Source organism: Coturnix japonica, chromosome 2 (genome assembly GCF_054131305.1).
Source record: "Coturnix japonica strain WE chromosome 2, WE-NBRP24, whole genome shotgun sequence".
Classification (NCBI taxonomy): domain Eukaryota; kingdom Metazoa; phylum Chordata; class Aves; order Galliformes; family Phasianidae; genus Coturnix; species Coturnix japonica.
This window is the reverse complement of record NC_140664.1, coordinates 21,164,268-21,268,093: the sequence shown is the minus strand read 5'-3', so window position 1 is coordinate 21,268,093 and position 103,826 is coordinate 21,164,268. Positions and strand designations below refer to the sequence as shown.

At 40.9% G+C, this 103,826-nt stretch overlaps 4 protein-coding genes and 1 long non-coding RNA gene across 10 annotated transcripts; 3 read left to right on the top strand and 2 right to left on the bottom strand.

Moving 5' to 3' along the window:
- Positions 1 to 15,050: 15,050 nt before the first annotated feature.
- On the bottom strand, positions 15,051 to 17,030 carry LOC107310348 (uncharacterized). The gene is made up of 2 exons (XR_014942483.1): positions 16,107 to 17,030; positions 15,051 to 15,517 (listed from the first exon to the last, which is right to left on the bottom strand). It is a non-coding gene; the product is annotated as an uncharacterized LOC107310348 (long non-coding RNA).
- A 15,567-nt stretch (positions 17,031 to 32,597) lies between these two features.
- Positions 32,598 to 49,738, top strand: CIBAR1 (CBY1 interacting BAR domain containing 1). 4 transcript variants are annotated; one of them, XM_085537217.1, is made up of 8 exons: positions 32,598 to 32,638; positions 33,844 to 34,078; positions 34,977 to 35,045; positions 39,391 to 39,492; positions 42,353 to 42,457; positions 43,626 to 43,739; positions 44,668 to 44,787; positions 48,535 to 49,738. In XM_085537217.1, the coding sequence occupies exons 1-8, from the start codon at positions 32,607 to 32,609 to the stop codon at positions 48,607 to 48,609; spliced, it is 852 nt and encodes a 283-aa protein (XP_085393343.1). In that variant the 5' UTR covers positions 32,598 to 32,606; the 3' UTR covers positions 48,610 to 49,738. The 4 variants fall into 4 exon arrangements, with proteins under 4 accessions (XP_085393343.1, XP_085393340.1, XP_085393341.1 ...); XM_085537216.1 differs by lacking the exon at positions 32,598 to 32,638 and adding an exon at positions 33,559 to 33,628; XM_085537214.1 differs by lacking the exons at positions 42,353 to 42,457; positions 43,626 to 43,739; positions 44,668 to 44,787; positions 48,535 to 49,738 and adding an exon at positions 41,760 to 42,104.
- Positions 49,739 to 50,520: 782 nt separating this feature from the next.
- On the bottom strand, positions 50,521 to 58,106 carry RBM12B (RNA binding motif protein 12B). The gene is made up of 3 exons (XM_015855916.3): positions 58,007 to 58,106; positions 55,165 to 55,210; positions 50,521 to 54,440 (listed from the first exon to the last, which is right to left on the bottom strand). The coding sequence occupies exon 3, from the start codon at positions 54,410 to 54,412 to the stop codon at positions 52,316 to 52,318; it is 2,097 nt and encodes a 698-aa protein (XP_015711402.1). The 5' UTR covers positions 54,413 to 54,440; positions 55,165 to 55,210; positions 58,007 to 58,106; the 3' UTR covers positions 50,521 to 52,315.
- A 518-nt stretch (positions 58,107 to 58,624) lies between these two features.
- TMEM67 (transmembrane protein 67) lies at positions 58,625 to 80,703 on the top strand. The gene is made up of 28 exons (XM_015855973.3): positions 58,625 to 58,920; positions 60,206 to 60,294; positions 61,215 to 61,308; positions 62,649 to 62,748; positions 63,572 to 63,641; positions 63,738 to 63,812; positions 64,443 to 64,505; positions 65,732 to 65,886; positions 66,003 to 66,111; positions 67,525 to 67,611; positions 68,273 to 68,338; positions 68,878 to 69,034; positions 69,248 to 69,371; positions 69,951 to 70,056; positions 70,631 to 70,687; positions 70,782 to 70,880; positions 71,367 to 71,465; positions 71,843 to 71,929; positions 72,260 to 72,359; positions 72,461 to 72,600; positions 73,335 to 73,475; positions 74,326 to 74,406; positions 75,575 to 75,691; positions 76,280 to 76,396; positions 76,479 to 76,583; positions 76,937 to 77,039; positions 78,017 to 78,159; positions 78,513 to 80,703. The coding sequence occupies exons 1-28, from the start codon at positions 58,749 to 58,751 to the stop codon at positions 78,591 to 78,593; spliced, it is 2,937 nt and encodes a 978-aa protein (XP_015711459.2). The 5' UTR covers positions 58,625 to 58,748; the 3' UTR covers positions 78,594 to 80,703.
- Positions 80,704 to 95,626: 14,923 nt separating this feature from the next.
- PDP1 (pyruvate dehydrogenase phosphatase catalytic subunit 1) lies at positions 95,627 to 103,559 on the top strand. Of its 3 annotated transcripts, XM_015855939.3 has the most exons (3): positions 95,627 to 95,730; positions 96,110 to 96,144; positions 99,641 to 103,559. In XM_015855939.3, exons 2-3 carry the CDS (start codon positions 96,114 to 96,116, stop codon positions 101,290 to 101,292), a joined length of 1,683 nt encoding a protein of 560 aa, XP_015711425.2. In that variant the 5' UTR covers positions 95,627 to 95,730; positions 96,110 to 96,113; the 3' UTR covers positions 101,293 to 103,559. The 3 variants fall into 3 exon arrangements, with proteins under 3 accessions (XP_015711425.2, XP_015711427.2, XP_085393338.1); XM_015855941.3 differs by lacking the exon at positions 96,110 to 96,144; XM_085537212.1 differs by lacking the exon at positions 95,627 to 95,730 and having other exon boundaries at positions 96,069 to 96,144.
- Positions 103,560 to 103,826: the final 267 nt, after the last annotated feature.

The window sequence follows — 103,826 nt, the reverse complement described above, 5'->3', positions numbered from 1 at the left end:
AGAACAGGCAATATTACCAGCACTAACATCTTTATGCCTTTTTATCTTCTCAGCTGTGCCAAGGATGTGCTGGGTACACCTCAGGAAAAGCTGCTGCAAAGAAGTCAGGTTTGACGACTGATTCAGTATCTGTTCTTACCACACACTAGGGCCACTCAGATTTTACATTTGCTGAGCCTAAGACCTGATGGAACATCTGCTAACCAAGGGAAACCCAGGTATAGTAGATCTCCCCTTCACATAATTTTATTTGTGGAATAGGGAGAAGGTAGAACTGAAATCAGATAGATCACAGAATCACAGAATCACAGAACTATCAAGGTTGGAAAAGACCTAGAAGATCATCTAGTCCAACCATTACCAATACTTCCAGGCTAAGATAGGCACTTCTAACATGAACTCTGTTACAGGTGAGGTCCAGACCTTCCATGCTGTTGACATCCCAGCAGGTGCCATAATTAAACAACTTTGTTTGGCAGAAACCTCTGCAGGAAACAGCACAAGAGGATCTTGTATTTCGTGGCTATGTGACAATAAAAACTTTCAGTCATATAGAGTCAGGATTTGAGCAGATATGTAAAATTCTCCTGCTCCCTAATTCTGTTGGGCAGCTACTCTCAAGGCAGATTTCAATATAGTGTCACCACCTGAATTCATTTTAACTCCTGTTGTGTTTAGTGGAAGCAAATAGATTCTCCAGGAGGGTGATTTACGGCAGAAATGGTGCCATATGAAAAACCTCAGGAGAATTTGCAGAGGAAGGCTGAAATTGTGGCTGCAAGGCCAGAATATTCTGCTCTAGTGGCAGCACAGACTAGGTCTGGATAAACACAGAGGAATGCCAGCATCCAGAATCCCTTGAGATCATTCTGTAGTGCAGCTGGAAGCCAGGCTGGGTCTGTCTTCCCACCTGTGATTTCTGAAAAATAACATTTGATCTGTTTGTTTATAGAAGGAAGCATTAAAGCTTTGAAAGCTATATTCCACTCTTAAGTCATAACTATTTCATAAAAGCTTTAACAAAAGGTAGACAACTGTACCCTTGTGTCTTGGTGCCCTACATGGTTACACAGTGATGTCAGTAGAGAAATTTTGCATCCATTAAAATCAATAAATTACCCCTGTAGCACAGACAGCCTCACACTTGCTGAGCTTAGAAACAATCTTTCTGAGATTAACTAGCCCCCAAATCCAAAGTCTAGGGCTCAGGACGGACACAGAAGTCACATACTCATTACTGTTGCACACGATTCAATAAAATTACAGTAGAATACATCTCTGGAAATATCCTTCCAGAGAATAATAGAAAATTCATACAGGCACTTCCAAATCTTTTCGTGCTCAAGTGGTATAAATTTGAGGTAATTCCATTGGAACTCACAGAGCTCTAGGGCTATAAAATCTGTATCAGTGATCAGAGGACTCCAATTTATTAATTTTTTTGGCATATCTACTGTGTTTTTTTATGTATCTGACTAGAATTCTAGGTGTAATTTAATCAAGAGAAGAAGCATTATTTGAATTTGTAGAATAAATGATAGCATGTCCTGGGAAATACTCCTGGCAGGTGCACTTCTATCTAAAACAGATTTAGCTGGGGCATTGTTACTACGATTGTTGGCACCTGGCTCTTTATTACATAACAGTCTAGTAAGAGTTATGGCAAAAGAGAAAATCGCTTTTGGATCAGATACATGCATGAGACTCTGGGTGTGTGTAAACCCAACCTATCCAGCTGCATCCAAGGCATTAAAGAGTTATATATACCCACTGGAAATGTACCACACTTCTGGCAGAAGTTCAAGAATCTCTGAACTTAAATAATCCTCAGAAGACTTGTTAATAACCAAAGAGCAAAAAAATAAAATAATAAAAAAAAAAAAGGTTAGCAAATCAGTAATTTCTTTTTCTTATGTAACAATGCCTTTTTAAGGTAATAAACCTGAACTTTCAGTATGAAAGCCCTGATTTACCTTTCAAAGAAGAAACTTGCAGAAAACCCATGCTCAAAAATATGTGGAAGAAATTGCTCTAAAAGAATGGAAAATTAATGAGCTAAAGGAAAGAGAAAAATGCACAGTAATGGGTGTAATATCCACGTATTCAAGATCAAACAAAATGCCAACAGTACATCAGAGACTGTAAAACCAATAGCAAAGACAAAAAACAATTGCATATAAAGAATTGCAGTAATGACTTTTTGTACATAGTAAGTTAATACTTCATTACTATAAACTGACCATTCCCAACACATCAGGTGAAATGAATGTATTCTCTGCTGAAAGCTCATGCCACTTTCAATCTGTTCTTTATTTTCACAAACGTTTGCAGAGATAAGACATTATAGGTTTTGAGATGATTTATGCTGTTTTGCCTGTATTATTCCACAGACCCAAATGTTTATGAGGGCAGGATCAGCACTTGTTGCCATATCTGAATAGCGGGCAATTCACTCCCAAGACAAAGACATACATTTCACAAGATAGATTCACAACTGTACAAAGCCAAACATTGCTTTGTAACACAATCTTACCCATCTCTTACTCAAACACCCTGGGAGTCTTTGTGGGCCACCAATGGCCACCTGCATGGACTCAGGTGGATTCCTTTCCTTTAAGTTGAAAGCATTTGCTGCTTTTCTTCTGGTTTCCTTTTAACTGTAATTCCATTTCTTTCTTGGAGGCTTATTTCAGCAATTGCTTTTCCTCTCTCAGATGTTACATTACTTTATATATTCAAGGACATTTTCCCTAAATCCCCCTTGCCAGTATCTACTCTTGATTCTGCAAGAGAAAAATGTTCAAGAAAAAAGTTTTTGTGATAACTGTAGCCTACATAAGGTACCATCTGCTTGGCCCACAGACCCTCTTGTAATAAATGAGACCATTATCCAAAGCAAGGACAACTGCAGCAGGTATCTGTGCTATTTAAGGCTTAATAAATGATGGTTAGTGAAGTAAATGCTTTACTGTGGCCAAGACAAAGGCCTCATTTTTGACTAAGGCAGAAAGCACCTACCCACTCATGGGCCATGCAACTGGCTGTCCTTTTGGCACACTGCTTGCCTCAGCCATTAACAAACCATTTTTACACCAGTAGGCATAAATAATTAGTATATTATTAGCATTATTAACACTGTTAGTAAAACTGCAGTGAGATGCTACAATGATATATTTGAGATTCCAGCAGCTGTGTTTGACCACCTGAAGAAAAGTGTACTTGTAGCATTCTTCCTTCTTTTGATTTGTGGTAATATCTGCCACTGTGATATACAGTTATCAAGATTACAAAGCAGCATCTGTCTGTTTTCATGGCATTTCTAATAGTCGTTGAAAATTTGAACTTTCTAAAATCTGTTCTACATGAGGCAACTTCATATCAGCTGCATTTGGGGTTATATTTTGATACAAGGTACAGTTTTTAATGAGTAAACTAGAAAAGACAGGTGTTTTACACAAAAAAAGTTGCCCACTAACAACTACATTGGAGTCAGTAAACACAGTCTAATTAGAAATGTCATTAATTAGATCATATTTACACATTGTTCTGAAACACATGTATCATTTCCATGCATTAGATAAAGCTGTTTTCTTATTCCTCTGCAGACTGATCCAAAATAATACAACAGGCAGTCACTTAGCTCAGAATGGTCCCGGATGAGGGTGAATATTTTCCATCAAGTCTATATTAGCTTTTCTTTACCCATAGCTGAATCCAACACAGTCCTTCAGATCTCAATATATGGAGGGCTCGATTGTCTCCTTATTGCTTCTGCTGCAAGTGCTATATGCAACCAGAAAGAAGGGAACATATTTTTTCTTTAAATTTCTAATATTTTCAGTAACACTCAATCTTTCCATTTGTCTACTTCCAGGCAGCCAATACAACTCCTATCAACCTCAGTTCCAGTATTAGAGAGCTTGGCTATTGCTCAGGATCCAGGGATTTTGTCCAACACTGTATCCTCCAGTTAATTAGCAGTGGCTTCAGCATCCATGCTACTGACTTGCATGAATTTCCCAGTTTCTGTTTGTCTCAATGCCTTTTACAGGAAGTCAGGATCAGCCAGACTTCATAGATGAACCAGCTGTGAAGCTAAGTCAAATATTCTGTATCTAGGGTAGACAAAAAATATAGAGCATTGACCATTGGATAAGTCTGCTTTGGATTTTTATTTCATATTTCCTTCATTTTTTAATATAGACTTCACATCTTGGACAATACATACTGCTCTTTTATTATATGTCCTCACTGGAATATTCTCTGATCACTGACTACTTTGTCAGAGTGTATTTTTAACAGGGATCTATTACCTTTCCCACTAAACTTCTCACAAGTGTGTAGTTTTAGTCAGGTGCATCCTATACTCAGTGCTATACACCTACCATCAACCACAGGAAACCCTGTAACCACACATTCCAAAGTGTTTCCTTGTACTGAAACAATGGCAGAGATGCTGTGAGGTTTATCTTTTTCTGTTGCAGTCAGGCTCTGCTTTGTTTTCTCTGTGAAACAAAAGCTTCTTTAATAATCTTTCCATGAATTACAATTTGAAAAATAGAACTTCTTTTTCCAGGTCTTTCTTCTCCCTTTTCACTTCTGCATAGTAGGTTTGGCCTCCTTGATATTTCTAAGAGGGCCCAGCCTGTGAGGTCTCAGAATGTTTCTTTTGTTTTCCTTAGTTTCCTTCGTTTCTCTTTTACTCATCTTTCAATATTTCATTCTACCAGGTGCAACAAGCATGCTACTTTATCCATCTTTTGAACATTTGCTTCTAATGCATGCCTGGCTACCTGGTGGTGTGTAGCTGACACTGTCTTTAACATACCTTGAATCCATCTGTCTGTTGGACCATATGGTTTGAATTTATTTGGCAGCCGCCCTCCTAATCACAAATGGAGCATCCTCAAGTCTCTCCTATCTATATGCAGCAGTTCATCACTGCAGCAACAGGAATACTGGGGAATTTTTGTCTCTGGCTTTCCCTTGCTGCGTTACCTCACAGAGCCATCTTTAGCTTTCAGTAGCCCTCCCAGGGGATGTCCAGGAATGTGAAGCCTGTGGGTAAACCCTGATGCCAGATGTGATCATTTATAATTTCTCCTATGACACACAAGCCTGAGTCATAGCCAGTTTCCTTCAGAGAAACATCTGTTCTATCAATGCCCTAGCAGCTGTGCTGGCTTTCTCGCTTGAAGTTGGAAGTAATTCTGGCAATTGGTGATACTATCATAAGATGATCCTTGTTTCCTTACACAATTCAGTATAAGAAGGATCCATTTCACATCCTTTTTGATAGTCTAGAAATCATCTCTCAGTTTATTACTTTTGTGTCTGGACTGTTGGTAAATAAATCATACACTTCCGAACATGTATCTCTACATCTTATTATCCTAAACCATCACACTCCACTCTGTTATGTTGTCCACTTTTTTTTTTTTTTAATTCCTAAATTTCCCTGCGTGTGAGTTCACACTGTCAGCCTGATTTGTATGTGTCCAGGCACCATCCACATTTTACACAGTTCTATAGACATATGACACCGTACTATTTCCCATCTCAGACTTTCTTCTTCTTCCTCTAAATCAGAGAGAGTTAGGTCTTGTGTTTGAAGTGCTATCTTGCCTAAGCTCTCTGTTCTCCTTCTTTGAGATGATGCATCTGGTCATTTCCCAAGGGTTTCTTGGCCTTGCACACCAAAGTTGAAGGAGGTGTACTGTCTACCAACTTCATGGCATTTTCCTTCCAACCAAGTACTGGTCCTGCACCACACAATCTGAAACTGGTCCCTTACAGTGACTGATCCTGTTGTATGTCCTGAAATGCTGACATCTGTTATTCTGAGCACACCATGGCAGCAATTTTCCCAAGATCATTTTGCTACTAATTGCACTCACCATCATGTATCTCATGTGAGTTGCTCCTTCTTGACCCACCTACAAACCAACCAATGCACTCTCTGCTTTTTGCCCCACCACTTTAATATTGCCATCCAAAAAGGACTTCTGTGGTTTAGGTTTGGGGAGGAAGTACTCATAGTCTGCCACTGTTTTTCTTCATCCGTTATCAAATGGATACAACTCTACAACTACTTGAAATGAGGTTGTGGTGAGTTGGGGGTCAGCCTATTCTCCCATGTAACTAGCGATACGACTAGAGAGAATGGCCTCAGGTTGCACCAGGGGAGATTCACATTGAATATTAGGAAATAATTCTTCTCTGAGAGAGCAGTCAGATACTGATATGGGCTGCCCAGGGAGGCGGTGGATTCACCATCCCTGGTGGAGTTCAAGAGGTTTGGTGTTACTGAGGGGCACGGTTTCATGGGAAATATTGGTGATGGGTGGATGGTTGGACTGGAGGATCTTGGAGGTTTATTCCAACCTTGGTGATTCCATGATTCCACAATTCTATGAAATCAAAGACTACTGAGACAGATCCTGACCTCCTCTTGCATCCCTTTGTTCAGCAGAAACACTGAACACTTGGTTAGCCTAGGGTTTGATGCATGATCTTATTAGTCTTTCCTGATAACAGATACATTATCAGGTATGCCTCAGGCTCCTGGCATGCCATAGGTGACAGGAGTGATATACCTTTGAAGCATGGATTACTAACTTTCAGTTATTTTCAACCGCCCTTATAATAATGTAAGAGGAGATAACTGTTTTTATTTCAAAACAAAGTTGTCTTAGCACTTGCACCTTTCTTAAATTTAGAGAAGGAAATGGTGATCCTCCAAACCTCTAGTTCTGAAAGGTTATCTCTCTCAGTTCACTCAACCTTCATGCTCACCTAGAAATGCCAAACATGTTGCTGAAGTGACAGATGTGAGAAGCGGGCATTCAACAGCTAAGATAAAAGATCTAACAGACTCTAACAGACAAGCACTACTGGAACCTCCACCAAGCAGTGATATGTAGTGTCTGTCAGTTAAATCTCAGCAGTCTGCCGGCCAGATGTCCTGTGAGTCTTGAGGATTTGGAGATGGTCTGCAGAAGAGATAATGTAGATTCAGCTCCTTTAAGTTCAAAGCATTCACAAGTTCAAAGCAATTACAGGTTCTCAGTTCTGGTCACCTTCCATAATTTTTTCCAGTTCTTTGTTTATAGCTGGTAATGCCTCCTCTTACCTGAGCAGTCACTTTTCCTCTCTCAGCTGTTGCATTCCTTTCTTTATCTTTCCAAGGAGGCTTTCTTGGCTTTCCTTATCTCCTCTTTTGTTTATGGAGTCTTAGATAACACAATGTCAGCAGCTACTCTTCATTAGGAGAGAGGGAGGAAGGTTCAACCATAAATTGCTTATGCTAGCTGTTTCTTATGCTGGATACTGACTACTTGGCTTAAAGCCTACTGACTTAAAGTAAAGCATAAAATAATTTAAATTTAGCTTTTAATTGTTTGTCTAGCCACACTAACTCATCACTAATAATTCTTCACAAGTACTTAAATAGATATCAGCAGCTTTTAAAATCCAAGCAGAATATAGCCTGGAGTTGTATCTCTCTGTTGTTTGTTTTGGTTTGGGTTTTTTGTGAGTGTTGTTTGTTAGGTCTTTTTCTCTTTTGATTTAAAGGATTCCTACTCTACAGGTGAAGGATTTTATCTATATAATCATTGTTCATTTTCAATCATATCATGTCATCTGGCTGTTTTATAACTACTTGTAGTCAGCCCTCCATTCAAATCATCTAAGTTTAGCTGACTTTCTCAGGATCATCACCGTGTTTGCCACCATTCCCTTACTTTGAGTGTTGGGTTTAATCAGTGGTAGTTTCAATCAGAGACAGACATCAGGATTGGATGATCTACTCAACAGCCTCATACTGTGCTCAGGATTCATGGGTGTTGTCTCATACAGTCTTGGAATTCTGTTACTTCTTTTGAGAAATTCTTTCCAGACACTGTGCTATCTTTATTTGACATGAGTAAGATCTATGTTGCTTCTGGATCCAAATCCTTTATTACATGTTCTCACATTGCTTATATCCCTTCACAAGTTTTCTTTTCCTAGCTTTCCCATTTGCCCCTACATGGCAACAGAAAAGTCCACAAACACTCTTCAACCATTCAGGTGCTTATCCAGTCAGAGCCATGAGCTCTTTCTTCTTCTAGAGGTGTCCTTGGTTCTCGTGCTGTTTATCTTGCACCACAGCTGCTGCTCCATACAGTCCTTCTTGTATTCCCACACTGTGTAGTGAACTTCCTGACATCTTCTGAAAAGAGGAGCTAAAGGAAAAAATTATTTCAGTTTTTGGCAGACTGTTTATCTGCCTCAACTGTTTGCTCAAGTTTTTGATAGCTGGTAAAGCAGCCACCACTTCTTTAATTCATTTACTGATCCTAATCATAGAACCAACAAGGTTAGAAAAGATCTCCAAAATCATTAGATCCAGCTATCCACTTACCCATATATCCTCGCTACACCATGTGCCTTAGTACAACATCTAATATACTTAGAGGTTTCTTGTTGTGTGTGCTAATATCTCTAAATAGTGATTCACTATATTCCATTTAATTAGGAAAAAATGTGAGGCTGTAATTAGCATGTACTCTGAACAACACAAAGATGCAATTCAAATATGTAAACACATGTTCAAAACCATGAAGAACAAGAACATGACTGGGAACAGCCGGTGTGAATTTACCACAGGCAATTTCTGCTTGACTGACGTGATAGCTTTGCATGATGAAAAGGTGGGTACGGTGGACAAGGAAAAAGCAGCAGGATGTTCTTTTACACTGACTTTAGCAAGGCCTTTTTCATTGTCTTCTATGGTATCCATATGGCCAAACTGGTGAAATATGGATTAGATGAGTGGATGATAAGGAGAATAAAAAATTGTCTGGACTGACAGCCTCAAGGAGCTGTGTTCACAAAGTCCAGACAGAAGATGTTACAAGTGGCATCCCGTGGGGATTGATGCTATGGCCAGTGCTGTTTGATGCATTTATTAAAGGCCTAGAAGAATATCTCAGTAAATTCACACAGGATATCAGAGTAGCTGATAGGTTGAAGGCATACCTACTACACAGACAGACTTCAACAGATTTAAATAAAGGGCTGGCAGGAATCTCATGAAATTCAAAGAAGCCAGATACCCAACAGAGATGTAATAATCCCATGCAGCACTATAAGCTGAGAACCATCTGCTAGGAAAAAAAAAACAGTTTTCCCAAAAAGGACCTAGGTGTCCTGGTAAGTAGATGGTTGAAGACCATCATCAGTAGCCTCTTGCAGCAAAGAAGGCCAACACATACTTAGTCCATTCTAGCAGGAATAGACGGAATGTTGAGGAAAGTGGTTCTTCTTCTGCTTGGCACTAGTGAGATCAGAGTTGGAGGACTGTGTCTAGTAGGAGATCCCCAGTACAAGTAATAGAGACATACTGCAGCAAGGCCTAAGATGAGCCAACAAGACAGTTGGAGCAGGATACATAATGAGGACAAGCTGAGGAGCCTGGCTTTGTTTTACTTGGAGAAAAGGCTCAGGAGAACCTTGCTGATGTCTTCAGCTTCCTGATGGCAGGGTACAGAGGAAGAAGAACTTTAAGCTCTATCTGTATTCACTCCCATTACCAGTGATTGGTTGGAGGACACTAGTGGCAAAGTGACAGAATTCTCCTTCACACTTGAGTTCTTTCTTCTCAGGCACTCCAGCATGATCCTTGAGTTACCCTGAATTTCCACTTTGGTAAGTAGGACCTACACTGACTCCTGTGTTGCACTCATTCTATCGCTTTTTTATTATCACTTTTGAGAGAAGACAGTGTAAACAGCCCCTGCTATTTACACAAATTGGGGTTTTTGTTTGTTTATTTTTGCTTGTCTCCGGGATGAATTTTATGAATACAAATCCTCTTAAATCAACTGTGTTTTTGAAGGGAGAACAGCAGATCTCTCATTTATACTCACACTCATACACTGTCCATCAACAATATAAGAAACAGTCATAACAAAGCTCTCCTCTTCCTCAACGGTCTCTTTAAAGCTGGCATAAAAATTAACAGATCAATTGCCTCCTTGAGATAAAGAAGAGACAAACATTGTCCAAGTAAAGTAAATGAGTACTTTTCTCAGCAGTCTACCTAAAGGTCCCCTACAGATTTATATGATAATGGAAAAACCTTCTGTGAGAATTCTTTGATGTCTTTTAAGGACAGAGCTTTTCCTTTGGTGAGGTCCTGTAGAGTTTCATTCCTCTGTAAGGATTTCTAATTTTTGCCTAAAATATAAGAACACAGTGACTGTAAGATTTCTATCTACTTATTAAATATGATAGAAAGTGATCATTAGATTCAAAAATTAGTTAGACATAGGCAATAGGGCACATATATTTATATGCCTTCACAAACACAATGCGCACATGTATGCCTGTTACCACGTCTCATTTCTTTAAGCAAGCAAGATAAAAATACCTTTGCATAAATACACAAATGAAATCCAATGGGTAATACTCAGTCTTAGCACTTTCATTGGAGAAGATGATTTTTAACAAAACAATAATTTAAAATCAACTATTAATATTTCATATGAGAAGACTACTCACCACTTACAGCGCACAACTATACTATAAAACTCCAGGAAACAAGAAGGAGAAAAGCAAGGTAAATCACCACCTTTTATATATGTTATTCATACTCTTCCAATTATGAAAATCCATTAAAGGATTGGCAGTCCCAGCAGGATTACAAAGGGCCTGTGTCAGCATTTCCATCTGTTCCAGTCCTGCCCAACATACATGCAGCTGTTGCTCTCAATTACTCAGCATTCATTACAATCAGCCCTTTTTTCCAGTTTCCCACCTAGCTCTAGAGGACTCCAAGTTAGACTCCAGTGTAACCCCATGACAATATGGGATACACCTACACCTGCTATCAAATGCATAGTTCAAGCTGTGCCGAAGAAGTAACCATTACAAAAAATTGTTGGAAACACTGAAACTCTAAGTCAGAAATTCATGGGAGGATGTTTAGGCTGTTCAGCTGTGTTTTCACTCTGTAATTTCACAGAATCACAGAATCACAGAATTACCCGGGTTGGAAGGGACCTCAAGGATCATGTAGTTCCAACCCCCCTGCCTAGCAGGGCCACCAAACATACACCTTTACTAGATCAGGTTGCCCAGGGCCCCGTCCAACCTGGCCTTGAACACCTCCAAGGACGGGGCATCCACAACCTCACTGGGCAGCCTGTTCCAGGACCTAACCACTCTTCTAGTAAAGAACTTTCCCCTAACATCCAACCTAAATCTTCCCTCCTTCAACTTAAAACCATTTCCCCGTGTCCTGCTATTATCAGCCCTTTCGAAGAGTTTACTCCCTTCCTGGGAGTAAGTTCCCTTCAGGTATTGAAAGGCTGCAATGAAGTCACCCCGCAACCTTCTCTTCTCCAAGCTGAACAAACCCAACTCCCTCAGCCTGTCCTCATAGGGGAGGTGCTCCAGCCCCCTGATCATCTTTGTGGCCCTCCTCTGGACCCTTTCCAAAATCTCCATAATTTTTTTTCCATAATTTCCAGTTCTTTTTACACAAACAAGGAGCACATCACTCCTAACCACCACTAGATCTTCCCCACCATGACCTTTTCATCACAGCTACCGTGGGAACTTCTGCCTCAGAAAGCAGAGACCATGGGTGGTGACATCCGTATGAACCAGACCCACTCCTGGCACCAGGCTGAAAAGTTACTTTCTGTGTGAAAAACAAAACAAAAAAGCTGAAGGTCCTGAAGCACATTTTAACAGTGAAACTTAAATGGATTTTAAATAAAAAACAATAGCAAATCTGCTTCAAAATCACAGCAAATCTGAATTGTGATGACTGTCACTACCACTTAAATTTAGCTTGCGTCTTCTTTGTACTGGTATCCATTAATCCAACACAAATTTTAGTCAGTATTGACAGGTACATTGTCACAGATTTATGTATCTAACAGTGTGACTTAAAACTGGCTTAGTTAAATTCATGTCAGTTTGGGGGCTAGAAAAGGCATAAATTGCTAGAATGATCTTCCCAACTGATAGAGTAGAAAGATTATATATTCTAAAAGGATACTAATCAACTAAAAGAATTCTAAAATTATTCTAAGTGAAAATTATCATCTCTTTGGGAGATGAAAGTTATAGAAGAAAGCTTCATTAAAATGTGTAATTAGGTGCAGGAAATACAAAAGACTGATCATAAAGCAGCACAAACTAAAGCCCTGAACTACCAAAGGTGTTCCTGAAGGATTACCCCAGATTCTTAAATAGGTGATTTGGATTTGCTTAAGAGATTTTAATTCAGCAAAGAAAATGAGTAATATTCAGGCTACACTTATGCCAATGGGAGACTGGTAACTTAAGTGTTGTAAGGAATTCATTCTATGTTTATTATATACAGTGAAACTGTCACATTTACATTCAGAATGATAGCAGTTCATGTGCAACTTTAACTTTCCCTTATCTGCTTTTCTATAACATCATAATATTAGGGGTGCTCTTCTTCCAGGCTTCGCCTTCAATTCAACACTAAAAATTCAGTACTATATATTTTTCTTTTGAAAAGTTGAGGACAACAGAAGTAATGAAAAGAAGCTGCACTGCTGGGTTTGTACCTTGGTGAGTGCCCACACTGTCATCCTGCTATCAGACTATTTCTTATATATAGCTTTCTAGCATCTGCTGGACATTTATGTCATCATGAAAGCAGTTCTTAGGATGACAACATTATTGTTTTGTAAGGTGCCTGCTATGTTCTGAGTGCTCAAAAAGATATAAGTGGAAATATTGCACAGCAGTGTCTGGTCACTTTATCTTAAATCTTTAACACCAGTGGCATGACTAATAGTTTAAGTCTCAGAAGCGAGCATGGATCTTAGCGAGTAGAAGAATGGATAATTAAAATAACATTTTCCATAAGTTTATCACAGATATGAATTAGACCTATTGTTGACTGATAAAAATAAGCATAGTTGTTAGTTAAGCTGTTTACAAAGCTGTATCTTTGAACTGTGCTCAGCTAAAAACATCTTTGCCCATCAACCAAAGACAAAGCCTGTTCAAGTGACAACACCATATCCAGAAGAGAGATGATAATTAAGGGGGAAGATATCATTTCCTAGGGTAAACAAAATAGTAGGCAGATAGTGGGGACAGGATAGGATATAGCTGTATATTACTCACAATGTATTACATAGTGTTTATTCTCATACGTGGGTTGATCCCAGCAGAATAACAGCGGTGCCAATGAACAGACTGTGGTCTATGGTTACTTTAGTCAAACTTACAGAATTTTTCACTGGTAATATTACTGCTTATTATATTTTATTATATTCTGTGGGTTTTAGAATCATTTTTATACAAATTCTATTTGACTAGTTTGGCTTCATCCATATCATCTCTCAGATTCACTTCTGCAGGAAAGCCTTTCTTTCATACAGCTAGAAGAAAAGCTGTTGCTGTTGTCTCTATAAGAAAAGTCCCCAGTACTCTGAGGATAGCAATGTGGGTCCAATCCTATCCTAGGTTATCAGCAAAATACTCCCTCCATGCAGCTGTGCAGTGGATATTGGGTGCCTGGGGGTCTGCACATCTGCAAAAGCAAGCTTGCTTAAATGCAAAGTTTAGAACTGGGTTACTGAGCCTTTTTTTAACTACTTGTACAGGGCTGGCCTGCAAGATCTCCACACTCACAGAATCACAGAACCACCAAGGTTGGAAAAGACCTACAAGATCATCCAGTCCAAACATCCACATATCACCACATGGTTCCCACTAAACCATATCAACATCCAAATATTCCTTGAACACCTTCAGGGTCGGTGACTCCAGCACCTCCCTGGGCGGCCCATTCCACTGCCTGACCATGCTTTCAGAGAAGGAGAATTTCCTAACGTCCCACCTGAACCCCGCCCTCCCCCCCCCCCCCCCCCCCCCCCGGCACACCTTGAAGCCATTCCATCTAGTCCTACCTATCACCAGTTACATGAGAGAAGAGGCCAACCCCCAGCTCACTACAACCTCCCTTCAGGTAGTCATAGAGAAAAATAAGGTCTCCCCTGAGCCTCCTCTTCTCCAGACTGAACAATCCCAGCTCCCTCAGCCGCTCCTCATAAGGCCTGTGGTCCAGACCCCTCACCAGCTTTGTTGCCCTTCTTTGAACACTCATACATCCCCATCAACTGGAAATGAAAAGATCAGAGCTTATCTATTTTTCTTTTTAATACAGATCTCAATGAGATGTTCAGAATTCAGTGTGGGATGTCACCTCTGTAATACAGCAGCTTTTTACTCTCCATGAGAATTTGTGGTACTCTCATAAAGTGTTCATTGTCTTTGCCATGGCATGCAAACCCTTGCAAAGTACACAGGCAGTCACATCAGGCTCTGAAATACACATCTGGATATTGCAGGTCTGCATCTTCTCATTGTGTTACTCTACACAGAGAGATGCTGTATTTGATTAAAATATATTTCCTCACCCATGGATGGCTTAGGATGGTTACACTCTCTCTTTTGTTTAATATTCTCTCTTAATGAGACTATTTCTATTTTTCACTAAAAGTGAGCAATTTCATCCTGCCACAGTTGTTCTTTTCTTTGACATACATATATTAAGTCTAATTTGCATGTATATATAAAAACTCCTTAGGGACAAAAATCAGTTCCGTCTTAATCTATACAGTACACTTGACATATAATATTTTTCTAAGCACCAGTGTGTACTTCCCCACCCATCATTTATTAATAGGCTTACCATCTGCATTCAACTTTAAATTCTACCAATTAATAGATGCAATCCTGGCAACATTTTGGGTACAGCTTTCATAATGTGTAAAATCTGATAAGCAATTCATTTTACGCTAAGGAATTTAACCCAATACCAACGAGACTGTAAGAATACATTTGTTCCAAAAACTTAAAATAAATTGATGTCTTTGGATGAGACAACTTTCATAGGCATTCATTTAAACGCTAAACCTCAGTAGCTGCACAGAGTTAACAAAAGTGCTCTTCGACTCCCACACAAGCTGACTCACACAAGATAACAAAACTATTAGCTCCTGAAAGAATTCTGAATTTTCCTTTATTATTCCAATGACTTCTCCAGTTTTGAGGGGCACAATTTCAGAAGTGTATAGTATAGAGGAAGTAATGTTTGGAAGTGGATGGGTGACCAGGTTATAAATCAAGGAAAAGACTGCTGTTGACAAGTGGCCTATGTCATCATCCCAACTGCAAAGTCCATCTGAAACTGAGAAATGTATCAGCTGTTACCATTAGTTTTGCCATTAGCCAGCAGCCCATTCCAAAGCAAGCATAATCGTTGTTCAGTTCCCACTTTTCACTGCATCCCTCTCATCTTTCTTTTTTTGTTGTTGCTGTCATTTCAAAACTCATTTCACATGTCCGCAGTTAATATGCCCACACTACTCATTTGTGTGTCCAAATGTCATTTTCTATGACTCACATGTTTTCTTCCTTCTGTCTCACTTTCTCGACAGTGAAATACTTTTTCCACTGGATCAATACAGACCTGTCAAACACAAATCTGAAGTTCATGAGCTGTAAATGTCAAAATGAGATCCGATATTTCTTTTTCATTTTGATTTGATTTGATTTTTGTTGTTTTGTTTTTTTCCAAACTAATGAGATGCCATACAGTTATTTCTAGGAACGTTATTTCTTAGCTTTGTGTAATACACCTGAATGTGTCAGTATTGAAGCAGTGATTTCCAAAACAGGTAACACAAATACAGCCATGTGTTTTTCTTCTCTATTTTGCCTGACTAGGGCCAAAATACATATAAATAATGAATAGAAAACAACATAATCCTTGGTGTTCTTGTCTTTTAGGCTACATCCAAGCTGGGGCTCATCAGAGCACTTCCAGACTCCTTGGGCTGAAATATTCACTCTGAAACTTTGGACTTGGGCAAAACCAAGCAAGCAACAGCAGCTGCTTCACTCTTGAATCTGCCTGGTTTCCCCACAGTGAAAGCCAGAATACATGATTCAGGTCTGCCAATGATCTGAACCTTCCAGGGTCTATGACTGCAGCAGTGCTGCTGTAATGCATGCACCAGTTTCTCTATACACAGCATTAAAAAAATAAACTCAGTTACCAAACAGTATGAGATGGATTAAGTCATGTGCAGGTAGTTCAGTATGATAGCCAAGGATGTCAAATAGCTGTCCAGAAGATAACTGTTCCTCTTACAACAAGAAAGCCTATGGAAAGGAAGGACAAGGAATTGTAAATCTCAAGTAGAGGTTTGTAGGAAATCATCAGAGAGAGGACTGTAAAAGGGACTTCACAGAACAGAAGGGCAGAGAAACCAAGGTGGCACTTCAGAGAAAATCAAGTGCAGAAATTCTTTAATGAGTCAGTCAGGTCAGAAGGAATGTTTTCCTGAAATGTAAAGAAAAAAAATGGACTGGGGAACGGAAAGTTGACTTTGGATTAAGATTAAATTTGAATTGAGAATATAATTTAAATTGAACATGTCTGAATGTGGTTATGGGAAAACTGCAGGAGGGAAATAGGGTGTACAGTAGGCTTGGTACCATTTGGCATCCATACTGACATCAAGAATGGGAATTCTTGGATCACACTTGAAGAAGATAAACAAACAAAACTCTCTGCTGATCTGTACACTGAGATGTAGAAATAAGACTAACTGCAACTACCACTTGATCTATTGATTAGACGCCACCAGATGATGAACTACAAGCTAATGGCAAGCTATTACCCAATTCAGTATAAAAGCAGTGGAGTAAATCAATACACAGAAGATATGTGACATTTTTCTATGCTTTCGGTGGGGGGAATACTAGCAACTTGCTGCATTCTTTTTAGTGTGGACAAGACAGATATACCTGTTAGGAACTACATTTTGCTCATTAAGATTCCATGGGACAATTATTGGGTTGGAAAAGACATTAAGGATCACCAAATTCCAGTTCCTCAGCCATAGGCAGATTTGCCAACTGCTAGATCAAGAATTATATCAGGCTGCCCATGGCCCCATCCAACCTGGCCTTCAACATTTCCAGGGATGAGACATCCACCACTTCTTTGGGCAGCCTGTGCCAGCACCATGCCAATCGCTCAGTGAAAAACCTGCTCCTGACATCTAATGTAAATCTCTCCTCCTTTAATTTAACACCATTACCCCTTCTCCTATCATTCTCTACCCGAGTAAAAGGTCGATTTTCCTCCTGTTTATAAACTCCCTCTAAATATTGGAAGGCCACAATGAGGATCTGATATGGACCTGCTATCCACAGATTGGTGGAACCTTTTTCAAACATATTTTTGAAGCAAGAAATTCCTGGCTTCTTACTGACTTCTCTGTATCCCCTCTATTTCTAGTATTAAGCTGTTTTCCAAAAAGCAATTCTGTATTCAGCTAATCCAAAACCCAACAATTTCCTAAACCTTCATCAAACCTCCACATCTTTCTTGTCTCCTATTCAAAGGGTCTCAGATTTTATAGGTTCTCTCCATAAGGGAACTACTCCATCTTCTTATTCATCTTATCTGTCTGTATCTTCTGTAATTCTGCTGTCCTTGTAAGCAGAGATCAGAATTGCGTTCAGAACCCAAGATGAGGTCCACAAGGATGATCAGAGGGCTGGAGCACCTCTCCTATGAAAAAAAAAAGTTGAGGGATTTGGGCTTTGTTAGCTTGAAGAAGAGAAGGCTCTGGGTAGACCTCATTGCAGGCTTCCAAGTACTTGAAGGGAGCTTACAAGCAGGAGAGGGACTGACTTTTTACACCATCCATCTAATAGTGATTGGACAAGGGGGAATGACTTTAAACTAAAAGAGGGGAGATTTAGGTTAGATGTTAGGAAGAAATCTTTTACTCAGAGGATGGTGAGATATTGGAACAGGTCACTCAGGTAGGTTGTGGATACCTCACCTCTAGAGGCATTCAAGGCCAGATTGATTGGGATCATGAGCAGCCTGATCTGGTTGGTGGCAACCCTATCCATGGCAGGAGGCTGGAATTAGATGATCCTTAAGAAGCCTTAATGGCTCCAACCTAAACCATTCTATGACTGTGTGTGTGTATGCTACAGGTCTTTATATAGTGATAATATCCCCTCCTTATTCTCTATATCCATTCTGATTATTTCCAACATTTTGTAAGCTATATTTGAAGCAGCACATCGATCCAAGAAATAAATAAAATGTCTTGAGTTTAGTCACTAAAAGAAGAAGTATTAATCTCATCATGCTCTATTTTTGCCTTTCTCAGTTATACCATATTCTTATTGATTTACCTCAGCTTCAGTTTTGATACTATCAAGTAGTGTCAAGTTTTGAATAAACTTACAAGTTCCTTATGGCAATGAACATGCCTTCTTTTTTATTGTGATGTGCCTGTGATTTTCTTGAGTATGCTTCAAGACTGATGCAGCAGGAATGAGAATGAACATACAGAATAATGTATGAACTATTGTACTAAGGGACTAATGACAAGAACTTCTGTTACAATTTAGCTTAGCGATACTGGAAGGAGAGGGAAAAAATGTTTTTTTAACTGATTATATGGTTGATTGTAACCAAAGATGTCAACACTGGAGGTGATTTTGGTACAAAAAAACTGTGTAACTTAAAATTGATTAAATTAGTTAGAAAGAGATTTGGTACTGCTAACATGGATTCTGTTGCCAGTAGAAATCCTGATTTGGAATGCTGTGCTTTAGGCTGCTTCCCCTTGTCCATAAACACAGGAAAAGATATTGAGAAGAGCTAAAAGAACAACTGGGGAAAAAAATAAGAACAGCCAACTAACTCGGATTATTAACACAGTCAAACAAATTCGCAGATGAGATATGATTACTCTCTAGGCATGTAAAAGGGGTAATGTCAAGATTGAAAAGAGATTAACAAACCAAAAGAAAACACTAATGTAAATGGCCAAGACTAAATTTATATCAGAAACTGAAGGAAGCAGAAGGAAAAGAGTAATAGATTGCTATAGGAAAATTAAATGTGTAGTGACTTACAAAAACTCTCTCATCAGCATTGTGTGGAGATGGTTGGACAGCTCCTGAGACAACACTTCATGAGCCACCTTGCTCAGCTGCAGATAACCCAGCACACTGGCTTGCTTCTCTGTCAAGGCAAGTTTAACAGATAACTATACTGAGGTTTTCACTGGGACTACTGGTCTCTGAGAGGCCTCAGCAAACATTAGATCTCAAAAGTTCCAGAAAGTAGATAGAAAAAACTCTCCCATGAAAGATTACAAGAAGGTACAAAACATTCAGAACGAGATGGGTATTTTTAGCTTAAGGACTATGGATTTTGTCAGTTTGCCAGGTTGCTGCTGTCTGTATCTGCCCTGAACTTGATCCTCTCTAAAAGCAATGCTGTGCTAGAAGAATTCTGTTCAACAACAAACCTGATAGGTCTCAGCTGGAGAACTTTGTTTAACTGCTTTCTAATGACTATTGAGAGAGTTCAGAGAGAAGGCACACATACACACAAAAACACAAAATCAGTTTTGGAAAGTATCCTCTCCTGACAAGATAGGAGTGGTCTTCCTGTCCACCCTGGGGAAAAAGTCTGCTCACAGACACTGACAATCAGAGCTTCATAAATACGAAATCTTTCAGGCAGCAAAATGGCTTAAGTTCCTGCTTCGAAGTGGAAAAAAAGACGGCAGCTTTCAAAATATGATTTTAGAGGAAGATGAGAGGTCATTAACATAGGAAGAACCAAAGATCTGGTTCAAACAGTTACAAAGTTAGAGACTCAATACACATGCCAAAAATAAAGGTGAAGACCTGCTTTTGCTTTAATTATTTTCATATTGCCTGCAAAGTCTGTTTTTCATTCAGTGTTTTCACAGGTTAAGTATGTAAAGGAGCACAAAGTTTGCTTCATCCCACTCCTCTCACTGTAGTGCTTATCCCAGAATACAAGGAGAGTTTTAAATGTAAATTTTGCTCCATACTGCTCCTGGTAATGTTACAAGAAGCCTCTAAACACTTTGGAGCTTCTGAAAGAAACGAGCAGTTTCTTCTGCGTCATCCTACTCCCCTATTTCAGTGCCTCTCCACATTAGAAATCACCACAGCAAAACTATTTACACCACAAAATTGCTTCATGATTTTTTCAGCCCTGTGCATGTGTTTTTTTGAACACACTGCAGCCCTAAGAAAAACACAGAGAGGCAAACATTAGGCTAGCATATCAATGTATGAAGTTGCAGTGTAACTAGATGAATTTTTTAAAGCCCCAAACTTTTCTTTACCCAGTATTGTTCTGTTCATTCCCTCCAAAAGAAAGTACAACAAATAATGATTATTCATCAGCAATCATAAATTATGCATGCATAAATAATAATTATACATAATTATTGTACATTACGATGACTCCTCTCCCATGGCCATAGATTGAAATAATAATCACTGTACTTAGACATTTATCAAACATTCTTCTTATTGAGAAATATAGCATTTTCATTGAGAATGTACAGAAGTTCCCGGCAATCAGACAATTCTGCCTCTTGACAACTCTTCAAAAGTTACCAACGTTGGGCAGAAATTGAAAGTGTTATGAACTGAATCAGAACAAGCCCTTCCAGGAAAAGAAAAGGCAAGCTTGAGAACACATGTACATACCTTACAGGAATGTGAATGTTGGGTTGTTTCCTGACTGCCCTTAGAAACTAGATGGCTGATTGGATTTGGAGAAAATGGGAAAAAAGTGACTCCTTGAAAGAAGAGCAGCTGATGGGATGCCACTAAAAGTTTCTGCCTGGCACAGAACATGGCTCACTGAGGAGCTCTCCAGTGCCTCTAGACCTTTACATTCCATCATTCTTAAGCTCATTTTCTATCCAGGCCTCTTGCTTCTTTACTCTTTTGTTGAACTCACAGTCTCACTCCCACTAGGGCTGTGGAAGTTGCTTCCTACCTACAAAGACAAATATCAGTACACAGTTAGATAGCTGCAACTTGAAAATAAAATATAAAACCCCCACAAACTAAGCATATTGATGAAACAGGCAGTGTAATTCAAAACCTGAATGATAATACCAGTGGGACTTCAAGCTCCTAATGAATGGGGGAGCATAGGGTTGACAGAAAGAAAGAGCACACCAAGTGCACCATCATTTTCTATCATTTAATTATGTGTTGAAATATCCTCTCCATTTTTATTTGGTTCTATTCTTCAGTGTTTTAGAGAAAGGAAAATCATCAACTTACAAGCTGAGGTGGTCAAAAAAAAAAAAGAAACAGTAGTGCCATTAATCTGTTCCGGATACAACAGGTCGTGAAGTCTGAGGAAAAGGATCTTCCTCAGATGAAGGTTTTCTTGTATGCAAGCAAAAAACAATCATTTAAAAAATAAGGAGGACTGCTTCATTTTAAAGAATATTTTAGAAAAAAACATGATTTATTTTAGCATATCAGGCACTTTTTCTGTTAAGTATGCACTCCTGTTACTGTCAAATAGAAGATTAAATTCCTACAAGCATCAATTTATTATTTAAATGATACTTTACAGTTGTAATATATTTCATTCTCTTTTGGCTTTCTAATCAATTCTTAGAACTCCTTATGTATACAACGAAAATTAACTTAAACGAAGCTCAGCTTTAATAGAATCAGTCTTCAGCAGATTTCTGTGAAGTGTCCAAGTATGTTTGCACTGGGAACATATCCTCCTGCTGCTGCACAAGAGATAAGAAGGGTTTTACTGGTTCCCAAAAACAAGTATACTCACTCAAATGAATCTCCCAGGACCCAGTATCTTTCTACCCTCCATCTTCTGTGAATTAGCATTGCTCCAACCATTTTTATGATTTAATAGCTGCTTTTTTTCTTGCTACGACTTTCCGTTTTTTCTCTTTCCCAAAGAAGTCTGCTTTATGTAAGAATGCCTATGGACAAAGTGTTTGTCACAAGCTTTTTGTTGTAATTCACTATTTAACTAATGCATTATGTCTTAGACTTCTGCACAAAGAACAAACCGCTTTAATATTGTGTCCATGGGAATCTTTTAGCACATTTTGAAAGAAAGGTAAGCAGTTACATTAAGAACATTTCAGCCTTTTTCATATATTCATTTTTTTCTGGAATATTATAAAATTGCAGTTATGCAGTCCATATCTGACAGTAATTTATATAACCTACAAAACACTGAGATTCGTTCAACTGAAGAATATAGAATTAATCACCTTGTGGGGACACGCTTCATTATGTCCTCATCTTCGAGGCTGACAAAATTAAATCTCCCTTGTAACCCTTAAACTCTCTGACAGATGCAGTGTATGAAAACCTAAATTACACAACCTTAAGAATAAATAACAATGCAGCTATCAGAGAATTTGCTGCGTTATGTAGTACATGAACTAAACAATTAGTTGAAAACAAATAATCTTTCTGATTTTCCATTAATCTGTATACATTTTACCTCCGCATTATCTGCAATAAATGTACACTATCATGATGATACATCACCAAAGTTAAAAGCTGGAGTCTCGCACAAAGCATTGGAGACACTGCTAATGGAGTATTATTAATGTCTTGAAGATAATCATGCAGATGCTGGATGATTCTGCTTTAAACTGTAGTTAAAAGCAATTATGGAAAGCATTTTGGTATTTCCATGATTTTAGTTAAAAGCAAAAAGCATGCATATTTTTAAAAGTCTTTGTTTTCTCAACTGAAAGAATATATATATATATATATATATATATATATATATATATATATATTTACCATAATAAGCATCATTTTAGCTATAATCTGTTGTCATTACCAGTTGAGCTCTGTGAGTGATGGCAAGAACTGGTAAGCAAGTTTTGGATGACCTTTGAGCAGTTCCCTGGCAGCTTTTTGAAGCACTCCCACACTGCTGCCCTCCCAGCAGCTTGAGCTGGGCTCTAACTGGCAGCAGGGCAGACAGGGTGAAAACCTCTCCAGGAAGAGCTTCATCTCCAAAGTCTGACTAAAACCACACTTAGCACCACATTTCAGAGCCTTACCTTTGCAGTAAGCATATCTTGAGTCTATTGCAACAGCCAGTAGCATCACTCTTCCAGAAGTATTTTTCTTGAACGTCCACTATGTGAAAAAAAGCACAGAGGTCAGGCATAGTACAGTATTTTAAAGGGCAAGAACGTGTGTTATTTTCTACTTTTGGTGTGAACATTATTGTAATCTCAGCTAAAAATTGTATGGCACTTTCTTCTTAGCTGTGAGGTTGGCTTTTGTTAAATGGTGTGGTTTCTTTGGGCTGACATGGTCACTGAAAACAAGGTTTAGCCAACAGTTTCAGTGATTAGCATTGCTCTCTTAAGGTTAGCTTGACTGAGGGATCTTATACATTATTCATGTGATAAATCAAATAAGAGCCCAATAATTTAAGGAATCTGCAGGAAAAGTGCAGTATGACTTATTTGTCTGATGACAATGTCTCATGGAGAATTTGAAGTGAGTGCTCATAGCATGCATAGAACAAAATTATTTCCAATGTAATAGAGCAAAAATCTCAATTTCAAGTTAGTTTTTAATGTCTGCTTGAACTGGAAATGATTTGTAATGCATGCCTGCCCGTGTGCGTGTGCATGAAACTCCAACATATGAAAGTGGAGAGTTTGTGACCATTAACAAATGCGGATGACTTTATTGCAGCTCATGTTACACTACAGCAAGATTGCCTCCATATGTGCACTTGGTGAGAAATGGGATGGATATTTTAGCAAATTCAAAGCAGCAACAATGGCTAATTCCACATATTTTATTTCTGTCAATCTTAAGAGGTATTTGTTGGTGGTGGTGGTTTACAAAGATGGCCAATTTTATTAGTTTAGAAGCACTAGCTTCCCACTTGTTTTCTGTTTTGTGCAATAAACTGAGAACTGATCATAATAAATTCCCTGTATGAATATGAAGTGATCTCCTTGCCCAAAGAATGGGCTTCTCAGTGAGCTGACCTGCACATGACCAGCTCAGATCTGCCAGCCACCCTAGCTGTTATGCAACACGTCTGGGGCAGCTCTCAGCGCCAGCGCCATGCCTTGCTCCTCTCACTGAGCTCCATCTCCAAAAGCAGCACAGAAAAAGCTGTCTCCTCAGCTTTTGTGCCCACAGAACAGTTATGCCCAATAGAGCTATAAACTGGAAAGGTACTGACACCTCTGAACTCAGCCTCAAATTTTGCTCAGTTATCTCAGCCTTTAGCTTTCTGATTGCTTCGCACTGGAGCTGTCAAGCTGGCTTATTTACTTGTCTGCTCAGAGAACAAAGTGAAAGCGTGGCTATTTTAAAAGGGCTGGAAACAAAACCCTGTAAACTGCATGAAACAAAACAAAAATCCCTACCTCCATATAATCATAGAGAAAATGTATTCTACATCACGAGAAAGAAAAACACAGAAGTGATTCCCAGATTTTTAAATTATCCAATTTGGATTTCATTCCTGAAATGGGAATAAAAGATTAAGTTTGTCTACTGAGATCTATTTAAAACTTGACTGAAAAATTTAACAAACAGTAACTGTATAAAAACCACAGATGAAGCAGATATCCTTAGTGGTAGCGTATTAACAGGGGAAGAGTTCACAGAGCTGTCACGCAGAAGCACATATAGCCCTGGATACAGCACGCGGACAAGCGGGCACTAGCAGCGGCCCCTGCCTGGCTAACAGTGGGACAGAGAGCGAAATCTGGTTTTGCCAGCAGTCAGTTATGATGCAGCTAGCACAAGGAACTTATTTGCTGAATTAGTTGTTATCGTCTTAAAATCATCACATTTCAGAGCAGAACCGCGGTTTAAATACGGGAAATGCTATTTGGTGTATATGCAACAGTTATTAAACATAATGAAAGTTGAAAGCCACAGAACCACACTCAATGCTACTGCAAGACTATGGAACATTTCTGTGGCCAACACAATAAAGTACCATATGCTGAAGACATAAGCAGCCAAGAAGTAATACACTAAGTAGCCTAAACTGCAACATGCTGTGGGCCAGTATCTGTGCAAATATTTCAGAAACGAGAAACGAGTAATTATTCTGAGAAACAACTATGCCACTGCAATCATCATTTTTAGATACACGCACTGCCAAAAATTAAATATAATCCTTGGAGAAGAACAAAAATCCTCTTTATACGGGTGAAAATTCTACAGTATTTCCCTGCTAAAGACATCTCAAAGATATATCCAGCTAAAGTGTTTCACCTCTTGACTCTTCTAGAAGCCTTGCTGTGATTTTTTCAGGCACTAAGTCACACGGAATATTCTATGTTCCCTTTGTACACTTCAGAAGAAACAACAAAAGCTTTTCTTTTCCCCCCTTACATTATGTTTTATTCATAACCACTGAAAAGAAAAAATTGAAACTATGGTGAGAGTCACTCTTTCGACTTGTCTCTATTAGAAAATTGAATCAGAAGTGTGAATGGTTTCTGATACAGATAGCCAGGGCTTGCGCTGAAAACAAGGGTAAGAACTAATGCAGAACTGGAAAAGGTATTTCCAGTGCCATTTTTTTAATGTGATTGAAATGAGATCCAGTTTACACCAGATATACCACTGGAATCGTTCACTGGTGGAACAAGTAAACAATGCATCTAGACAAAGAAAATAGCTGTAGGCTTTGTCAGACTCCAAAACAGCCATGGCACACAGCACACACCTTCCTTCCTCCCAATGGTCCTGGACTCACAGCACTGGAAAGGAGTGAGTTCACTCAGCAACTGCCAGAACTAGCAAGAGTGCTGCACGTATGATCCATAATTGCTTTCCCATAACCAAGAGATGCTTCTCAGCTACAAAGAGAGTTCCTCAGTGTGTATGTGAACAATCCCATTTGCTAACCTGTGTAGTGCTGCATTTATGACCATGAGGGCCTGGTTCTGTTACATCGGCTGTCATTTCTGAAGTTCTGATATTTGGTAAAATTGCCCTCTAGGCCAGAGGACACACAATCTACATTCTTAGGCGGTGATGCAGACTTTGCATTATCAGCATGAACTGAGCTATGACTGTTTTCATCTTTCCACGTTCATAGGTAGCAATGAGGAATAAAGCATACGTTAGAAAAGCTCTGCAATGTCATCAGCTTATATCTGCAGCCTCTAAAGAAGCTGCAATGTGATCAGTTTCCATTCCTCTGGCATGAATTCAACTAATAATAATTTTGAGAAGAAATTATATATATACTTTTTTTCCTAAGAGAAGAGGAAGAGGAAAGGGCTGTGAAGTTAGAATAACTTCTACTGAGATAGAACAAGAGAAATTAAATGATTATGAGATCTTGAGGCAATTTATCACCATTTTTATTGACTACTGATATATGCTTACATGTACTACTGTAAAGGGAACTACAGAAAGATGTATGCATAAATCAAAGTGGATTGTATTTAAAATAAAACTTTTACATATCATCTCTTTTTTGAAATTGCATTAAGCAACACTTGTGAATCCATCATTGGCTTCTTTGTTTGTTTTTTTCCAGGAAAAGGGGAAACACTGCGCAATCCTCATCTACCATGTATGGGTATGAGCATTAAAAAATCTTTCACATTCCTCCACAAGATAAAGCAGGTTAAAGAAAGAAAAAACATTACATTTAGTTAGATACTACTACAGTTATGCCTCATACTTTTTTTAATGTCAAGTGAATTGTAGCCACAGAAAGTTAATAGAAATGTAAGGCTTGTACCCATTGTTCATTTCACTCTGTTTAAAGGATAGAAGAAATAAATAATGACTGCTTAACGGGAGTCTAATGTATTCTATGTGAAGTATTTATCCACTTAAAAAGTGGGGAGCAAAGACAGCAAGGAAGGCAACTGGGGCTTTATCCTGTTACCATCAAAGAAAATGGGAAGTCTGACATTAACTACAAGATGTTGGACTGTGCCTTTGGTTTTGCCAGTGAAATTGTATGTGAGTTTTGGATTTTTTCTTGCAGCTAAAAGGCAGTCATTTGCTGCCCTCTAGAAGCAGACTATTGCATACACTTTGGCATTCTCCAAATAGCCACATTTTTTAGGATACATGCAAAAACAATGCAAAGAAATGCTGAAGCATTTTACTGACTCTGCATAAACACTAAATTATGTGATTATGTATAATACGACTGATAATGATCATAGATTTCTACTCTGTAGTTTGTTCAGTTGGTGCTCTGATAACAGCTCTCAAATAGAAGGAACAGAGAGGTGAGATGTCCTGTAAGGTACTGGGAATTTTGAAGTGTTCTCTCAACTCAGAGTAGTTTGATAATGTCTGATTATTCCGGTGGAAATCTGATATGTTTCCAGGTATTGCTCCTAAGACTGTCAGAGTTAACTTCACAGTGGAAATTAACTCAGATAAGTTCCTTACCCCGTTTAATAAAACTGAAAATTAGCAAAAGATAATCATTACTGTATTTTGCTAAGTGCAACTCACATTGCGCTGACTCAGAGCACAGAGAGGAGGAAGGGGAAAAACATCAGATTATGCTGAAATCATCGTAAAATATGCCAGCAAGTTTTAATTATGTGTAATTTATTAATAGCTTTTTTCCTTCTCCCCTAAAGTTGCAGGGATCTTTATTAGTTCATCAGAGCATTATCAATAATGACTCTTTGATTATCAGGTTGCCAAGTTAGGTAAGTTGAATTTGCAGACACTTAGATTTTATATCCTCATAAACCTCAATTTATTAGCAATTTAAATGTTGTACCTCTCCCTTTGAAAAGTACAAATCAGAGATTCAAGAACCCATTTCAAATACATCCTATGTGTTATTTTTATTTTGTAATCAACTTATCTAACATGAAAGCTTATTTTTAACTGAGGTTCACCACAAGGTCAAGACTAAGGGGCCAGGAGTTTATGCAGACTGTGAATAAACAGCTGCCTTCCAAAAAACAGCATAAAGACAGACTTTAATTACTTGATTTAACTGCAATACCAGTAAATGTGTATACTCACACACTAAAGGTGTATCACTCATATTTCAAGTTCTGAGCATATCAGTCAATATTAGTGCAAGGCTAGCTATTTTAAATACTCACAAAGAACAATAAATCAGGAACTTAGAAAGTTTTCTGAGCTCACTGGCTGCAGTTGGCAGCTAAATAAAGCATGGAGGGGATGCCACCAAGTGGTGGCTGTTACCACATACCAGTGTCTTCAGCACTACCTCACCTCAGCGGCAAAGAATATTCCTGTTACAGATGTTGGAAACAGAATAGTGAAAAATAAAAAATTGCTGAGGTTAAAATGATTTGCTAATGGTAAAACTGTCAGAGACTTAAATGAAACCAATATCAACTTCCATTTCAAGCCTTGAGGGATATTTACCCAGAAAAGCAGAACTGCAGGTCCTGTAGTCAGCAAACCACCAAGAGCAGCCTTAGGTGTATCTGGAAGAGGCCCTCTGAGTGAAAAAGATTATCTGGACTGCTAAATGATGTAGGTACATGTGATACAACCAAGTGCTGAAGAATTATCTCATCTTTCCCTCACTCTAGGCAGCTTCAAATGGGTCTCTCGCAGACAAAGTCTGTGCACAGTTCTGGGAACAATATTCTCCAAGGAAGGATAGAAAAGTCATTGTGGTTGAAACTACATCAGGTCTGCTTCTTCCGCTCTCCAGTTGACTCCCTTTGTTCTTTATAATCCTTCAACTTTATTACAGCAAATTTTGCCCCTCGAATATCTCATAAACCACATCCCAGGACATATATAGCCTCAGTTCCATGCTATAAAAACACTCAGGAGGGCTATTTTGTGCCTTTGCATTATTTCAGCCACTGCGGCGCCGAAGAGGCCCAGAGGAGACATCTAGGCCCACAGCATGGATGCAGCCAGTCTGCCCTGATACCAGAGCTGAGCCAGTAATTGCATTGAGGGCATGAGCTACCCCTGCCACTTGCTGTGGGATCTCTGGAAAGCATTTGCTTAATACAAGAAGCAATTTAGCAACCTGCCCTGAGTAGAAGCACATTCCTAAAGAGCAGCACAGACTTCTTTCAGGAACCCTGCCACAGCTCCAGTATGAGTCTTGCATAGAAAACATGAAGAAACTTCCATCAGAGTTATCGCACCCAGGATGTGATGCAGATGCCTGGCCCAATTGGAAGAGCTTTGGACCAGGTTGCACAGATAGGCATCCAGGTGGGTCTTGAATACCTCCAGTGAAAGAGGCTCTACAACCTCCTTGGGCAGCCTGTTCCAGTGCTCCGTCACCCTCACTGTGAAGAAGTTCTTATGCACATTTGTATTGAACTTCCTCTGCTTCAGTTTGTGGACTTTTCCCATTGTCCTGTTGCCACACACTGCTGAAAAGAGTCTGGCCAGGTCCCTTTGCCTCCTGCACCTTAGATATTTATAGACATTGATCAGATCCCCTGTCAGTTTTCTTTTCTCAAGGCTGAACAGCCAGGTCGCTCAGGCTTTCCTTATAAGAGAGGTGTTTCAGGATGTTCATCATCTTTGTGACCCTCCACTGGACTCTCTCCAGGAGATCCCCATCTTCTTTGTACCGAGGAGCCCAGAACTGGACACAGTACTCCATGTCAAGCCTCACCAGGGTAGAGAAGAGTGGGAGGATCACCTCCCATCACCTGCTTGACCATGGTCTTTTTAATGTACACCAGGATACCATTGGCCTTCTTGGCCATCAGGGCACACTGCTGGCCTCATGGTCAAACTGTTGTCCACAAGACCCCCCAGGTCCTTCTCTGCAGAGCTCCTCTCCATCAGGTCATCCCCCAATCTGTACTGGTGCATGAGGTTATTCTTCCCTAGATGCAAGACTCTACACTTGCTCTTGTTAAACCTCATCTTGTTCCTCTCTGCCCAACTCTCCAGCCTGTCTAGGTCTCACTGAATGGCAGCAGAGCCTTCTGGTGTGCCAACCATTCCTTCCAGCTTTGTATCATTAGCAAACTTGCTGGGGGTGGTCACTATCCTCTCATCAAGGTCACTGATGAAGATGTAGCACAAGACCAGACCCAGCACTGACCCCTGAGGAACACTGCTAAATACAGGCCTGTATTTAGCAGAATCCTGTACTGGATTCTGCACTGACAATCACAACCCTCTGAGCTCTGTCAGTCAGCAACCTTGCCACCCAGTCATCTATCTCACACTTCTTCAGCTTTGTTATAAGGATGTTTGAGACATCAAATGTTTGCTCTCCCCCCATCTACCCAGCCAGTGATGACATCACAGAAGGCTACCATGTTGTTCAAGCATTACATCCACCTGGTGAACCCAGACTACTCCTGATAACCTTCTTCTCTTCCAATTGCCTGGAGATGTCATCCAGCACAAGCTGTTCCATCACCTTTCCAGCAATGGAGACTGACTGGGCTGTAGTTTCCTGGATCAAGAAAAATAACTTACTACCCTCCAGTGTTTATCAAGCAGCAAAGTGGATCACCACCAGTTTTGTATAAATATGAAATTGAGAAAGAATTATCAGTTGCTTGTTCTTGTTGACTCACACTTCATAAGAAAATGGCAGTCAGATTGAGACAAAGCCATACTTTCTTACAAATTGCTTGAAAACAAGACATCAAAAAGCTTCATATAGCAGCATATTTTGCTTTTCACCTTCAAACTCAGTTTGCACAGAGAGAAGCATAGAAGCAAAAATGTTTACCCCAAGGTAAGCAAGAAAGCAAGTATAAGAACTCAGCTTATAAAATACATAACTTCATAAAAGTATGAGTGTATGTAATGAACGAGATCAGAGAAACCAGCTAGTCTTACCTCTGACAGCAGCCAAAGCTCTTTGAAAGAATTAAGGATACAACAGACATTCATAAATGATCAGAGGCTTATATATTCTAACCAATACTGGATGGTGTAGTACCTGCCTTAAGTAAGAGAACTGCAAACCCAAAGTTGTGAAATTACGGGAAAAGAGGAAATGTTACAGTAGAAGAAAGGTCTTGAAGTTATTAAATCTCAAAGCCCCAGTCCACTGTGAGCTAAACGCATATGTTAAAATTAATGTTATTTGACATTCAAGGTCTACAGTGATTGCCTTTCTATGCAAATAATAGGATTGGGCAGCATAGGTGGAGGAGAAAATGGAAAACTATTGAAAATAATAATTAAATATTGTAAAAAACATTATTAAGATACAAACCATCATAGCAGAAAAGAAGCAGTCACACAAACACACACAGATCTTATCAATTACAGAGATTCCATCACAGAAATATGCACAGATGAACCTCCAGACTGATGTGGATCTGTTTGGTATTGCTATGCCATATATGCAACATTAGTGAATGACTTGAGTATTCTTCTGCTATTTGACATATATGTCTAGGATAAACTCATTGATGCAAAATTCAGTCTAGTAGAAGGGTTCTACCTTATCAACGACTGCAGTGTTCTCTGAATACTACAGAACAAATTCTATCCCAACTTGTGTGCTTGAAGTTACCCCAGAATCGTGTACATCATGTTTTTTTCTACCCAGCTATGACAGACAATTCTTTTGTCTCAGTGCAATTCTCTGCAGACAGCTGGAGCTTTATGCTATTTCTCAGTACAAAAGTGCAGGGAATTTACTTGAGTTCCTTTTGAGGGGAGAAGCTGCAGGGAGATTTCTCACTGAGAGCATGTTTAAACCGATACCGCAATATAAACAGACATCATCATAAACCTTGTTAGTTGCTTGTGCTCTGGAGGAATATTGGAAAACACTGTCAATTGGATATTTCAAAGCTTTCTTATCTTTAGAATTTGCCATTTGTAAGATATCATCATCTGCAGTATGTTACTCTAGAAACTTACTTAGAGGTAATAAGCAGGAAATTTGGCATTATTTTCAACATCATAATTACTTCTAAATCGTGGTACAAAAATATTTTTCCCCTCCGTGATTGATGCAGCTTGTGCTCTTGTGTGCGCTCTGATGACTCAAAATTTCAACAGGCCCTTATGACATTAAAGTAATTCTTTCCAACCTTTCATGTGCAGCTGGAGCTGCTAGGCCATACATTCTAGGCCTATCTGTAGCATCACGTTAAGTCAAATTATGTGCAAAATCTGCATATACAAATTATGTTTTTAAATGCCTATGCAAGTCACAGAATCACAGAATGACCCGTGTTGGAAGGGACCTCAAGGATCATGTAGTTCCAACCCCCCTGCCTGGCAGGGCCACCAAACATACACATTTACTAGATCAGGTTGCCCAGGGCCCGTCCAACCTGGCCTTGAACACCTCCAAGGACGGGGCATCCACAACCTCCCTGGGCAGCCTGTTCCAGGGCCTAACCACTCTCCTAGTGAAGAACTTCCCCCTAACATCCAACCTAAATCTTCCCTCTTTTAACTTAAAACCATTTCCACGTGTCCTGTACTTTAGAACTGAAGCAGATTTAGTTTGCAGTAAAATAAGCTACTTTAGTCATTACCCTTTTGTGTCTTGTTGCACTGACAAGCGCAAGGCCACCAGTCCCCATTAACCATATCAGTAATACCATGTTAAAACTCCCCTCCCCGACCCCCTCCATCCCGTTGTGGGGCGGGGCGGGGGGCGGGCGGTTGTGGGTGTCCAAGGAGACGGAGCGCACGCCGAGCCCGCCTCCTCCCCGCCGGGCCGCCGCCGGGCCGCCGCCGCCATGATGATGCTGGGCCGCGGGCTGGACGCCAGGTAACGGCGGGCGGGGCGGGGCTCGGGGCTGCGAGAAGGGAAAGGAGGGGTCCCGGGCATCGTGGGTGTGTGGCTGAGGTTTGATTGTGGGGGTAACCGCGCTCTGTTAGGGGTCTCTGCCCGTCTTTCCCCGCTTGGCCGGGTTGGGTGAAGGCCCCGGTTCGGTCGCGGTGCCGGGGAGCGGGTCCCGGAGCCCGCCTTGCTGCTGCTCTCGGCCGCCTTGTGGTGTGCGAGGAGCTCTGGGCTGAGTTAGAGACTTAACTCATAGTCGGGCGCTAAGTTTGCGATCGCCTCCAGGCGGTATTGAAGAACGAAGAGTTAAGAAGGGTACAAAATAAATACAAACACAAAACTTGTCGCACCCTCGTTTAAGGAAATGGTGCGTTTCGTGCCCCAAAAGCGTTATCTGTAGGAGTACAACGACATTTAAATTGCCAGAGGGCTGAGGAGCCGCGCCGGGTGCTCCCTGCTTCTAACACGAGGCCCTACCAGTGAGGTGGGAGAGGAGAGGCACACAGGGTGAAATCTTTGCTGTTCTGGTGGTTCTGTGCTCAAACATGTCCTGAAGGGCTGAATAACTTGGATTTATTTTCTCTTTTTATATATGAAAGCATGAGGTCTGCTTGGAAGCATCATTGAGGTAGCTTGCAGTGAAGCAGCTTGTTTTCTCCCCAAAGCAGTACTTTTTATTTCCTGAAGGCGTACTTTGTCTGAAGTGACTGCGTTGTTGCTCAGTCTTAAAGTACTAATTTTTTTTTCCCCACTCATATTTCTGACTTGCCCTCTGTTGCCCGATTCCTCAACCCATCATTTGTCCATATAGATTGCAGAGTGCTGCAGGAAGCCGTGTAACCTGTCTCGTTTGAGACCTGCGGATGTTAGCGCTGTTATATCAGTAACAGTAATCCCGAACTTTGTTGTTAAACCGCAGTAGGAAGGCTTCTGAGAGATGACTTTTGTGATTTGGGTTTTCCCCTATCAGATCAGTAAGTACAAATCCTGCTTTATTTTGTTAATCATAAGAACGTGTTCCGCTAGAACATTACGTTAGCATGTTACATTGTTAAGAGTAGGTCTGTGTTTAGCAGTGAAATGAGATATCCAAATCGCATATAAATGATTCACTGTGTAATTATATGGTTTCTATGCTGTATGCGTTGTAAACATTTTTCTCCTCCTTCTTTTTCGTCTTCCTTGGTATCTAGGGACAATCAAACGAGACAAATACAAGATGCTGTTTCAAATGTGGAAAAACATTTTGGAGAATTGTGCCAAATATTTGCTGGATATGTACGTAAAACTGCCAGACTACGAGACAAAGCAGATCTTCTAGTAAATGAAATATATGCATATGCAGCCACAGAGACACCAAACTTAAAAGTTGGACTGAAAAACTTTGCAGATGAATTTTCCAGACTTCAGGATTATCGCCAGGCAGAGGTACAAAATGAAAGCTGTACGTGTTGCGTTTGCCATCTGAACTTTGCAGTTACTTATCTGTGATTAAAGGGAAAAATATGCTCTGTAATCAGAAGAGAAACATGGAAGAAACCACTCTTAAATAAGCACAGAGCTTATTAGTGCCAGAGCAAGAGAAGCTGCCAAATCGCTCATAGTTTACTGTGCTAATAACTTTAGTGAAAACTGCGTGTAATTAATCCTGGTGAAGTCAATGAAACTGTGCATGTAAATGCTCACAAAATTCGAGATAGAGCAATTCTGTTACTGGTCTCAGATTCTGGATTATGATTTGAGATTAACGAAGCGGTGATTTTGTTTGATTGATTGATTAGTTTTGTGACTTGAGTTGTGTAGCAACGTTTTCCTCTAGCTGAATCTGTGACCAGAAGCAGTACAGAAGAGAATCTTTGACTGCCAGCCTGAGGATGCTGTCAGGGACCACTTTAGATATATGTAAGGCTGCAGTTCAGTGCTTAACATGTGTCAGTATTGCGGCACTTCTGCTGGGTGCATAAAGTGTGGTTTGTGCCACCTTTAAACCTGTGAGCAGGACTGTCACTGTTACAAAGGAATGGTAATTTATGATCCAGAAATGCCAAGATATGAGGAAAAAGAATTCATTTACTTTTACTTGATCGAGACAAATTTTGGTGTATGTATTTATTCTTTCAGGAGGGCACAGAAAATTCCTACTTCTAGTGCTGTATCTTTTATGGTGTATGTAGAACTTGGTGTTTAAGAAGTAGTACAAAACGCAAAGATGTGGATAGTGTAATGGGGTTGATCAGTTGGTTCGTTTGTTTTCTAAGCTTTGTTTAATTGTTTCTGCACACTGTGCATGCAGATGATTTTAGTGGCCTCATGTTTTCTTTTGTAGGTTGACAGGCTTGAAGCCAAAGTTGTTGAACCTCTGAAAAGTTACGGCACTATAGTGAAACTGAAAAGGGTAAGTCAAACGTGCTGGCTCTCACCAAGTGCTCTGTGGGGTTCTGGCCACTTCATTGAAAAATTCTACTTTGTGATGGGGGAATGGTTGTGATTCTTTGTGTGTGTGTGTGTGTGTGCGTTGCACTAACCAGTGTAACTGAAAGGTTATATAAGAATGCATCTGGATTGAAGCTATCTACGTGATGGAGGAAAAATGTACTGACTTAAAGGATGGAAGCAAATATTACTTGTATGTCTGTGTATTACATAAAGCTTACCTTCAGCCTGTAAACAAGTCTGTAATTGACGTGTATATCTTTATCAGAGCCCATGTGAATAGAAAAGTCAAATGGTGAATACTATTGTTTTACATACAAAAATACCAGAAGTGTTTTTGTTGTGGTTAATCTGAGCACACTGTGGCACTGCATCTCAGACTGCAGTATTTTTCATATGTTTTTGTTCTCGCATTACTTCCATATGGTGATGAATCAAGCACAGTGTTTGCTATATTGTTCAGCTATCTCTTGGCATTATGAAGATATACCCTGCGCTCTATTGGTCCTTGGAAAGCCAGTAGACTATGGGGTCTGGATTCTAGAGTTTAATATCTAAACAGTCACAGTGAAGCACAGTTGGTGAGACCTAGAACTTGTCTGAGTATTCTGTGCGTTGTAAATACTGAAGGTGAGAGACCAGTTTCTTTGCAATGCTGTTAGCACAGACATGAGAAGACATGCAGAACACTGCACCAGTGCTTGGCACTTGGGAAGCCTTGAAGTACTGCCTTAGGGAATCCTGCACTGCCACTGACAGCCAGTACGTGTTGGGTATGAACCAGCTGAAGCCAGGTCATGCCTTGGCACAACCAATGGCATTTCCTGTCATCTTTGCCGCTCAATGCTATAAAGCATTATATAATGTTTATCACAGAATCACAGAATTATCAAGGTTGGAAAAGACCTAGAAGATCATCTAGTCCAACCATTACCAATACTTCCCGGCTAAATCATATTCATCAACACAACATCCAAACGTTTCTTGAACACTCCCATGGTCGGTGACTCCACCACCTCCCTGGGCAGTGCATTCCAATGCCTGACTACACTTTCCGAGAAGTAATACTTCCTATGTCCAGCCTGAATCTCCCCTGGCGCAGCTTAAAACCATTCCCTCTAGTTCTGTCATCAATTACACGAGAGAAGAGGCCAACCCCCAGCTCACTACAACCTCCCTTCAGGAAGTTATAGAGAGCAATGAGGTCTCCCCTGAGCCTCCTCTTCTCCAGGCTGAACAATCCCAGCTCCCTTAGCCGCCCCTCATAAGGCCTGTGCTCCAGACCCCAAGATGTTTGCTACAGTGAGGAGTCCAGGAGCATTCCTCAACTGTAAATGGGATACAGCAAAATACCTTTGAACTAGGAGAGATGTTAGTAAAGATGTAGGCTACCACTTTATTTTTTTTTTTCCTGCTAATTTTTAAAGACTTTGGTTGGAACTTCACCTGGCTGGTCTTTTGTCATCTTCAAACAGCGGGACGTTTTTTAATGATAAAATTAAGTTTGTCACCCTATACAGGGTACTAGCATAGGACCACTTCCACTGGTTAAGTAAACCTGGTATAATGTATCGTTATATCACCCTTTTTTAAAAAAGGCACTTTTTATGGGATCTCTTCAAGGGTATAACAAACTACTTCTGTGCTGCATGTAAAAATACCTTGCTGTTTCCTGTGATAATAAATTCATTAAAGAGATCGAGGTCAATCAGAGTACATTCATCTTTTAACTGCTAACATAGTAAAATAGTTTGAATGAGAGGTGTTTACGCTTTTACTATCTTGAGTAGCAATATGGGGCAGAGTTTGGCTGCCACAGTGGAAGCTGGTTTAGTAGCCTTGGCATGGAGTGCAGCTTCAGTTTAGGATTTGTTTCTGTTTCATTGTCCTACACATCAAACTTCCTTTTCTGCTTTCTGGCAACTCTATTCCTGGTTCCTTTTCTTTGCATAAAACAGGACATCATAAAATCAAGGTGATCCACCTGCAGAAGAAAGGACTGGTTTGCTTAAATAACTTCACAGTGACTAAAGCAGTTAACAGTACGGTGAGGAGGATCTGCTGGCTCTCTGTTGGCTGTAGCTGTACTTATGTATGGTTTGAAATGCGATGGCTGAACAGAGAGAGTTATAATGTCGCTTAAATTCATGAATGAACAGTTTAATATTCTGTATCTCTCCTTTTATCTCACTGGTGATTCCATTCCATTCCATCCCATTTCCACTTGGATGTAATTAAAGCATGTTTTCCAAAAACACATCCAGTCTGGGTCTGCAGACACTGGAGGAGAATGTATGGCTGTCTGTGATATTTAGTGAGTGGTTTGTTGAGGTTTGTGGTGTTATGCTTTAAATGAAAGATTTTTTCCAAATCTTTGGTTTCTGTTTTATGTTCCACTGATATTAAAGAGCTCTGTGATGCTCTATTTTTTTTTCTAGATGAAGGTATTTGGACACTAATAATAAACAGCTTTTCATTATTTTCAATAAGCTAATATTTAGAATCCTAATTATTTCACCACACTAACATTGTCCCAAGCTTTTGAATATTTATATGGCTCCTCTCCCTTTTCAGTTTTTCAACATCTCAGGTAAAATACGTATGTAACTACATACATGTACATTCAAAACATCAATGTATCACCACCACAGCATCACCAAATCTTTGTCAGTCTCTGGCTAGCACCAAAAAAACACGTATGTTTGATGGCTGTTCTTGCCACTGGGAACAGGAGTGGAGAAGGAAACAGTACTGTCAGCTCCCTTAGACACTTCCTAAACCATTGTGTGCTAGAAAAAAAAAAATACTGATTTTTATAATGGCAAGTAATGTTTTTGCTCCCATTCTGAAGTGTACTTAGGATGTACTTTGAGCCAAGTGTTAATTCCAACTGAGTGGTTCAAATGAACCTTGACAGTCACTGCTGGAAAAAGGGCCCAGTCCTGTTACATAATAACACCAGACATTGAGCTGTAATTGTTAAATAACAAATGGCTGTGCTCTATGGCAAAAATAAGTGTCTTTTTGCCTCTCTCCATACTTTTAAATTAAAATACAAAGCATCAAAAAAGCTCTTTTTTATTATTGCTCTTCTTGAAGCTGGATGACTTCCATACAGGAGAAAGCCCTTTCTAGTGGTCTTTCAGCATTAAAGGTGCTGTGACTTCCTTCTGCAAGAACAGAAGCAAAGTTAGTTTTGATAGTCTAAAGGAGTGGTTGTTTTTATTATGACAGACCAGCTCTGTCTGTGACTCTAAAGACAACGCAAAATGAAGTCATATACACAAAGACATATAAGTGTGCAGTAAGGACAGAAAGCAGGAAGAAAATGCATATTGTGATGCTGACTCAATTAAAGGCTTATTATTGAAGAAACATGCAGTATGTCATCAGCCTTTTCTGTCTCATGGACGAGGGATTATACTGGGGGAGACTTCTTGGAAGGGCAACAGGACAATGGGAAATGGTTATAAACTGGAAGAGGGTAGATTTAGACTGGATATTAGGAAGAAATTCTGTACTGTGAGGGTGGTGAGACATTGGCACAGGTTGTTCAGTGAGGCTGTGGATGCCCCCTGCCTGGGAGCATTCAGGGCCAAGTTGGATGGGGCTGTGAGCAGCCTGGTCTAGAGGGAGGTGTCCCTGCCTACAGCAGGGGGTTGGAACTCAATGACCTTAAAGGTCCTTTCCGACGCAAACCATTCTATGATTCTGTGATCAACAAGTTTCATCTTTTCCAGCTACATCATTACTAGGATGTACTTAATTCCAAATGTAATTAAGCACTTTACTGTGTATACAAATATGCAGTTAGTTTACCATTTTAGCCAGAAATTTTCTATGTCAGATTAAGCTCTTTGTAGCAGTTTTCTTCATAACTTGTATTTTGTACCTACTGCTGCCTGGTGTTTTTTGTTGTTTGGTTGCTTTTGTTTGTTGTATTTCTTACTGATTTCTTAGATGTTTTTTAGTTCTAAGTGACAACTTGATTCCATTGCTGAAGTAGAATGGACTTGACTTCCTTCTGCTTTGAGATCTCAGTTTTTGACTGTCCACCGTACTTTCTCTGAAAAGACATCAATTTCCTTACTTTTAAAATCGTAATGTGCATTACAGAGTTGTGCAAGGTACTAAACTCTCTTGATCCCCGTTGCCTTGTTTTTCAGGGCACCATTGAACAGGATAAGATCAGTAAAATATGGTTTAGTTTAAATGTTAATGTTTTCCGGTAATCCTCGTATGACAAAAGATGTATTTCACATTTTCCTAAATCTGTTTTAACGTGTCTAAAACATCTTTATTTCCAGGATGATCTTAAAGCAACTTTAACAGCAAAGAATCGAGAAGCCAAGCAGTTATCTCAGCTGGAAAAGACACGTCAGCGGAATCCATCAGATCGACACATTATTGTATCCTGTATATCTAGTGACTATAAGATTTTATTTTTTAATTTTCCAGGGATGAAAGTATTTAGAAAGTAAAAGAAGAATGCTTCTTAAAGGGACTATTTGGGTTATTGATTTTAGGGGGCTTGTGTTGACTTTGAATCTAAGTTAATTCACTTAAACTCGGTAATGATAAGTTATGGCATATAATCATTGCTTTGTTATCAGATCTCTTTTTGACTAAAAAAAAACACTGAAGCAGATGATGCATTTATGCAGGAGGGGTAAGCATAGATTACATCTGAAATACTGATGGGCTTTGACAATAAGTAGACACCTTTTCTATGTCTGCAGTTTTTGCTTTCTTTTCTTTCCTGTAATTTTGGTAATTCTGCTTCCTTGTATCTAGGCAGGATCTGAATGTCCTCTAGCTGTGAGATTATGTGTGATCAGAAAAGTTGCAATTCTGCAAATTGTGGTCAAGTCAGACCACCCTTCCTCTCAAGAGACCAGTGACCCTTCTCAGTATATTCCAGGGAAAAATTGAGCCTCTACTGAATTTCTATTAAAATTTTATTGTAGTTTCAAATTATGAAATTATGAGAATCTAGAAAATGATCCTAGTTTCGTTTCTTTACAGAATTTAAGTTCATTTCTATGTCCTGTTTTTCTTGCACACTGGAGTTGGATACAGGGCTGCACAATAAAACAGTGGCATTCTTTGTAGGATTTCAGAAATTAGGATCTTTCTAGCAAGTGGGGCATGGTACTGCAGAAAAGAGAAATGACCGGGATGGTCAAATGCCACCCAGGGCAACCACATACTGTTTTTCTCTATGCCAAAGAATGTCTGGTTATTTCTAATGAAATCAACTAAACTAAGTGATGACTAATCAGAGTTCCTCTTGTGACATGTGGGTGTCCTCTGTGGGACTGGAACTTGAGCTGTGATGTAGAGTTCTCCTCCAGTAAGATTAAGATGGTAAATATGAACAGTAAGACATTATATCCTTGCAGGAAAGCTGTTGCCTTTTTCTTGTCTCTTGTTCTAATTCCTATTTCATGTATGTATCGCTGGCAACTTGTTTCTTTTGTCTTTTTGCACTTCCAAATGCCCTTTCGTGGCCTGGCTTCTTGTGACACCTGTATTTTTGTACTTAAGATTTTGCTTGAAAACTTAAGTCTATTTTTGCATATGCCAAAGGCATACACGTACCAAATCCCATGCGTTTGCATTTAAAGCGATCGGCACAAAATGCCCAAGAAGTACTGGGAGCAGGAAAACACTGTGCAACTTTGTGAGGCTTCCGCACCAGAAAGAAACTCGGCACTATAAACACTCTTTGCCTTGAGAGAAAAGAACGCTGCAGTTCAATAAGTTATATGGCAGTCCTGTGATAAATTCTGGTAGGAGGTGGGTACAGTGCATTTGAATAAGTGCAGACTGAGAAGAGCTTGTTTCCTTTTGCATGTAGTGTCTTGTCCCAGTCTTTTCTACCAATGCCCCACACAGTCTGTCTACTCTTTCTTTTACGGTGCTTCAGTCAGCTTCTCTACCACACTGCCCAGGTCCCAGTTAGCGATATTCAGAGCACTTGTTAGGAGAGCTTAGTTCCAACCCCTCGCGCTCTTGCCAAAGAAAGAACATCTGTTACACTTCAGTTGGGCTGGAATATGTTCAGTTACTTTTGAGGATGCGTGCAGGCCAGCTTTCAGATCTGTGAGGTTTCACCACGTTCCCTGATGATAGCATGGCTGTTAGGCTCCAGCAGTGTTTCTATTCTTCTTCAACAACTGTCATATTTCTGCAGCTAACAACTTTGGCCACAGAGAGCAAAGGAATTGTACTTGTTCCAGATTTCAAGCCCATTTCAGAAACCATGCAAGTACTTAAGCTTTGCAAAGAGTACCTTGTCAAATATTTTTTTTTCTATATAAACATACATCTTTAAAATCAAACCTTTTTTTCCTGAAATGACCTACGTAGGTTGTCTGAATTAATTTAAAAATCAAAAAGTAAATAACCCTCAGTCCAAGACAAACAGCTGTCCCGAAATACTTCAGTCTTGATGCCTGAATTCTGTAACAAACTGTAAGAAAGCTTTAACAAACTGTAAGTAATGCCTTGTAACAGGAAGCTTCAGACGATCTTAATAACTCTTGCCAAGTAGAGAGAAGTTGTCAAATATCTGAGGTAAATGTTCTACTACATACAACATGTGGAAGTGGAAACGGCTACTTTTATGACTATTGATTACTTTGCCATTCGTTTCCTTTACTGTTACTTCCAGTCACAGGTGAGTGTTTCAGAAGAGAAAATATCCAACTGCTGTTACGGAAACTATGCGGGTGTCTCAAGTTTGAACATCTCACTCTACAACAAAGGAAATCCCTTTCCCAAAGCTTCTGCACATATCTGGCCAGTCTATTTAAGATGGCTCAAGAAAATACATTTGATCATCATAGAAATAACATAACTGTATTTGCATGTGTAATGGCTGCTTAGGCATAACAGCTAACTTTGACAAAGGGTGACACAGTAGTATCTGGGAAAGCACAAAATGATATTGTCTGCTCATCCACCACTCTGGCTTGCGCATTTCTACCTTCTCATTTATTAGCAGCTCTACTAGCAGGTGAGTATTAAGAAAGAGGGCCAGAATAGTGAGGCTTCCCTGACTGCCTTGAGTTACTTTTATTTTTCATGTTTTGGATCAGAATCCCAACAGTATAAGAGACATCTTTATTGAAGCTACAAACCCAGTAATCCAGAAGTGTACTATTTTAAAAACCAGTACTTAAAGGTTTCATAGCAATTATAACAAAGAAATTTGTATCAAATATAGGAATAATTTCATTAATAACATTCGTGTTACTTTACCAGGCCGAAAGTGAACTGCAGAGAGCTTCACTGGATGCAACACGAACAACCCGGCAGCTAGAGGAAACCATTGATAATTTTGAGAAGCAGAAAATAAAGGACATAAAAGTACGTGTGCTCCCATACCTGTATGTAACACCACGCTTTGCCATGAATAACATTTACTATATTTACTCTTCAGGAAGATTTACACCTGCATAAATATAAAACTTATGATATTGTGTATTTCATAATCTAAGTATGGTGAGCTTTGTAATTTGAAAATTGGTTCATTATTCTTAGTTTCTTGGATTGAGTTTTCCTGAGTTAGATTTAGTGCCTGCGGTATCTAACAGTTGCTTTAGTCAACTTCACTGGTAGCTGCATTTCCTTGTACCAACAATGGCTGAATTAATAGCAGCAAAACAAACAGAAATAGTGAAAAGTAAATTATTTATTTATCCCTGCTAAAGTTTGTGTAGGTTACTGGAAAGCACCAAACATACAGTGACTGCAAATAATCAGAGCTTTCATCTCCCTCTTAATATCAGACATGATGTAGCTTAAGTCCTAAAGACTACAGTAATTGAAAAGTGTTTAAACTGTGAGATATAATAGTAAAATGAGATAGTTTTTATTAAGACTAAATAGGAAAGAATGATTAATAGGAATAGGAGTGGGGAGGGGAAAAAAGAAAACAACAGCATTTGATGTTACATAAAAATATTGTGTTGAGTTCTGTACATATCAACCATTATGGGATGTTTGATATATTTGTTATATATATATATAAATTTTATATATATATATATTTTATAATATTATATAAAACAAATATATCAAACATCCCATAATGGTTGATATGTACAGAATATATAACAAAAACACATAATTGTCTGTAAATTATAGATGTGTGTAAAGTTTACCATAGATTTGTTGAGTTAAAAAAGATTCCTATCGATAAATAAATATGTCAGTGAACAGTTGCGATTGTGTTGAGAAGAAAATCATCTGAGTTTTTAGTATGTTTTATTTACTCCTTGTAACTCTTACCTTCAGTGTTGGAGTGCTTCCTCCAAATTTAGTATGAAATGACGACAGGTAAGATGACTGACCAGCCAGTATTAACATGTAATTTCTGAAAATCGGGTCTGACCACATTTGTTACAAGAACAAATTGAGGTATTGTGCAGTTATTTGTCTCATACAGATACCAAGCATAGAATTCAGTAGTTTATGGCATTTCAAATAGAAATACTTATTGCATTACGACAACCTTGTTTTCATTTCCTTTTAGAACATATTTTCTGAATTTATAACTATTGAAATGTTATTCCATGGGAAAGCTTTAGAGATTTATACTGCTGCCTACCAAAATATCCAAAATATTGATGAAAACGAAGATTTAGAGGTAAGAGTGATTAAGGTTTGGTTTTCAATTTACTCACTACAGAAAGACAGTCTCCCACTTCAGCAGTATTTATTTCTCATACACAAAATGCAGCGTTATTCTTCTGGTTCCCAGAACTTCTTATTTACACTAAGCCCTTATCTGCATTTCTTCAATGAGCATACAGGTTTATAAGCTCAGATTGTTTAGAAGCAGAAAAGAACCACGCAGATCATCTAATGCTTCCCACAAAATAAAGACACTTTTCCAAAACTAATTGTAGTCAGTTTTTAAAGAACACCTCTGCACTGAAGTTTACTGCATAGATACAGAGTAAGAGAACGCTACGTTGCGTTGATCATTTAAAAACTATTTACTCCATTAAAAATTTCCACTTTCTGTTACGAGTTGTGTTATTTTCTGTCTTTCAGTTGTTTTACATGAGGCTGTATGCCGTGCTGTTCCAGTTTCAGAATTAAAATGGCATATAGCACCATTTACGTATCCTTCACGTCAGTATTTTACCTTTCATAACCAAATTTTGGAGTTCTTGTTAATTTGACAGCATATACTTTCCATGAAAATACTGACTTACCATAATCTTGTCTTCTTTCATGTTCCGAATGAAGCCTTGCACAAATTATTCTAATATTTTTGGTATGAGGCTTAGTCCTGGCTATATGGTGATGGGAAACCATTGCACTTTTTCCTTTGCAGATTCCTTCAGATATCTCAGAACGGCTACTTTGACTACATAAATGCACTTAAGTTTCAAGTTAAGCGGTGTTGTTACCTCAGCTAAAAGCAATCACTCCAAACTGCAGTCAATATATCTATCTAGAGCAGAGTTAATTGTGCAGTGCTGCACTTTTATTAGTGCTGGGTTTGTGACAGTTAACTTGCAAGCTGTATCCTGGCACCAGTGTAACAGCTTTCTTCATCTGAACAGGTTTTTCGGAGTTCACTTTATCCACCAGACTATCAGTCTCGCTTAGACATCGTTCGTGCAAATTCAAAGTCCCCCCTGCAAAGAACTGGCTCCTTAAAATCTTCACTGAAGACAGTACAGGTAAGAAAAATCAAATGGTACATCACTGTATATATTTCCATCTTAAGGAAAACCTTAGCTAATGTAAATGTACATTAATCCACTACCTTTAGTCAGTTCAGGAAAGGCAAAAAGTTTGGGCATTAAGATCATATTAACTTCTAAATAATGCAGCTTCAATTTTTATTTTTTTTTTTTAAGGAAAAAATACAAAGTCAACTTTTTAAGCAAAGTTGTTTATTTTTGAAACTGCCATTTCCAATGATACCATTTCTTTTATTAACAAACTGGGGCATCTTGCAGTGCAAAGGCCTAGGACCTACTTGGAAACAGAAGTGATGCTCTTTAAGTAACATTTGCATATTCCTAGTCAGAGTTTCCAGATCCCACTGTGGATTCCCTACTGCATCCTGATTCAGATTAGTGATACCTCCTAGCAGCAAAGCAAAACTAAGACCAACACTCCGAAGCTTCAGAGCAGATGAGGTAAAGGAAGATGATAGAAATTAGTGAAAAGCTGGACCAAGTGTCACTGCTTCTGCACTGCTACCTTGCAAAAAATCTTTTACTGTTGTTTGCAGCACTGAACTTGCAGATACTGTCACTAAATAACTTTTTTTTTTTTATTGCTAAATTGGTTCTTAGTAGTGTTTCAGTTATGGACACGGCCAAATTTAAAATGTCCGCATCCCAGTCTTTGGATAGCCATGCACTGGTAGTGTAACACTGGAAAGCTTTCATAATTGCATACTCTGCATTACTCCTTCCCTGCTCTCAAAACTTAGTTACAGTTGAGTTGCTCTTGTTGATGAAAGTGGGAGTTGTGCCATCTGAAAAGATGAAAGAAAGCTGTATTCCAGGGCATGGTGACCAACTTTAAATAGGCTGCCCTTTTTCAAACAAGCAAATTTCAGGTTCAAGTTATTTCAGAAATTACGGTTAAATGGTTAAATTCCTTTTTGAAGACCAGAGAAAGCCATCAAAAATCCACTGCCACAATCCTCGAGAATTCCCTGCAATGCCATAAAACTTCATCAATGTTACAGAAGTATTTGTAACTTCAGGTGAAACAGCTGTATGTTTGAACTGTATTGAGAAAAACCAGAAATCAGAACATTTAGATGGTCAGAGATGGCACAGACTCTGTTTTGACCAACTTGCAAGTTTACCTTTTCTCCCCAACCTCTCCTTTGGCTATGTGTTTTAGCTTTTAATGTTCTCTTATTATTCTTATATCTGAGTGGAATAGAAAATCACTTCGACACAGAAGGTAAAATAAAGCTATCATACTCTTACGCAATGTATTCAGAGAGGAGGATCACAGCCAAAAAAACAATTGGAATGGAATATGTTACTTAGCGCAGTCACTAGAGAGCAGTAAAGAGACGCAGACACCCTGTTCAGTACCCTCCAACTACACTGCTCTTTTCGATTCTGCAAATACTGTTTGCATCAGCTCCTTGAATTGCACTAGGGGCTACAGTCTCTTAAAACCACCAGACACCTCACTAGCCAAACGTGCTCCTTTCAGGAACACCTTCAGGTGACTGGCGTGGTCTTTCTGAAGATTTTTCTCTCCTAAAGTTTTCACAACTGTTTGATTTCACGCATCACAGTCACCTTTGACTGACCATAAGTCTGGAATTTACGATTCAAAGCAATATAAATAGCACTAGTTTGCAGAACAACACAGACTAATGCTGTGCTGAAGGGAAAAGAAGGCACTGCGTGGGATGAACAGTGCCTATAGTAATACAGAATTTGTTTTGCAAAGAGGTTAGCTCATAGCATCCTAGAATTAATTTCTGGTTCTGCAACTGGTTTTCTGTGGTTATTTCAACACTGAAAATCAGAAGTGATCCTTAAACATATAGCTGGATGTGATAGCCACTCTGTGGGCAGCAGAATATTTTAACCACTGTTACAAGTGTACACAGCAAGGTGATTAACACTGTGTGTGACTAGCAAGGAGAAAAAGCCATCATTAGCAGGAAGAGGAAAGCAGAAGCTTTTACTCAGAAATGAAATTTGAGCTCTCTTCCTTCTAGAGCATCTACATTTCTTAAGACTTAATTTTCCAAGGTTTTGTTTGGTTTTTTTTTAACCTATTGAAATGAAGCTACCTTAAGAGGCTCGATTTGCAGCACTCCTTTATCTCCAATTTCCTCTTTCACAGAATCAAAGAAAGCTATTTTAGGCATTTAGAACAAAGTCTGATCTAACGATTAACTCAAATTTCCTGTTACATTCAGAAATTTGGAACCGAGTATTTGTGTAAACCTAGATGGTGTATTTTGTGAGCATCAACACAACCGAGGAATTTTCTGCTTTCATTAGTTTGATAGTTTATGCACACACAAAAAGATTCTGGTAGATAAACAGCTGTATGAAATTTCAGAAGTCAGAATTTAACAACCAGCTTTTAAAATGGAGTGTTGGGGGGAAAAAAAGGAAGTTTTGTCTTCAGTACTGAAGTTTGTAAGTTTATATATACAACTGTGTGTGAGAAAACTAAGAAAGCATTAGAGCAGCAGCTGCCCTCAGAAGTGCTGAATCTAGAATCATTGTTCAGAAACATTCCAGATGACAGAAACAGGTAGACAGCCATCTTCATTGAGTTCAGTGTTTCTTTTCTTGGAGGACGGGGGGAACAAACATCTGCATTCTACCTTAAATTTCATGTACTCCATATTTTGAGCAGAATCTTTAAGGAATGAGATTGAACTCATTAGAAAAAAATGTGTAGCGGCAGAATCTTAAATAATTCTGATGGTCAAGCACTGGGAAAAACATTCATGTGTGAATCAAGACTTCTAGTTAAGTGTCTAACTTGTCAGAAACATCATAGAGCAGCACAGTTCTGAGTTTCTCAGCTGAATGAAAAGGTTTGATGTCTTCAAGATAAGATTACTCCCTAACACTCACCTTCAGCCTGCTATCTAGGCCGCCAGCCTAGCAAAGAATTGACTTAAAAATCAGCAGCATTTAATATTAACTCAATCAAACAATCATTTTCCTTATCATATCAGCAGTCCTCCAGACAATGGGAATGTTAAGCTTTTAAGACCAATATGCTATATTTCTATTTTGTACCTGTTCTCTTTATGTTGGCATTGTGCATTTTCATAGAATCATAGAATCACAAGGTTGGAAAGGACCTATAAGATCATCTAGTCCAACTGTCCTCCCTTTACAGAAATCCCCTAAACCATATCTCCTAGCTCCCTATCCAGACACCTCTTGAACACTGCCAGTGAACCTCCACCCCTTCCCTGGGCAGGCTGTTCCAGTGCCTGACCACTCTCTGAGAAAAAAAGTTCCTTCTTATGTCCAGTCTAAACCTCATCTGATACAACTTGTGGCCACTTCCTCAGGTCCTGTTTGTTGCCTGGCAGAACAGGCCAAGCCCCTCCTCATCACAACCTCCCTTCAGGAAGTTGTAAAGTGCAATGAGGTCTCCCCTGAGCCTCCTCTTCACCAGGCTAAACAAACCCAGCTCCCTGAGCTGCTCCTCATAAGACTTGTACTCCAGCCCCCTCACCAGCTTTGTTGCCCTTCTCTGGATGCATTTTAGGGCCTCAATGTCTTTCTTGTAGTGAGGATCCCGAAACTGAACACAGTATTCAAGAAGGGGCCTCACCAGTGCTGTAATTTGCAGGACTAAAGGATAAACGCCATCAATAAAACCACCATACAAGTACTTTAAGTACCAACAGAGAAGTTTTTGTTCCATGATTTAGTCATACTTACGTTGCATTTTCATTTTAGATTTCTAGCAGTACAACAAGAAAAAATGAAGAGGAAGAAGAGGAGGAGGAAGATGAAGAGGAGGAAGAAATATAGATGAAAAGACATAACTAAACTGTTATGTCTGAGTGTCTTAATTGACTGGCAAACAGAAAATACATCTTTTTACATAAAGGCATTTATGTTTTAATCAAGAACTTCACTGTAGTTGTATTTTTAAAAATTCCAGCAGGAGCGCGAGTTGGCACCAATGGTGTGTTCTACAGACAACAAACCATCTGTTTCAAAGAAAGGAATGTTAATTTGGTGAAAATTGGCACAGTAGCTAGAAAATGAAAAAATGAAATAGAATCCAGTATTACATTGTCCTAAATGTTCTAATAGCGTGGTCATTCATTTAAGCTTAGACAGAATCATAGAATTGTTTGGGTTCAAAAGGACCTTTAAGATCGTGTAGTTCCAGCTCCCTGCTATGGGCAGGGACACCTCCCCCTAGACCAGGCTGCTCACAGCCCCATCCAGCCTGGCCTTGAATGCTTCCAGGGAGGGGGCATTCACAGCTTCTCTGAACAACCCGTGCCAGCGTCTCACCACCCTCACAGTACAGAATTTCTTCCCGATATCTAGTCCAAATCTACCCTCTTCCAGTTTAAAGCCATTTCCCCTTGTCCTGTTGCTGCATGCCCTAAGAGTCACCCTAGCTTTGTAGCCCCCCTGCAGGTACTAGAACACAGTGTTCAAAAAGTGCACTGAGCTGACAAGCTTATTTTCTCATTCCTGAGACTTGACTAAGACAACTTTTGATTCCTTTCCACATACAGAACAAAGCATTAACGATTACGGATCTAGCCCAGTATCTTCTTTCAATACTGTATTTCTTTTATTTAAAAGTGCCTTTGTACTGAACCTAGTTGATATTTTATATAGTTGACAATTATTATGTTAGTTGAGATTCTCTATGTATAGTTCAAATTTCATGCGCTTAAATGGTTAAGTTGCCATTTCCAGCAAAGATATAAGAAATTACATTGTGAGTGTAATTTTCAGCTTTACTATTTGCTAAATGTATAAACAGATCTTCATAAATTCTATGAAAAACGAAGATTTTTTTAAAGTTTTTAAGATATTTAGCATGTGTATAAATATAGAATTTAAAACTGTAACTGGGAGAACAATTTCAAGTTAATAAACAAATAGTCCCTCAATTAAAGAAATAAACCCTTCATACTGATGTTGTCCTTTTTCACTGACATAAATTATGCAACTCACACTTAACAGAACAAGAAAGGAAGTTTTGCCAAAAACTAATGTGATAAAAATCTGAGTGAAATCTGGTTAAAAACCCAGCCAATAGTTTCACAGCACAATGATACAGTATCATAATTTTACTACTACTGACAAGGAGTGCTAATACTGACAAGGAGTGCTAATGCCCAAAAACAAAGAAGTAGCTGGGTAATTGATGTCCACCTGTTACAACCAATTGATACTTGGCTATATATTTGTATCACAACATCAGAACCATTGCTGTCACCACTTCACTGTTTCATATCCAGTCAAGTAATGTTCTCCGTTTCCTAAACAAATGTTTACTTGACAGCTGTACCAGTGTGGTAGTTATATGCACAAATGCATTTAACTATGCTTTGAAAACTGAATTATTAATAAAGAAGGAAAGTGTTTACATCAATTCCCAACTAAATGGTTAGGACAAGAAAAGGTTACCACCCCAAAAGCAAGTAGTCACTTATCAGTGGTTACTCAAACTCTTCTGTAAGCAGATAATGACACCTGAAGTAGGCGTTTTCTGACACAAATCTCACACTTAAACCAGCAATAAATTTTCTTACCCTCTTGGCCTCCAACTCCCTTTTGTTACAGAAGTGCATGTGCACCAACGTTACTTTAGAATCACGGTAAAAATGTTATCCATTTATATTCAGTACTTGACAATCGCTGTTGTGTAGTATTGTGTGGCTGGAAGAACTTTAGACAGAACAAATCACGTAAAGCTGAAGGTGAAAATGGTTTCTTTCACACTATACAAAACAACATTTGACAAAAGAGGCAAGAATTTATAGTACAAATGATGTTAGCTTACAAAAATAATCACAATTAAGTTTTCAACAGCACAACTAGACCAAACAACTTTATTTTGAGGATCCTTGTATTCATGGATCTCTGCAAAGTCTGCTAGTTTTGGTAGGCCTGTTTGTGAGCAACTATGAAGTAAAAGCATCACTTCTTTAAATACTGCATTTAAATTCCGAGCAGTGTACAGAACAGGAACACTTCTGAAGTTAATTAATTCCTAACAATCAGCAAAAGAAGGTAAGTGTATATTCAGACTTTGAAAGTTTAGCCCCATCTAAGTTCCTGCTCTGAGGAACCCTCACCTACAAACCTGGCATTAGCATTCCGATTGAAAATGCAGTTCTCCTAGCACCTAGAAGAGAAATAATATGCCTCAAGAAATGAAACTGTATTATCTTTTTAAAGGTTACCAAAGAACAAGGGGTTTGTCTTGTTCACTTCTACTTAAAGATATTACACGAGAATTAAGGTCATAAAGAAGTATTATCCACAGAACCGAAGTTTCCTAATAAGCCTTAATTTTGAATGCAGTACCTTTTCCTCAAAAGGGAGTAGCTTTTATTTCTTACTGAAATTTACTTACGTTGCTACCAAACCCATCGAAGCATTCTGAACGCTAACTGAGGTTATCTTCCTACATAAGAGAATAACACAGCTGGTTGCCAGCACAGTCACCAGTGACGGATGTTACTTCAAACTGATCATATACTGACCCAGAATGCATCCACACCATCATCAGCAAGTTGATGCTCATACTGGGAGCACGTGAAGGTGAAACAAGACTACTGAAGCCAAAATTCTGACCCAACTCCAATATCCATTTTCTGCCTCAAAGGAATAACTACACTGAGTGAAGAGAAAGCCTATCAATGTGGTTTATATAGAATTTTAGAGTCTTTATAAGCTATTTATTCATTGCTACGTTGGCAAACTGTAACACATCAGTCTTTCCACAGAAAGCAGCCAGCATCATTCTCACTAAGGTCCACATATGCTGAGAAATAGCTGAGATCAGTAACCGTACAACTTTCAAATAGGACAGACACTTCATAGCAATTTCTTTTTTATTTAAAAAAAGTTGAAAAGCCAGCAAAGCCAGCTAAAGTGAACAGGAAGATCTTTTTTTCTTCTAAAAGTGATGCCTGCAACCACATAAAACCGAACAGCTTACACCAAAAAAAAAAAACCAAAAAAAAAGTTAAATTTAAAAAAACCCAGTCACTTTTTAGTTTTATTAAGCTAACCTCAATAAGAACTGTTATTACTAATGCTGGTAGCACTGAAGTTTTTCTGTTTGAACTGTGCATGGTCAATCAACCAACACTTACAATTCTATTTGATGCAAAGTCAGGGAGCAAGGAATTGAAGCAAACTAAAAAAAAAAAAATAAAACAACCCAACTTCTTTTTTTTTTCCTTAAAAAAAAAAAGCATTAAAACTCCATGCTTTTATAACTTGACTTAAGATACTGAATGTCCTCCAGAACTCTGAAACTCTTCTCTGTTGTAAGAAGTAGGCACTATATATTTCTCAATATCTTAACAATACAGATATTTCAACAAGGAACATAACCGAACTGGGTACTATTTACAACCGTTGTTGGAAACCGTTTCTTCTGCATCTTCTAGTAAATAGAAATGTAAATTCTAATGTAACCGTCAATACTGTCAAATCTATAATGTTTTATCCCAGAGAATCCTTACTTCCTTTAGAGCAAACTCAACTTAATTTTCCGTGGACCAATCGGCCTATCGTTCAATTCATTAATAGCAGTCATAGCTTCCTCATAGTTTGTCATAGCGACGATGGCATCACCTGAAGGTAATCCTTGTTCATTGTACTGTACAGAAACTGACTCTGGTATAACTCTGTAGCCATAGAAAAAATCCAGAATCTCATTAGGAGTCGCTTTAAAAGGTAAGTTTTTCAAGCGGATAGGAACAATACGGTCAGAACCACCACTGAAATTTGGGTCTGGCATAAATCTTCCTTCAGGAAAATTTCCCATTTTATTATTCCCAAACTCCATTCTGCCAAAAGGTTTGCCGTCACCACCAAAATCCATGAGGGGTGGTGGACCTCTAAAATCCTTAGGAGGGCCCATGAAATTCTCAGGGGGGTGCCTGAATTCAGAAGGATGCCTGAAGTTCCCAGGGGGACCAAATGAATGCATGGGTGGCCCCTGTGGCGGACCAGGTGAGCCGACCGGACGGGACATCTCACCTCTGTTATACGCATGTGAATGACCCTGCATTTCATTGGGTGTAGAGAAAGGAGTAGTTACACCAAACTTCTGCATCTGCTCTTCGGATATAAGTCTTAATAATACCTCTGTTCCCAAATACCTTTGATGATTTAAATTTTCTGCTTTCATGGCTTGTTCTTCAGATTTAAACTTCACTAACGCTTCTCCCAGCCCAACTCCTTTTTCATCATAGAGCAAGTAAATATCATCTTCGTCAATATCAAACCTCTCAAAAAACCTTTGCACTTCTACTTTGGTCACATCAAATGGAAAATTCCTTACATAAGCACATGTCTTCAGGCCGGAATGACCTTCCCGATAACTTTTTTCCGTTATGGCCTGCCCAGGATGACCTCTTTCCTGTGATCTTTTCCTCTCATAAGAATCAAGCATTTTCAGCATTGACTTTCTTGAAATTGGAAAAATGTAAACAGAACGATTGAGAAGAACCTTTCTATGACATTCCAAAGCAGCCTGATAATCTCGCTCGTTCTTTAACATCACAAAGGCATCTCTAGTCCTCCTCTGATGTTTTTCCGTTAAAATCTTTATTTGTTTGTGGCTTATATCCAGATCAGGGAAAAATTCTCTCAGATCTCTCTTCTCCACGTTAGTTGACAGATTCCTTAAGTGTATGTAATATTCCTGGCCAGAAGGTGACCTAGAACGCGTTCTTTGTCTCCTTGGTGATCTTGAATGAGAATGTTTCCTTGCATGCATGTAGCCTGAACTTCTCGGAGAATGTTCTTTGCATAAAAAGTGATCCATTTCATTTGGCATGTCCACCCTCCCACCATATGCAATCCACCGTTCCTCCGTAGTTGGACTTACTTCTATAAACCTCTGACCCATATACTGTCTGTGCCGTTTAAGTCCTTCTAAGGCATCTCCGGGAGTAGCACATTTTACCAAGCAATTACCATTGTTTAAACCATTACGATGCTTTATCAGGAGCACTCCATCCACACGTATCCCAGAAAGGAAATCGCGTACTGCATCTTCTGTTGAAGAGTAAGGTATACCACGTAGAAATAAGTAAAGATCATCTGGGTTAAATGCGTGAGGATCCTTTCTTGACTGATAGCCTGATTTAGGCATACCCACATCACCTTGTCTTGTGCCATTGGTGTGGAAGCCAGCCTCGGGATGATTTGGTGGACCATAACCAGGTTTATTTATTCCTTTTATAAACGTTGCACCTAAATGTGGAACATCTCCAACACCTGATCCACCAGAACCGTTAGGACCTGTTCGTCTAGACCCAGGCATAGCTTCTCGTCCCCCACGGTCAAATCGCTTCCGGCTCATTTCTATGGTATTCTGCATTTCTGCCTTGCTGCTGAGAAAGAGCTCTATCCTTGAGTCCTTGATAAACCCTCCTGAACAGCTCATGGCACGCCGTGCATCTTCATCTGTTGCAAATATAATAAAAGCCTCCCCAATTTCTCCTCCAATAATATGCACACCTCCATCGGGAATATTCAATCCCAAGAAGAAACGACGGATATCTGCAGGACCCGCAACAACAGGAAGCCCCTGCAAACGGATGACTACAGCCATGCTGAGCTCAACCCACAGCAAAAATCACCTGCAGACAAAAAGGTACACATGATAGCACGTCTTTAGTACTCAGCTATTACAGTATCTTAACACTTAAACTAGAACCTTTTTAAATGACTGTCCTCGTCTCGATCAAGAGAAAAGATAGCAAAATAAATTAAAAAACACCCTCGCAAGTTCACAAGAATAGGATTAAAGCAAGATTCACTGAAAGTTGATTAGTCAAAAACAATTAGCTACTCCTCCTGCACGAGTCTATCAGCATTCCCTATCCTAAGGGCAACCAAATCCACCTCAGTTATCCTCTCCATCCATGATACCTGAAGAACGCCTACAGTCTTTCATGGCACAGCTGCTGTATGCCAAAGATCTCAGACCAGCCCTAAGGAACAAAAACTCCTGTTTACTTCTGAACAGGACATTTGTGAACATAAACACTAAAAATACTAGATGAAAAAAGAAGAAAAGAAAAAGGGTAACTGCGACACTGGGAAATGAAGTAATTCAACAGCAGTGAGGACTTTACTGCTTTGAAAAGTTGCTCTAACCAGTGATCAGTTCTGTTCAATCACGTGTTTTTCTCAGCGTTCAGAAATGTTGTCTCTTTCATGTAGTCAGAGTATTAACTGCAGCAGCCACATGCACTCAGGAGAGCATATCCTAGTTCCCAGTCACATGTCTGTGTGAATACACTGCCGTGTACGATCTTGCCACAATACTCAGTGAGAAGTGTTAAGCTTTTGGCAGCTTACCTGTTTCTGCTTGGAAGACCTGATAAATTCTGTAAAATCAACTTAACTGTGGAAAGAAAATGAAACATAATTAATGGCTGATATCTGTACTTCGGTATACAAACTTTGCTACATTGCTGCAGCTTCCATAGCAGGGGCTAATATTAAAGCCAGGCATGTAATGAAACCACAATCTGTGATAAAATGAAGGCCTCCTTCCATGTTCCAAGGAACATTACATCTTTGTGTTTCCAAAGCAAAGGAAATTCAAAAGTTAAGTCGACTTCTGCAAATGATGAAAACACGATGAGGTACTGGGCATCAACTGTGTCACACCCAACCGCTGAAATCAAACAGACCGACTGTATGTCAGGGACAACCCTCAATTCTTTGAGATCTTGAACGATGCGTAAGTCCATCTCACGATTATAGTATGTGTCCATTCTTCTGCAATCCACCTTGCCTTCAGAGTTCACAAGAGTATGCTACTCACCAGGCCAGCACCTCACATACTATGAAGACAATCAAAAAGGCAAACATATGTAGCGAGAAGAAACTTCAACAAGCTCCTCAATTCACAAAGCAGAATTTGGTGTCCTCCCTAAATACTAACTGCCCTTCAGAATCACTTAATACACTGACTTGATCACATCCAAATTGTCAACGTTATCATCTAATGACACACAACACACAGTGCAATACTCTGACAACAAGTATAAGCTTCCAGAGCACAAAACTACATCCTTTTAAAAAGAACAAGAACCCAAGGCCCTGTTAACAAGCATTTGCAAGTATCCCCTGCCAAAAAACCCAGTTCAGTAACAAGTATAAAGCATTAGATCCTGATGTCAACTTAGCTACCAATGACAGTAACTCACATTTCACCAAAACCCAGAAAAGCAACAACAAAGACCAAATTCTGTAACTAACACACTCTGGTCACTTCCACATCAGCACTTTATAAACACAACTAACCCAAACAAACGTCTGTTTAATACATGCACTGAAGATCATCAGCTCTCTGCATTTTTGAGGTGAAATGACTCCAGCCAGCAGCCACACAGTAGATTGTTCTCTCCACGTCCCCATCAGCATGACAGGGAAGGAAATAGGAATGGATGAAAGAAATCCCTTGGTCAAGATAAAGACAGCTTAAAAAGAAAAGATTAAAAGGAAAAAAAAAGAAAAAGCAATTCATTTACCAGCTCCTACACGCAGATCTGCCTCAGAACAACAGCCACCTTAGAAGCCAAAAAGATATCCTGCCTCCTTTTCCCCGCCAAAAAAATCCACATAACAAAAATCTTTCTCAACCTCAGTTTGTGCTGCTGAGCAGAGCACTATATGGTATGTAACATTTCCTTAGTTAACCTGGGTCAGCTGCCTTGGCTGTGTGCCCTCAAAACCTCTTGGCTGCTCCCTGTCTACAAGCTGGAGTAGCTGAATGGGAAAAATAAAGCCTTGACCTTGTGCAAGGGCTGCATAGGGAAAGCCAAAACACTGGTGTCGTCAACACTGTTCAGCCAAAAATCCGGAACACTGCACCGTATCAGCTGCTATGAAGAGAGTTAACTCCATCCCAGCTGGACCCACTTTAATCTATCTTCTTAACAGATGTGAAAGCAATGCCAGAAGCAAGGAGAAATTCAAGGGCAGGATTTTCTTTGTAGGGCCTTCATGTCTTGAAAAGTCAAATCCGCTGCCCTGCCGATGTATTTAATCTGTAGCATTTCTGAATTTTATCCCAATCCTTAAACAGCATTCAGAACAGATCTCCTCAGAACTTCTTCGATGATAAACGGAAAGATCTCTATGATGTACCATGGATACAACATACAACCTTCACTGGTTAAAACCAGACACTTCAAGAAGTCCTTAAACAGAAAAGCAAGATCTGATAACACATTTACTGTCTGCACATTAAACAATCAAGAAGCAGCAGGACCTGTGGAGAAACCATCCAACTGTTTAAATGAATGAATACAATGACTTTTAAGATGCAAGTGCCAATTCATAACCCGAGCAAGGACTTCAGAGAACAAGGATTTACATCATGAACAGACTGACAACCTCATGCCACCACACAGTGCTTTAAGAAATTCTGTACTTGAATGGGTTAGCTAGAAAGCAGTGCTACATCTACACTTCCACACTATTAGCAAATCTGAAATGCCACTGAAGCCTCACTGAAGTAACACGTCAATCAAAAGGAAAAAAAAAAGTGAACACTTTATGAAACTAAGCCTGAATTTGACTAGCGTTCTTGTTGCAATGTAGTGAGATTGTAATGGCTTGCAGGCAGTGAATGTGCAAACCAGAAGGCACGTTCACAGAGATGTCACAACTGCAAAACATGGTATGTATGAGAGTTGTCAAACAGCTGGCGGGGTGATGATGATTTGGTATTCCAGTCGTCTTACAAACGGGCTCTAGCACTGGCAACGGGCTGTCGGACACTGGTTTCCCGTCGCTACAGAGCCGCAGCCCCGGCCGCAGCCATCGCAGCGCCTGCCCGGAAGGGAAACGGGTCCCGGCCGCCAGCAGGCCGCAATTCAAGGCCGTGGGATGGCGGCCGAGGAGAACGGCCGAGCGGGAAGCCACGCGGCCGCGTGGAGGAGCCGGCCCCGTAGGGAGCGAGACCGGCCTCCCCCAGAGCAGGGTAACGGGAGGGGCCGTGGAGAGAAGGGCGTGAGGCAGCCCGGCGGCGCGAGGAGGCCTACGGGCGACGGCCGCGCTGCTGCTCCGAGAGGTCCGGGCTGCCGAGGAGCGGCGACACGCGGCCGACTCGCAGCAGGAACCCCGCGCCCTCGGTGATCGGAGCGCCCCGGGACCCCAGGCGCCGTCCCTCACGGCATCCACCCACCGGACAGGCCGCCGGAACAGCCTCCGCGCCGACCGCCGCTCCACACAGCTCGCGGCGCAGCACCGCCAAGATGGCGCCCTCCGTCGCTCACTCCCACAACGCTCCGCGTGGGAACACAGCTGCGCCTGCGCGACCCCCTGCCCTGCCCTTGGAGCGCTGCGAGTCCTTCCGTGCCGCTGCGTAGGGCGAGGGGGAATGGCTTCAAACTGAGATAGGGGGGTTGGGTTGTCTCCGGTGGCGCAGTGGTTAAGGACGTCACTTTGCAACACTGGAGGCCCGGGTTCGAATCCCCCCTGTGGCGCAAGTGGTAAAAGTGCCGTTGTGCTACACAGAGGCTCGAATCCCGGGGGTTGGACTCGATGATCTCTAAGGTCCCTTCCAACCCGCACAACACTGTGGTACTGTGTGAGATTGGGAGAAGTTTGTCACACAGAGGGTGGTGGTGCACTGGAACAGGTTGCATTCAAGGCCAGGCTGGATGTGGCTCTGGGCAGCCTGCTCTGGTGGCTGGTGACCCTGCACATAGTAGGGGTTGGAACTGGATGATCATTGTGGTCCTTTTCAACCCAGGCCATTCTATGACTCTCTGATTACTATATATATAACAGCCTTAGAAGCGAGCTACCGCGGTAACCCAGCAGCGCTTCCCCATTGCAGCCCCTCACAGCCCCGCCCCGCGCCGCCCCTCGCGGCCGCCGTACGAGGCAGCGTTGGGCGGGTAGCGCTGTGTCCGCCCGTAGCCATGGGGACCGCCGCCGCCGCGCTGCTGCTGTCGCTGCTCTGGGTACCGCCGTCGGTCCGCGGCTTCTCGCTCCCCCTGCAGCGTCCCGCTGACTGCGGCGATGAGCGCTACTTCGACATCTCGCAGCTGTCCTGCGGGCCCTGCGGGGCGCACCAGATGCGGAGCGCCGGCGGTGAGCGGGGCGGGCGTGAGTGGCGGTTGTGGGGCAACGAACGGAACCAAAGCACAAAGCGCCTTGGGTTGGAATGGACCCTATAGCTCACCCAGCTCCAGCCCCATGTCGTGGGAAGGGACACAGCCCAGCAGCTCAGGGCACCCCCAGCCTGGCCCTCAGCTCTGTGGGCAACTGTGCCAGCGCCTCACCGCCCTCAGAGTGAGAAATGGCCTCTTATGAAGTCTGAATGTCTGGCAGGACAGCCGACCATTCGACTAATGCTGGTTCTGTAAAACTGGGCTGGTGAGATGCTGGTGGTGCTTGAACGTTATGGAGCATTTCACATCGTTGTATGTGATCTTTATGTGCCCAAATTTAGGAGTTTATGTAATAATAAATATGGTTCGTTAGCAATTAGAATCAGTCTTATTTTGTAGCATGTGCTGAAACATATGGAGATAAGTCCATGATAGAGAGGGGGGTTGGAACTACATGATCCTTGAGGTCCCTTCCAACCCGGGTCATTCTGTGATTCTGTGATTCTGTGTGATAGAGAGGCTGAAAAGTTTATGAAACAAGAGGTATCAGGTGGTAGCAGGCACCGTGAAAGTAGTGTTTACATGAAATTTCAATGTTACTCATTGAAATTTCAAGATAAACTTTAGTTCTCGTGGAAAATTTTAAGTGTTTAATACTACTTTACTATTTTGATGAACTTTTGCAGATAAACGTAGAATCATAGAATTGCTCAGGTTGGAAAAGACCTTAAGGATCATTGAGTCCAACTGCAACATAACCATACCACCCTAACTAACAACTCTCTGCTGAATCATGTCCCTGAGCACCACATCCAAAGGGTTTTTAAACACATCCAGGGATGGTGGCTCAACCACCTCCCTGGGGAGCCTATTCCAGTGCTTAACAACCCATTCTGTAAAGAAGTTTTTCCTGATATCCAACCTAAACCTCCCCTGGTGCAACTTGAGGCCATTTCCCCTTGTCCTGTTACCTGTGAACAGTGAGAAGAGACCACCCTGCTCCTGCTGTAAGCACCTTTCAGGTATTGGAAGAGAGCAATCAGGTCTCTCTTCAGCCTCCTTTTCATCATATTCAAAGGATACAAACTGAATTCAGATACATAATGCTGATGACAATGTAGACAGTGGGCTAAGGATGGCACTGTGGCATTATTAAACCAATTGATAGAGCTGGAGAAAAAACACTAGAACACAAGTTGTATGTATTCTGTGACCAAAAAAAAAACCAAAAAAACAAAAAAAAACAAGCTTGTTTTTGCTTTCAGGTAGTTCATGTGTGTGTCTGCCAGGATATAGGATGGTTTCGAATAGCGGTGGGTCCTCTGTTATTTGTGAAAAATGCCCAGATGATATGGTGAGTGCTGAACTTTTCATACTTTGCCATAATACTGATATTAAATTTCCAGTAAGACTGTGGATGTCCCCTCCCTGGAGGTGTTCATGGCCAGGTTGGATGGGGCTGTGAGCAGTCTGCTGTAGAGGGAGGTGTCCTTGCCTATAGCAGGGGGTTGGAAAAGACCTGTAAGATCATCAAGTTCCAAACTGGTCCATGATTCTAGAAAAGTTTCCTTCCAACAGCTGTAGAAAAACTCAAGAAACAAGCTTATTTGCATAAGTTTAGGAGCTAAATTGGTAGTACAAGCAATTTTCTTTTGCATTTCATCTTGTTTCACTAGACAAAGTCCTTGGCAAATATCTATTGTTATTTTGGTTTTTCCACTTGTACCTGTGGTAATATTCTCTGATCCCATGGCAGTGGAGAAGGGTGATACATCTGTATCACCCAAGGATGATCATTTATCTTCACTTCCCCCATTGCTTTTGATCAGTGGTGCCCGTACTCCATAATATAACAGAAACGTGCATGTGAACTGTTCAGATACATGCATGCAGTTACTAGAGCTGATCAGCTCTAAGACTTCTCCATTTCTGTTATTTCTGTATATGTAAATATGACTTCTGCATTAGTATTTTTATTGCTTTTATATATATGTATACATATACATATATGTATATATACATATATATAAAATAAAGATACTCCGTATCCTTTTTAAACCTAGCATTTTCAGTGAACTTTTTTCTTCACTACAGGTGTTAACAAATGTTTCGAAACAACTTAAAACCCCTTTTCTTTTTTGGTCTATCTTTGCATAGGAATGATGTTGTTGTGTCTGAACACATTTTCTAGTAAATAACGTCTGGATCAGTCATTCTTCACAGATATCTGATGACTGTTTTTGAAAATTTTAATAGCTTTATGTTTCATTTTAGAGTGGGGTTACTCAAGATGGATGGAATTGTATTACTTGCCCTAAGGGCCTGACTTCTGAAGGAAAATGTAAATGCCTCAGTAATGAAATATTAGGTAAGAAACATATACAAGTCATGAGATATTATTGCTTGTTTTAGATGTTTGAGTTCTATTAAATAAAAAAGGAAATTCAACATATGTTTGCATCTGTACAGTAGCAGTTTAGCATTGCTGCTGATCTCAAACATTGTTCCTCAAAGAGAGCAAGTAAATCTTTATCACTGTTCCTTGAAATGATTTTTTAAATGGTTTATTGAAATGAAAGCTGATGTGAAAGAGTTAGAATTAGCCAGGTTGGAAGAGACCTTGAGGATCATGAAGTCCGACCACAGTCTAACCATAGTACCCTAATTGCAGTACCTAGTTGCAGAAAAGAATACTGCAACGCTACGTCACTTTCTTGAAGCTGGTTGGCACGTGGAAGTAGGTGGTGAAACGGGGAGTCAAACCGATTTCAGTATAGACTTAAGACAAAGCACATAAATATTTTGGAGAATATAATGCGTAGGTACTTTGCAGTACAGGAATTACAGATACATGAGCAGGTGGAACCAAGTAGCATGAGTGCACTAAGCAAGCCATTGTGTGTTAAGGTCTGTGGATTTTGTGCTTCCTAAAATGCACATCTTACCTGATGCCCTGCAGTTGTTACAGATGCATTTCAGTAAACACGGGAAATGAATTCTGCTGTTAATTTTGGTTTCTGTATTAAATATATTTTTGCTAGTCTTGTGTAGTAAAAAAAAAAAAAACCAAACAAAAAAAAAAAAAAGGAACAAAGAATGACTTTATTAAAGGATGTTAAAAAAGTTCCTGAGAGCTCTAGTTTTCCACATTTGCAAGGACACAGGATAGAAAAGGCTTTTCCCATGTCTTTAATTCTTTGATTAAGTATTAATGTCCAGTTTGGTTTAATTTCTTACATAGTGCTCTAGAGAGTCACTCTTTACAGGATGACTAATTTTAATTTTTTTAGGAATCTCTAGAAATATTAATATCACAAGAAAAAATATATCTATTCTGAGCCTCTTTGGTTTGAAATAGCGAAGCAACAGTACATGAAATACTTCATTTCTCATGACTACAGCAGTGTGTGCGCGCCATATAAACAACACATTCATACACATACATATAGAGAGTCATGGAATCATTAAGGTTGGAAAAGACCTCTAAGATCATCAAGTCCAACCATCAGCCCAACGTAAATAAATGTGAAAATGCGTTTACAGTGGAAGAATCCTGCAGGTTATGCTTTTAATTTGGAGGACATAAAATCTTTGCATCTATTTCAGGTCTCTGCATTAATGGTTTCATTATTAGCACTTTTTTTTTAAGCTGCATGACATACTGTGCATCCTGCTGTTGTATCACAGCTGCTTTTCTTTTCAACTCAGTGGAAAGAAGTGGTGATGGCAGTTTGCTAAATGCAGCATTGTGCGTAGTTTGCAATGGGAGTCCGTCATCGTTCTCCGCATCAGATGCGTTAGGGAGTAGGTAAGTATTCTTCCTTTCATACTGATAAATTTGGAAGTGTCCTATTCTGTTTAAATGGGATATTTTTGAGATAAAATCTTTATCCATGGGATGTAGACATTTCTGGATAATAGAAATGCTCTCTTTTGCTTCTACTGTGTATGTCCGTAGAGCTTACTGACAGTTTTAAAAGCAGTGAGTTGGAATTTCTCAAGCCAATATCAAACTTAATATGCATTGTGTTCAATAAAATCCTTACCTGACCAGCATTGTTCTTTTGCTTTTTTGTGTGTTTTACTTTTGTGGGCTTTTTTTTGTTGATTATTTGTATTTTACTTCAGTGTGACTACAAAGTTTGAATTGGAAGCACAGGCAGAATTTTGATAACTAACTGTATCATTTCTTTGCTTCTTCACTGACGGTAGAAACAAACTGATAATAACAACTTAACTTCAGCATAGGAAGTTCCACACGAATTTGCGCAAGAACTTCTTTACGGTGAGGGTGACGGAGCACTGGAACAGGCTGCCCAGGGAGGTGGTGGAGTCTCCTTCTCTGGAGATATTCAAGACCCGCCTGGACGCCTACCTGTGTGACGTGGTGTAGGGAGCCTGCTTTGGCAGGGGGGTTGGACTCGATGATCTCTAGAGGTCCCTTCCAACCCCTACAATTCTGTGATTCTGTGATAATGAGTTCTGGATTTCAGTTGGAATTGTTGAAGATGCTCATGGTGTCATTAGGCCTTACCTCTCTAAAAGACATCCCACGTAATCAGCTTTTATTAAGCACTCAGTATCATACTTAACTGCATTTTATGTCTTTTCTTCATGTTTGCAATCCGTAGGTGTGTAAGATGTGAACAGACATTCATCAATGTAAGCAAGTCGTGTGACTGTATCAGCCCAAATATTTTAGTAAGTAGAGGAATGCTTATTGCATTGAAGTTCAGAAAAATGAAGCGTTGTTTTGAAGAATACAAACATTTCCATTTGTAATTTTTTCTTTTTCAGAGTGGAGGTTTATGCTTCAGTGCTCGTGAAAGCTTACCTCCAAAGGGAATTGCAACTGTTCGATTTGGACAGGTAGTAAGTATCTTTATACTCAAGCATTTTCAAGCTGTATCCGGCAAGTCTTTTAAATTCTCTTCCTGGAAAATAAAGGTGGTGGTTTGCTGTCCAGTCGCAGCGAGGTAATCTGTGAGGTAATCTGCATCAGCAAAGAGTTGAATAGTTATGTTAATCTGGCAGGCATTGCTCTGTTAGGATAGGTTTAGGAACATCTTAAAAAGCTGAAAAATGGAGGTAATGTACGTGAGTTTGGTATCAAAATAAGTTGTTATATATGGTCTGTTGTATTTATAGTATGTGGACTTGTATTATATTATTGTATACTGGCCTTTTCTTATTGCATTTGGCCTATTCTTATTGTATTTGGCCTCTTCTCCCAGGCAACAAACAGGAGCCGAGGAAATGGCCACAAGTTGTACCAGAAGTGGTATTTCCACTCCTATTATGTCTATTTTGTCTTAGTGGAGTGAAACAAATTATTTTGTTTTGGTGGTTGAGCTCAGAAAAGAGCTGGTTCGATTTAGAGATTTACAAAGGTCAGAAAGCTCTTATTAAAAAAATAAGAAGCATCTTCTGTTTGACTGTTTCCCAGGCTGTTGTGTGTTAATTGTTCTGAACAAAGACAGTGAAGCTGTTCCTTACTTGCAGGGTGTAACGCTGACATCGGCTTGGTTTCTGAAAAACCTGCAAGCCTCAGCCTCTGCCTGCTGGGTGAGTTTCATTAATGTTTGCAGTTTGCTTTTTACACAGAGCAAGTACTCTGCACAAAAGCACCTCTAAAACAGGGCTTTAATTTGTGGAAGTTGGCTTGTTTGTTTTAAATAACTTTATTTTGAGAATACAGTAGATAAGAGAAATATATATACAGAATGCTTAGAAAGTCTATTAAGCTCTAATCAATGGTAATGCAAGTCTCTGCGGCTGAAATCTTCACAGGGTGAATAGAGTCCTGCAATAGTCAGTTATATATCCATTATATTGGGGAAGAGACCCCTCAAAAATTGTCAGCTGGTCTTTATGTCTTCAGTGGCTTTCAGTTGATAATTGTGTTTTGTGATGGAGAAGGATAACCACTGAACCTTCCGTTTTATTTCTGTTGTGATTTATGTGTTAATTTATTTACCTGTATGTTGCTCTCGGTGGTAGTAACTGGAAAGAGTGGCTGCAGCAACAGAATTATGCAGTTATGAAGGGGATAAGCCTGTCTCATTTACTAGCTCTCTTACCACACACCTGCTTTGCCATATTCCTTTCCTCTCAACCAAGCTGTAACATTTCACGTCCCACTTTTCCCCCTCATTTCACACACACCACTCTGAGATGTATCCTCCTCATTCCCTTCAGCCTCACTAACTGACTCTGTTCTCACCCCTTAAGTAAGTTTATCCTCCTTCAGCCTGTTGAGCTCTTCAAAGGTTCTGCCTGAATGTTTGTGCAGCTGCTGATCTGACCCCATGCAAAGACAGTGGGCAATGGCGACTGTACAGCTGCCAGGAATCACTTCTGCCCATCATGTGGCAGCAGTTTGTTGGCCAAAACTGAACAATTGTGTAAATACAAGGTTTAAAAACAGCAGACTACAATAAGTACTAAGCTGAAAAGAGGATATTTATTTAGCTTGCAGCCATAATAAAACCATGTTTTTCAAATGCAGATTTTTTTTTTTTATTTATTTTTTTTTTTTTCATCATGCCATCTAGATAATGCAACCAAAAAACCTCCCTAAAAAAGTGAGAGCATTGATTTCATGCTGCCATTTGGAGACCTGTGAGAGTGTAGAACCAGAATAACTTAAAGACAATATAAGGCATTGGCAAAACAAAATTGCTTTCAAGTGAAGATGAGATTTAGGAATGACTAAAGATAACAAATTTTGTATCCCATGAAAAGGAGTTCATAGATTCTTTTTTCTGTGTTCCTGTGTTTCTCCACTGCAGTTGTACTCTAATCTGACAGCTTGCCAAGCTCTTGGAAATATGTGTGTGATGAATATGAACTCACTGAGTTCTTCAAGTACAGACGCCTGCAGTTTGTTTCAATATATTTATGCCAATACAGCAAGGCTAGGCATTGTCCATTCAATAGTGTACTGGTAAGTTACCTTTTCCATTATGTTCCATCTTGAATTGTGTTTACGGAGGTTATTATTCTAAGTGTTCTTTGATTTAAAATGTGTTTCTTTAGAGAAAACACTGTAATTTTTTTCAGGAGGCATAATCTGCCATGGCTGTATTATGGTGATCAACCAGGATTGGCATCCCAAGTGCTTGAGACAAACCATCTGCCTACAATCTTCAGTTTTAAAGGAAGAAGTGAGGTAAGTGATAGGGAACAGGCACAGAGAAGTGGATGTTAGAAAGAGGACATCATCACATGAAAAGTTTTCAATTTGTTATAGGTTCAAGTCCACTAAAGATGAATTTTAGGCAGCTGGTGTAATAAAATGCAGTGGGAGATTTGTATGGAAGAAGAAAGTGATATTCCTGTTAAAAAAAAATCTCCAGTTAAATATTATTTTACTGACTCTCACTTGCACACATTTCTGTTGCTCATACTCGTACACTCACATTAATAATGCAAAGATAAGCTTGCCTAAGTGATCTGACCAGGACCAACTGTGTGTCACACAGGAAAAAAGCCAGCTATTAAGTCCTTAATAAGTTTCCAGGATTCTTCTGGATCGGCAGTGATAAACCAGAATTTAGACAGATCTTTTATACCTCTCCAAAGTTAATAGGAGGTTATGCATTGTCTTTCACTCCCAATATTCCTTACTTCAATTTCTGTAAGTCTTAAGAAAGTTGTTATGTGTCTTTCCCTTACTTGAAATACCTACATCCTATAGAGGCCTATAAAACAAAATACTTATTATATATCTATAGGAAATGGAAGTGTGAGGCTGAAGCAATATACTAAATTCCTTCCAGCAAAATAGAAAAAGTCGTGTTATAATTGAGCTGTTTTGTCACTGCCAATCAAAATATCTCAGCGTTTGTTACTTCTGTTAGGTTTACCTTTACCTGTCAGCACTGAGATAAATATGGGAGGTGAAAGACCTCTCAGCAGTAATCAAAAAGTAAGAGTCATATTCTTTTTTGCTAAGTTTAAATAAGTGTTTGGTACAGTCATTTAAGGCTGCCAGCCTTTAAACGAGGTTAGGGAGTCCACCCTTTCTAGTTGCACAGGTTTATTGTTTGCAGCTGTGCGCTTAGGCCTGGCCATGTCCTCTCACTAGCTGCTCAGTCATCAGTTCAGGCCTGACATAAGGGTCTCATACACCAAGAAAGCTCAGTGTGATCAGCGCCAAATGTGGAAGTAGTTGAATAAGCATAGATCTGGTAGAAGTCCAACAATAGTATGGATTTGTAGCTTTTAGGTTGTAGGTAATTTGTGTCGACTGTGAATTTGAGTTGAGCAAATGCCTGATATATCTACAATTATGTGTGTGCACAAAAGGGAAACTGAGTCGTTCTCTTGGAAGCTTTTTAGTTTGAGGTAAAAAAAAAAAAAAAAAAAAGCAAAAAGTGAGTCTGTAAAAAATATATATATGTGTGTGTGTGTATGTGTATATAGACAATTATGTATTAAAAAAGTAAAATATTTAAAATAAAAGTATAAAATCTAAGGTAGAAAAATAAACCATTATGCTGAAAGTTTTAGATGTATGTAGAACAATGGGACAATAATTCCTAAAGGGTTTTCTTGTTTGTCTCTTTTTTTTAATCATCAGGATGTGAAACTGCAGTTTATTGCAGCCTCGTATGACGCAGCAGGAAACTTCCTTAAATGGCAGAGTTTGGAAGGAGGCCTCTTGCAGGTAGGCTTGATTTAATTGCCTTTTGTTTTTTTGATAGTGCAGTGTTCTGATTGCCTTCAACCAAAGCCTTGAAACAAAAGCCAAGTGTTTCATTACTATAGCAGTGACAGTTTGTAAGATAAATATAGTTAGATTAGGGAAAATAAGCCTTGATTGAGGCTCAAGATCTCTCCAAAATGAGCAACTCATCATCCATTGGGCCAGTATCCATTTAAAATACCTGGAAGTTCTGAGAAACAGCAAAAATTCTAGGCTATGGAAAATTACAGGGTATAATTTATTTAGCAGTCCAGCAGTGATGTGGGCGCTCTCAGCAGTTCTCTAGGCAGGCAATAAGAGGAACACAGGCAAAAACAGTCAGGAATTATCTGTCCTCTTTTCTAAGCTCTTCACGTCACTCTTGGTGCGCTTCGCTTTAAATGCTTTCAGTATCTGCAGAAGAATAGTTGACATTCAGGGTTTAGATGGTGACTGCTGTTTGTTACTGTCTCAGGATGAATCGTCTTGCTTCTGCCTTCCAATCCTTAAAAATAAAACACAACTCAGTGTATATTTTGTGAGCCTGCTGAATATATAAACTGCTTGGGGTACCTGTGAATGTTTAGTGTCAGAAAACAATGGCCTGATTGAATTAGCCTAATTATTATTGTGTTTTGTTCAGCTTTGTCCTGATACCCAGACGAAATTGAATGCAGCTTACGTATTTGGAACAACCTATAAACAAAGTGTAAGTAAGAGAGAAAATGCTTTTCTGAATATTTGAGTTAAATTGCATAGCATATCATCAGTACCTCAGGGCTAAGCAGCCCCAGCTCTCTTAGCCTTTCCTTATAGGAGAGGTGCTCCAGTCCCTTTAATGTCTTCATGGCCCTGTACTGGACTGTATCAAGTAGCAATGTACATCTCATGCTGGTGAGCAGAGAAGCAGACACAATATTCCATGACTGCAGTGTTTGTGCTCTTTCTAATTCTATGTCTGAAAGCTGCTAGAATATTTTTTCCTGGTCTTTTGAAAAACAGCAGAAGAAACATTAGCAGAGCTTCATTCTCCTCACTGGTTATCTGGTAAACTGCAGTCACTTCTATGAGCTTTGTAGGAAATGCTTAGTACGTCATAATTGCTTGCCAATTGCTGGAATGCCTTGTCTTTTGCAAAGAGCATAGCACGGATTTCACAGCAATTTTATAAGGGAAGAATGCACAAGTTGAGCAAATCATGAAATGGCTGAAGTAACCGTTTGTATTCTGATGGTTTTTGTCTCGTAGTGCAAGATTTCCATTGCCAAGATTTTACTGGATTTTACTAACCCAATTTTTTATGACCTGTTCATTGAATATAATGGTGGCAATAGACAGCAGTACCTTTGGGCTGTGCCGGTTTTAAATCTGAATCTACAGTACAGTGAGATGTATGTGAATCAAGGTAAGAATAGCGCAAATTTTGGTTGAATATACTGGTCCAATCAATGATATGCATAAAAAGGTTATCTGGTGTTACCATATACTAGTTCAAATTGAAAATACATAATTCTTCATCTTGAATACAAGTGTGCATACTGCTTTGATTGGATTTCATTCTGTTTGTGCTTCGAATCAATTTCTTCAGTATTATGAGGCTGTCATTTTCTTTCCAAAGGCAGTAATATGAACAACTGGCTTTTGACTCGTCGCTTCTTTTTGGTGGATACACTCAGTGGAAGAGAAAATGACCTGGGAAAGCCACCAAGAATAATTCGAGTTGCTAGCAAAATAACAATAAGGTGATTAAATGCATACGATATACAGCCCTGAGCAATCTGCGTTTAGTGGTGCCTTAAATGGAAGTTGTTTTGTTATATTGTTTCTCCTATGTCCTGTGCTGTTTTTCCTGATGTTTACTTGGATACAGCAAGAGTTTCTGTAGGTTATTCTCCTGAATGAGTGAGAGTACCTAACAGGTTTGTGTAGGAGACCTCAGGAGAACCATACTGTTCTCCCCTTTCACCCAGAAACAGAATGATGACAGAAATTCTTAATAAATACAGAGTAGTGTAATGTTTTGAAAAAGTCACCATTTGGAATTGACTTCCAGACTGTGAATAGTGTGTAAAGATTGATTCGAGTATCATCTCACAAGCAAACACCCTTGCCCAGCTTTTCCTTTTATCTGTTTGTGTACGTGCCTTTTGGGTTGCTTTTAAAACGTGAACTGCCACCATTCTGAGTTTGTATTTCATATTTTATTGATCAGGTTGTTCTCTTTATGTGGCGTTTTCCTGTTAGTACAGGTTTCAATCAATACCTTCCAAGCAGCTCAAGCAGCTCATGCTACATTTCAATAGTACTCTGTATTTCTGCAGCATTCGTCTGGCATCCCACACTCAGAAAGGAACTATCTACCCACCTCTCATTACCGTTGCTTACACAGATGTGCTTGTCCAAAACCCTGATACCCAGAGTGTGATGGTGAGACCCTCGTGCTATTTTACTTGATCTGCTTTGTTAATCAAGCTGTTAGTTCTGTTGAAATTCTACTTGATTGAGCATGTTAGAGGGGTTATAAAAAGCTAAGCAGCCTGTAGTTCAGCTCAGTTTTGAAGTTGCAAGTTTTCACCAAAACAAAGCCGTTAAGACGAAGCAGTTTAAAGCCTTTTCCTTTTGCCTTGAGCCTTTTTTAAATCAAGTATGTAGCATTTTACAATTGGGTGTGTAATGGTAAATTAGACTGTAGTGCAAAGGAAATTCTACAAGTATATAGAATTTGTGCAGTGCACTAAAAGTAGCAATTTAGGCAAGAAACGTAATATCTGTCTTTAAAGTAGTGCATTAAGAGGAAGCTGTAACAGTTGGGAGAACACATGCTGGTACTACGCTTGGTACTGTAGCTCATCAGGTAAGGATACGTGCAGAAGATTGATGTTGCACCCGCCTGGTAACCTAAGATAGGAATCCCTATCAACTAACTGTGAACCACCACTGGTTACAATGGCTGTGGCATTTAAATATTTCTATAGATATTTACTTCTTTCTTAATATTCAGGTTTCCTTCTCAGTCCAGTATGAGATGAATCAGTCGGAGGCTCAGATTCAGACAGATGTGAGTTGTATTGCCATTTAATTCACCAATATAATGATTTGCTTCTGTTTTCTCATTTTGAAAATATCTACAAACAATTTTTCATTGACTGCAGATCGCGTTGGGCGTGTTGGGTGGGCTCGCAGTGTTATGGTCCCTCCTCCGGACTGCAGGCTGGAAGAGGCGTTCGGGCAGTTCTGTGATTGACTTACAGGTATGAATAGCTGGTAAACCAGGCAGGGACATTTTCATCTCTTTAAGGAGACCTTTGCTGTCATTCCCTGTGATACTATTCTGTTTCTTAATGGTAACTGAAATAATTTCTAGCCTAGCTGTTTATAGAACTATGACTTGCAGTTCAGATCACTTGAGGAAGTAGGCTCTTTGCGTTCTTTGCATTCTGATGTTATCATTCAGGAAATAGCTTTGCTTGGAGAAGTATTTATAACTGAAGCTATTCTGATCAATTGAGTGGCCTTTGTTTTCAAAGTCATTCTTATTTGAGCAAAGAGTAGAACATAAGAGTTCATATCCTAAAAATAAAATAAGTATATGGCTGCAGTACAGAAATGTTGTCTGGGGCTACTTCTCACTAGTAAGAGGTTCCTGTAGTGTGAGCTGCTTAATGTTTGATACAAACACACGCATACGTTGCTTAACTGTTTTTACAGACCTGTACAGTGTCCTTTTATAATTGCAGACAGTTTTCAAGTTCTTACTGTTTTATGCTGGAGACCTTGCCAACGTTTTCTTTATCATCACAGTGGGCACAGGGATTTATTGGCTCGTGTTTTTCAAAGTAAGTGTTTTCACAGATTTTGGTGTTACACAGTTAATATGGCATTATTTTCTATTCTCATTTTTACACATTCATTTTCCTCTCTTCCATTTACATTCATTTTCCTCTTTTTTTTTTTTTCTTTTTTTGCCTTTCTGATCAGACTATTGAGGCAAGTTTGTATATGATATTCTATTCTGCTTGCTTAAGTTCTTGTGATCCCCCGTTTCTTTTCCTTAGGTTCTGTTGTGCTTACACTTTGCTTAATAGTCAGTTGAAATAATTTATGAATCTGAATCGATTGTGTGTGAAATATTGATCTTTTTTTTTGCACAAGGTATCAGTCCTAAGCCCTTCGCATACTTCCGTACTGTTTCAATGTTGGTTCTTAATTACAGGCTCAGCAGTTTGTCTCTGTCCTTTTGCCGCTCCCATCTCAAGAGAAAGCTTTTGTTACATATATAGCGTGTGCTTTTAGTTTGAAGGTAAATATTTTTCCTCATACATTAAAGACATTTTAACATACACATCTGTATTTTTCAGTAGGCTTTAGCAGTGCATTTTATTTGTGCGTAGAGTTAGAGTCAGAGTTCACAGTACTGGTTAATATATTGTGAGAAAATGCGGGGTTGATTCCTTGGGGCTTATTATTTTGCTGTATTCTCTTAATAATTCTGGCCATCATCACATGAGTTACTGTTCTTCTAAGCTTTTAATTATATTTACATATCAAAACTTAGTAACCAGTCTCAAGTGTATTACTTATTATGAGTTCCAGTTCTCTCATTTCCTTGTATTTTATTTTTTTCTTACAGGCTCTGCAATTCTTGCAATTATTGGTTTCACAACTTACTGTAGATATTTTCTTTATTGACTGGGAAAGACCGAAGGGCAGAGTTCTTAAAGCAGTTGAAGGTAACTCCAGCTGCACTTGTTAATATACAGAACTTTGGTTAAATTTTGATACTGATCTGAAACATTAAATTTCAGAGCTTTAATGTGTGTGTTCTTTTTAGGTGAAGGGGATGTAAAAAGTGCTGCCGCACCTGTGAGCATATGGAGAACATATTTTATAGCCAATGAATGGAATGAAATTCAGACAGTGAGGAAGATAAACCCTCTCTTTCAAGTGCTCGCGGTTCTTTTTTTTCTGGAGGTATTTATGCTATAGTTATTATTTCTTTTATTATTCACATCCAAAATGTAACATGATGGTCTGTATTTAATTCATGCAGACTCTGCGGATGCCTTTCAAGATCTCTTGCATACACGTTGCTTTGTCAATAGCTGTTTTGCTGTCTTCTTTTATACTTACGTACAGGTGTACGCATCACTGTGCTATTTCATTAAGGAAGGCTTCAAAGAAAAAACAAACCCTCCAAGTACCTTAGAAAGCTCCATTGGTTTTATTTGTTTATAGGCTAATGAGTTACTCCAAATGGCTAAGAGGCTGATCCATTTGTGTATGTGCTCGGTTCTTTATTTGCTAACTTGTTCCCTGCTGCCACAGTCCTCCGGCTTTATGTCTGGTTGTATCTTTGGCTCAACTGGAGTTTCCTCCCCGCTAATTTGCTACAGTGACCTTTTATAAAGCAGGAAATGAAATGTGCCAGTTCTGTTCCCGACGTCATAACATAAGGCAGTGTTACAGCTTCAGCTACAGCTCAGGGACATGTGAGAAATTGGGCTTTAGCTTTTCAAAATCATTTTGGTTTGTTTCTTCCTCACAGTAAGTACTTCTATTTTGGCAAGTACTTGTAAGGCATATAGCTGCTTATGTGAGGTTCTCTGACTTTTTATTGTAGGGAAATGTTTTGAGGAAAATGACATAGCTATAATTAATGCTATTTGTTACCTCACATTTTTATATTGACCTTTCTATCTCTTCAGGTGGTGGGATTTTCAAACCTGGCTTTAATGGATTCATCCTCCAGTCTTACAAGAAGCAGTGAGAGTTACATAGCACCATGGAGCCGCATTTTAAGATTTGGTGTGTCTGCTGCACTGTGGTTAGCCATTGCCTTCCTGCAGGTATGTGAAGCACATACAGAACGATCAGCTTTTTGTGCTGGTTCTTGGAAACAAAAATAAATCCCAACGCCATCCTAGTGATAACAACTCTGTTTGCTATAGCATTGGGTATCACAGAATCATAGAATGGCCTGGGTTGAAAAGTACCACAATGATCATCTGATTTCAACCCCCCTGCTATTGGCAGGGCCGCCAACCACCAGAGCAGGCTGCCCAGAGCCACATCCAGCCTGGCCTCGAATGCCTCCAGGGATGGGGCATCCACAACCTCCTTGGGCAACCTGTTCCAGTGCGTCACCACCCTCTCTGTGACAGACTTCCACCTGATATCCAACCTAAACCTCCCTTGTCTCAGTTTAAAACCATTCCCCCTTGTCCTATCACTATCCACCCTCATTAACAGCCATTTCCCCTCCTGTTTATACGCTCCTTCAAATATTGAAAGTATTGGAGTGTTGTTTGTTTGGGTTGGTTGTTTTTTTTTGCTTTTTTGATCTGGTCTTTCAGCTTGTTTAGTGTTGTACAACATTAGAATAGAAAATGAACCTGCCTATCTGTGAGAGATCTTCCTTTGTTGCAATTTCAATTCGGTCAAAAGGAAGAATTTATTCAGTTCCTTTGTTGTAAGCAAATTTAGAGCATCTACGAAGACTGAAATGAAAAGCAAGTTGTTGCTACTTTATAGAGGAAGGATGTCAGTCTGTGATTCTGTCCTATTTCAGAGAGCCTGATGCAGTGATTACTGTCTGTAAATTGTGGATGCTGAACTTTGAAGTTAATTGCTTTACAGTTTGGAAAATAAAGTAAAATCTGCTGGAATAATAAAATAAAAATGGTTTATTTATTTCAGATTATATTTTTTGCTGTGTTTTATGAAAGATTTGTTGAAGATAAGTTAAGCCAGTTTGTTGATTTGTGTTGTGTGAGCAACGTAAGTATTTCTTTCTCTCATTTGTATGGGGACATTTTGACTAGAATAATACATTAGATCATTATAAGAATACTAAATAATATTTATTCATGTAAATTGTTCAGAGATAGCAAGCAAAGGATGTGATTTTTTTTTTAACCTTAATTTACTGCTGTAAATTTCACTTAAGCTCTAATTGAAAATGATTCTGAAATACATCAGTTTGTATCTCTAGACACGAATTTTACGTTGTTATCTGGAAGTGTATCAGTTACAGTGCTCTTACAGAATTCAGGAGTGGAAAATGGTGACAGAAATTTGGCACGGAGTCATTTTTCATCATTTTTTTTCTACTGGTTTTGCATTTTAGTACTTTTTTCTTCTAGACACAACCATACTGGCTTTGTTTTTATGTTCATGTTCCATTTCCACTCTTATCTTCTGGTTCTTCCTCACACATTGATAACTGTCCTGCCTGAATAGCTGTCATCTTTCTCAAATACATCCATGTATGTCTGAATTACTTCCAGTGGTTTAAATACAAGTCTTGAAGTATTACAAGAAGACTAAGTGAGAATGCATTAAATTAAGTCATTTGGCCAAAAATTTTTAAAGATATAGGTACTGATTCAGCCTTGTTTTTTCCTTTCCCTTGAAAATACCATAGAATCACAAGGTTGGAAAGGACCTACAAGATCATCTAGTCCAACTGTCCTCCCATTACCGTAGCTACAGCAAACCACTAAATCATATCTTGTAGTAGATATCATGTAGTGTATGGGTTGCATAGAGAGTTAATTCTGTGATACATAAGCATTACTTCATGCTGTCTGTCTCATACAGTCTCCTAGATACTCAACTGAAATCATGCATATTTGTTATGGATCACAGTATCAGAATGAAAGCCAATCAATACCTTTGTTTGAAACTTTACATTTTTTCTTTCTGTGGAATTTTTCAAGTTCTTGACTCTGCAATCCATGCCATTCATAAACTCAACTTGAAGGTGTTCTTCGTCCATACTTAAACAAAGATGAATCAGTAAAGATGTTACTAAACGTTTTCCTGCCATACATATTTCGATATGTACCTTCTTTGCATTCTAGAAGAGCTGGTCTTGCTGATTTACACTGTGGGAAAGATGGTAATATCTAATGAAAGTATTCTTCTCTTCCTGCACTTCTTTTAGATTTCGGTGTTAATCTTGTCACACAGCTGCTTTGGTTATTACATCCACGGCCGCTCAGTTCATGGACATGCAGACACCAACATGGAGGAAATGAATATGAACCTAAAGAGAGAAGCAGTAAGTAAAAGTAGTAAAGTTTTACACCTACTCTAATGATTTTCTTAAATTAATTAATAAATATATACATATTTTAAAGGCTTGAATAAAGGCAGAATGAACTTTAAAAGATGTTTTAGAAGGTAATGGGTAGAACGCAGGCAAGAAGATGAATATGACTTTGTGACAGCAGGGGTCAGGATTTCATGTCCTAAAAAAATCTTGCAGTAATAGCCTCAAGAGTGCAGTGAATTCAAAGATTCGGAGGTATTGAGTACTGTATGTACATATCAGGATGTCAGGAAACACTTCACAGGAAGGATTGTTAAGCACTGCAATAGGCTCCCCAGGGAGGGGGTTGAGTCACCATCTCTGGATGTGTATAAAAACCATTTGGATGTGGTGCTCAGGGACATGATTTAGCAGAGGGTTGTTAGTTAGGGTACTACGGTTGGGTCACAGTTGGACTCCACGATCTTTAAGGTTTTTTCCAGCCTGAGCTGTTCTATGATTCCACATGAAAGAGAATAAATTAGAAGCCTTGACTGTTTGTTTTTTGGCCTATGTATGACATGAATGATGTTAATTTACAGTTACTTTAATTTGTAGGAAAACCTGTGCAGTCAGAGAGGTTTGCTACCAAACACAGACGGCCAGACATTTCAGATTTCCATTTCAAGAAAAATGAGACTGCAGTATGACAGAATTCATGAAACCCTGACAAGAGTAAGTGAGACATTTTGGTTCTGTGCATAGTATTTAAAATAACGTACTCTTCCACTAAAGCCACGGCCGTGTTGTGTTTCAGAGACGTGGCCCTGCTAGGTTTTTGGACTCATCTGCAAATACTTTTGAACAAAGCACGAGGGCGTACAACACCATGAACAGATTCCTGGGTTCTTTTATTGATCACGTATGTATATTGATATTAATACATTAAGGAAAACTACAGTAAGTACAGACTAAACATTGTAAATCTGCAGGCCTGTAGTTTCTGTTTAAGCGTATGCCCATAAGGACTTGTTGTTCAGGATTTCATAGGAACTGAAACAGTGCTTCATTCAAATAAAAAACTGAGTACTGTGCAACAGCGCAGCCCCTCTCTTCAAAAAGACAAATCCTCTTTTGTTACATGTTTATTTTTATCTTGGGGTAGACCAATGCTTTCTTCATTCGTAGAGGTCTGAGTGGCTGTACTCCACTTTGGAAAGAGTCCGTTTTCTTTGAGATGATAAAACGGTAGTTGCATCTTTGCTTTTCTTACAGGTTCATAAAGAAATGGATTATATTGTCAAAGATAAGTTGCTGCTTGAGCGAATTCTAGGCATGGAGTTCATGGAACCGATCGAGAAAAGTATTTTCTACAATGGTAAAAGGATGTGTGACTTCAGATTGGTATTTTTATAAGTATATGTGTTTCAGTGTAGATTTACTCCCAGGATTTCCAACCTAAACTGGGCTTTACAGCAAGAGCGGCCTTAAAATGATTGTGAGGGAAGTATCTAAGAGGCTCTCTAGGTTAGAGAAATCCCACTTACAATCTGTCGCTTAATTGCAATGTTCTTTTTTCCCATAGGCGTCTTGAGAGGATACTGTGTACAGATGTGCAGTTGTTTATGAAGTGTTCCCTCGACTTGCTATCCAGATCTGATATCCACTTTTTAAATGGAATGAGATCCACAGTATTTAAATAGTTCAGCACTATGTTTTTGTAGAGAACTAAATTTCCTGTGAAGCAACTAAAAGAGCAGAAAGACAATTCCTCTAAAGAGGATATTGGTCACAGTGAGGATGTTGTAGTGAAATAATTGATTATATTATACCACCCATTTTTGGAGACATTGTTGAACTTAGTTCAGACCCTTACTCTGCCCCTATCCATAGATACGGCCATCACTAAGTATTGACTAGCAACCAATGATGGGGCCTCATTTTGAGCCCCTTAAATGCTTGACTCTCCAGTCTCACTGTTTAGAAACTTGGAACCTTATCAGAGCCATAATCTAATCCACTGATATTAACAGAATGACCATTACACATCCTAAATATGCCATCCTTGTATAATACCAATCCCCAGGTTACATTATTGAGCAGAGCAGAACGTTTTCTGCTGTCTCCTTTCCAACACCAAGGCTGCAAAATCTGAATCCCTCCTTTGAATCACAAACTTCGCTCTGTAATCAGGGATGAATAATTTGGCTATGGAAAATGGTGTTTTAAGCTTAAAAGACCCATTCGTGGGGAAATTGATTGCTAAGTGAGCAAAGATCATGTTAATCTCTGAAGCTCCTTTTAGGTGGGATTTAAGCATGTTTCATTACATTCAAAACCACTATCTTTCTGTAGATGAAGGACACTCTTTCAGTGAAGTTCTGTATTACGGCAATGAGACAACGCTGCTCATCTTCGATATCCTGTTTTTCTCCATTGTGGATCTGGCTTCCCAAAGTTTCGTTTTAGCAGCTATTCTAACGTATTTGCAACAGGAGGTAAACAACTTCTACTTAAATACTGTGGGGTACTATGAGAGCTTAAATAGTTTCAGAATGAAACCCTGGACACAGTATGTGATGTTAAACAGTCCGGAAATATTCATATGCATGTCATGAACAAAGGGATGACAAACAGCTTTCACTGGAAAACACAAAAAACAATCAAAATTAATTGCAACTAATTTTATCATGTTTGATGATGGTACTGGAAGAGTTTCAAAATCACTAAAGGCAGTTGAACACCTGATTCCCTCCTTTAAGGCTTAAATATTATACCAAATGTTTTGTGTTAGGTATTGAAGCGTGCTGGTTTAAGTACTTGTTCTTGAATATGTTGTTTTTGCTGTTAGATTTTTAGGTTCATTCGTAGTACAGTTGGGCAGAAGAATTTGGCATCTAAAACATTGGTGGATGAAAGATTTCTCATTTAATTAAGAAGACTGCAGACTTTGAGCACGTAATGGAGGACGTTGTGTCCAGGACCAAAGCATCTCAGACCTATAGATCAACTGCAGTGCACAGTAATACTGGGACGGATTAGAAACTGATCACTTTGATATTTGTCTGGTATTCATTTTTATTTCTGGGATTTTTACAGATGCTTTTGAAGTTGTGAACACTAAACTGCAGGCCTTGAAAAGGTACATGGAAATAAGACAGGAGGAAACGTAATTTTGTTATTATTCAAGTAAGGTTAAAAAGAAATTAATGGCTTTTCCTAAGACATGGAGAGCTGACTGAGGCAGTAAATTGAGCGTTGTGGGTTGGCACTTTGGTTGTCAACTCTTAAGTTTTCTGACAAATCCTTTAAATCTTTTCCTCTCCATTCCCTTCCTCTCCGTTCTCTTCCTCTTCTTTCCCTATTCCTTTTATTGGTACTTTGGGCTCAGTCTTGATCTCCTCTCACCTGATGTGAGATGCCCAGGCAAACAGAGCAGTAATTCTATGCAGTTTTGACACAAGTAAACAAGAAGCAATCGTTCCTGTCTTTTTGAAGCATTTTCACAAGTGCCAACATATGTTCATATACTTCTGGCTGTTTTTGAGCTTTGATATTGTTTCATTTTCATCGTTGTTTTGAAATGTGGAGAAGATTATGATTATTTAAGGGCCATGCAGTGAGTGTTAAGGGAGATCACAGATGGCCTTTGAAACACCTTGAAGTGAGGTGTCTGCCTCCCATTTGTATCTCTGAAAAGCCTCCATACTTTTTTTAAAGTTGACTGTTTTTTATAACTGTTTCTTACCTTTGAATAACAACCAGAGACTTCCACCAGCAGAAACACTAGAAAAATGTAAATCAAGGATAGCGCGTTTGCTCCAGTCACACCTGAAGGATGTGTTTGGTTGCACCCAGTAGGTCTGGAACACAGACACACTTATCTGAGCTGAAGCAGCACTGCTTTTCAGTTGTTCCTTGGCTTCACGAAGAAGAAGGGGGTGTTGTGTTGTTCCCACATCATAGCACAGGTTCAGTGATACAGACTTAAATCTTAGAGTGACTGTTGCTGAAGATGCTTAATAACTACATCTAAGTATGGTTTCCAGACCTTGCAGGTCACTCTGAAATGGTGATGTACCAGAGGGTTGATGTGACTGAAGGATGTAGAAAGTGGGTGTGGCGTGTAGGTGAGGAAGTCGACTACAGCTGATCCTGATGGAGGCCTTCCTGACGCTTTCCAGCAATGTAACTGTGCATCACTGCAGTGACAACAGCAGCTGAGTGTTCATAGTCATGAAGTTACTTCAGGGACTGGAACCACACTTTAAACGTACGTCCTCCAGAATGTTTTGATTTATGACTGACTTCAGACAGAATAAGTAAGAAATGTGTGATTGTGCCATCTGTAGGGCCCAGCCCTGTAGCTCTAATTTAGTTAGTCTGCTATCAGCACAAGAGAAGGTACGGTTTCATGTCAGTTCTCACTCTGTGCCCAGTTCTCAGTGCTTTTGCTCAGCTCGTACCTTCCTGTGCAAGAACTGTGCTTTCGCTTTTCTTTAGAGATGCCTTTAACTACCCACTGCTCAGAAGGGCACGTGAGAGCTTTAAAGGCCTTGCAGTTTGAAGGACCTACTGCTAAAGGCAACTCTTGTTACAGATAAGTAACAAATTAACGTGAACTTGTCCTGTCAACAGTTCAGACACTTGCCCTCCTTTTTCTCTTCAGTGTACACACTACCGTGTGTTTTATCTTTCCAGGCCATTGATCTAAGATGTTAGTGTAACTAACATTGCTTCTTCACGTGATGTAGGAGATCATTACAGGACTAAAAAGCTCCAGGAATTCATAGCAGCTTTTCTTCATTCTTGCTGTGTAGCGAATGCTTGAACTGATTTGGCTTCACCCCTGTCTCCTATGGGCTCAAGACACAGCTTGTCTTTGTATTTCCAGTTTTTTCTACTTTTTAAATTAGTCTGCAGCTGCACGGTGTCCTTTATGTACTGAATGGGTTTTTAAATGTTTTTTTTAACTTTATAAATGTTTTAAAGAGGATCTCCAAACTCTGAGCAATAAAGGAATTTCCAAGGATTGGACCCAAGCCTGTGCCACTGTATTCCATCCGTAACCACGAGGGCTTTCAAACAGGGCAGGGGCTTCTGCTGGCTATGCAGCACAAGTGTCTGTCTGAGGAAGAGTGTAGGAAAGGGATGCTGTGGGCTTTGTGGCAGCAGAAGGACGTGGGTTTGGGTAACCACAGTTGATGGAATGGCTGAGTTGCTTATTGTGGGGCATCTGTTGGGTTAGCTGCCAAAATAGTCAACTCCATAAGTAATGACAGGTCACATATACAGACATGTCATAAATGAACAGTTGCAGTAATTTCAGTATCATTAAAATTCTGTTTCATTTCCTAGCTGAGGACATAATTGATTTTTATTTTACTACAGCATTCATTTCAGTGGTAGGTGTGGTTGTCTCTCTGCCTTTCATGCCCACTGAAGTAAATCATACAAGAGGTGAGCAGTACAGCTGGCACAGAGCTCAACGTCTCACCCCGTCGGTCCGGTTGCTGCAGCACAGGCACAATGGCAACGCCATCAAAGCATTTCTGCGTGTTTGTTTGCAAAGTGTGACTAGCAGGTGACTTAGGGTGACGTTGCAATCTACTCCTAAGAAAATCCCGAGTAAGCTGGGATGGTGGAAGAAGGCAACTAGCAAACCCCTTGGAAGCAGGCTCCTTCTACAACACCTGCTTCCTCCTCCATCTCCACTTTTTCTCTAGCCCATGTCAGGGCGTGTTCATCATTTAAAAGCATTTCTCCCCTGTCCGTGTCCTGCACCTCAAACCACTGTCTCCACATGCGGTCTTGCTGCAGCTTCATACTTCACCCCCACATCATCAGTAGACACACAGCTCCTGGCCACCAAAAGAAAATAGGATGCCTTGTCAATCCTCAGCAAAGGCATTGTCTTAGTTTCAGCTGGGACAGAATTGTTTCCTTCAGAGTGTCTGGAATGATGCTGTGTTTTGGTTCTAGGAGGAAAACAATGCTGATACCACACCAATGCTTATAGTTGCTGCTACGCAGTGCTGAACATAGCCAAGGCCATTGTCAGCAAAGGACCCAAGGAGCTGGGAGGGAACAGAATGAGAGCAGGTGACTTAAACTGGGCAAAGGGATATTCCATGTCATATGACATCATGTGAAAGGAGTTTTGAAGGGGACAGGAGTTCATCTCTCTTCTGTTGTTCACAGGGCAAGCTGGGCAATGGTCAGGGGTGGTGAGCTTGTGCATCACTTGTTATATACATTCACACACACACACACACACACACATATATATATATATATATATATATATACACATATATGTATACTTATATAATCGTAACTTTTATCCTTTTCTCTACCTTAGTAAATAGTTTTATCTCAACCCACAAGTTCTTTTTTCTCCAATTCTTTCCCCATCCCAGTGGGAAGTCGGGGGAGTGAGTGAACAACTGTGTGGTGCTCAGCCACCTGCCTGGTTAAACCACAATGGGCATTAATAATTAATTTCAATTAACACAGCCTCTCCTGCACCAGCTGCTTCTACTCATGCCCGGGGACCTTGGCTCTTTGATAAAAGTTGGCAACTTGCTCAGGGAAGCAGCAGCTTGGCCCTATTTCTGTAGGGAGCCACATGGAAAACAGTCCATTTCGTGGCTCACTGCTGTTGTCCCAGTTTTGGGCTCTGCATCAGGGTGGCAGAAGGCTGATGAGGATGGTGGCATGGGAAGGCTGAGTTGAGAGCAGGAGCCCAGCTGGTTTGACCACAGAAGCAGCAGGAGCGTACAGCAATGCTGTGGTCATCTGCTTCATGAAATAGAGAGTCGACAGCTGCCAGCAAGGAAGTTTTGCTTCCTCACCCCCAGTACTGTGAGAAAACCACAACTTCCTGAGCCATTCTCACTGCTTAGAGCTTTCACTGCTCTGCAGTGGCTTATTTCTGATGCCAAGAATAAATGCAGAGTGATGCTTGGAGGATCCTTCTTGGAAATACCAATATTCAGTGCCGGGGTGCTGTGCCAGTGGGGGCCTTTCAGCGGCTGAGTCTCCCTGCATGTCATGCAGTGCTCTCAGATCCTGATCCCCTCCACTGCTGGGTCTGTTGTTTAGAGCACTGCTGTCTTTACTGGAAGAGCCGGCACTATCAAAGATGCAATTAAGCAGCAGAGGCACTTAAGTGAAGAGCAAAGAGGAGCTCACTCCTTCTGGAGAATGGCTTTTATTTCAGAGGCACTTAAGTGAAGAGCAAAGAGGAGCTCACTCCTTCTGGAGAATGGCTTTTATTTCCTGAAGCTTTCAGCTGCCTCAGTCCCGGCTTTCCACCTAGGAGTGGCTGGAGATGGGATACACAAATAAATACCACAAAGGCAATAAATAAATCCTGGCAATAACACACGGCTGGGATGGGGTCTCAGCCAGCACCCTCACCTGCAAAACGCTGCTGGGCCCCACTAAGCCCATTGCTGACAGAGCTGAGAGCACTGGGGTGGCAGCTTCACTCACACGGAGCTAACAGCGCACAGGCTGCTTGAAAGGGAGCAGGGCTCCCAGAGTTATTTTTTAACGTAATGCCTACAATACTCTGAGTTAAAGGTGTTGTTTTGTACTGTTAGATGCACGCATTGCATATATCTACTGCATCAGCCACAAAAGGGCTCAGGAATTAGTGCTTAGCTGGCAGCTGTGATGATAATGCAGGAGGCGAAGCAGCCTGCTCGTTGTCACTGCTGACAGAACTAAAAATGTGCTTTTGTCACTGCCAACAAACAAATTAGAAGGTGCTCAGAGTCAGGAGCCCTGCCCACCCCTCTGTGTCAACAGGGCCAGGGGGCCGGGTACTGTAAGCAGCCAGCACAGGGGATGGGAAGGAGGGAGGACCACCAGCAGCCTATACTTGATCCTGCAGCTCATACCACCCTGCACCAAGGACATCGGGGCTCCCATGCCCACCTTCAGGGAATACAAAGCCAAGATGAGAGAGTAAATGCAGTCCTTGTGTTTGATACAGAGGCTGACAGTGCTGTTCATAGGCGTGTTTCAGACAGAGCTGTGCAAGCTGATTCCAAAAGGAAAACTCAGCTGTAAGCTTTCTGAGGTAATTCAGTGCTAACTGAAGCAAAGATCTCTCTCTCGCTCCCCATTTAAACTGAACATTATCAGAATAAGAGACATCCTTAATACTCCCAACACAAATCAGGCTCAATTCCAAAAATATTTTACCACTGAGTAACCAGAAAAATGAGCTTATTTGCTGTGTATCCTACTCCAGTGACTCACCACACAGTGCAGAGCATCCCTACACAGAGACCTGGTGGCAGCAGCACTCAGCCGAGCGCGTGCCAGCACTGGGCAGAGGCGACTCGCTAAGTCAAGGATATCTGACACACTGAGGAACACTGAATAGCTTCCTGCTTCCAGCTTTGGGAATTGCACTTACTAATGGCTCTGTAGAGAGCAAAAGCCAGCACAAGGGAGGGGCAGGGCTCCCTTGGTAGGAGATGCAGGTAGAAGGGAGGAGTCCATGAGCACACCCTCACTGTGTGCTGTGTCTGCCCAGCCGTGGCTCCTCCCGCAGACCTGGGCACAGCTATAGCCCTGAACACAGCTCCAGAGCACTGCATCAGGGGGTGATCTCACCCCCACGCATGGGATAGACCTGGCTGTGTCAAGCCCTTGTCTGCAGGGCACTGTGACCTGCTTGCAATCTGCTTTGCTGTGACCCAGGAGTCTGCAAAACCTCCAGACCATTACCAGTTATTCACATGGTGTTCTGGATGTGCTAACAAACAGCTCCTGGAGACAAACTGTTCTGGCAGTCAGACACATACCTTATCAGCTCTGATCTAGACAAGGAGCTGTTTGCTTTTACTACATGAAGTCCTTGAGGATTCCTTCATACCACCCACCATCTCAAGACTTGATCCTAACCACACAGAAGTCCGTGTTCAGAGTGACTCCAGCCACACCACAATCTCTTTTTGTTGGCCAAAATAAACGCTGATATAACACAGGTCTTTACAAACACCATATCCTTCACAAAAAGGAAGTCAGGGCTTCACCTGCTTGTTTTCTGGATCATATCATTGCAAGAAATTAAAATACCTTAGTATCTCTTAGTAGATGCGCTGTGGTTGTGCACTTAGTGTTAAAGGCTGGCGTCGTTACCGGCAGTAATGATTTTAGATTTCCTTGATGGTGTGAAAGCAAGAGGTGGCACTGAGCCAGATTCTCCTCTCACTTGGTGTTTTTCCTCTCCACATCCAACTTGTGATGCCAGGAGGGAGCTTCCTTTGCCAGCTGCTGCCAGGCACGTGGCACAACAATTGTTTCGCTCTGCTTCACAGGGTGGCCTTTGTCCTGCTCATTTCTGACGAAATCATGTTTCTGAGTGCCCACCACAGCAGCAAGGTGTCACAGCGTGATGGCACCCGAGGATGGGACCAACTACAACATGAGATGCATCACTGGGCCTGCCTCGCTGCTCAGCCACGGAGATGGGGTGGGAGGGGGGGCAGCTCCCAGAGAGCACCATTTCTGAAACGCTCTTGAACTCAGCAGATGGTGGGAGCCAACCTCACTCGGGAGGGAAAACAGGGATTAGAAGTAATTTGTGCAAACGTGTGTCCAGCAAGACTTTGCATCGGGGTGGGCTCCCTGAAGGAGAGAGGCCTCTAACAGCTGCAGGCAGCTGGTGCAGAAAGTGGCTGTAGCTGAAAGTCGATAAAGCAAAAGGAAGAAAAATAATTTTCAAGAATCAAAACGTTTTATCTATTTGAAACTGTCTGCTTCGAAGCAGCTACTGAATGTACTTGCACTCGCTATTTATCGGCTTTCAAAAGAAGAGGAAGAACGCTTCAGATGCCTTGATGTTCACCATACCAATGTATGATGTGGAACTAAGAGCAGCAGAGCTGTGAATGACAGTCTCCTTAACCAGAGTTAGACCCACAGTATTGACTAGTGATGCCTGGATGCAAGAAAGAAGGATTTCTACTTTTCAGGGATGGGTGGCAGGACTCTTACCACTGAACCTTCTCCACAGTGTAACAGCAGAGCCTCTGTGTGGCCAGAGTCATGGCTTCTCAGCATCTTACCTGATGAACTGGCCTAGGCAGGAAGGCCAAATAAGCTCAGACAGTCACAAAACCTGAAGAAGACATGGTGAAGGCTCCTAACAGCACTGCGATTGCTGCAGGCAAATGTGAGGGTCTGGTGCTGTGAGTGTAAGCATGGCCTTAAGGAATGGCACTGCAGAGTCGGAAGATACCATAGTCCTATGGGCCCTTATCCCTTAGTTGAGTTTTCCTCACTTCATGTACAACATTGCTGCTCACAGGAGGGCTGGCGCTGCTGGTTACAAGCACGTTGGGGCAGCATTTAAGACCAGGAGGTAAGGCTGTTTTCACAGGTCATCCTTAAGCATTGAAACCCAGCCCTCTTTGTTTCCTTCCTCTCCTCTCCTCTCCTCTCCTCTCCTCTCCTCTCCTCTCCTCTCCTCTCCTCTCCTCTCCTCTCCTCTCCTCTCCTCTCCTCTCCTCTCCTCTCCTCTCCTCTCCTCTCCTCTCCTCTCCTCTCCTCTCCTCTCCTCTCCTCTCCTCTCCTCTCCTCTCCTCTCCTCTTTCTCTCCTCTCCTCTCCTCTCCTCTCCTCTCCTCTCCTCTCCTCTCCTCCCTTCCTTATTCCCTCCCTCCCTTCCTTCTCTCTTCCTCTCTTTCTCTCTTCCTCTTTCTCTCTTTCTCTTTCTTTCTGTCTTTCTCTCTTCCTCTTTCTCTCTCTCTCTCTTCCTCTTTCTCTCTTCCTCTCTTTCTCTCTTTCTCTCTTCCTCTTTCTCATTTTCTCTCCCTCTTTCTCTCTTCCTCTCTCTCTCTCTTTTTTTTTTTTTTTTTCTTTTGGAGGAAGCGAAACATTTTAAAACTTTTCTTTCCTGTCACAACCAGAATGTTTGGGTGTGAGCCTTGCTGTAGTAAGTGATACAGCTCAATGCTTTGCAGCAAGCCCAGTACCTGCAAGCACAGGCTGGGCATGGGGAGCCCACATTGTGGGCACATGGCAGCCCAAATATATCGCAGGCTGGAAGTGGTTCAGAGCTGTCGACAATGTGGATTTGCCAATCAAAGCCCTGCGTGGCTGAAGGACGCAACGCACTGACCTTTCCTACGGCCCTGGGAATGCTGCAGCAGCCTGAAATGACTTCCTAGCGCTGCTGCTGCTGCTCAAGTCAGGGAAGGCTCTTTGCCAGCACTGTGTCTCTGCACAAAGCACCTTTTTCATATGTGCTTTCCAGAGGGAAGGACTTATCTCTGATTCAACAGGGCATTCAGATTGCCTTTCCAGATTTCCACAGTGGCTTCATTCAGTTACGCGGGCTTCAAATTAAAAGTTAATGAAAACTAACACACTTCTCATTGCTCCTGAGGGGAGAAATGCTCTCCCACTTAGATGGCTGAGCAAATTAAGTCAGAAGAAATCTCCTCCTTGTTTGACAAAGGGTGTGGGATCTCTCAGAGCTGACTGCACATTCCTACCGCAGTATCGTTGCTGTCATTCTGAATTAGAAGCGCTCATTTTCCAAGGGTGCATTATAACAGCCTCCCACACGTCGATGTGTGTGCAAGTGAAGTATCATTAGGTCTGATGGGCACCCTTTGTCTTCTCAGGAAATGATTAAACGGCGTCCTCAAAAAGCTGACAGTTGGAGCGTAGTAGAAATTACAGACTCATGTTTGGCACGGAGCGCTGCATTCACAGCTGTACTGAGTTCCTGCCAGGAGCCATCTGCCTACAGAACATGCCGTCTTCTAGTTGCTCGACCTGAGATAGTTCAAGAGGGTAACAGCAATGTGAGAGAAAAGGACAGGCTTTCTCTGTGCAGATCTCTTTTGCTCAGTTTTATAGCTCTCTGGAGGAAAGTGAGTTTGTTGCCAGTTTCCAAGTGGTGGCAGGTTCAAGCAGTGCTTTCCAGATTAACCCAAGGCTTTGCTTTTTGACCCTGGGTAAGGTTTTCTTTCATTATCAACATGCAAGAAAGATATAAACCTTTCAGTTACATATTCTACCAGCTGATACACGCAAATATACAATAGCAAGTCTTGAATCTAGGAAAATCAACTGGTTTTGTTTGGGTTTTGGGTTTTTTTGTTATCATCTCTTAAGGCTTGGTAGCCCCTGGTCTCCTTTTGACCACCCCGTCTTTATGGCCAGTCCTATGTGATCCCAGCAATCACTCCTAGTCATGATTCTGGCACTGGTTACACTACAGCAGACTTTACACAGTCCCTCAATTTAACAAGACGCATACAAAGTTCTTCTCTTTCTGAACCCAGCAAAAAACATGCAGGAAAACAGCAGGATCCTACCTGTGCTCACATCAAACCTTTTCCAGGAAGCTCTTTGCCCTGTTGTTCACTTTTTTCTGTCATTTTTAGTGTCATGTCCCTAAACTCACTTTGCCCTTTCATTTTTTTATGGTGTTTTTTTGTTGTTGGTAGCAGTGGTGGGTTTTTTTTGTCCCTTTTTCTCTCTTACATGAGCGTTTGTGATTCAGATTCATGGCTTAACCACTTTCTGTCTGTGCCATCTACCTGTAGTACCAAACTGCAAGGGATTTACTATGGCCTAATCTTGTATTAGATCCTGCTCCCTTGGCCCTGCTGTATACTCTTCCCTGCTGGTGACTGCTTCCTGTCCCTCTCTGCCTGCTGACCCATCTGTGGAGCCATGTCCTCAACTGCCCTGTGTGAAACAACCCAAGCTTGAAAGTATTTTTGGCCATACTTTAAAGTGTGGCCAGGCTCGGGTTAGCACTGTGGCATGTGTGGTGACTTGAAGGGCCAGGGAGGGGCCAGGGGGATGCAAGAAAGAGATTCCTATGGGTGAGGTACAGCTGGATGGCATAAACCAGGCAGGCCACAGAGTGAACAGAAACCTGCCCAAAGGACTTCTGCTATCTGGTCTTGTGCCTTTTACCAGCATTGCTATGACTAAGCCGGATTACCCATGAGCGTAGTGACACACTGCTCACTGCAAGCAGGTTAACCATTGGGTGGACCAAAACACTCAAGTATGCACTTCTATTACGGACCTCATGTTTTCTATTGAGAACAGTAAGGGATAGTAATTACTGTGAGCACTGAAAATGAATAAGCATTAATACTGCCTATGATGGGAATATGTGGGAATGAACTTGTTTTCTGAAGACTGAAAGCAAATATTTTATTCACTGTCTCATATGTAAATGCGTAATGATACAGCAACGCATATAAAAGAAACAGGAATATTGTGACAGTGCAGTTTGTTAAGGAAGCAGTAACGTTGACTTGAAGTCCGTCAGCCCTTGATAACCAGCGCTGTAATTTAAAACGTAAATGCCTTTCTGAGCTCATCTCTTCTAAGCTGGATAGAGCCCAGCATGTTTCAGTTTTTAAATAACTCATTCCCATGACCTTTGCAACTCGCTAACTTACACAACAGCGCAAAAAAGAGCCCCATACACATGACTCAGGCTGCCTTGGGGTTGCTGAAACTTAAGAAGGCAGCCTACATAGCATAATCACAAGCAAAAAGAAAATAAAAGACTGATTATATAACTTCGAGTCAAACTGAACCAATCTCTGCAGTCACACAAAGCTGTGGGCTGCAGAGATGCACCCAAAGCTCAAAGAAGTTTGAATGAAACAGCCTGTGATGTGGCTGTTCTTTAGCCTCAGTGCTTTGTATTGGAGCTAGTAGAAGAAATAATCCTTCTTCCCAGAATACACCGTAGCAGTCACCTTGCTGAATGTCTTTCTGACTCTCCTGGACCTTTCTGGGGCATCCTCATGGGCACAGTCCATTCATAGGGAAATCTGATTTCGCACCACCTCCCTGAAACCTGACATCATTGATCTGTGCAGCCAAACACTCAGGTAATTTGGAGTTCCAAACTAAATCCAGCTCTGGGTTGGAATCTAGTGGCACAGAGGGGCCAGTCTATGGCAAAACAACAGCTGGCATTCCTAAGTGACCTTCTGAAAAACTCCTGAGGACAAGAATGGCACTCTGAAAGCAAGCCTGGTGCAAACAGTCACAGTCCAGCTTTATTTACAGTTAAAGCCTTGATCGGGAGCATAGTGTTGTTCTGCTGAGATCAACACGATCTCTCAGAGGTGACCATCTTCAGTTCCTCAACACCATAAAGAAGCTCAGAATTCTTTTCTAAGACAAGGTTTTGCTCTTTCTGCCAGTTTCTATCTTACTGTGGAATAGCCCAGTGGGAAACACTTATAGGATCATTATCATTAATGCTGGAAAAGACAAAGATCATCTAGTCCAACCATTGACTCATCACCACCACACCCACTGACCATGTTCCTCACCTACATATTTCTTGAACACCTCCAGGGACAGTGACTCCAATGCTTCCCTGTGGCCTGTTCCAATGCCTCACCACTCTTTCTGGGAAGAAATTTCTCCTGATATCCATCCTGAACCTCCCTTGGTGCAACTTAAAGCCTTATCTTGTCACTAGTCCCCTGAGAGAAGAGGTCGACCCTCACTTCACCACAACCTCCTTTCAGGCAATTGTAAAGAACAATAATAAGGTCTCCCCTGAACCTCCTCTTGTCTAGACTGAACATCCCAGTTCCCTCAGCCACTCCCCCAAAGACTCATGTTCCAGATCCCTCACCAGCTTTGTTGCCCTTTGTTTGACACGCTCCTGTGCCTCAATGTCGTTCTTGTAGTGAGGGGCCCAAAGCTGCACACAGTACTCGAGGTGCAGCCTCGCCAGCACTGAGTTCAGAGAGATGATCACCTCTCTAGTCCTACTGACTGCACTATTTTTGATACAAGCCAGGATGCCATCGGCCTTCCAGGCCACCTAGGCACTCTGCTGAGTCATGTTCAGCTGGCTGTCAATTAACATCCCCAGATCCTTTTTCTCCACACAGCTTACATGCCACTCTGCACCAAGCCTGCAGTACTGCATTGGACTGTTGTGACCGAAGTGCAGGATCCAGCACTTGATCTTGTGGAAGCTCATACAATTGGCCTCAGCCCATCTGTCCAGCCTATCCTGATCCCTTTGTATGGTCATCCCAGGCAGGTCAACACAACGTGGTGTCCTCTGCAAACTTACTGAGAGTGCACTCAATACCCTCATCCAGAACTCAATCCCCTCGTCCAGTTCCCTTTAACTGGGAAACACTGGTGTAATTTTTACCTTCTGCCCAGACTTACTGTTTTTCCAGGAGACTATTCCAACTGTCCAACCACAGGTCAGCTGAGGTGAGGGTAATCCTTACTCCTGCAGTGAAGACTGGCCTCTGACACTCAGGAATCTGCCACTCTTTGGCTCAGGACCATGAGCAGGGCTCTGTGACCTTCTGCTGACGGCACTTCACCTGGAAGAACTGAGTAATTTACTGGCTCTAGCCTTACAACTTCTGATCTTTTTTAATGTTTTTATTAGTTAGACTGTATTGTCAGATATTTGCCCGTGGCTTGACCTAAGCTACTCCTTTCCATGGCCAACAGTGAAGTATTTTCTTTGCTTTGTGCAGCACCTTGTCCAGGGACAAGCAGACAAACTAACTTGAAGGTAAGAGGATAAAACAAACACATCTTTGGTTTCTTGTTCAAAAACACAAACTAAACATACAGTATAAAACAACCAGCAAATATTTATGTGGGCAACTCTATTTATCAAGGAAAACAGTATCCTAACTCATCTTCCTACCTTTCAGAAGTACTGGATCTGATAGATTCAAACTGGGATATCATCGTTCATCTGTTGTTAAATGTGAGCTATTCTCCTTCTGGCAAAATTCAGGCAGATTCCCCTCCCCTCCCAAATCTCATCTCCACTACTTCCCCCTGAGCCTCCTGAACCTTCTGCTCAGCAGCCTCCATGACTGTAAACGCACATGCTTTTTTAAATGACTGCAGCAAATCTGCACACAACAACAGCTGGAAAACGGATCTGCCCCTACAGAGCCAAGATAATTCTTGGAGCCAACAAATTTCTTCCACGTAGAACAGATACCGATGACAAGTATCATTCTTGAAGCTTGCCAAAAAGACTTTTCCACTAACATTTTAGTATAGCAGATTCTTTAGCAAGTTGCCAGAATGCTCAATTCCTCAAATTAGATAACAAATCTTGAAAGATCTACTCAGATGAAGTATTTAAGCTAGTGCACAACACCCGCCAAATGCACGAAATACATTCAATTGCACGCTAATCATATTTGAGGAGCACAATAGGACAGCGCAAAGAAGCCCTGAAAGGCAACAGTCAGCAGATTCAATCTGAGCAAGGAAAACTTTGTTTAATGAAAAAAAATAAAAATAAAAAAAAATCCTTCACACCAGAAGTGCCAAAGCATGAGAACTGGGGCTCAGGAAGGCTGCAGTCTGTCCTCAGAGATGTGCTAAACTGCACCGGCCACGATCCCAAACAGCCTTACTAAGCTCTGAAGTTGGCTTTGAGTTGGGAGTGGGGCTGTGTGACCCCCTGAGGTCCCATCTGCCCATGACTGTTCTCTGATTGTAGAATGCTGGATCCCAGCTGTTTTCAAAAAATAATAAGCCACCAAACCCACGGCTTCATTTTGGAAAGGAACTAAGAGTGAAAATACAAAGCATCCAAGGAGACAAAATAAATCAAACTATTCGTGGGTCCCACAGTGACAGCAAAATACCTCCTTGAAGCAACTCCCTCTGCAGGTCCTGTTTACCCTCCCCTGGCTTGTATTAAAAAAAGCAGGAGAGAAAGAGGAGCTGCTTCTATGACGCTCCTGCAGAAGATGGCTCACTGCTGCTGCTTTACGGTTGACTCTCTTAAGAAATGCTTTTAAAACATCACCTTTTGCAGGGCTCACTGTAGAACTTCATTGCTTCTCTAGTGCTTTCAGGGAAGGTGACAAGGTAAGTTCACAGAATCACAGAATTATCAAGGTTGGAAAAGACCTAGAAGTTCATCTAGTCCAACCATCACTAATACTTCCCAGCTAAATCATATTCCTCAACACCACATCCAAACGTTTCCTGAACACCCCCATGGTCAGTGACTCCATCACCTCCCCGGGCAGTGCATTCCAATGCCTGACCACCCTTTCCGAGAAGTAATACTCCCTAATTTGGCCAATATTTCCTAAGTTTGGCCTTGTCCTACTCCACCCATTTATTCAGTGCATGCCACAATTCTCTCCCTTGTTTCCTCCCTTATTAGGCTTTTCTTATGGCATTCAAAACTCGTATGATTCTTCTTTTAAGCTCCCAGTTGGTAAGGCAGCATGCCAGGTGGGTGCGTTTGATCTGTGCATACAACTTGGAGCCAGCTGTCACAGGTGACTGCTCTTTTCACCAGGCTCAGGAGCAAAACAGCATTTAGGAAACACTGAGGGCAGAGATATTGTAAAAACGTTAACAAGTTTAGGGACAGAAAATCAATGGAGATATTACTCTGCATTCCTGCACCTGCTTTCAGTAGAACTGAGCCGATAAAACACTTATCAGTGTCAGCCAAGTTCTACTATCTCATCCTTCATTTGTGGGACCCACTTGAGGCTTCTGAAGCCAGATTCCCTCCTCTGCTCACACAGTATTTAAAAATTCAAGCTTTAGCAATTTTTGATAAGATCCATGCTATGAACAGGATATAAGACAGGGAGCCACAGACCCCGGTATCAGCTTTTTTAGCCCTAAATCAGGAAAAAAATATAAGAATAAGAAAGGATTAGAAGACAAACAGGGTGGCTATGACACTAACCTTGCAATTTCATAGCATGTCATGGGGAACTGAATTAATGGTCACAAGATATTCTGAAACCCAAGACTGCTAAATACTAATTATTTTGAGGATATATTTTTTTTCTCCATAGACAACTATAAGCAGTGACTCCTTCAGATACCAAACAGGAATCCACCCTCCAAAACCCATATTGGGAATAGGCTGTGATCAGTTGTGACTTCATCCCAATCCATTTCTGCATACCTACTCAGACAACTATCACTTAAGTCAACCCAGGCACGGGTCTATTTTCTTACAGCCTTATACCTTCTGATGGAGAAAGAAGATGCCTTAATAGTACTTTCTTGCAGTCTTTAGGAACATTTCTAATCTCAGCTGCTCTACAGTCTCTCTTGCTGCAAGCAGAAAATTATGTAAATGATGGTTGTTACAGCACTCTGCCAATCTATTTCTATCCATGTTCTACTGTTAAAAAAGAACGTAAATTACTCATCTTCCACTGCACACAATGAGATGTTTTATGTACAGTGATGCCTGTCATATATGGTTAACTTGCTTTTCATTCCAAAATATGTCACGATGAGAAAATGATGTGCATTTCTAGAGAAATAAACATCAAAATAGTCACTCAGAACATGAATATTCTGCAGTTTCAACTGCTGCTGTGGAAGAGGTTTATATTGAAGGATGGCCCTGTATCTTCCCAGCTGGTTTCCACACGTGGGGTTACCAGGCAGTACTTCCCACTTTCCTGTATCCCAGATAGGCCTTTTGTGTCATCTGAGTAAATAAGCACAGACATTTCCCTTTGTTTTCTCTGCTCATTTCACCACACAGTTGTAAACAACCTAATACTGTTGGGTAAAGACATAAATATAGTAAAAAAACCCCTAGGTTTTGTTATAGCAATAAGTAGAATGCTGGATGCGGTACCCCACAGGTGAATGCCTGCTGCCAGCATCACAGCAAAGCAGGCATCCTGGCCACACGATGATTAAAAAGCCACGAGAGCACATGCATGTATAAGCAGAGAAGATGAAGGAAATCTAAACCTTGTTGAATTTATGTACTTTTAGCATTCAGGAAACATGGAATAGCTTGGGCTGACTTTAAAGATAGTTCAGCTCCAACCCCCCTGCTGTGAAAAATGCGTACAACGAAGGCTCGCTCAAAGCATCGCTGAAGCTAAAGTGAATGCTGACTCAGAGATGTGGAACATGGACAGGTTTGGATCTACCACACAGGGGGGCATAGCTCCCTTCTGGGCAGGGCCATGCGCTCCAGCTGCCGCCTCAGCCCTGGTGCTCCCCAGCACAAGGCAGAGGCCCCAACTGCAACTCCCACAGAACCACAGAATGACCCGGATTGGAAGGGACCTCAAGGATCATGTAGTTCCAACCCCCCTGCCTGGCAGGGCCACCAAACATACACCTTTACTAGATCAGGTTGCCCAGGGCCCCGTCCAACCTGGTCTTGAACACCTCCAAGGACGGGGCATCCACAACCTCCCTGGGCAGCCTGTTCCAGGGCCTAACCACTCTCCTAGTGAAGAACTTCCCCCTAACATCCAACCTAAATCTTCCCTCTTTCAACTTAAAACCATTTCCCCTATTGTCAGCCCTTTTGAAGAGTTTACTCCCCTCCTGGGTGTAAGTTCCCTTCAGGTATTGAAAGGCTGCAATGAGGTCACCCCACAGCCTTCTCTTCTCTAGGCTGAACAAACCCAACTCCCTCAGCCTGTCCTCATAGGGGAGGTGCTCCAGCCCCCTGATCATCTTCGTGGCCCTCCTCTGGACCCTTTCCAAAATCTCTATGTCTTTAAGACATTTCTAACAACGACAGGCTTCCTGTCGTCGCCTGGACTTGGGTGGTGAGGGCAAAGCGCTGGGGAGCAAATGGGAGACGGGCTCCGGCACGACGACCACGATAACGCCGCACCCAGCCCTCACAGCGGGGCGTGGCTTCTCCTCACGCACCGCGCGGTTGTGAGGAGAGAGAGGGCGGGCACTGCACTGCACTGCACTGCACTACGCTGCGCTGCGCTGCGCTGCGACACCGTTCCCGCCTTCCCGCCCCTGCGCGGTGCGCGCGCAACGCCCCACTCTTCTCCCTCCTCCCCCGCGCTCCGTCGGCCGACGCCGAACCTCCGCGTCACGTGACCCCCTTGCCTTCCTCCGCAGCCAATGGGACGCGCGCCGCGGGCGGCAGGGCCTTTATAAGGCGGCGCGCAGCACAGCGGCCGCGGCATTGAGGTGGTTGTGGCGGTGGGTTGGTGCGTCCGGCTGGTCGGTTCCTGCAGCCGCTTCCCCGGGGGGCCCGGGCTGACGATCCCCGGCAGAGAGCAGGTCTGTGGCGGCGCGGAAGGAAGGAAGGAAGGAGGGGCTCCTTGGGGGTTGAGGGGGGTTGGAGAGGCAGCCATGTCGCGGCCGCGCGGCGCCTCAGGGGGTAGCGGTCCGCACCGCGGCGACGCCCAGCGCTGGTGGGACAGGCCGGGAGCGGCGAATCGTCCCCGGCGGATGGAGAGCGGGGCCCGGCAGCGGGGTGACGGCTCCGTGTGTCCGCAGCCCGGCTGCGTATGTGCGTGTCTCCTCTCTGCGCCCCTCCGCAGCGCCGGGGCTGTCTGTCTGTCTGTCTGTCCGTCCTCTCTAACGAACTCTCTGCCTTGCTTTCCCCCCTTCCCTGGGCTTCTGCTTTGTGGATGTTGGCGGCTTCTTGTTGTGACAGGAGAATGTGTGTGTGCCCCGGGCCCAGGCGCATCGGTACGTATCTCTGCGGGGCTCGCGGGGGGCGGAGGGGCCGGGCGGGGCGGAGGGACGAGCCCCGGCCCGAGGGAGGGCTCAGCGCTCCTGGCCCGTGTTCCTTCTCCCCCGTGTCACCAGCGTTGTCAGGTGCCCCAAAGCCACCGGTGTCGTTGTACAGCTCAGGAGGGTGCTGGAGGAGTATATTGGCAGCAGGGGGGCTGGAGCACCTCCCCTATGAGGACAGGCAGAGGGAGTTGGGTTTGTTCAGCCTAGAGAAGAGAAGGTTGCGGGGTGACCTCATTGCAGCCTTTCAATACCTGAAGGGAACCTACACCCAGAAGGGGAGTAAACTCTTCGAAAGGGCTGACAATAGCAGGACACAGGGAAATGGTTTTAAGTTAAAAGAGGGAAGATTTTGGTTGGGTGTTAGGGGGAAGTTCTTTACTAGGAGAGTGGTTAGGCCCTGGAACAGGCTGCCCAGGGAGGTTGTGGATGCCCCGTCCTTGGAGGTGTTCAAGACCAGGTTGGACGGGGCCCTGGGCAACCTGATCTAGTAAATGTGTATGTTTGGTGGCCCTGCCAGGCAGGGGGGTTGGAACTACATGATCCTTGAGGTCCCTTCCAACCCGGGTCATTCTGTGATTCTGTGGCAGCATCAAGTGTCTTTAATGGCTCTTCTTAAAGCAAGGAATGTTGTGTTTCATCAGTGTACCACTACCACGTCTGCTAATTAGCTTTCTAACTCTTTACTTACAGTGCTTGTGTATTTGTACCCTATTCTGGTATTGAAGAGGCTTTTAAGACTGATGTGATACTAATCACCTGGCAGATGTCGATGAGATAGTAAAGATTTCTATTGAACATACTTCTTGCGTTCTTCCATCTCTTGATCAAATCATCTCACTAATTAGAGTCGAAGTACTGAAGGGTTACTGCAGTGGTTAGGTTGGAGTCATCCATGTTGCAGGGATAAATGAGAGAGACTTGGAATGATTTCAGTTGATGTTGGCAGACTTGGAATTTCGCTTTGACTTGATCAGCAGGACTTATATCTGCTCTGCAAAACAAATGAATGGCTTACAGGGAGTTGCTGTGAAGGAATATAAGCGACAGGAAAGTGGAGGCTGCATCCTTATGTGTCTCCAGTAATATTTATAGAGTCCTTAAAGTTGGAAGGGACGTGTGAAGGCCATCTAGTCCACCTCCCCTGCCATGGATGAGGACATCCACAGATAGATCAGGTTGCCTGATTACTAAATTAATACTTAAAAATCAGCCAAATGAGTTCTGGTATCCCTGTGGAGCCACTCTTGACAACAGTATGTTTGTGTTTCTGCTTCATCATGGATCGACAGTGAAGCTGTCAGAACAGTTGTGGAACCATCCATTGGTCAGCCCTGAACGGGAATACGTAGAGGTTGGGGGAGCTTGGTTCAGCAGGAGTCAAACAGGAGACCAGTGTGAAATCCAAGGTACTACTGTACACTTGACACATCCGTAGGTTGCTAAAAGTTCCCATGCTGGAAGCGAAGTTGTTTTTATTTCTTCATACGGTATTTAAAAGCAACGACTGTTACCAAAATAGCCGCTGTATAATTAGAAGGCCATAAAAGACGTTAAAAATCTGTATTTGCGGTTGACTTCTGTCATGCTGTATGCATGTGAAACCTGGGCTAGAGAAATATACTTTCTGGGAAGCAAATGATAAGCATAAATTTAGTACTTGTTTGGAAGTTCAAGCCAGAGCATAGGGAGTGCTGGCAGTACTGCGGCCAAAGCTCTCCCTGGTAGCTGAATGACAGAAAACTGGCAAGTCAGGCTTCTTAGCTGTCAATAGGAGACTTGGGATGGGTCAGTGGAAAAACTTCTGTCACTGCAGGTCAAGGCTGATAAACACTGGTTTGTAAGGGGTAAATATGTTGTGCTAGAAAGCCTTTGGAGTGGTGGACTATTATTTTAACTGATTTTCAGCATTCAGCACTCTCAGTATTTTGTACTAGAGAAGCAGGGTTTGTTCCCGATTCTCTTAAAGCATTGCTTGCTTCCTTACAACACAAGGAATGAAGTGTATTCCTCTGTTTCTGGATACTTCTTGCCTAATGACCTGAACTCTCTGACAGAATCTGTGGAAAGCATGGCAGAGAGGTGATGGGACTAGTGCTTAAGAATAAGAATTTAGGTTGTGGATGCCCCATCCCTGGAGGCATTCAAGGCCAGGCTGGATGTGGCTCTGGGCAGCCTCATCTAGTGGCTGGCGACCAATGCACATAGCAGGGGGTTGAAACTACATAATCATTGTGGTCCTTTTCAACCCAAGCCATTCTATGATTCTGTGAAGAATAATGCTTAGGACAGCAGGGAGCCCTGTTTTGGATCATTTGTCATGATCCTTTCTGGGAAAGAAGTTGAAGCTTCATCGTAGAAGATGGAAGAAAGTTAATGGCCGTTAGCTGTACACTTCTCACAAAAGAGCATGATCCTTTATTTTGTTTGCCCTGTGGAATTGCTTTCCCTAAGTATGGTGTTGTAAGAGTCTTCCTGAGAAAGAAACATAGTGGATAAGATTTAGGAGGTGCTTGCACAGGTGTTGTAATTGGGATGTTATTGGAGATAAGGAGTGTAATATTAGAGTACTCTTTTGCCAGAGGAGTGAAAGCTTAGAAGGTGTAGCAGAAAGTACTAATATTTTTCTTGAGTACTTGGGTTTATTGTACGTGACTCTCTTCTATTGATGAATTAAAACATAGCTTCTGTAGTCCTTCAGCTTTAATTTTGTAGGCTTTCAGACTGTTAGGGTAGATGAGCTGTTGGTAGCAGAGATGTTCTTATCTGATAAGACAGGAAATTGTTGCGTAGACTTCTGTGGCTATTTGTATATATCCACAACATGTATATATTCACAAGTGTGGTAAAATTGTGTGTGAAAAGGGGGGAGAAGAAACACTCTGCTAGAAACAACCTGCAGCTGGCTTCTGCTTGTCTAAGATCTACTGTTTATTATTTACTTCTTGCACTTCATCACCTAAAACATTTTTAAAACCACTTGTCTGTTATCTCAGTTGTTTTGGGGTCTTTGTTAGACATATTATCTCTTCAGCCTTAAAGAAAGACTTTTCTTCCTGTGTAACATCTGGTTCTGTCAGCTGAAATCTCAGGATCAGTAGGAAATCTCCATAAAATACTTGCACAGTGTATACAACTATAGTGTGCTGTATGTTAGCTGTTGCCTTAACTTCTGTGTGAAACTGTTTCTGTCTGGATATTTTTCTACTGCCTTGCAATTTGAGCGGTTCTAAGAGCTACCATATCTATGCTGAACTTCAGAGTACGATATAGATTACTTTGTTCTAGGCCAACGCACTGTTTATAAACAAGTGCCCCTTCCTCTTCTTTTCCAAGAAATGCTGAATCTTTGTACTTTACAGTTATTTGATAATATAAATGCTTTAACAGAGACTTCTAGGAGAAATCTGTTATCTGTCTCTCTAAATGCAGTTATTCTCTTGCCTTTCAGCAATTCCAGTCCGGAGCTCCAGGCTGCCACTGTTATCTGATGCCATGCCAGCACCAACTCATCTGTTCCCATTGATTCGTAACTGTGAGATTAGCAGAATATGCAGTACTATGTGCTACTGCCACCATAAACATCTGTGTTGTTTGTCATCTCATTTTGCTCACGGTCACTTCAGATATGCACCTCAGAAGAAATTTGCAGCACTTTGTAGGCCAAAGGAGAACTTCTATCAGTTTATTCACATGAGGAATTATGCTTCTACGCCGCAGAGGTTTTACCTCACTCCTCCACAGGTCAACAGCATTCTGAAGGCAAATGAATACAGTTTTAAAGTCCCAGAATTTGATGGTAAAAATGTAAGTTCTGTCCTTGGCTTTGACAGCAACCAGTTGCCTGCTAATGCTCCAATAGAAGACCGGAGGAGTGCTGCCACTTGCTTACAGACAAGAGGGATGCTTCTGGGTGTGTTTGATGGCCATGCAGGTTGTGCTTGTGCTCAAGCTGTCAGTGAAAGACTGTTTTACTACATTGCTGTCTCCTTGTTACCTCATGAGACTTTACTTGAAATAGAAAACGCTGTGGAAAGTGGTAGAGCTCTCTTACCTATTTTAGAGTGGCACAAACATCCCAATGATTACTTTAGCAAAGAAGCTTCCAAGCTTTATTTCAATAGTTTAAGAACTTACTGGCAGGAGCTCATTGATCTCAATAGTGGAGAGACTACTGATGTGAAAGAGGCTTTAATTAATGCTTTTAAGAGGCTCGACAATGATATTTCTCTGGAAGCTCAAGTGGGAGACCCAAATTCTTTTCTTAACTACCTAGTACTAAGAGTAGCATTCTCTGGTTCAACAGCCTGTGTAGCCCATGTAGATGGTGTTGACTTGCACGTGGCAAACACAGGAGACAGTAGGGCGATGCTTGGAGTTCAGGAAGAGGATGGATCTTGGTCTGCAGTTAATCTCTCCAATGACCACAATGCACAAAATGAACGTGAAGTGGAACGTGTGAAAACAGAGCATCCAAAGTCTGAAGAAAAGAGCCTTGTGAAACAAGATCGTCTCTTGGGCCTTCTGATGCCTTTCAGAGCTTTTGGTGATGTGAAGTTTAAGTGGAGTATTGAACTACAGAAGAGAGTAGTTGAATCGGGCCCAGATCAGCTAAATGACAATGAATATGCAAAGTTTATTCCTCCGAATTATCACACTCCCCCATACCTCACAGCTGAGCCAGAAGTCATACATCACAGATTAAGGCCACAGGATAAGTTTCTGGTTTTGGCCACAGATGGGCTGTGGGAGACCATGCACAGGCAAGATGTGGCTAGAATTGTTGGGGAGTATCTCACTGGTGTTCACCATCAACAGCCAATAGCCCTTGGTGGTTATAAGGTAACCCTGGGACAGATGCATGGTCTCTTAACAGAAAGAAGAGCAAAAATCTCTTCAGTATTTGAAGATCAGAATGCGGCGACTCACCTGATACGCCATGCGGTGGGCAATAACGAGTTTGGCACTGTGGATCACGAGCGGCTGTCCAAGATGCTCAGTCTTCCAGAAGAGCTGGCTCGAATGTATAGAGATGACATTACAATTATTGTGGTGCAGTTCAACTCGCATGTTATAGGTGCATATCAAAATGGGGAGCTGTGAATTTTAACATAGTGAACTAACTACCAAAGCTGTAACAATGGCCAGTATGAGCAGCAGATGGGAAAAAGACAAATTCAATAAGCAAACAAATTTCTTGCTTGCTAGATTCAACATATCTATTGTTTCTGCCTTCCCCCGGAGCTCTAAATACAAGAGAAGTGCTATTGACCTAATATAAACTTGAAGAGAATGTCTGGGAAAAGAGATTCTTGTAATTACTTTGCACTATTGATTTCATGAATGCTGCTAGAACAATGCCTTGAATTGGCAGATCTGGATGAGGGAGGGAAGGAGGATAAAGTATCAAGCATCTGGTTGTTCAAGAAGAAGCCTGTTGACATCTGAAAATATTCACGCTCTTTAAAAAAAAAAAGAGTAACAAGGAATGTTGTTGCAAGAATTCTCCCTGTAAGAGTTCAAAATTAGTGTGGTTACCTGTGTGAGTATATTCTGTCAGTCTTTTCCTCTGAATAGGAAGACAACCTAGCCATGTAGGTCTTCAGTGTAACAAAGCTGTCTTGCTCTTGTATAGACAATGTCATTCACTTCAGAGTATTTGTCTAAGTGTTGACTTTCAATGCAGGTCTAAGCCATAATCGATACTTGAGATTCTGTTATAGATTAATTGTATCTTATACACAGTAGCTTCTAAATGTCTGTGCATCAATTGCTTCTTTTCCTGCGCATTTTGTGGGGCGATATGTTGCAGTGTGCAGTAAGATACCAAGTTGTGGAGGACCTCAGTATGAAGAAAGCTTCAGGCTCTTCAAAGAGTCAGTGTTGCTGGTCAAGACCGTTGGGTTTCCTAAGGGTCGTGTCCTTTATGGACTCCATCCCTATCTGGTGTTTCTTACTTGGGAGGATAAATTTTCACCTGAGAAGGTCAGGAAACCACTGCTAACCTCATTGTGGCTTTGTAATTTGCACTCATTTTCTCTTTGGCTATTTCAAATAGTGACTTACTGGATGTCTTGCACTTGAACACATATTTGTAAGTGTGTCAGGTTGAAAACTACAGATTACAAAATGAAGTATGGTTTGTAAATAGAATTTCAGTTGGGGAAACTAACTGGCATGCATGTATATTGTTAATGGCTTTTTCTAGCAACTTTATTAGCAGCTTTTTATCTCTGGACAGCTGGTGTATGCATGTTATTACAGTCCAGAATGTGTTATCACAGCAGTCTCTTGAATAAGTCTCTCTGGCTTGTGGTTGAATTTGAACTTCCAAGGTAGTGTCTTGGGCTATAACTTGTGTGCCTAAAGTTGTTGGGCTCTTAACTGTAAAAAGTGGGGGCTGACAACTAATCTAATGATCATCTTTGCATCTGTTTTAGGTATGTTGCATTGTATAGCTTACTCTTCAGCTGCCCTTACTTCAAAAACCCAAGTGCTATTTAAAATACCAGTCCCTGATGACTGATAGAACACTTGTAACTTGATTCCCGTGTTCTGGACAAACTCTTAAACAATGATAGGTCAGCATATTTTATTTCATGGAGGTGTTTCAGTTAAAACAACTTCCTAGCCTTCAACACAGCAATAAAAAACCCAACAATTAGCTTACTTTGACTAACATGGCATTTTCTACTATTACATGCAGGATATTTAGAACTGGCAGTGATCCTGTGCTGTAGTAAATGTTGGGTCCTCAAACTTAAAAGTGCTGTGTGTACCTGGTGGCCTGTAACTTTAATATGTCTGTTTATTTACCCAACCTTAAAAAAAGAAAGAAACTTTGCAGTAAGGTTATTGATATCTTAAGTTCACATTGAAGATGTGAGCAGCCCTTCTTTATATGAAGGGGAATGGGGAACTCTAAATGCTTAGATGAGTACTGGCTCTTGACATTGCTTCTGTGTTGTGTTCTGGTGACTGTCATTAGGTCAATAGACTGTGTTCTATCATTCAAATACAGTATGTATCTAAGCTGTTACAGTATTTAACTTTCATACTTTTTTTTTTTATTACTATTAAAGCTCTATTACATGTATTGATGTATTTAACCTATGTTTCTTGATATGGATCTGGGACAAGTCGTGGCTGGAAGAACTGAATGTTGGTCCCATGTATAAAACTTTTATTGAGGAAAAGCTGCTTTTTGTAGTAAAGATGCATATGTATGGGGTCAGACGATAGTATTTATGTATTGCTTGGAAACTTGCTCAGTATGTATGCAGTGAATAGAAATAGCATAACTGCCTGCTGAACAGGTGATCTGAACAAACATTTTAATAGATTCCAATAAAATGATCAATTATGCAGAAGTCCACGTGTATTTGGTTGATACAGAAAGCAGTACTGTTTTGCTTAAAGCTTGTGAACGACTCGGTTCGCAAAAATGCTTTCCATTGTCTAGTCATTGTTATGAATAGAGCAGATGGCCTAAGGAAGTAATGTGCAAATGGAAACAGGCTGAGAACTGAGCTTCAAAGCTTTGAAATGTCACTTTGAGACTCGAACCCTGTATCAAGCTAGTTCTTCTGCCCCCTGGCAGTGAAGCCTGGATGTTTCCCTGTCAGCATCTCCTGTGC

Excerpts from the sequence above, each read along its gene's own strand:
- CIBAR1 (XM_085537216.1), top strand. The coding sequence starts at position 33,588 with ATGACTTTTGTGATTTGGGTTTTCCCCTATCAGATCAGTAA. Across the intron at positions 39,493-42,352 it reads CATCAGATCGACACATTATT|GCCGAAAGTGAACTGCAGAG; the intron begins GTATCCTGTATA and ends TTACTTTACCAG. Across the intron at positions 42,458-43,625 it reads AGAAAATAAAGGACATAAAA|AACATATTTTCTGAATTTAT; the intron begins GTACGTGTGCTC and ends ATTTCCTTTTAG.
- RBM12B (XM_015855916.3), bottom strand. The coding sequence starts at position 54,412 with ATGGCTGTAGTCATCCGTTTGCAGGGGCTTCCTGTTGTTGCGGGTCCT.
- TMEM67 (XM_015855973.3), top strand. The coding sequence starts at position 58,749 with ATGGGGACCGCCGCCGCCGCGCTGCTGCTGTCGCTGCTCTGGGTACCG. Across the intron at positions 64,506-65,731 it reads CCTCAGCCTCTGCCTGCTGG|TTGTACTCTAATCTGACAGC; the intron begins GTGAGTTTCATT and ends TCTCCACTGCAG. Across the intron at positions 67,612-68,272 it reads TGGAAGGAGGCCTCTTGCAG|CTTTGTCCTGATACCCAGAC; the intron begins GTAGGCTTGATT and ends TGTTTTGTTCAG.
- PDP1 (XM_085537212.1), top strand. The coding sequence starts at position 96,084 with ATGTTGGCGGCTTCTTGTTGTGACAGGAGAATGTGTGTGTGCCCCGGG. Across the intron at positions 96,145-99,640 it reads CCCCGGGCCCAGGCGCATCG|CAATTCCAGTCCGGAGCTCC; the intron begins GTACGTATCTCT and ends CTTGCCTTTCAG.